This window comes from Anastrepha ludens, chromosome 2 (genome assembly GCF_028408465.1).
Source record: "Anastrepha ludens isolate Willacy chromosome 2, idAnaLude1.1, whole genome shotgun sequence".
Taxonomy (NCBI): domain Eukaryota; kingdom Metazoa; phylum Arthropoda; class Insecta; order Diptera; family Tephritidae; genus Anastrepha; species Anastrepha ludens.
The window spans coordinates 148,040,252-148,179,630 of record NC_071498.1 but is presented as its reverse complement, the minus strand read 5'-3'; the positions used below and the strand labels follow the sequence as shown (position 1 = coordinate 148,179,630).

Below are 139,379 nucleotides of genomic sequence, written 5' to 3'. Positions count from 1 at the left end.
GGAAGCCATAGAGCCATAGTTTTCTTGAATAGCTGCTTATGTTCAATGCGTCAGCCCAGATTGGTGCCGCGCTGACAATCCTAACATATAGTATATTGGCATTATTCGTGCCAGACAGGCCTGCACGGACGTGTTTTGTTACCATTAAATGAATAAACAAATAATTGGCGCATACACCCTTTTTGGGTGTTTGGCCGAGCTCCTACTCCAATTTGTGGTGTGCGTCTTGATGTTGTTCCACAAATGGACCTACAGTTTTAAGCCGACTCCGAACGGCAAATTTTTTGTATGAAGAGCTTTTCATGGCAGAAACCTCTACGGAGGTTTGCCATTGCCTATCGTGGGGCGACCGCTATTAGAAAAAACCTTTTTCTCGATTTTGGTGTTCCACGGAGATTCGAACCTACGTTATCCGAATTCCGAATGGTAGTCACGCGCTAGTTCATTCGGCTATAGCGGCCACCATTACCATCGCGATATCATCCGGGAATCCGATGACTTTGGTCTATGAGGAATATCCCATCTTAGGGCACCGTCATACATTCGGTTCCATAGAGGTAGGCCTAAAACGGATCCTTGGGAGACTCCTGCTGTTACATTGTACTCCTCAATAGCTTTGTCGGTTTTAAACCTCAGTTTGCGATCCGAAAATAGCTCCCAATTATTCTGATAACTTAACTCGGCGCCTCTACTTTTATGAGAACTTCTAACATACAGTTAGTAACAGAAGTAAGTATACACCGGGCACCTCTTTTTTTCCCAATCGTTTCCTTCAAACAAGCTAAGTTATAACAAAATTGTGTTTTATTTACATGAATGAAATACAAAAATCGTATTTAATCCAAATAATGACAAAATTTTAAAAAGGAACAAAATTATAGCTTTTTATATTAAACTTTATAAAAATTCATATCTCAAAAGTAAGTATACCGTTCATCTCATTAATAATTTGTGAAATCAAAAACATAATTAAAATCAAATCCTAGTATTTGATAGGATAACCATTAGACTTTACCATCGCTTTAAGTCGTGTTGGCATTGATTTCACCAAGTTTTCAGTTACAGCTGGTGGTATATTATTCCATTCCTCTTGAAGCACGTTTTTCAGTTGTTCCTTATTTCTAATCAGATGTTTACGTATTTGTCGCTTTAAATGTTCCCATAAATGTTCGATTGGGTTGGTATCCGGGGACTGTGGCGGTGTTTTCAGCTGTTTTCGCACATTGTATAACAGCCACTCTCGTACAATGTTGGATGTGTGCTTGGGGTAATTATCCTGCTGGAAGATAAACGTTCCTCCAAGGCCCAATTTCGTAGCGCTTTCTTTTAAATTAGTTTTCAAAATATTTAAATAACCATATCGGTCCATAATATTTTCGATAAATACCAAGTTTCCAACCCCGTTCGCAGCCATACATCCCCAAGCCATCACAGAGCCCCCTCCATGCTTCACAGTGCCAATTTATTTGGGTCAGATGGAGCACAAAAGATTTGACGAAAGCCAAATAAAGAGCTTCTCTCTTGAAGCCTGCTCAAAACAGTTAAACATGGTGGAGGAAATGTGATGGATTAGAGGTGTTTCGCGGCATCTGGTGTCGGAAAGCTCGTGTTCATAGGTTCAAAGGATAAGCATGTGTATCGTGTATGTGTCGAAAAAAGGGACAACTGGGCAATTTCAACAAGATAATGACCTAAAACATTCGTCTTATCTTATGCAGGAGTGGTTGGCACCCCCCAATCGCCGGACTTAAATCCTATTGAGCATGTGTGGCATCTTCTGGAACGGAAAATACGATCTCACCACATAACGTCAAAGGATTCTCTAAAAGAGGCAATTATTGCTGAATGGAATAAAATAACACCTTCCGAAACTTCAAGTATGAAGAGGCGTTTGCAGACCGTTATTCAGTCTAAAGAAGGACCCACAAAGTAAAGAAGGACCCCACAGTTGCAATGGAGCAAGAAGATTACGCTACCTGTGTCAATGCTTTTTTGATGTGAATTTGTGACTTATTTTACCTTTCATGTCGTACCTTGTAAATTTAAGTCGAAATTAATTTTTTTGTTCAGATAAGTAATAAATAAATACATTTAGAAAATACCGTTTTCTATTTTTTTATACTTTTATTAGAAGAAAACTTATAGCACCGAGAACTTTGATTTTTCGAGTGTGCAAATACTTTTTTGATTCACTGTATGAAAGTGGAGGTTAGAATGCTACGTAGGCAACAGCAAATCGATATTTTGGAAGCTGCTATGACGGCTGCAGAATTATTATATGGCCCAGGAATAGATGGCACAGTGTAAGTAATTAAATAATTCGTGTAACTCCACATAAATCGATAGCAAAACTTTAAATGCGTTTTTCTCAAAACTATGTTTTTTGAACTGGTTATGATATATAAATACTAGCAACCCGCCCAGCTTCGCACGGGTATAAAATATATACCCTATGTCACTCACTGAAAAAATGATTAAAATCGATCCAGTAGTTTTGGCTTATTCATTATTGCCCGTGGCCCGCACGCGTTAAATTTGGAGTAAAACAATTCCCCTTTCTTTATAGCATGAAGATTTCCTGCTATCTTTGGGATATCTAAATTCATACCCTACATTTTTGCATATTAACTTTTTGCATTTTTACATATGTATTTATTTTATTTTTACAACAATTACTATATTACAGAATGTCTTTATATACAACGTTCATAGCCTTCTTGTCATTAGACAATACAAACATGTTTTCTCTAGAGGTTACTCTTGAAAGAGCGACATACAGTTGGCCATGTGAAAAACAGTCAACACTCAAATCTAAGCCTGCAACGTTGAAGGTTTGACCCTGAGATTTATTAATGGTCATTGCAAAAGATGTCTTTACCGGAAATTGTAAGCGTTTAAATTGGAATGGTAGATCCGATGGTATCAGAGGGATTCGGGGAATCAATACATCTTCTCCGGTACCACATCCTGTGAGTATTGTGCACTCTATTATGAAAGTTTTCAGTGATTTTACCATCAAACGCGTGCCATTGCAAAGTTTAGGTGGACTTAGGTTTCTTAATAAAATAACAGGACAACCCATTTTCAGCTCCATTTTGTGAGGAGGGAGTCCAGACGGTTTCAAAGAATTTAGAAATTCTGTAGGAAATTGAACAGCTTCTTCCAAATCGAGAACAGTATCGACCGAGTAGTATATTTTCGTCGGCGCATCAATCTTTGAAATAATCAAGTTATTTACTTTATCTACTTGTTCGTTAGTTGGTGACAGAATAGCTCTTTCTTTAAACCAAGATATTGTCTTATAACTTATGTTATCAATGTCTGGATAGACATTGTTGACTAACTCTTGGATGTTGTCTATCAAAACACAAAGGTTTTCTAGGTTAATCCTTCCCTCACTTTGTGTTAATTCTCCATTGCCAACTTTTAGCAGCATCTCTGGAAATAGCCTGTTCTCACGTGAAGATGACGAAATCCTCATATTAGTTTTAAGCTCTAATTTATTGGCATACGACTAAAGGTGGGATCTTTTTAGCGAAGCATTTATTTCGTCAGCACGTGTTCCTCGAGTCACAACTGGTAGGATTTGACGGAAATCTCCTGAGAACAGAATTGTACATCCACCCATAGGTGCATTTTTGTTGCGCAAATCGCGCATTGTCCTATCCAGTGCTTCCACAGACGTCTTGTTTGACATGGTAGCTTCGTCCCAGACTATTAATGAGCAGTCACGCATCAATTTTCCTGTATTGCTCTGTCTAGAAACACTACAGACGCTGTTATCATCATCGGTGGCGATTTTCAGCGGGTGCTTCATTGTAGAGTGTGTGGTTCGGCCTCTTTCCAAAAGACTCTTTCCAAAAGAGTAGCGGCAATGCCCAATGACGCAACAGCTAACGCAATTTTTCCGTTAGATGTCAATTACTAATTACTGTTGTAATATCTTGAAAAATATTGTTTTTAATTATATGCTGTAAAGAGCCATATACATAGATCTATATGAAAACAACAATGTATTTAAGGTATTTAATTGGATAAGGATTAATGTTGTACCCATTTGTTGAAATCGCTTCGAAAATAAGCTATTAGTTGTCGTAAAAAGTAAATGACAAAAAATTTTATTGTATGGAATTGATAGCAAACTAAACGCGCTCCGAATCAATAAAAACTATTCAAAAACTGTATTTTAATTATGTGCGATTTACTAATATAGAACCTGAAAATAGCGTTTTATTTCGCTGTAAAATTGTATGTACATATAATTACATGGAATTCAGTACATACATAGATACATATGTACATACACATAGTAGAAAAAGTCTGCGTTCACCTATACAAATATTCTTTGCATTAGAAAAAGTTCAAAACAATAAATATTTCAGACATTTTTTTTAATGAGTTTTATTTAGTTCACTTAAACGTAACTATCACACATATTTCGCTACCAATAACAAAATCAAATTTAAAATGAGATCACATAAAATTAAAAAGGCCATTCAAACTAAACGGAAGAAGTTTGCGTTCACTTCAATAATAATAAAATAAAAGGCTTAAGATCATAGGAATGTTTTAAAATGAATAGCTAGTTGGATATCCCCACGCCTTTTTATGACTTCTAGAAGGCGTCTTTTCATTGATCCAACTAGTTTGGCTATTATTTCTGGACTTATGGCTTCCCATTCCTCTTTAAGCGCGTTCTTAAGCATTTCCTTGCTAGTTATTATACGCTCTCGTTTTTTTTTCCTAGAACGTCCCATAAGTGCTCAATGGGGTTAAGGTCAGGTGATTGTGGGGGTGTGCGAAGTTGTTTTGGAACATTATACAACAACCACAACCTAACAATCTCTGCTGTGTGTTTCGGGTCGTTGTCCTGTTGGAAAACAAATCTTTCACCGAGTCCCAGTTTGATTGCACTTTCTTTCCAATTCGTTTTTAAAATATCGAGATAATCATGTCTGTTCATTATCGACTCAATAAACTGTATATTTCCAACGCCCGAACTAGCCATACACACCCATATCATGGCACCTCCTCCCCTATGCTTTACCGTAGGTACCAGATTTTGCTTTCCAAGTGCCGTTCCGTTTTTCCTCCAAATAATTTTACGACCTTTTATCCCGAAAATGCAAAACTTGCTCTCATCTGAAAAAATCACACTATTCCAACACTCTGGTGGCTTGTTTACGTATTACTTGGCGAAAGCCATCCGCTTAAGTCGATTTACTCGCGATATGAAGGGTTTTTTTCGGGCCACTCTGCCGTGAAATCCGATTCTTTTTCGAATTTTTCTTACTGTATCTGGATGTACTTTCTTTTGGTATTTTACTTCTATGTCTTTTGAAATTCGGTTTGCTGTTAGTCGTGGATTAGAATTCACAAGAATAGTTATGTTGCGTTCTTCTCTTTCCGTCAGTTTTTTTGGACGCCCAGAACGAGGCTTAGACTCCAAACAATTCGTTTGCTTGAAGTTGTTTATCACTCTTTGGACCGAGGAGTATTGCCTCCCAGCAATTTTCGCGATTTCCCGATAGCTCATACTATTTTGCCACAAGCTTACAATGATTTTCCTTTCACCAATATCTATTTCTTTTCGCCTTTGGTCCATAGTAACAAAAAATGTATTTCTAATATCAATTTTTCCCTCTTTAGATTTGTTCTTAACTGCGTCAACTACATGAATGATTTAAAATTAAATTTAACGTAATTGCCATGCAAATAATCGTCACTATTCGAAATGAACGCACACTTTTTCTGCTCAGCCTATTTAAGAAACTGTACTACAATCCCGTTATCTGAACACGACGCAGCTCAAACTCCAAAAAATTTTGTTCATACCCTCTACGAATAATTTTCTTTGAAATAAGTGAAAAGAAATAACTGAGAGTTTTAAGATAAACACGTTAAATTATTTTAATACTTTATAACAGTGGGTGAACGCAGACTTTTTCTACCATGTTTATGTCCGAAATGAAATAATGCGAGCGATTCGTAAATACATACATACATACGTCACCATACGATGTAATTCAACATTAATGAGGTGTGGTAAGATTATCGCTTAACGCCTGTTGCTTCATTCGGTTGACAGCGAACACACACACAAACAGCTTTTTTTGGAAAAAGAGCTGCTTTTGTTTAAACAATTTTGGTTAAATAACAAATAAATCAATTATTTTTTTTGATGCAGAACGAAAGTAAATATTTCAAAGTTAAACTTCAAGAAAGTTTCATTTTAATTGGTTCATTCGTTTATGATTTATGGCCGTGAAAACACATTATATAGATATAAACCTTCCTCTTCAATCAATCTATCTTTAAAAAAAAAACCGCATCAAAATCCGTTGCGTAGTTTTAAAGATTTAAGCGTATAAGGGGACATAGGGACAGAAAAAGCGACTTTGTTTTATAATATGTAGTGATATAACTGGCGCGTACACCCTTTTTGGTTGTTTGGCCGAGCTCCTCCTCCTATTTGTGGTGTGCATCTTGATGTTGTTCCACAAATGGAGGGACCTACAGTTTCAAGCCGACTCAGAACGGCAGATATTTTTATGAGGAGCTTTTTCATGACAGAAATACAATTGGAGGTTTGCCATTGCCTGCCGAGGGGCGACCGCTATTAGAAAAATCTTTTTCTTAATTTTGGTGTTTACCGAGATTCGAACCTAACCCCTTAAGTTGTTGCAATAACAACAACGCATTACATTTCGGTTTATGTCAGATTGGTACAACTTCTGAGCCTTGGAGAACCACATTGGCGCGGGTATTCACATGTAATGTAGATGTTGACACAGCTACCTGGTTCATAATACTCCTTATCTATAGCAAAAAGTTATTAACCTCTAGCAAGTGCCAATAATTAAGAATACAATGTTTGGTTGTTTAATACCTGCAGCAGTGCCACTTAAGCCTTGGTATTAATGAATTCACCCCTTCTCCACCATCTGAATATTACTAAAGGTATTAATAAAATTAATCATGCATTTATTGGGCAAACGATGGGCTTAAGTGTTACTTTTGGTTGAGTGTCGTGGTATTATTGATGATAAGATACAAATAATTCTATTACAATGAATTTTATTACTTCTTAGTGTAAATAAACCCTTGCGTTTTACGCTCTGATTAACAAACTCATGCGTTTATAATTCTTTTGTTTTTAATATACAGCTATAGACAGTGAAATAGCGCACTTTCCCACAATAAAATGTGATGACTATTATTTTTATTGGATAACCTAGTAAAATAGTTATTTTTGCTCTAATCTATTCTTTTATTTCAGTAGTATAAAAAAAAACAACGCAAAATAAATACCTATGTAATACCTACAATCCGACATACATACGTATTTTTGGAAACCAGCATGCGAGATCATCATTTGTTAACTTTAGAAATGTTCCCTAAATCCAGAAAATTGGCTGACACATTATCTGTCAAAAATTATTGTAAAGATAGAATTTTGCTACTCATTCTCTTCTTCTTCTTCTTAATTGACGCGATACCCGCTTAACGGATTCTGGTCGAGTTTAACAAAACGCGCCAGTCGTTTCTTTCTCGTGCTAACCGACGCCAGTTGGGCACACCAAGTAAAGCCAAGTCCTTCTCCATCTGATCCTTCTAACGCAGAGGAGGCCAACCTCTTCCTCTGCTACCGCCAGCTAGTACCGCATCGAATACTTTCAGAGTCAGAGCGTTTGTGTTCATTCAGACGACATGACATAGCCAGTGGAGGCACTGAATCTTTATTCGCTGCACTATGTCTATTTCGTCGTAAAGCTCATACAGTGTATTGCTCCATCACCTTCGATACTCGTCATCGCCAATGGTCCAAAAATCTTCTACAGAATCTTTCTCTCACTATTGGTCAAACGCCATTCTAAGAAAATGATACCCAAACTTTCAAGTTACCCTCACTGCGTCACCATTACGGCTATTATTGTGTAAGGGGGATTGAATTCTTAGTTTTTTTCACGATGAACAAAAATCTTCCCATGCGGACTCCCTTCTGATCAGGTTAGGTTAGGTTAGGTTAAATGGCTGCCCTAGCTTGGGGCCCACTCGGACAAATATTCAAAATTCGTCCGTGATGATGCCATACAGGGGAAAGGAGAGAGGAGAGGGGAAGGAAGAAGGAGCCTTGGGATTAGAGGAAGATGACCATGCATTTACGTCGACGCCGACGGTCTCTCATTTACGTTTGTAATTAGCCGCAACAAACTACTTATGAACTTCACCCGATTTGTGATATTTAGACTCGCTATATCCGCAGGCGTAGCGAAAAAATGAGAGCACAGTTACCGAAATCTTTGCCAGACGAGAGCAGGGCAGCTGAGAAGAAGGTATTGAGATGATTCCACTTCGTCCTCAAGGCAGCTTCTGCAGAACGGACTTGAGGCAATCCCTAGTCTCACCGCATAAACACCTAACGGACAATGCTCGTCAGCCCATCCCTTCTGGTCAATTCCTGTAAGGAGGAGATAAGGATGAGGTACTGTGATGAGTAGAGGGCACAAAAAATCATGAGGTCGAAGTGCAAACCTCATTTGTATATCTAAACTAATCTAAGGAAGAGATCAAATGCCTTGAATGTGCAGGAAACATTTCTCTTATCTAGGTTCCAGGGCATAGGAACATAGAGCTTGCCAGGAGAGGGGTCGACAGAACCGGTTGTTCCCATCTCAAACATCAACCGTTGTTAAAGGGAAAATGCACTCTTTCTTAAAAAAGCGCAAGGCAGATAGGGTTCTATTTTATCGTGCGCTATCTCAAAACCAAATTGGCCTCAGTATGACACAACTACGATGCTTAAAATGCTGGAAATCCCACGCCACTAGTTCTTCAAACTCATAGTGGTGGTCATCGATCACTGGGAACTCATGCTTGGACACCCGATAAACCCCCATTGCAGAAGCCATCGACAGCACTGGATGGCTGTAGATGGTTTTTCTACCTTTAAGTTGTGAAATTTTCCGCAGGTACTCATCTACTTATGGTATCAAAATGGCATTCTAGTGCTACGTGTAGCGTACCCATGGTACTCTTGCCATTTAACCTGGTGATAGGTACTTGTTCTTATGATAAAAATGTGCGATTTTCTTAAAAAAATATAAATTCTTTAAATAACTTTTATTTGACATGCGTAGTATGAAATTGCAACTTTAGATCGAGCGGTCATTGAATCCTCCACTTCTTAGGGTCATTAGACGATACTCTTCATTTTTTTTCTGCGAAGTTATGCATATCATGCATAATTTCTACCTGAAATACATACATAGGTATATTATATATTATTTTAAGTGTCTGTGAATATTTTATTGTAGGAGTAAATTGAAATGAATCACTTGCCATAAAACGCAGTCATTCATGTCGAATGAGGTCAGAACTGAATAAATTTAGTTCATGAACTTTTGAAAATACCTACTTATGTGTACATTTATGGTATAGATATGTATGTATGTATGCACTTACGTTTTCTCAGTTAGATTTTTTTAAACATTCACAAAGTCTGACATTATTATTTTGTGTGACACATTCGATATTGTTTGTACTCGCGCAATGATCAATAGGAAATTGAGTCATGTCGTTTGAGCAAAAGTTCGTTAATTTTTTTTACACACATTCTGTTACTCGTGCTCACTTCCGAGTATGTTTCAATCAAATTCACTTTAAATTCGACATTTGGTGTTCTGTATTCCACTTTCACTTTCACTGCTCCATTTCTCCTTTTACTTTCTCAAATGAACTCCGAGTGAATTTGAATATTCTGAGAGACTAATTCACAAGAAAATTGTCGCACAAAAAAAAAAGCAAAAGTGTGAAAAAATTTCAAATTACACAAGGTGAAGTCCAAAATTAACAAGACTGGCGTAATAAAAATGTTTTTGATGGCCCATCTTTTTAATGAGTTAGTGCGTTCGAAGTTACATCCCTAGCTGACTTGCAGTGAAAGCGTGATGACATTCGGTTTAAGCGAAGTTATTGCGTCTAAGGTGTCAGTTATGTTTGTGTCGAAGTTATTGCGTCTAAAGTGTTAGTTGTTGTGCAGAGGAATTGTCTACAAGGAGTTCGTGCCAACGAACCAAACCGTCAATACAATTTTCTATCTTGGCGTTTTCAAGCGTTTGTTGCATCGCATTCGTCGAATTCGCCGTGAACACCGCCAAGAAGAAAACTGGCGCTTATTGCATGAAAATGCACCATATCATCGATCCACTCTTGTGACTAATTTTTTGACTAGAAATCCATCAATCACTCACCATATTCACCTGATATGGCTTACTATGACTTCTACCTATTCGAAAATTGCATTTAGCCATGAAAAGAAACCGTTTTGCGTCCGTAGAAGCCATCCAAAAGACTTGTACCCACATCCTGAAGGACATTCCGTTCAATGACCTGAAATACTCTTTCGAAAAGCTTTTAGATCGCGCAAAACAGTGCTTCGAGGCCAGAGGGGACTATTTTGAATAAATAAACTCGAAGTTATCAGAACAAAGCTCCTGTCGTTTCTATCTTAGCTCAGTCTTGTTTATTTTGGACTTCACCTTGTATATATGAGATTTATTAACATTATCATTAATAATTATAAAATAGTGATAACTATTTTTTAAGGAAAAAACATAAGAATTCTACTGAGGAGAATTATGGAAGGCCATAAACATAGAAGCTTATAGTCGAGCTAAACAAGCATGGCGCTCCTCAAAAGGATGTATCTGGCTGGTTAGTTAAAGTGGTGATTTATCCCGAGTTCAACTAGTGCTTCCGCACCATTTTGTTGGCACATCCTCGCTGACAACTTGTTTAACGGTTATTTATAACATGACTATATCCAGTCTGTGCAGTTTAAGAACCTTATTTGGTTGTTGACGTCTCTAAGCCAGGGAGTTGTTCCAGACTCTTGAACAATGATTTGCAAAGGGTTGACATTGTCTCCTTCCATAAGGCAGAAATGGAAAACAGTTTATTTTTTCTCTGGCTGTTTACACCTGTGACAGTGTATGTTGTGAGAGATGCCCATTTTAGCTGCTTGTCCCCTAATAGATCAAAAGCCAGTTATAACCGCCGTGAGACTGCAGGCATCCCTTTCATATTTGTCAGTATTAAAGTTTGTTTGTGGTTGTGGGTGGGCCATAACGTTCTACTAACGTTGCATGTTGTATGGTTGTTGTTGTTGTTGTAGCAGCATAAACAATCCCCATATTTACATACGGGGAATGCTGTTGGAGTGACAGTCCTTGGCGGGATATAAATCTGGGTCGTTTCGGTAACGTAGAACCGACTGTCGTGGAAACGACAAGTATGGTCTCTCCATCCGCATCTGCGATTTGTAGATATTTTAAGGAAATTGCATTCTTGATGGGACCCAGTTTTGTGAATGTTACTTAGGTCAGATCCTCCCTCTTGCTAGTTCGTCTGCTTCTTCGTTTCCATCAATGTTCCGATATCCCGAGATCCAGATTAAGGTAATTTTCTGGTTTACACTCAACTGAATCCAGTGCCTGGATTGCAGCTTGGCTATACGAATGAATAGCGATAAAGAGAAATCTGCGATTCGTAACCTACAAGTTTTCCTAATTGCCAGTTACTGTACTGGAAGTTACTGTAGGGGTAGGGATGACTTACAGATTTTTCAATTTTAAGTCTATGAGAAATATACCTGCTCCAATACCACAATCCATTTTTTAACCATCTGTGTAGCCTGTAGTGTCGAAGATGTTTCGTAAAAGTCCTTTACTCCAGTCTTCCGAGATGGAAAGAGAGTAGCCATCTTCTTGATATGGAGATTTATCGGAGTAAAATGTGTCAGTGCATTAAGAGCCTACCTAGGATGTGATCTGATTGCACCGACCTTAATAACAAAGGCTGATCTTTGTATTCTGCTAAGTACAATAGTTTGACATTGTAATCTCTTCCAAGAGCTTTCTATCAAACTACCCATACGTATGATAAAGTTGGTCGCATAATCTCCTTATATAGCCATAAAGTATACTTGGGGTGAAGGCCCCATCTTTTTCCAAGCATAAGTTTGCAGACAGACAGAGCAATTTCTACTTTCCTTACCCAGTATATGGCTTGACAAAGTGGAACTGATTTAAAGAAAATGCAAAAATGTTTAGATTTTGTTTTCTCGTACTCCGTCATGCGTAGCTTTTCCATCGGGAGGAGGTAAAATGTTGAGCATGCGCTCAATATCTTTTCTAAACGTACTATGATAAGAACTTCAACCTGGCTGACAATTGTAGTTGTCGAGAAATGCCCCTCAAAACCCACTCATCTAACACCCCTCTCCCTCAGGACCCTACCTGTTGAAACAGCATGTTTCCTGGGTTTACCTTAAGATGAGTTAGATGAAAACGACCGGTGATATACAGTACACTAACAGGGTTTGTATTACTGTTACAACAACAACAACAACGGGGATAGATTTTATTTTAGATGGGTAGCAAAGACCTCTAATAACATTTTAACCCTTTTTATTTTACAGTTGCTTTTTGCAACTAGATTAGATTCATTTGAGGTTTGCACTTCGACCTCCTGGTCTTTTGTGCGCTCTACCCATCACAGTACCTCATCCAGATCCAGTTCCCTTATTAAACATAAGACAGAGCTGGGCTTGACTGAGCGTATGTGCCTTTCTTCTGGCTGCAAATGGCCGAGATGTATCAACCTTCTCCATGCCAGGTGCATAGAAGATGCATTGGAGTCCCCTGGGATTGGTTGCAAAAACGGCCAGAATTAGTAGACCATATTCTGATCATGTGCAGAAGACTGCGCATTCTGCAATGGCCTGTAAGAATGTCTGTGAGCATTCTCTGTTTATCCTTGGGGAGGGTTATAAGCTTTTTAAACCGCTTTTGGTTGTAGACACTGCTTTATCTACGGAGTAGGGTTGTACCCCATCCATCACACCAAAATCTTAAAAACAATGCGATGTACTTGCCACAGCGTAATCATAATCCTTTCCTCCGGCTAATGCATCCGCGCATATTAGTATATTGGTTTTGAAAAGCAGGCTTCACAATTTCTACAAGCACCTTGATAGCATTTTTAGACATCCTGTAAAATGTTTGAAATTTGTAATCATGCCCTTGTGCATCCCTCGTGGCAATGAATTATCTGCTGTTTGAGTTATTCCTAATGTACAGATGCATCCAGTGCCTCCTTTTCCTTTTATTCTCCTCTGTCGGAGAAGATAATACAATAAAGTGACTTCCTCTTTATCACTCGACATGTCGACAACTCGTACTTTGACGATGGATAGCCGCAGTGTACGAACATGTAAATGAATCGTCATCGTTGCTGCATTGAAAAACCATGTCGTGCCGATGACGATACGAGCTGTGTGTGATTGGTCTAACGAGCGATCAGCTTGTTTATGTGTATATACGAAGGCAAACCAGGTATCGGCTGCAAACGATGTACGCCTTTGTGTCAGAAAAATTAATGGGCTTTCGGTAATTTATTTCGTTTCGACGTTAACGATACATAAACACACGTACATATGCACAAGTATATAAGAACTTTAATCTGTAGGGGTGTGTAATCACTCATACGCCATGTCGCCATTTTTTTCACCAGATTCATCACATTATATAAATACGCCACACTAAAATATCTCAACCCCTTTCTGAGTGTACCGTTCGCCCGATTTCAACGAAACATCACTGATTTCAAGGAAATGATTTTAGTGCAGAAATGTTAAACCCGATATATAGGGGCGTGGTATCTGACATATAGAGCGAAAGGTAATAAATAACCAATATATTAGGTTGGGGAATACGTTCGTAGCGTTTTTACCGAAGACTTTTATTTAAACAAAAAACCATAATTATAAAGTTAATGAATTATATAGTCGCCTTTGCTGTTTACAACCTTTTTCCACCTCTCAACCAATTTGTTGATGCCGTTCCTACAAAAATCGCCTGGTCTGGTGTCAAAGAAGTTGTTGACCCAGTTTTTAAGGATCTCTTTGTTATCGAACGCCCTTCATATGGTTTAACAGGGAGCGGAAAAGATCGTAATCCGTCGGTGCAAGGTCCGACGAATACGGCGGATGCTGAAGGACCTCCCATTCGAGATCTTGCAGTGTGGCTTTGACGACTTGTGCAGCATGGGGCCTGGCGTTGTCGGGAAGGAGTATGATTTGACCATGTCGATTTCAATCGAATAGTCTGATTCACGCGGTGTAGTTGGGCAATGTAGAGCTCCTTGCTGATCGTGGCATTCTTTTCGAATCCCACCAAACACATATTATGATCTTCTTTTGATGAATATCTGGCTTGAATATCGGTTTTGGCGTATCTCCTGGAGCCACCCACTCCTTTCCTTGCTTCATATTGATGTATAAGCACCATTTCTCATATCCCGTGCCGATTCGGTATAAAAAGCGCTGTTGGGGGAGATGCTGAGAAGCAATTTGAAGGCGATTTTTTTGTTTTTTTTTTCGTTGAGCTCATGAGGCACCCAGGTTCCCAATTTTTCGTTAAATCCCATCAAATAAAGGTAAATGAGAATCGTTTTATGGTCGCAGTTAATTTTTTTCTCCAATTCCGGCCTGGTTTGCGACCGTCCTCCTTCAAAATTGATTTTAGACGTTCTTCATCGCATTCAGAAGGCCTTCCGCTGCGAGACGTGTCATCGACGGCAAAGTCGCCATTTTTGAATTTTGGGAACCATTTCCGTGCTGTACACCCGCCTATGATACCTTCTCCATACGCGTCGCAAGTGTCCCCGGTTTTTTGACCTCGATGAAAAGCAAAGATGAGCAGGTGTCGAAAATGTTAATTTTTGCCCCTGGGTATTCCATTTCTAAGCTTCAAAAATAATTAAAAAAAAAACAAAAATACAATTAACACAGTTTTGTAGAGCAGAAAAAGTTCTATTGAATAAATACTTACCCCTTGCCGAACAGTAAACAAATCGATGTAAAATAAAAGAAAATATAAAAACGCTTTAAACTTAATCCTCAGTCCAATACATATCCAATCCTAAAACCAATTAAGTTAGGAAACTGAAACTTGGCACGAAATAGTAAAAGGGGGCATGGCAGCTCCCATATAAACTGAAACTTCCAAATCGGCTTAGTCCGGAACAAAAAAAGTTAATATAATGAAATTTGACACAGTTACATAAATGGCCAATACCTGTCGTGTGGTGAAATGTGGTAGGTATTGGAAAAGTATTCATATAACTTTTCTCTAGAATAGCTTATGCTAAGATATTAGGTATTGGAAAAGGGGGCGTGGTACATCTTATACAAAATTAAGTCTCACTTCGAGTGTACATACAAAATAAATAACGCAACAGAAATTTGAACATCTTAAAGCAATTTTTATGGATTGATACCAGGGTTTGAAAAAAAATTACCTACTTTATCACATTGTATAGTTAATCTATGTGAAGAAACGAAGTGGCAAAATGCGCGGCGCTTGGTATAAATATTTTTATTTATTTATTAATTTTAAGGCATTCAATCCCGCACCACTTTGTAAATCACGATTTTTAAGTGTTGCTTGAGATCTTAGTGTTCTGGGCATTTTTGGCATATTTCTAAAATAGTGCTCTCATTAACCTACATCAGCCTAGCATCATAAATATTCCCCATACATATATATGGGAAAAGCTGTTGAAGTGACAGTTCTTGACCAAATATACATCCAGATCGTTCCGGTTACGTAGAACCGACTGTCGTGGGAACGAAAAAAAAAATCGTGAGTGCTATAGCATTCATTGCTATAGTTAAGCTTCTCTCTCTCAAGAGCAAACAAAAAGTTTGAAGTTGTCGAAAATAATTTTTGTATACTTTTCTCATAAACTTTTGCTTTAGGACAATAGACTCCTGCTAAGGTATGGCACGTGCAGAACATTTGTTAAGTTGAAAAAAAAAGAAAAAGGTTAAACCGTTATATTATATATACAGTTCAGTTTCATACAAATAGATTTATTAATTCATATTATTCTTAAACTCATAAACAACTGTACGTCTTGAATGACAAATCGAAACAAAATAAAAGAATGTGATTATGAGTGAAAATCCATATCCGATCGTTGTTGATGCAGGGAAATATGCAACAAGATATACAATACATTTAAAACGGATTTTATGATTGCATCCTTCTTTACGAAAATACATAAACTTATTTTTATCAGAAACGGCCCAAATAGGTAAATGTTTATTCTTCATTTAACGTTCATCTTTAGGTGAGAGTGCTTTGTTAATTCTGCTCTTTTGATGATAATCTTTGCAGATGACCGGCGCAATCTTCTATCTCTGAAGAAGATTCTTCCCCCTTCTTCTCTTCTTCTTAATTGGCGCAATAAACGCTTACGCGATTTTGGCCGAATTCAATAAAGCGCGCCAGTCGTTTCTTTTTCGTGCTAACCGGCGCCAGTTGAACACACCAAGTGAAGTCAAGTCCTTTTCTACCTGATCTTTCCTCTTCTTCTGCTACCCATAACTGGTACCGCAACGAATACTTTCAGAATCGGAACATTGTATCATCACCCCAGCCGTTTTCCGCCACGCCACTGTAACCGGTAGCCCAAATGAGCCTAATATCCAAGTACTCAAATGCAGTCGGTAGGAAATCAGGCATTTCTCACTAATTTCGAACGCACCAACAACAAGCACTGGGCCCTAGTTACCACCTGGCTGTCGGAGTAAATGTTTACCTGCCTTTCATTAGTTACAGAAGTAAACTACCAATCTTTGATTACGGCTACCTCCGCTTGGAAAACACTTGAGTGGTCTGGTAGCCTAATTTTGAGCTTGATGGGGAGTTCCTTGCAGAATACTTCTCCATCAACCCTTTCGTCCAACTTTGTGGCAATCGTAATCATGTTTGCCATGACCTGTCTCCAAATATTGCACACCTCCCACTCCTCCCTTGAGGAAATGTGAATGGAAGAGGAAAGGAAGCTTTCAATGCTTTTTCCGAGCGGTAATTTTCTTAGGAGCTTTTTCAAGCCAAGATTTTTTGTTTGAAGTTCCATACATACATACATACATATGTATGTCGGTATTAAGCTCGCGTCTATTCATGAACTGAAGTGATTTTTACCAAGCAAAATTATTTAGAGTAACTGAGCTTATAACGCACTTAAAAGCAATAAAGCAGCAACAATTTGTTTATGTTCACCAGAAAGCAGCGTCGCTCTAAATTTATTATTTACCCTTCAATATCGTAAACGGGAGGCAAGATTTATGACCACATGTATATAATTCGTTCGTAGGTGTCTGCAGCTGGTTCAAGTACCCACATACATATGTATGTGCATACATACATACGTACATATTTATATTCATATAGACGATGCGCGTCTGGCGTAGGTGGTGGAGCGATCTATCGCCGAAATTTTAATAAATCCATATGTATGTATGCATGTATATACATATATAACCGATTAAGTTTTGAAATTGTATGCACACATGCATACATATACATATGTACATACATATGTGGTTTTTTTTGTTTTGTAGAGGTGGCACACAGCATTGAAAGCCGAAGTGTGGGATTTGCCTTTCGGCTCACCGCACTACCGTTATGTATTGTTTCGCGGGGGGGGAGCTGCCCATTGCCTTTCTACGAAGCGGGGAAGAAATATACATATGTATGAATTTGTAGGTGTACATATATTAATGCAATATATACGTACTCCTTCCAAACTCCCATGATCGCACAGTTTATTTATTGCATTTGTTGTGTTTATTTTTTATCACTAGTATAATTGTTACTGGTATTGTTGTTTGCTTAAGTGTTTGAGTTAATAAAAATGAGAATAATATATTGTACAATATCAATAAGCGCAAATGAAAAAATAAACAAAGTATAATAACGAGATAAAACAACAAAAAAGGCATAGCTAAACAAATGAAGAACGGCAAAAATACTCGTATACATACATACATACATACATATGTACGTAAATAGGTAGACATTCGTTTCGAGATAATCAAACCAACCAACCAATCAGCAAAACAAAAAATACAAAAACCATTCGAGCTGCGAAAAAGCTGCAAAACGTAAAGTGGGAAAATACGAGTATCATAATTTGAACAAAAAAGTTAAGTGGACACACTTGCAAACATACATATCTACATACAAACCTATAAAAGATACATACATACGTACATATAACAATAGGCAAAAGAAAGAAGGTTGGAAATCTTCAAGAGGAGGAGGCAACAAACAGTTGTGAGTGTACATTACTCTTTATTTTTTCTTACCATTATTATTACTTTATGTGCCAGTCAGTGTGAACACGCTGTGTGGTTAGACTTTGCCCCTCCAAACACCTCGTGTGCCCCTTACACCGTACACAGCTGCACCTCCTTCTTTCTCTACTGCCTATCAAAAAGTCAATACCAATCCAACCGGTCTCGATCGAGCCGACAAACAAAGCGGCCGAAACCATTTTTTTACTGCCACTGTGCGCTGGCTTGCACAGTATAACGGTAGTGGGAAAAATTTAGTTCACTTCAGAAGTTAAGTTAAAAAAATGTACAGAGAAGTTTAATAACATTAAAACATTATTAGCAACCCTGAAATGTGATTTTGCGTACAAAAAAATGTTAAATAGTATTTGATGTCATAAAAGTAGGGCAAGGACCTTGAATACTTATAGCAACGTTGTGCAAAAAGCTGATCCTTTTATTGCAAATTTAATCATTCTTTCCAGGTACACTATCTCATTTCATGACAAAACATGTAGCAATTACAATTGTCATAATAATAATTGTTATTTGCGAAGCTGATAGTTTTCGGCGCACGCGTACGAAAATCTTTAGAAAAGCAGGGGAATTTGAAAGAGCAAAGTGGAATTTCATTTTGAGGGGAAAACGAATTTAACGATGAAATAAGAGCAAATCTGCTTTGGATTCTACGGAATGTACCTGGAGGACACACTATACACTGAAAACACATTATTCCCCATTTTTATCACTTCTCCTTTAATTTTCAATGCAAACAAACCACCAGCTGACCGTGTAAGCTGCAAGTTTTTGCCGGTTTTTTGTTCGTTTACTATTGCGAATATTTTCCTGTTTGAGAAAGATCAGTTGGCTATTCGAAAGAATTTCACTGTTGTATAACATTTGGATAAACCAATCCAAAGTCTTTGCTATGCTTTTTCGGAATACCATCTCGTAAAATATCGATCAAACAATTTAAAGTTTATGCTCTTTGTCCAGGTGGCATTTCACACTAAAAAAAATCTATATTCTTTTGCTGTTTTTATTTGTTCCATTCAGTTGTGAGTTTTAGGGGGTTAACAATGGAAGTCAACAAAGAGAAAATTCGGTACATTTTACAGTTTTTCTTTGAATAAGGCGAAAATACAAGCCAGGCTGCAGCCGCTGAAATTGTGAATGATGTTTATGGTGCCGATACTGTAACAGTTAATTAAGTGTAATTTTGGTTTCGTCGATTTCGTTCAGGCATTTTTGAAAAATCGACTATAAAACAGGTTTCCCCATAATAAAATCGCAATGTCCAAGAATATAATATAATGTAGCTAGAGAAACAGACTACAGACTGATAGAATTGTTTAAAATAATTGGTCGAATGCTCAAACTAGTCTACCAATAGTCCTCTTCTTCATCAAATTGCGATAGTTGTTTCTATAAGTTGCCGTGTACTCTATCTTTACTCTATGCTATTCATCCATCCGGGGCTGCTTCAAAATAAAAAGTATTCGGGGCAATTTATAGAATCTATAGAACGTTTATTAAAATTTATTTATAAAATAAAAATTTAAGGTGTGTACGGCAAATTACACGCTTTGATATCACTGAGATGTGGAAAATGTTTGTTGATATTTTTAATGAAAGTAATAAATTTTTGAAATGAAAACGTTAGCTTTTCGTTAAGAAATCCGAAAAAGGTATTGTAAATCGCACTGATATCAAACCGCACTACTGGCAGAATTTATTTGGTAGTTTAGTCGTAGCACAGTACAACAATCAAATCAATCTAGGTATTATGCTCTCTTATAAGCCCTATGAGCGTAGCGTCTTCAACGAGTTCCTTGCACAAAAGGTTGAAGTTCAGTCAAACATATAGTCACATGCTCATGCTCCCATTGCCAACAACACGCACTTCCTTACTCATTCTCTCCTTACCTCCCCTTCTTATATTCTCACATCCATTTCTTAATTTGTTCCCTTACGTAACTGATCTTTGCTTTAATGACATTATCTGCACCGGTCTCTTTCTCTTTGTTACATAACAACAACAACAATTTACATTTTGACTTTCACTATTAGGTTTTAAGCTCATTTAATTAACTTAGTTGTAAAAATTGTATAACCCTTGAAATGATTAATAAAGTTACCTCCGAAAAGAACGGATTATTCTTACATACATACATACATATGTATGTATCTTGAGTATTCTTGGAAAGACTCGGATTTACATCAAGCCAAGAACTGTCACTTCAGCAGCATGTCGGGAAAGGTTTATGCTGCTACAACAAGAACAACATACCGGTGGTAATGAAATCGATTGTTGGTGAACTCCAGTCGTTGACGAAGGGAACATATTTTCCTAAATACCTCATCAACACATAAAATACACTGTACCACGAAAACTACCTCAGATATTAAACAATATCTCAGATCTGCCAGTTATTATTATAGGACACTATTTTCGTATGGTTTTCTTTTTTCAATTGTAAGTTTGAGTTAACTGTTTTAGAATTTTATAACGAAATGGTCAATTAGTAGGTGACAACTACACGAGCATTTAAAATTCATTACGTTCTCCAATCGCTTCGGTCTATGACCACATAAATAATATTCGTATTATCAATAATTAATTAGGCCATTACACTGTGCGCGACGGTGTTGGATGCACAGCACCGGCACACGGTCTGCAGTTCACGGCAAAATTAACAACAACTCAAGCACCAAACGAGTGCCGCAACAACGAAAACAACGCTTATAACGATATACATACACACATATATTGGCGACATGGAATAAAGTGGTTAGGCGGATGGAGGAGAGAGCGGCGTGGTGTCTGTGACTATGACGCACGCTGGAGTAAACGTACCTGAGGAAAAGATATGAGCGCGAATACAGTGTGAAGCATGAGATGGGAAAGGTGCAAAGGCAGTGCAGTGGAGGAGTAGAGGTGGTGTTGAGTTGGAGCGTTTCTCATGCAAACTAAATTTATTCATACATACATTTGTATATACGAACTTTTAGCGTACATATGTACGCATGTATGTTTGCGCACAAAAAAAGTGTATTCCCTGTAGAAAATTCCAAATCATAAAACTATTAACTAAAAAATTTGTACTATTTCTATTTTTCATATAAGCGGTAGTTGAATTGGAAAAGACAATTGCCTATTAAGGGTGACCATTGATTGTCCATTTCTGCTTCAAAGAATTTTGTGTACTATTGAACTCATCTCTTAGCTAAGTTAGACGTTAGTTTGTAATTTAATTGTGTATGTATATGTTTTCATTGTTCTTTAGTTTTAGTAGTCAATTTGAAAACATGTTTTTTGACTTCTAAAAATAAATACATTTATTACATATTTTTATTTCTTAATTTGATTGCACGTTGGCGATATGGTTGGAAAGCTGAGAAGCTGTGGCAAACTGTGTTGACATTTCTGTTCAGTCACGGGGAATTGAATACTGAACAAGTCTGACGTCAGGCTTCTTTCCAATACAGAACAAACAAAAGGAGGGGAAATTACATGTTTGTGAAAATTCAGTGAATGGATTGTTAATGTTGTGAGATCTTAACTAAACAAACTAATGGAAACGAAGTGCCGCGAGTTAAAATGTGAAGGCACACATAAATACAAAGCTTTCAAGTGCAGTTATTTTGCGTTTTACTCGGATGACGTCGTGCCAAGAATGTGTGTGTGTATAATTTCTTGTGCTTGTGTGGTTTCTAACTATTATATATATATATATATTTGGGCGGGTCGATTTAAAAATCGCTCATTGCTCTGTGAAAATCGTATTCTAGGGATCGAAATAAGAAACTTTGCCGAAGGAACAATGCCTCTAAAACGAATTCTGATGTCCCCCAATTTGGGTCGAACGAAAAATCCCACTTTGACCCATTTAGAGTGCTCCAATCAAGTCCAAATGTATGACCGACCCCCACTAACTTTGGACGGCCGATCCACCCATGCCAGTGGCACACCCCCTGGAACTCCCCTGGGGGGTTCCCCATACAATCATTTCAAAATATCACCAGTTTTGGCCTTTCCATGAGAAAAGAAACTAAAAAGTTTGACCCAAGTTGGGGGACATCAGGATTCGTTTTAGAGGTATGGTTCCTTTGGCAAAGTTTCTTATTTTGATCCCTAGAATATGATTTTCAAAGAGCAATGGGCGGTTTTTTTGCCTCCCCACAAAAGACAATAAAAGTTCGACCCAAATTGGGGGGCAAAGTTTCTTATTTTGATCCCTAGAATATGATTTTCAAAGAGCAATGGGCGGTTTTTTTGCCTCCCCACAAAAGACAATAAAAGTTCGACCCAAATTGGGGGGCAAAGTTTCTTATTTTGATCCCTAGAATATGACTTTCAGAGAGCAATGGGCAATTTTTTTGCATCCCCACAAATCGAGCCGGCCTAATATATATATATGTATTGTATGTATATAATTGGCGGGTACACCCTTTTTTGGTGTTTGGTCGAGCTCCTTCTCCAATTTGTGGAGTGCGCCTTCATGTTGTCCCACAAATGGAAAGACCTACAGTTTCAAACCGACTGCAAATGGCAGACATTTTTTACGAGGAGCTTTTTCATGGCAGAAATATACTCGCCGAAGGGCGACTGCTGTTAGAAAAAACTTTTTCTTAATTTTGGTGGTTCACCGAGATTCGAGCCTACATTCTCTCTGAATTGCGAATGGTAGTCCCGCACCAACCCATTTGGCTACGGCGGCCGCTATTGCTTTCGCCTAATCTTCCCCTTCCCAAACAAGTAATTGCCCTTCCTTTTGTTTGTTTATTCATGGAGCCTGACGACACAGCGAATTCGGAAGGCTCCACCTTCTATCATCGTTACTGTTCAGTAAGATTTAGCAAGTCATCATGAAACGTTTAACACCAAAACAACACTCTTAAAATATGGGAAATTTACTTTGAAAAAAATAAATCTGCTTGCGAAGTTCGTACAAGATGGCGGCATCACCGCCTCTTTCGAAATGAGGAAGGAGCTGCCGTTACGTTGAACGGCGAGCGCTATCGAGCCATTCTGACTGAATTTTGTTTCCAAAAATTAATCGGCTAACTATCGACAATATTTGGCATCAACAAGATGGCGCAACTTGCCATACAGCGCGCCTAGCAATCGATTTATTGCATTATTCAAGCCAAAATTTACGCCATACGGCCAAAATTGGACTGATCGAATGGGCCGTGTATCTCATAGCCCCAGTGGACATATGCCGGATATCATATTCAAAAAATAAGTGCCGCCTTAGCCGTATGGGTTAGTGCGTGAGTATCATTCGGGAGGGAATAGGTTGAAATCTGCATGAACATCATACATACGAGTAAAATAGGAAAACCATTTTTTTAATAGCGGGCGCCCCTCGGCAGGCAATAGCAACCCTTCAAGTGTATTTCTGCATTAAAAAGCTCCTGATAAAAACCACGTACCGTTCGGAGTCGGCTGAAAACTGTAGGCTTCTCCATTTGTGGAACAACATCAAGACGTACACCACAAATAGGAGGAGAAGCTCGGTCAAACACCTAACAAAAGTGTACACAAATTGTTAATTTTTTTTATCATTTCTCAAGTTCTCAAGCATTTAAAAACATCCGATACATTCATACACAACGTGCGCATGTATGTATTGCTGAATGATGTCACATTTTTATTTATTTATTTGTTTATTTGAACCGTTGAGAATATCCAAAAGTACATATGGAGGAGCACATGACGAAATAGTTCTAGGATCGAACCGGAAAATTATTGTAAATTTTTCCTATAGGGTAGCTACAACCGTAAGAAGGCCCCGGAAAAGGAAAACAGTCACAATACAACACGGTACCGTGCTTCTTATGTATGTACATACGTACATACTTATACACTAATACATATATGTGTGTATGTATGTATATATGTATATGCATAAAGTTTGTGTACGCAGTACATATACATTTGTATTTGCTCTAACTGGTATCGGCATATTCGACTTGATTTTTTGAACATCGCGGGGAGAAGCAACTCACTTTGACAAAACTTCAGCACAGCAGCGCACATCGGTGTGCCGCATAGAAGCGCAGCGTACAGTGCACTCGCAGCTATCCATCCGTACAGTTGGATGTCACCGGCAACGGCAATCATTAGCAAGACGAAAGCGTTAATAAAAAGAAGTTGTGTAGAAGCAGACGAAGAAGAAGACTCAACTTCAACAGAAGTCAACAGAAATACGACGTGTGATCTTGATCTTGATCTTCTATCATTGAATTCAGCACAGAGACAACAGAAGATACAGCCGCAACCGTCAACGGTGCTGCTATTGCTACGGTTTTACTTGTGAATCGAACTCAGCCTTATTACAAACTTTTTTCTCTAAATAAAAAACTGTGTCTTACTGTGAATGCGCCGACATATTCCTATCAGACAATATCAAATGAAACTCGTGATTAATTCTGATATTGATGCTAATCGCAGTTAAGTGTTATTGTGTTAGTGGCGTTATTATCTGCAACATGTTTATGCAAATACGTGAGTAGGTAAATATTGCAGTGATTTGATTCAACTGAAGCAAAATGAAATGTAAAAATAAACAAACTGAAGCGCAGTAGAAAAAAAGTCTCACACAAACAAAACAAAAAAAAAAAAAAACAAATAAAAAAAAGGTGCAGCGTAACTAGCCAACAATATAGAAAACGATAACAAAAACAAAAATAAACAAAGGTGACTTACAAACATAGAAACTTTGTATAAAAAGAGATTAGAAAAGAGAAAACACTATTTAATACTTCGATCTTTGGAAGTTATATACATACATACACACATAGCGGCACAATGACGGCGCATGAGCAACCGATTAGCTACTTAGACAGCATCCTGAACGAGGAGGAGTCACGCTGCGAATACAGTCATCAGTGGCGCAATTTCACAATCTCACGTTCGGGCCGTTTCAAGTCGAAAAATCGTAAGCGCGACGTTGTTGATGGTAAACTATTCGATGCGGGCAATGCGCCCAATGTGATGTCGGCATCGACCAAGTCGTCGTCGGCTGCTGCCGCTACGGGTCATAGTCGTGTCATGACGTCCGCCACCATGAATCCACATTACAAGCAGGAGCCGGATAAGGTAGGACACGAAAAGTATAAACACACACATACATGCACACATACATACAAATGTATGGGTAACGAAATGCTTACACAGAAACAATATGCAGCACCTACGATATTTGTACATCTCCACATACACACACACACACACATACATAAATGTATGTATGTATATGCAGATGCAACTTTTTAGGCATAGTTGGGTACTATGTATGTAAGTATGTGTGTATTATGCACAGCAAATGTATGGTATATTTCTATACAAGTACATGCACACACATACATGTGCACATACATACATGTAGGCAGTTGTAGATTTGTATAAACGGCATTCAAATCCACGACATTTATTGTTTACTAGCTGTTGCTCTTGTTCCCTTTGTTGTTGTTGTTGTTGATCCCATGCAACAACACTTAAGTTGCAACAATTGTGGCCGCCACATCCGCCGCGAAGTCGGCAAAGTGTGTCGCAAGTCAGCTGGTTGGTTTTCTGGTTGGCTGGCGTTAGTCAGCCTAACTGCTTTGTTGTTTGGTTAGTTGCTTGACTTATTTTATAACATATTTTGTTGTTGTTGTTCTTTGCTTATCAATTTTCCAGTGTGTGTTTTTGCTTCAATTTTTCGAGTTGGGATGCGCATACATACAAATATACATACATGCATGCAAACTGCATACATACGCACATAAACTCCGTTTCATACGTATAGATACAAGAGTGCTACATACACTACTACACATACTCGTGCACATTATTGTATGTATGTATCATAGTATATTTCACTTTTAACTTTTATTTGCTCAGCAGAATTTCGTTCATTTGCTAAAAATAAGTGTGTGATTTTTTGCAAAACGTGCAAAAACTTATTTACTTACAGGGCCGTAGTCAGGATTGGGCGCTTTTTGGAGTTAACGCTTTTTTAAAACCATATTTACCGTACAGTCAATGATTTTATACCTATTTTACTGAAATACGTTACATTGGCGGGTGGATTACCGTTATTTTTTGTAATTTATCTATAAAAAAGTAATCGATTTTTATTTAATCCTCCTTTGGACTTTTTGAAAAACCTTCGGTAGATGATTCTTTTTTAAGAGTTATATCCATAAATCGATAAAATACCTGCAAACCCAAGTCGTTAGCTATAATAGAAATATGTTAAATTTACGTCAAAAGTCGAAAAGGCCAGTTTGGCCAGATCTTGGTGTCAAACGGAGGGTTAAAGTTGTCTCCCGTGCATTTTTTCCATTCATGCGCTATCTGTCTACTACTAATTCATAGAAAATAAATAAATAATTGGCGCGTACACTTCTGTTAGGTGTTTGGTCGAGCTCCTCCTCCCATTTGTGGGGTGCGTCTCGATGTTGTGGAGCTTTTTCATGGCAGAAATACACTCGGAGGTTTGCTATTGCCTGCCGAGGGGCGACCGCTATTAGAAAAAACTGTTTCTTCAATATAATATTTCATGCACGGAGACTCGAACCTACGCACTTCAAATGGTAGTCAGGTGTCAGTCCATTCGCCTACGACGGCCAAACTACTCATTTATGCATCTTATAAGCTAATCTCTCCTGAAGCCGAAGGCTCTGGTAGCTCCTGTTGTAATATTGTATGTGTAATAATTATTATTTAGTTGTTATTCTTTCAAATAAATAAATTTAAAAAAAATCTCCTAAAAGGTTTTTTGCCTACACAAATTACATAAACTTACAAAAGAGGCGTGTCTGTAAGACAAAATGTGTTAAAAATCATAAAATTTTTTTTCCAAACTGCGGAACATTAAAAATAACTCGGCCGATTTACCACCTTGATCAAAAAGTTCCCGGAACAACCGCCAGGTGACGCTCACAGTCAACTTATTTGGTTATGTTATTAAGTTGCTACATCTGTGATTAGCATTTCTACCAAAATTGTATCGCCTGACATTGGTAACAATTACGCCGTGTCGAGTAAATCTGCCCCTGCACGAGTTTTCGATTTTTAGAATATGGACTTAAAACTGCAACAATGATTTTGCAATTATTACATTTTGGGAGAACCTCAGAAATGTTAGTAAACTGCTTCGGGAATGATTCTCTAAATTTATGAGTGGCATTAACGCTTCAGATGAGGTCGTGAGCCATTGAAGTTAATGAATTGGGTTTGTGCCGTATTGCTGCAAAGTTGGTGCCAAAGGAGTTAATTTCTTGGGAAAATGGTGATATCACCAAAGACATGATTTCCAAGGCTGCATCCGACCCAATATTTATCAAACTCTTCATTGCTGGAGACGAGACGTGGATTTAAGCAGAGTTCCGAATGAAACAGCACCAAAAAACCACGTAGTTTTCAGTTCAAAACGAAAAAGATGCTCGCCGTTTTTCTGGATTATAACGGTATTGTACTCCAAAAAATCATTACGGGTAACGCGTTTGAAAGAAAGTAATAAAAGTATCGAAATATATCTGATGGCTATACCGAAAATATGGAGGCATCGGTAGTCAAGAGTAAGTGCACCAATCTGCCATCCCAGAGGTTGTGGGTTCGAATCCCACGTAAAGCACGGTCCTCGCACTTTTCCAAACTTACCTACTTTCCTAGTTTCTATAAAAATAAATTAATTCGGCAACCCCAACAGAAAAGTTCCAAGAGGTGAATCAAGCGCTGGCATAAGTGCGATGCAGTTGAAAGGGAGTACTTTGAAGGCGATAATATCACTTTTGAAAAATAAATCCTATATTTTGAATTTTCTGAATATATTCCGGGAACTTTTTGATCGAGATGTATTTACTGTTTTTTGCTGTAAAACTTTCAAATGTTTACTATCTCTCTGCATTAAGCAAATTCAATAATTATTCCCTTTTATGCACTACTCAAATTTTGAAACAAAAAGAAAATTAAAAAGAAATTCTATTTGAGCGTTTGTTCGCTTCGCTGAATGCCACACTCCACCAAACATTAATAAGCAGATAAAGTCAATATGAAAAATTTATGCTCTCCGATTTTCATATATCACTACGCTTTCATACATACATACATACATACATATATGTACATATACTTACTTTGCTCTAACACCAGACCAGCACGTGCGGGGTATTTATTTGCTAGTTGTTTTATACATACATCATACGGGGAGCTCCACTTCCAAAAATTACGTATTTTCTATGAAAAGTTCACTCTTGAAGTGATTTATGATATCATACCACAATTAAGAGAATACAGAAAGCTATGAGTATTGCGGTATCGCTAGGTGGCTTCCCGTTAATTTCACGGTATCACAGTTGTATTAAATTTTTTTGTTTACAAAGAACTTTTTGTATTCTCTTCTATTTAAATTTTCCTAAACTCGTCTTTGTTTACAAAAGTTCGATACTTTGACGCACCTCACCTACAGTTACGTCACACAATTACAAGACCTAGAAGAAATAAAATAAATAGTTCTAGGTAGTACAAAATTAATCACCCTATTACAAGATTTATAATTTTTACAATTTTTTTTTTTTATTATCCATTTATTTATTTCGATCTCCTTAACAACATTTATCATTATTTATACTTAAAACTAAGATGCTCTACGAGACATGCATAGAAAGCACCCAGTGGTGCAACCATTTCTCAATTTTTGCTTTGTTGATTTCCTCTTCAACCTGTCAAAGGAAATGGGATTGGTGGTGATTTCTGTAATTAAGGTGTGCGGGTGCGATTAAGGTCTTATATTGTGTGGTGATGCATGCCTTTTCATTTCTTCAACTATTGTGGAAACTTTGAGATCACGGCGAATTTGGGCATTTGCGTTCATTCTGAGAGCTTTCGATTTGAATCTTTGGAGTATTTTGGTGTTTCCGTTAGCTGTTTAGGTGCCTCAGAGTTGTATGCCATTTGTCCATACTGGTTTTTGGGATAGCTGAGTACAGTGAGAGCTTATATTCAACGCAAACATTTTTGCAAATGGTTTCGTATATATTTGACACTTTTCTACTAGAGAGCTGCAGTATACAAACAGATAAGTAATGTAGTGTCAAAAAGGAGGTAAAAATAAAGATCTCCGTCAATCAAAACAATTTTTTTATTTATCAAAAAAAAGTTATTAAAAAAATGGATGATGATTAATTTTGCGCCACCTTGTATTTGTATGTTTAGTGTTTTTAGATACTGTAATAATAACTGCGATCTGAAAAAAGAAATATTACGATCAGGCACAAAAATATCTTTCCATATATTCGTCAAAGTGAAGGGGGTTCCATAAATCGATTATTCATAACACATTGACGCTTATCTTTAGCTTAGGTTAACCTGGTTGGCATTAAGCCACGCATAGACCTTTTGGTCCCTAGCGATACCAGATGGAGACCGACCTCTATGAATACTGAAAGAAGACATCATGTAGGATGTCAACGATTTTGGCGAACCAAGCAGAGCTGGGTGAACCGCTTTTGAGACGTCCTCCACACCCTCAAACAGTGGGGCTCCCAGGCACTTAAACGCGTTTTTAATGATGCCAGACAAACGCACAGAAGGCGTTCTAAAGTTTTCTCAACATCCTTTCTGCATTTGTCCGTGTTAGCTTTTTAATATTAGTTTGGGCAAAGAGAAATGCATTATTTTCTCGATAGATGGCTGTAGCGATCGATATCTCGTAAAGTAGCGATCAAACAATTTAAAGTTTATGCTCGTTGTCCAGGTGACACACTAAAAAAATTGTTGTTGCTGTTTTTTATTTGTTCCATTCAATTGTGAGTTACAGCGTATTAGCAACGGCAGTAAACAAAGAGAAAATTCGGTACATTTTACAGTTTTTCTTTGATAAAGGCGAAAATGCAAGCCAGGCTGCAAGCCACTAAAATTGGGAATGATGTTTATGGTGCCGATACTGTAACAGTTAATTACGTGCAGTTTTGGTTTCGCCGATTCCGTTCAGATATTTTTGGTGTTAAAGATGCACCTCGCACAGGCAGGACGTCGTCGAAAATGTAAATAAAATCATAGAAATAATCGAAATTTTAGGCTTATAAACCTACAAAAAATGGTTTTCTGTGCACAAAAACACATCGAAAACCAGTCTCATATATAAAAAGAAAGTCATATAGACCTGTGTAATCAGAAATTATTGCGCGCTAATTTTATTTCAACAAACCTTATGGCAGCATTTCTATGTAAAAAAAATAAAATTAAAAAAATATTTGCTTGTGATACAAAATTTAAAAGTAAAATTAAACTCAAAACTATTACCCAAGCACACATACCACTTAAAAGAAATAAAACTCCAGTCTTGGTCAAATCAATTAATCACTTCTTCAGGTTCCAAATAAAATCTACCGTGAGCACCCTTTCAGGCTAAACTACTCGGTCTTTGTTTCCAGACGAATCTCTCCAAAAAAAAAAAAAAGAGGTTGTCTGTAAAGTCGGTTTACTGACAATAGTTTAACGTGACAACGTCATAAGAAAATATTGATGGAATGGTTGCATTTTTCAAAAGAAAATTTTAATTTTATTTGTTTGATAGATATTTTGTATGGATATAGAGAAGAAGGTAAGTGGATTCGCAATGGAATTGATCAAGTTACATTTACACAAACGTGAAGAATTACGAAACATTTATGAAATTCATGAAAGATATGTTCAATTTCGATTGTGCATCAGACGTTAATAAGTTAACAACACTAATCGATTTGCCTTTTTCAATACACATTACACTCGTAACAAACCCTTTCATTTCCTACTTTTCCTATCATCTCCTATTCTCAACAGAGAAATGGTTCATTACCATGCACACAGGAAGAAGGCATATGCAAATACAAATATGTGAATTTATATACATATGCGCATATACATACATATCCATATATGCTCACTCAAGTAGGGGAGAGCCAGATGTCGAACGTTGCCGAACGCGGGGGCCGATTGTGCCTCTTTGTCGTTCCGCGCTCTCGCTTGCAGTTCAAGCAAGGTAACGCCGCATGAGCAAGATAACGCCGCATGAGCAATGTAACGGCGCATTTTTTGGTGCGTGCAGCCGGCTACATCGAATTATAAGACGTTATCACGTCAAAAATTGAGAAAAGTATCGTTCTACAGCACATGAGATAGCAAGTATTTTATGGAAGAAATATTTGGGAAAGTTGTTGTTTTTTGGTAAAGCTTATTGAGAGCTTGCAACACGTTTCCTTTGCGTTTATTCGTACAAAAAGAAAATTGTGAGATAAGCATTGCCATGCGCGAATGAATACGGCCCTGAGCACCCCTATATATATTTGAGTATTTATGTATGTACATACATACATTGCAATCAGTGTTATCAGTGTGAGTCTTTATGAATATACTCATGCCTGTGAATGCGCATACATACATACATATAAATATGAGAGTCACTATCACTTATCTGTTAGTTATAAGCTACAATGTGTTCATTTACACTTCACTGCTATAAATAATGCAGACCGCACATAAAGTCACTCAGAAAAGGTAAAAGACCACCCAATACAAATTTAGCAAATGCGCTTTAATTTACGTGCCTCCATTTCAATATTTTTGCATACACATTTGGGTACATATATTAATTTGCTTCTAAAATTAATCTTCTCATATTTAATTGAAGGCGATAAGGTGTCCAAGAAGTATACTTCAATTTTTTGTATGCAATCGCCTACATACATTCATTCAAACATATGAATGTATGTATGTATGTACGTTAACGAACCACGAAAACGGAAGTCTGTCAATATGGTTGCGAAACCTTTTACTGTTTACAATAATAAACACAAGTCACATTCATGTGTGTGCATGTAGGTATGAAGGTATGTAAGTGGATATTAAAAGCCTTTCATTATAACAGGCATTCACTAATTTCGCAACTGCAAAAAATCCATGAAAATTTCTTGTTTAAGGCTTTTGCAAGTGTTTCATTTTATAGTCGATATACATACGTATGTGTGTAAGTAAATAAGTCTGTATGGATACACCTACATACATATACATAAATGTGAGTGTTATTTCCCGGATCGTAATCATCTGCTAACGTTTATGTGCTAACTTTGTTTAATAAATAAAATTTGTTAAACAATGGAGGTATTAATAAGAGCATTCCCACCTTTTACTTGTATTTTGTAACATCCAAAGAAGGTGTGCCAGCTGCAGTCACACATATTCAAACCTACATACACACATACATGCATACATATACATATGTATACATTTGATTGAAACGGCGAGAAAATCGATTTGTTCATATAAGTCGGTCGGAGCGGGCATTTACCTGTGGTTGCAATAATTCATGCTAAATTTATCCTACAGAAAAATTTACAGTCATATGACCCACCATCTGATCAACAGTGCTGATTCAAGAGCGATGTCTTAAGTCTGATTGGCTAAGTCGGATGTATTCTGTTGATTGCATTTGAATTTCCGTCCAATTCTAAGCATTCTCTCTAATTGGTTCTCAAGGGTGCTCACGGTAGATTTTATTTGAAAACTGAATTAGTGATTAATGGATTTACCAAGACTAGACTTTTGTTCCTTTCAAGTGGTGTGTGTTTGGATATTTGCTGTTTTTTATGGAAAACCATTTTCTTGCAAACGAAATTTGACAATTTGGGGAAAAATGTTACAGTTTTCTATTTAAGAAAAACAAAATCGAATTAGCTACTCTACTGATACTATCTGTTCAATGCGCATTGTACCAGACTAAGGCGAATCTGTGATAGGTGGTGAGACTTGTCGAATGGAAAAAGTGGTCTCTTCTTTTTTGCACCAGAAAAACATTCCTTATCAGTTTGATATTGGCTCAAATTGGATTTCAAAAATACATAGATATGCTTTTGCTCTTGCTTCATCTGATAGGGTGGCTACACTTTTAAAGGGTGGGGGGACAGCACATCTGGCGCTCAAATTCCCACTGGATTTGTATTTCTTGAAGACTTCATCTTGTAGCATTTCTAAAGGAGCTGACACGGCTAAGGTTTTAAAACTTGCAAAATAATTGCGTGGAACATATGTATAATGCTTATAAGAAATCACTTCAAGTGTTTAATCGACCTCTAAAAGATTTGCCATGAAATGCACAGTCGTTCATTGACGCTCTTATTTTATTGACTTCCAGCAAATTCTTCCTCTGATACCTACATATGTACATACATCAACCTTAGCTGATGAGCTAAGGGCTTGCCTCAAATCATCGCGCCTTTGGAGACATGTCAAAAACTCACATTACAGGGTCCGGTACTCGAAGTGTAAACAATGAAAAAGGCTATACATTTAGTTTGGAAAATTACTTTTTCAATTCAAAGTAAAAAATTTGTGAAAATCATACAAAATTAAGAATAAATTCACTTCTGCTCGATATGACCACCTTTTGCATTGACTATGGCGTTGAGACGGTCCAGAAACGAATCCCAAACTGCCCGAATGTCCCACTCGCGGATAATGACTTTTTCAGTGCCTCGAGACTGGTGAATCTTTTAGTTCGGATCTTGCTCTCCAAAAGGGCCCAAAGAGAATAATCCATCGGATTCGCGTCTGGTGAATTTGAGAGCCATTGTGTGGACGTTATGTTCTGCGGAATGTTGTTTTTTAGCCATTCTTGCTTTACTCGAGCTTTGTGAGATGGTGCCGAGTCCTGTTGAAACGTATTTGTCTGTCAGCGACTTGAAAACAACCTTCAGAATACTTTCCCGATAATATTTCGCATTTACCTTGACGCCAGGCTCGATGAAAACGATTGCGCCCATCTACGGTTACAGGGGCCCAAACCATTACCTATGGCGGGTATTGCCTCCTGGTGGCCAATCGATAACTCTAATTTTCGTATGAACATTCGGTCAAAATAAACTATATCGTTTTGGGAGTTTACGAATTGCTCAATTTGAAAAATTTTCTCGTCAGAAAACACAATGTTCAAAAATTGACCGCTTTCGGCCAAGCAAAGCAACTCCTTCGCTCTCTCAAGTCTGACTTGTTGCTGCTTTGATGTGATGATCGCGCCTTCTGGATCTTGTAAGACTTGACTTTAAGATTATTTTTCAGTATGCGGCTGATGCTATGGTCAGATATTTTCAGTTCCTTCGCCATTTGATTGGCACTTCGTCGGGGATTTCGTTCAAGTCGCTTCTTTATTTTTTGAACTATTTCACGTGGTGTTGCAGTATTTTGATGACCACCCCCATGATGTTTCACGATCCTATCATATGTTGAACATTAGTGAAGATAAAGTATGAATTGATACTACCATAAAATGTATTTAATTTCCTTTGAACTTCTGTGTCATTGTGCCATCTATTAAGAAAATCATTCTGAAAGATTCTCTGCGAATTACCACCAACTATAAAAGCTGTAAAAAAACACCGACTCAGCTAAACAATTTGAGAAGCGATCCTGTTGCCTGTAAATAGATTGATTACGCCATGAATGCAGACGAAGTTGTAGATTATCCTATAGAGTTATTAATATCGTTAGATCTTTCTCGCGACTATTAACAAGGCTCCAAGGAACGTTAAGTGTACGGATGAAAGCTAGAATATTCGTGTTTTGGAATCAACTACATGGGCAATTGAAGTATGCATGCTCACGAATTGGAAAACCAAAAAATTTATTAGTTTTTGCTAAAGGCAAAGAAACAAAAAAATTAATTTCAAATTATAAGTCCACAATTATTTTCCCTGCGGCAGCAAAGCGCCGGATGCCAGCTGGTGTATGACTAAAGTATATTTAAAAACAATACAATATTTACTTCTTTTTCACGTGCATGACTTATTGTAGATACCTCTTTGTGTTCGCGTTTACTTGATAGCGCCAATTTCCTAGAAAACTTTAATTTTATGGACGTTTGCAAGTGCCACGTCTTGTTCGGCTGCGACGAGTTCGAAGGGTCAACAACATTCTTGTATTTTTTAAAGATCATGTAATTGTTTAATTTAAACAGCCATGTGCACATGCGTACATATTTACGCTGAACTGAAAGAGAAGCTCATTTGGGATTAACCCTTCGTTGCATCATGATGGATATTTCTATCAAACCATTCGAAAGGAAAAAATGCACCCAAAACAGGCCTCTGGTCATGGTTTTTTGCCTCTGGCAACTTTTAAAAACATTTAAGAATGAAACGGAACGCACCTAATAAAAAAAAAGCAAACGTCAACTGTCACATGACAATCAAAATTTGGTCAAGGTTATGTTATGTGTTTTGTTCTAACGGTGCATATAATTATCAAGTTTTTTTATGGTTTTGTCCAAAGAAGTCGTACAAAATATTTACTATGCATAGAAATAGGGTAAGTAATTCGGAAACTGCTATTATTTGTGAAGAAAACATGTAAAATATTACTAAAATAACGTCAAATAGGTATGGTGTAAATTTACATCATTATGCAGTATTGTCATCTGTGAAGTATGGAGAAATTTTGGTTCACATAATTCCAGTTTGTTTACCAATTTTTTTGTTCTTTCAGAATATTTTGACAGATAAAGCCATAGAAGAATATCTAACACAGCTGGAGGATGGTTGGCTGTCGGAAGACGGAATGGAGGCTGAAGATTCTGACGATGATAACTTACCAGATCCTCACTATACAAGAGACGAACCTCTAAGTATATTAGATGATGTAAATGATGATGAAGACTGGCAGGATGTTAATGAAAATGACCCTCCTCTTGTTGAAGAAATGGTGGAAGAACAAGAAAGCCAAAGCAAAGTTCCTTGTGGTGCTATTTTCAGCACATTATTGGACAAAAGAAAACTGATTTGGAAAAAGAGAAACATGGAATTTGATGAGGATAAAATTACATTCTTAGGCAGGTCAGCCTTTCCTATAGAAATATCCCAGCTTGAAACTCCATACCAATGTTTCAAATATTTTTTGGATGATGATTTTATTCAGAAAATTGTTGATCAAACTAATTTATATATCATGCAAAAAGATACCAACAGCAAAATAACTTATACTGCGTTAGATATCAAGAAGTTTTTTGGGATATTATTATTCATGTCTGTGCAAAGATTTCCAAATACCAGATCATATTGGTATCCTGCCTTTGGTTATGGTCCAGTTTTATCCACTATGCCAGTCAACAAATTTGAAAGAATGAAGCTCTCATTGCACTTTCAAAATAATGATGATCACAAACCTGTTGGCCATCCCAATCATGACAGGTTATTTAAAATACGCCCTGTTATTGAGCACCTCAGAGCAAAATTTTCTACTGTACCAATGGAGCAAAGATTATCAGTCGATGAGCAGATGTGTGCCACAAAAGTGGCTCATTTTTTGAAACAATATCTGCCTAATAAACCCCACAAATGGGGGTTTAAATTGTATGTACTGTGTGATTTATCAGGATATGCTCATACATTTGAATTGTATTCAGGACAGGAAAATACAGGAAGACCAGAAGGAGAGCCTGATATAGGAGCCACAGGGAATGTAGTCATTCGTTTGCTAAGAGGCGTGCCAAGATATCAAAATCACATAATTTACTTTGACAATTTTTACACATCATTGCCCCTGGTTCATTATTTAGCCAAGCAAGGAATTCTATCAGTGGGTACTGTACAACAAAATCGGATACCTAACTCAAAATTACCAGACAAAAGGGAGTTTATGAAAAAGTCTGTACCAAGAGGAAGTCATGTCGAAAGAACATCTACATTTGATGGTGTTGATATGTCTTGTGTCACCTGGAAAGACAACAAAATGGTGACACTTTTATCAACATATGTGGGGTCAACACCAGTATCTAGTGTCCCTAGGTATGACAAGGCAAAGAAGGAAAAGGTTGAAATTCCATGTCCAAAAATTGTTTTAGAATACAACAAACATATGGGGGGAGTTGATTTAATGGACAGTTTTTTGGGGAGGTTCCATATTCCTTTGAGGTCGAAAAATGGTATTTACGCATATTCTTTCATCTATTTGATCTTACAGTCATAAATTCTTGGATTATTTACAAAAAAAATGCAATCATTCGAAATATACCAAAAAAGGATATGCTTTCCATGGGACAATTTCGTAATGAATTAGCTCAAGTTTTGTGCTCAATAGGAGCCAACACAGAGGTCAGAAGAGGACGTCCTAGTTCCAGCTTTGTGGAAAATGAAATCCAGGCAAAAAAGAAGAGAGGGCCTGCAGTTGTTCCTCCACCAAAAGACCTAAGAATGGATGGCAGTGACCATTGGCCACAAGTTGGCATTTCTCTGCGATGCAAATACCCACATTGTAAAGGCTATTCAACAATAAGCTGTATCAAATGTAAGGTTAACTTATGCCTGAACAAAAACAATAACTGTTTTGTTCATTTTCACCAAAATTGAAGGTATAAATGAAAGGTATTAGTGACTTAATTTATTATTTCAATTTTGTACTAAGTTCATATGTTCATTCTGCATAATGATGGAAGTTTACATCAAACCATTTTTAATAAAAAAAAATACTTCTATAAATCAAAGATTTTTTTAATTATTTTTCCCATTACCTAGAGGTCTAATAGCATCTGTATGTTTTTTTTTACAAAGAAATATTAAATTATGCAATGAAGGGTTAAACATAAACATTAACTTAAAAGCTCATGAGTTTTTCTTGTTCGGAGTTAGAATGAAATTTTATTCAGATTTTCAAAATTATTAAAAAAAACTTTTTTGGTACGGACTGCTAGTTACGAACAGAACACATAAAAGCAGCAGCAGCAGAAGTAAATCATCGAGACAATAAAGACGAACACCGCAATTCGGAGAAAAGCAACTCAGCCTAAGCACCTGCATACACCTATAGTGTTTTTGCCAAGTATATTTTCATTACACATAGATACGTATGTATCTATCTCGAAGTCTAGTCGCGCAGCTGATGTACTGGCATTAGCTGTCTGTTGGTTGGCTAAAGGACAATTCAGAGTATTGTTTACAAGCGCGCGGAAGCATTTTGCCGAGAACCGAAATCAGTAATCAACGATTGTTCGTGAGCTCGACCACCTTAAAGTAAATAAAGCTTTTTGTTTATCGCACCATTACTCGGTACAATGAAACGCGAATCCGATGGATTATTCACTTTGGGCCATTCGGGAGAGCAATATTCGAACTAAAAGATTCACCAGTCTCGAGGCACAGAAAAAAGCCATTGTCCGCAAGTGGGTCAAAATGCTTGCAAGTCACATTCGGGTAGCTTGCGATTCGTTTCTGGACTGTTTCAAGGCCATAGTCAAGGCAAAAGGTGGTCATATCGAGCAGAAGTAAATTGATTCCTAATTTTGTATTATAGGGTGGGCCATGTAAAATTTGCTTTTTGAATCGGCTATAAAAAAAAAACTAATGAATATTTTTGCAAAATTTTTTTGAAGACTGAACATTGTCATTTATGAATGAAAAATAATATCGTTCAAATTACTGCCACGACTGACCTTACAGTAGGCCATTCGATCAACCCAATTTTTTAGCACATTTTCGATTGTTTGGGCTCCAATTTCATGAATGGCAACTTCGATTTCGCGTTTTAAAGCATCAGTCGTCTCTGTAGGTTCGCATAGCATTTGTCCTTAACGGCTCCCCACAAAAAATAGTCCAACGGGCCTAAATCACAGCTCCGAGGCGGCCAATTGATATCGGAATTCAAAAACGGTAGCCAAAAGTTCGAGTGTAACTTTGGCAGTGTGACAAGTTACACCGTCCTGTTGAAACCAAATGTCGTCCATGTCATCCTCTTCAATTTTTGGAAACATAAACTCGTTGAGCATGTCACGGTAACGCTCACCATTTACTGTAACCGCGGCTCCACGCTCACTTTCAAAAAAAAAATGGCCCGATGATGCCGCCAGACCAAAAACCGCACCAAACAGTGACTCGTTGTGGATGCATTTGATTCTCTACAGTAACGTGTGGATTTTCTGAGCCCCAAATCCGACAATTTTGCTTATTGACGTAGCCACCGATGTGAAAATGAGCTTCATCAGAAAAGAAGAAGAAGACTCACCACTTTGGAGTTTAGGTTTTCAATATTTCCCAATTTTGTTCAAGCGTATAGCGTCCCATTTCGTAAATGTCAAACCTTTAAGCAAATTATGAACACATTTGACATGTCATTTGTGTTGCCATTCTCAAAAAAATAGGTGGTTCAAAAAGCAAACGCTATATGGCCCACCCTGTATTTTAACACATTTTTTAATTTGAATTGAATAAAAGTAGTTTCCAAACTAAATGTATGGCCTTTTTAATTGGTTACACTTCGAGTGGCGGACCCTGTAATATATAGGTGTTCATTTTTTTAGTCTCGGACACATCTAATTTTCTCGATACCGATCTTGAAAAAACATGAACTATGGGGTATGTGCTGACGTATGCTGAATAACACTGTTCCGTTTTCCAAGAATGATAGAAGCAAGATTGCGCCCATCAGAGAGTGCGAGACGTTACACTAGTCTTGTTGTGCAGTGCTTTTTATACCTAAAATGGGAAAATTTTTTAGTTTGGCGTTTTTTTTAATTTGAAGCTATCAAAACTAAGTTAAAAAAAAATTTAACCAATCACCCCAGGTACCCCAAATTTGTTGTAAACATCTAAATTATACTGGCAATTATCATTTTTCGTTCTTCCAAATTTTTTCCACTTTGGGCACTGCCTCCGCTCTAACAAATTAAAAAAACAAAAATAAATAAATAATTGGCGCATATAAAGGGGGTTTCAATTGGCGCGGGTCGATTTTGGCGCCTTGTGGCAGCTATTTTGTTTTGGTGACATCTGTCAAATCTTTTGTTTATTATTCAGTTGTTTATGCCAAATCATCATGGCAAGTTACACGATTGAACAGCACGTTCAAATGATAAAACTTTATTATCAAATGAATTCAAAGTCGACTCTTCAACGTTTGGTCTCCAAATTTGAGACGACCGGGTCAGTAAACAATCAGCCAACACCCGTACGTTCAAGGAACGCAAGATCAGCTAAGAACATTGCCGCGGTCCGTGAAAGTGTACAGCAGAGCCCGAGGCAGTCTATTCGTGCACAAGAACTTGGCCTTTCGCAGACTTCAACTTGGCGAATTTTGCGTCGGGACTTGGGCCTACACCCGTACAAGATCCAACTGACCCAGAAGCTCAAAGTTGATGACCATAGACAACGTCATTTGTTCGCTGACTGGGCTTCGAATCGTTTGGAAGAGAACCCCAGTGTTGGGCGAAAAATCATCTTTAGTGACGAGGCGCATTTTTGGATGAATAGCTGTGTTAACAAACAAAATTGCCGTATATGGGGCGACACCAATCCACACGAGGTTCACCAGGTGATAATGCATCCTCAAAAAGTTACCGTTTGATGTGGATTTTGGGCCGGCGGCGTCATTGGTCCGTACTTTTTTGAAAACGACGTTGGTGAGACGGTCACCGTCAACAGCGAGCGCTACACAACGAAGATAACCAATTTCTTATGGCCCATATTGAACCATATGGACCTAGACGACATGTGGTTCCAGCAGGACGACGCTACGTGCAACACAGCAAACGCCACGATTGACATTCTCAACATCTACCCGCCCTTATTGAAAAACCCTTTACATTTTTTAGGTATTTGGCTCTTATTTGTGGTATGCGCCTTGATGCTGACCTACAGTTTTTAGCCGAATCCGAACGGCAGATGGTTATTTATTAAAAGCTTTCAGAAATACATTCGGACGCTTGCCATTGCCTGCCGAGGGGCGACCGTTCTAATATATTAATTTTGGGAAAAAGAAATCCGTTATTTGTTCGTAAAATTGTTGCGCAAAAGGTTTAAAACTGCTTTATGATTGCTCTTTAGCTCCTGGGCGAAGCTACGACTACTAACATGGCGGCCAACTTCGATTATTTCTATGATTTTATCAACATTTTCTTTAACATCAAAAATGCATGAACGGAATCGACGAAACCAAAATTGCACGTAAATAACTGTCAGAGAATCGGCACCATAAACACCATTCACAATTTCTTCGGCCTGTCCTGCATTTTCATTTCTCGCCTTTATCAGAGAAAAACTGTAAAATTTACCGAATCTTCTCTTTGTCGACTTACATTGTTAACACCCCGTAGCTCACAACCGAATGGGACAAACAAAACACATCAAACGAATTTTTTTACTGTGAAATGTCCCCTTGACAACGAGTATAAACTTTAAATTGTTTGATCGCTACTTGACGAGATATCAATCACTACAACCATCTACCGAGAAAATAATGGCTTTCTTTTTGCCCAAACTGATATATGCAGATGGTCTTCATTATATTAGCGCTATTTTCCGCCACTTTTGCTGGTACGTATCGGGGTTTGAACTCGAATTGTAGAAAAAGTTCTAAGTTCTAATAAGCCCTCGACCGCATTTCTCTCATGATAAAGCTCCTCATCCTTAATGAATTCTGATTGTCTTCGACGGCGTGATGGGTTTTATTTACCAAGGCAGGTGCGTCTTTCATGATTCTTAAAATTATTCCCTTGAATGCCCAATTTTTATTGAATGTACTGATAATGGCTTCGCTCTGCTAACACTTTTAATCAAAACAAGAGCCCGTCTTACTTGTCGTTAAGAAACTTACACAGTGCATACGAATGTACACGTATAACTAATAAAATAAATAAAGCAAAAAACCAGAAGTTGCACATTATCACTGATTGCGATTTTTTCAAAGAAAAATTTTCTTTTTTTTCATTTCTGTTTTGCACCAATAAAAACGTATAAAGAGTATCACCGATAAGTTTGAGTGATGGTATCAAAACACGTATGTATGAGTAGGTATGTATGAATGTGCAAAATGATAATGCTTTTAAATGCATATGTACAAGTGCTTATGTGTGTACTGATGTATGTACTATATACCCTGCTGGAAAGTCCACTGTTTTTGAACGCGTGCACGTCTACTGAATTTCAAAGCCTAGAAAGTACAGGATGTAACAAATGCAAATTTATTGTTAAATTAACGGCGTGCAAAAGTTTTTTCTAATAGCGGAAACCTCCGAGAGTAGAAAAAGCTCCCCATAAAAACCATTCGTCGTTCGGAGTCGGCTTAAAACTGTAGGTTCCTCCATTTGTGGAACAACATCAACACGCACACAATAAATATGAGAATATTACACAAACTTATCGGACTATTACTCAAGGCAAAGTTGATATGCCTATGCCGTTGGCAACATGTAAGCTACAAATAGATAGGTACACCTTAAGTATTGCCAACAATCGCTGGAGACAGTTGCATACCTGTACCATTAGTAGACAGACATGCCAAGAATGGGACATTGGTCGCACTAACAGTCTACTTAAATTTAATAGGAAAGACTTAAGAATATTAGTAGGAGCCCAATCTGGGCACTGTCTTATAGGAAGGAATGCCTGTAGAATTGGGACATCATATTTTAGCTTTTACAGAAGCTGTCAGAATGCAGAAGAGGAAGAGACAGTTGAACACTTTCTGTGCAGATGCTCTGTGTAGAAAAAGATTAAATTTGCTCGAAATCGCTTTTTCGCGGACATCGCGGATGTCGCCATAAAATTATCTACACTAACTAGATTTATAATGTCCACAGGATGGTTTAAAGAGGACCAAGTGGAGTAAGGATCTGATAGTACCGATGGTATCACAAGCAGACACTTTACCTAACCAACCTATCGGAGAATTCGTTTCAGTCTTACAATTTTACTTGTAAACAACCATCAGCTTCGCCATCGTTTCTCATAGCGCATATTGGATGTATAACTTGGCGAAAAAATATATTTCCTCACGAAATATATTTTCCTCCTCTGCAGAGCAGAGTTAAAAATATTGTAAGCAATTTTTTCCCCGAAATTGCTGTAGGAAATACGGTTTTGGGCAAAAAACCGTCCACTCGGTGGGGGTCACAATTCGAGACAAGCAATTCAGGCCACTAACTCGAATATAATTATGCCAATCACTCTGTTAGAGGTAGAAATCATCTACAATGACTTAAAAATTGTGTTTATTAATGTGAGAATGGCACTGGACTGGAACCCGCAAGGCAGCAGAGGTCGCGGTCGACCAAAAAAACACTTAGAGAAGGTCTATGTTGTGCGAACTAGCAAATGTCGACATCTCATGGGACGGTGCAAAAACAACAGCACAGAACCGTGTACGACGAAAGAGTCTTGCCGAGGCCCTAAGCTCCCAAAAGGAGTGAACAACGAAGAAAAAAAAAAATTTGATTTTAAGAGATCAACTTTTATTTGGACCACCCTTTATATTTCATTTGCGCTACTATGGAAATGTGTGTATGAAGTGCGATGCTTATTGATTAACTTAAAATCTTTGCAGAACAGGAGAATAATTTTATCTTTGTCTTCAATTTTTGATTTAATCCGTGGGGTTGTTGACTGTTCGGTGCTCTTGGAGAGGGTTTTCCTTAATATTCCGGCCAGAGCTCTTCGCATTTCGGAGTTTTTCTATGTAGGGTGGCGGCCGCCGTAGCCGAATGAGTTGGTCCGTGACTACCATTCGGAATTCATAGAGCACGTAGATTCGAATCTCAGTGAAATACCAAAAAGAAGACCAAACGTTTTTTCTAATAGCGGTTGCCACTCGACAGGCAATGACAAGCCTCCGAGTATATCTCTGCTATGAAAAAGCTCCTCATAAAAAATATCTGCCGTTCGGAGTCGGCTTGAAACTGTAGGTCCCTCCATTTGTGAAACAACATCAAGACGCATACCACAAATAGGAGGAGGAGCTCGGCCAAGCACCCAAAACGGGTGTACGCGCCAATTATGTATGTATATATAATATATATTGATGGGAGTTGTTAAGAATTAATTTTACTGTACACGTACAAATGAATAGCCTTGAATGCTGCACTATTCTCGAAACTTTTAAGAGAACTTGGTCGAAGCGATAGCGATAAGAATATTTGTTTGAAAAAATAAGTGCAATAGAAAGAATCAGTTTTACTTCTAAATAGATTACATACGTATGTGTGTTTATGTGCATATGCCGTGTATTTGCACACTCGATATCTACATAATACATTGAATTGTATTAACTTCGTGTATGTATGTATGTATGTAAATAAGTAATAAGTGGTTGGAAAGCCCAGCCCCATCAATCTTTTGGAGTTTGTTTTGCACAGGTAATTCATTGTGGGTTGTTCGCGAACTAACTTATTTCAAATGTAGCAGCAAAAAAGTTTTAGTATATAAGTACATATGTATGTAGGTATGCGCTTTAAAGAAGTTTCAATTTTAGCTTTCACTAAAAATTAAAAATTAACCGATTTTGGTCGAGTTTAACAAAGCGCGCTAATCGTTAATCATTTGTGTTTCGTGCCACGCGGCGCCAGTTGGACGCACCAAGTGAAGCCAAATTGTTCTCCACCTGATCTTTCCAACAAAAACGTATTCTTACTCTTTTACTTACTGTTCTTGCTGCCACCAGCTGGAATAACATGGACTTCTTTCAAATCCGGAACGTTTGTATCCATTCGGATGGCTGATTTCCACCGCTTTGGAATCGCTTTAATATTTCTTTAAGGTGGAGCCGCATTCATATCTATTGACCCAACAGGTTTCTATGTCCAGGTTCTATTCCTGTGGGTGTATGAATGTGTTACACCTTTGATAGTATCCACTTCTCCCACTGCCTTCATAAGTGTGATTCTGCTGGAAATGAAACTTCGGTAGATGTGCAATACTTACGAGCTATTGTCTTGTCATCTGTTTGGTTCTGTAGTGAGTGATTGACCCAATATGCGTATGTATCCAATGTGCTTCCATTGCTGCCACCGTTTTTATTGATGCTGAAGTTGCAACTGCTGCTGTCGCTTCTAGGCTTTCTTCATTCATTTGAACCTCATCACGACTGTAGCCGTGAACGTTTTTACGGCGTCACATTTCTGCCGCTCGGGGTTGGCTTGAAACAGTAGATCCCTCCATTTGTAAAACAACCTCAAGACGCACACCACAAATTGGAGGGGGAGCTCGGCCAAACACCTAAGCGCCAATTATATCATATAAATATTTAGCCATAAACACGCGCATATCCCCGACCCCTGCGATACTCGCCGCCGTACCAAAATTCAAAAACTTTACGCAGAATCTTTCTCTCAAACTCTACAAGAGACGTTTCATCAAATATTGTCATCTTCCAAGCTTCTGCGCCATACATTAGGACGGGCATGATGAGAGCCTTGTAGAGTGTTAGTTTCGTTCGTCGAGAGGACTTTACTACTCAGCTGCCTAATTAGTCCCAACTAGCACTTGTTGGCAATAAAGATTCTACGTTGGATTTCCAGACTGACATTGTTATCGGTGTTAATGCTGGTTTCTAGTCTCTTACAGCCTCAAAATCATAATTGTGAGCAAAGAGTTGGATGTCGATACGCGAGTGCGCCTACTGTTTGTTTGATGACAGGAGGCACTTCGTCTGGTTCTCGTTCACCACCAGACCCACTTGTTTTGCTTCTTTATCCAGCTTGGAAAAGGCAGAACTAACAGCGCGGTAATTAAAGCCGATTTTTTCAATATTATCGGCATACGCCAGCAAGTGCACGCTCTTATACTAAATAGTGAGGTTATATTGCGTGGATCCTAGGCATAATATTGCATTAGAGCTATGGTCCTACAAGTAATCATTCGGCCAAAATTTCATCCGATATACTTACATAGTTGCACAACCACCATATTAGTGACGTAAAAGATGGCTCGCAGGCGACAAATACGGGCATTGTCTGCTCTGATACTAAAAAATAACTGTTTATTTAAAAAAAATCTTGAATTGAACAATTCATGACATTTATATTAGCCAAAGTGAATCTATTAAAGTTGATATCGGTAAATCAGCTGATTTATTTTTTTTTCTTTCACCGTGTCCATGTGGCTTTCAACAGAAAATGAAACAAGGCGAATTGATTCTTTGTTTTCTACTTTGCCAATTCTTTTCTTTGACAGTCAAATGTACAAAATATTGTTTTTGGTCTAGTGCCACCACCTTTAATGAATGCGCCTTGGTATTAGCGCAAACTAGCATTGCATCCATAACATCTCAGGAAAGAGAACGAGAAATATGCTCGTCCCTTTCCATCCAGGTTGAACGTTTCTTTCTGCCATCTGAAATTGAAAAACGCATTTTTAAACTTAAATATAAAACGAAAAAGCTATAAAATACTTACTCTTGTTGTACTCCTTATATTGTTCCAGAATTTTAATGCTGCAATGATTGTTTTCAGTTTTCAGTTTGGTTGCTGTACTCTTTCATTATTTTTCATTCAAAACTATTATTTGTCGGCAATGTAGCCTTCGCAAATTTCCGTAATCCGCTTAAAATATGAGTATTAACCCTTTGGGGATGAGTGTCGGCATTTAGCCGGCCAAATTTGTCCGTAGCTGTAAGGCTCGCGACGTCTGTCGTTCTGAGCGATAAGATACGCTTGGGTACAGTAAAAGAGTCACGTTTTCATGCGAAGACATTAGGGGCCATTAGCGATGAAGGCTTAAGCTACGGCTTATATATGTGCGTGTCTCTCTGGACAGCAAATGCATGAGCGTGTCGCCGTAGCTTTATCTTCCTTATAATGTAAAATTACGATGTGAGACGACGGTAGAGTCAGAACGAATTTCAGTTCTTCGATTTTGTCTCTCTGCCAGAGAAGCCAGCAGGCTTTTTATATATTTTATCCTACGCACGATGACTAAGCGATCTAATAGCTCCTGCTGACGCTCAAGCATGCATGTCCTGCAGCTTACATGTGTGCGTGTCGGTTGACACACGAACTTGCTTCGTGTCACACATACTTGTTGTCGGCTTTTGCATGATGAAAATCAAAAATTTTAGATATTAGCGTCATGCACCCGACACGCACACATATACGCTGTAGGACATGCATGCTTGAGCGTCACCAGGAGCTATAAAGATGATACTTTAGATAGTAACAGTTCTGACGAATATTACTTTGAATCTGATAAGACGGAAGATGACAACATTACATACAATAAAACTTTTTTTTTTAAATTTGTTTGTTTATAATTATTTTTTATTTTATTGTGTTAAATAAAGCCTTAGTTTTTACAAAATTCAACGTATTTATTTTTTTTACTGCGCACTCCAATACCTCTCGTCCTCAGCGACGCTCGCCCGCCGAGCGGCTCCGTTCCCAAAGGGTTAAGTTAGTTGCACTTAATTCTTGAGATAATTCCGAATTAAGTCGTTAATCCCGATTAACGCCACCGTCTGTCTAGGCTATAAGACAAACACTAGGTGGTTATGTATGTATATATTATACATATGTATGATACATAGTTATGTATCTACGTATATATGAACATTATCATAAAATAATAAAAGAATTGTGTAAGGTACCCGCAAAAAAAAATTAAATTTTTTGTTTGCCAAAATGTTTACGAATTAATTTCGTAAAGAATAATAAAAATACGAGGTTTTTGCAACATTTATATTTTGCATTTATGTATTAAATATGGCAGAGTGTACGTAAGCGCCAGCAGGGATTAACAGTCTGCAAAGCAATTATGAATGGCCATATAACCAGTGCGATAAGGCGCGCGTTTATTTGCGCATATACAAATATAATACGTATAGTATGTATATATATATATCTGCATACATGCCCATGCATTTATATATATATCTATATATGTACGAATAATATACGGATTACATTTTGCATGCCCATATCCCGCAGAAAGGCTTCAGCAGTTTTGTACAGGTGCCCTTCTGGTGAAATTAGAACTATTACCAGTAAGGCTTCCATTGTTGAAATGAATACACACTTAGGTACATACGTAATAAAATAGAGTTTAAGGTTAAATTAGAGGTGGCATTTCTTTAACCTGATGCTAGAAAAGATCGTGCGGGCCGCAGAACTTAATCGCTAAGGCACAGTTTTTTATAAGAGCGTACAATTGTTGATGATATTGACACCATCGGCCTTAATAACCGCACTATTAGTTCGGACTTTTCCAAACTGAATAAAGAGGCAACGCGAATGGGTCTGGTGGTGAACGAGCACAAAACGAAGCACCTCCTGTCATTAAACAATCAATCGGCGCACTTGCGGTCGGCACTCACGTCACTGTTGACAGTTATGATTTCGAGGTTGTAAAAGACTTTGTATACTTGGGAGCCAGCATTAACACCGAAAACAATGTCAGCCTTGAAATCCCACATAGAACCTCCCTTGCCAACAAGTGCTACTTTGGACTAAGTAGGCAGTTGAGTAGTAAAGTAGTACACTAACACTCTACAAGGCTCACATCATGCCCGTCCAATAACAATATGCGATGAGGCGTCCCTTGCAGTGTTTCAGGGAAAGATTCTGTGGAAGATTTTTGGACCTTTGCACGTTGACGACTGCGAGTATCGTAGGCGGCGGAACAATGACCTTTACGACGACATAGACATAACACAGCGAATAAAGATCCAGCGACTTCGTTGGCTGAGTCATGTCGTCCGAATGGATACAAACTCTCCGGCTCCGGAGGTATTCGATTTGTTATCACCTGGTGGTAGTAGCAAATGAATAGGAAGGCCTCCTCTGCGTTGGAAAAATAAAGTGGAGAAGGGCTTGGCTTCACTAGGTGTGCCCAACTGGCGCCAGTTAGCCCGAGAAAGAAACGACTGGCGCGTTTTGTTAAGCTCGGCCAAAATCTCGTAAGCGGTTATCGCGCCAATCAAGAAGAAGAAGAAGTTTGACAGTAGGCACGAGTGATCTGTCAGAAAAACACTATTGGAAAAAGTAGCTCCATTCTGATCACCCTTTACATACCTGCATAGGCAGAAGCAAACCACCGGAAGCAAAAACTAAACCGCTGGATTCTATGGCATTCAGAGTTTTTATTAAGAATTAAATAAATTTGAAGTGATTTATTATGTGCTAGTTTTAAGTTTGCTTTTTATGAAAATATTTGATTTTGAATTTTCAACCAGTTGAGGTACTAGGTTGTTCAATAAGTATTGCGGTTTGATAAGAAAACCACAATTTTATGGTTCAAAATACATTCTACTATTTAGTATACTCTCCTGAAACATCAAAACACTTATTCCAAGGAATTTCCAAGTGATAAATTCCCTCCCTGACGCGAGAACCTGGTGATGAACCACGCATGAATTTATTTTAAGTCTGGAAACAAAAGAAAGTCACTTGGAGAGAAATCTGGTGAATATGGTGGAAGCTCTAACAATTCGAGGAAAAGTGCCCTTGTGACACGGCGCATTGTCCTGTTAAAAAATAATTTTTTTCTTTTGTAAACTGGGTCTTTTTCACGAAATTGTTTCATTCGGCTGGACTAAAAAGTTACAATAATATTAATATTTTATCGTTTTACCAGTTTGCAAGTCATCCACAAACAAAATTCCTTTCGCATCCAAAAAAAAACTGATGCTAACACCCTTTTGGCCGATTTCTGGACACGAACTCGTTTCCCAGTCGAAGAACCAGGTTCACACCACTCTTTAGTATCTTGTTTTAAATTAGGATCATTGTGATGGACCCAAGTCTCATCCATAATGATGAATTTACGCACAAAATCCACTTAATCCTTTCGAAAACGCTCTAAATGTTGCATTCGAATGTGTTTTTGTTCCATTTTTAGCGAATGAGGCATCCATTGTGCACACAGCTTTTTGAAACCCAATACTCCAGTCAAAATATTGCTTACACTACCCAATGAGATACCAATCATTTCTACTAAATCTCCTACAGTCACTCGACAATTTTCCAATACGATATCCTTTATTCTTTTTCCAATTTCCGGTGTTGCTCTTGGTCAACCTTGACGTGACTTGTCTTCAAGGCTTTTACGACCACATTCAAATTCAGCAAGCACTCTTATACTGTACTAATTGATGTCGAGAAGTCCTTATACACTTTCAACATTCGCTTTTAAATCTTCCAAAAATAAAAATTCAATCACTCCCCGTTACTTAATATTTTCCATTCACTAGAATTTTAGGTGTTGCTCAAACTCCAATTCAGCGATAGATTCTAGCCTAGATTCAAATCTGGTTTTCGAGAGAGCTGGAGTAGCATAGAAGATGCTATCGTGGAAACATTGGTAAACAAATTTTTTTCTAATAGTGGTTGCCCGCCGAAGGTAATGGCAAAACTCCGAGTCTATTTGTGTCATAAAAAAGTTGTTCACAAAACATTAAATGCCAATCGTTGGTGTCATCAAGCTGTTAATCCCCCCATTTAAGGGGTTATATACAGTTAGAAGGCCGAAAAATAGCGAATATTCCAGAATTTTTTTTGAGAAAACTTTTCAATTTATTGATCTAAAAATTTGTACACAAATTATGTTGTCTTTTAACTGTATTTTAAGACTTAGTATTAGTAAAAATATTTATTTGGAAAGGAGTTACCGCTGATGTCCGGGAGCTCCTCTCAAAAAAGAGGTTATGCGATGACCACTATATCTCTGAACTGGGTCCTCTGAAATTAAAAAACCAAACAGATTTCGTTAAAATAATGTTAAATCTAGTAATTAAGCGAAGGAATAAGCAAAATAAATTTTTTGACAAAATTTCGGCCTTAAATTGTTTCTAAAAAATAAATATATTTCTCAGTGAGAAAAAATTTTCGATTAATTACTAAAACATATATAATATTTAAGGCACCTTTCTGGTCTAGAGACGTGAAATTTGAAGGCGTTGAAAATTGAAGAAAAACAATCGGTATCAATTGAAAATCATTTTTATTCATTAAATCAATTCTTTATTAACAAAAATGACAATAATAAAAAAATTGCTTCCCCTGACGTAACACATGACACTGGCGTAACTGATTGGGCTGCTTAGGTACGTCTGAAAAAAAAAATTTGGTCGATTATTCATCAGGATATATGTCACTATGGTGTGTAGCAGATTTACAAAAAAAAAACATTGTTTCTAGATATTTTATCTTTTTATTGGAAAAACAAAAAAAAGGAGTTTTTTCACGTTCTCGTTCTTAAAAAAAAATAGAAAAACTCATTATAAAATTATAATTCTGCTACCCGCGAGAGCCACAAGTCTACTCAATAACATATTAAAAATTCAAATCAATCGGTTCCGTACTTTTTGAGAAATTACCAAAGCCAACTCGGAAAAAAATAGCTTCGAGAAAAACACGGTTAACGCACTTATACCTGGGTGTCGTACTCCAAACCGGTCTAAACTATCAGGTCAGTCCATAAGTTCGTGCGTTTTTTAAAGGTGGTTTTAAAATTTATAAAAAAAGATGTTTAAAGTATTTAATAATCAATAATAAATTTTCCTTCATTATTTACAATGTCTTCCCAACGTTTAGGTAAATTTTTAATTCCCTACTCAAGAAATTTTTTGTCCTTGGAGCCAAAATGCGCTTCGATTCCCCTTTTTATAGCTTCTTTTGAGGAGTAGTTCTTGTTACTCATATGGGATTGAAGTCCACGAAAAAGGTGGTAATCACAAGGTGCAATATCCGGAGAGTTTGGGGGATGCGGCATTAGCTCTCATCGGAGCTCGTTCAGCTTGCCTAATGTTTGCCTTGCGGTATGAGGTCTTGCGTTGTCGTGGTGAAACGCAACTTTGCGTCTATTCACTAAAGACGGTCGATTTTTGTTAAGTGCCTCCTCATTCAGGTTTGATAGCTGATGGGAATAATAATCAGCAGTTATCGTCTGGTTTGGTTCGAGAAGTTCATAATAAACAATACCCACCAAATAGACAGGAGAATCTTCTTGGGGTGAAGGCCATCTGTAGGGGTCGGTTCTGGTGTTTCATCTTTATCTAACCAGATGTTTGCGAACAGGATTATTGTAAAGGACTCATTTTTCATCACCAGTAACGATACGTTTCAAAAAACGTTCATTTTCAAGCCGTTGCAGCAGCTGAGAACACACATTCACACTCTGCTGAAGGTTGGCGACGGAAGGTCTATGCGGAACTCATTTCCCCAGCTTTGAAACCTTTCCCAACTGAACCAGGTGCCTGTGAAGTGTTCCATACGATGAATTTAACCTCTGAGCTATCTTATCATCTGTCAAATTTGCCGCAGCTTCCACTAGTTCGAGCAAGGCGTCGGAGTTAAAGACTTCAGGACGACCAGCGCGCGGGGCATCCTCCACGTCGCAGTTACCACTTCGGAATTTTGAAAACCACTTTTGCGCAGTGCTTACACTCGCGGTATCCTCTCCGTGAACAGTGTTTATTTCTGCAACAGCAGTTGTGGCATTTTTACCACTTTTATAAAAAAATGCAAAATGTCTCTTATTTTTTAACAACACGTGCTTCTATCCGTGATTAAAATCACTTCTGGAATGCACAATATATCAAAGCAAATATAAATATATTCTGTTATATTCCACGAATAATTTTTTGTATGCAAAAATCGTACAAAAGTGAAATTATGGGTAAAATACGCACGAACTTATGGACTGACCTGATACAACGAATTTCAATATAAAAATTTGCAAGTATATTTTTGAAAGTATAAACTATCATAACATGAAAACAAAAATCGATTTTTTCGAAATGCTAGACTAGAAGCCTTAAGAAGCTCGTATTAAATTTTGAGACTAATCGGAGACGTCTTTTCAAATTTGCGTGTAACTTTAAAAATATTCACCGGAACGATATTAAATTTTCTGTGCGTATTCTAAAATATATGTACATTAAGAAAAAAAATAAAAAAGGAGATTTTTCGAAAATTCTAACTGTTTATACCTCCTTAAGACTCATACCATAAATTGGCGGAGAAACATGGGGTACTTTAACCCCGAAGCCTTTAAAACATCTCTTCCTCATTCATTTACCTACCATTACTTTCTTCCCTCATGCGTCTTCAATTTTCTACTAATCTTCGGACATGAATATAAATATTTAGTAAAAATAATTATAGTATCCAATATACTGCAAAACATTAAGATGTTTTTCGTTTTCTAATTCCAGAACAATTACCGCCAACCCTCAGCCATGTCAAGCAAACTATTTTCGTCGCAGTCCAATCCATCAGCCTCCGCTAATTCAAATGCAAGAAATGCGATGATGCGTGAGAAGACAGAGAGTTACAAAAGTTACTATGAAACGAATTTATAGATGCCACTCGCAAATAGCACGAAAAACTATATATTTTTATGTATAATATAAATTTTTTAAATTAAACTTTATTGTGAAAGACATGTGTAAACACTACTTTTATAACGTATTTAGCTTTTAACAACATATTCTTATATTTTAGCATGGAGAAAATAACTTTATTTTTTTTTTTTGAATAATTTGGTTTGCTAAATTAAGTGCTTTGTAGTTAATGCTATAAAAAGTAAATAAGATTCTAAGAAATGTCGAACACGACGCTTTTACCTATAGTTAAATTAAGCAACCATAAAAACAACACTATATGACATTTTGCTGTTCGTTAGATTTTCAAGTCTTGATTGTGTGCTAGCATTTTAAATGGAAAGCTGTCGTTGTAAAAATAATTTATAACTTTCAACAGCATCGCTCACCAACGAAAATATGCGAATCGACTAATCGTACGCATGTTACAGTAGTGTGTGTTTAATTGCCGCAAATTTTCTTCTATTTTTGTATAAAAAAACATACATATATACATTTATATAACAAGAAAGGCATTAGCCCAAACACTTGCCCAAGACTTTTTGGAATAGCATACGATTTAGTACTAAGCGCAGATATTCAATTTACTTAAATATACAAATGTATGCACTAATAACACATTTAATCATGTTTTCCTTTTAAAGTTTTTATAATGTATAATTTTTGTATCGTAAAGTATTAAAACGTGATAGTTACAAACTTATTAGACAGTAAGTGATTTGTTTTTAGAAAAATATTAAATTTATGAATGCCTATGTTTATGTAAAGATACAAATTGAAGAATTTTCAATTTAAAAAAAATTGAAGGAAATTATAAACTATTACATGCCAAATAAAAATTTCAACTTGATTAAAGAGAATTAATAAAATATTCGTGCTTAATCGTTGTTGTCCTATACACTGACAGAATTAAGGCCGGCGGGCCAATTAAAAGGTCAAAAAAATCGATTTTTTTTTTCTGAAATCAATAGCTTAGATATTCAAGAACATGAGACACAAATTTTCAGAGTTAAATTCCAAGTATTTGCAGAGCTACAGAGCCGAGCGTAGTGCGGCGTCGAGCAACCGTGCGCTTATTGTTGTACTTTGAAGCGCGTTTTCTCGGCTTTTCATTTTCACGATTTTACCTAATTTATGTACACGATTGCAAAAAAACTAAACGAGCTATCTATTTCATTCAAAATGCGTTATCTTCAGTATTGTTTTCTCTTCTATGTGAACTAAAAAAACATCCAAAAACTTTTTTTACGCGACTTTTTTACCCAGTTGAAGAGTTTTTTTTTTCCTTGAAACCCCCCTTTTTTTCTACCTTCCCCAAAAATTCGAATTTTACGTGTTTCTCCCAATTTTCTTAGTTCACATCGAAGATAATTACATCAAAATTAATAATCTTTTTTTTTTGTTTTCAGATGAAAATTGCAAGTTGTATCTTGTACAGAAGTTGGATACTTCAGTGGCAAGGCGCTCTGGGAATCTATTGATAACTCGGCTTACAATATATTGTTGGAGATTGTACAAATTTTTTTTTTTAGTTCAAATATATATTAAACTATCCCCAAAACTTCATTTGGCTAATTGTTTTTTTTCTCATCCTACAACGCTTCGCGAAAACTACTGAATTTAGGACATCTAATTGGCCCGCCGGCCTTAAGAATTCCTTATTAGCTTTAATAGAAATGTTCAAAACATTCATTTAGATTCTTTCTAATTGTAGCTATCACGCTCTATCACCCGCTTCACCTGCATCACGCTTTTCGATGTAACTAACGTCGAGTAGACAAAATTTGGCACGACACATTGGGCATGTACATTTTTGTTCCAGCCACACTTCGCGATCATACTCGTTCTGACGCGCAGCAAACCAACGCGCCAAACACTCCACACACCACATCGGTCGGCAGTAGCAGTTTGAACAGGTGTTTTCCGCTGTGATCGGTCGTCCATCGCGATCCACATCTTCGCATTGCTTGTGTATTTTTATATTTGGCTCGGCAATCAAGCAGGCGAAGCATTTTTCGGCTATGCGGTCTGCTTGGTAAATTGGATTTTGTGCAACTTGCTCCTTGAAAACATCTATAAAGCGATCGATTACATTACGATGAAATTGTATATTTGATGGTATGAGAATAGGCCGACTAATACGCTCTTCTAGGTTGCGAAATTCTAAGGCATTAATGCGTATGTGGAAGTCAGCAACTCCTTGACGATTCGGTTTCACCATTATGCTCACCATTTGCAGCGTATCATTAGTGTCCTGAGAAACGTTGTAAGTCTCAGTCTATTGAAACAAAAATTATTAGTAAATACAGTTGTAAGCGCTAACATGAACTGATGGGGTGGAATGGCGTAAGTGAATTTATGTTTCATTTATGTTAACCTATAATTTAAGGTATCTGGAGTTTAAATCTATCACCGTGTGACAGAAAACATGCACCATGCAACCGCATGGTGGCCAAGGAAGAATTAAATAAAATAAATAATTGGCCCGTACACTTCTGTTAGGTGTTTGGCCGCGCTCCTCCCCTTATTTGTGGCATGCGACTCAATGTTGTTGTGCAAATGGAGGGACCTACAGTTTTAAGTCGACTGCTATGATGGTTTTTTACGTACCCAAGACAGCCGGCTTTACGTTACCGGAACGACCCGGCCAAGGACTAAGCGCAGCAGCATCCCCCCGTCATGTATTGGGAATGTTTATGCTGCTACAACAACAACATGGTTTTTTATGAGGAGCTTTTTCATGGCAGAAATGCTTTAATAGTCTACGTTAGGCATATCAATTTTCCTTTTACTATTATATTCGAGGTGGCCACGACGGTTGTTCGATTCCATTGTACCAACTTGACAAACGGAACCACGAATTTTGAACTAGCTTGACCGTTTTACATAAGCTTTTTCTATCTTTAAAGACGGCTCTTGTGCAGATTATCTGGTGTCTATTAGGTGATGCATATTTGAATATCAACTTTCCCAATAACAAAAGTAGCACATGTTCGAATGCTTGTTGAGGCATAACTTGTACCGCTTATTTGTTGTTTGTTTTTTGCCCATTTTCCAATGTAAATCTTCTATGCGTAGCATGAAACTTTGAATATCGACTTACCTTGGCTACACTAAGTGAGGTATCACTTTGGTGCGCAAAATGCACATTGTATAGCGAGGTTTTAATTATCCAGTTTTCTGTTGCAATTACAGTCGATATAGAATTAAGTTTCTTTTTGTAAACGTCGATTCTATTAAAAAAAAAAAAAAGTTTTTATTAATTTTTTATTTTTATTTGAGGTTCAATAAAATTAGTTGATATTTCATTTTACATACCGGCGAAATTCCGTACTTATGTCTTTTGCCACTGATTGAAAACTGTCGGGCACATTGGAGAATTTCAACAGTGTCTGGCTAATGGGATGCCGGCGCCAATTTTGTTGCTGCCAATTAAACACTAAGGCTGGCACTGCCATCACCGCTATCAAACTAAAACGTTGTGCAATCTTCCAGGTGAGCGTCTTAAATGCTACAGCCTCTTGAGGCATAGGAAAGTCAGGATCTAAATCTGCATCCTCTGGTGGTTCACGCTCCGCAAATACCGAAAACTTCAACTTATGTATAAGAAAATAAAAGGCAGGCAAGCAGCTGTGCACAAATAAATTCAGCGATGTTCGTCGTTGATGATAGCGTATAAAATTAATATTCTCATCACCTAACAATTTATTGAATATCTGTTCGATGGTTAGGCCAAGTCGCTGAAACTCTTCGGGTGGGTAGATAATGCACATACATAATAGGAGGTAGAACAAATTGAAGAGCAGTTCAGACTCGTCCATTTGGTGAAAAATTGTGAAAAACTTAAAGGAATTGCCACAAAATACTTTTTAATTCTCCTAATAAAACTTGTTTGCAAATTTGATTTAGTTATCGCTTTCTGTATATTTCTATTATTTTCGCCTGATGTGTCAATTCTGTCATACTTCTTTGTTCTTCTCCTTATCTATGTCACATGGTTGTATTTTTGTGACAAAGTAGTAGCGCATTTACGTCCCGGAGGGATCGAATTACAAAATTTAAGGCGTATGTTTTATGCTGTCATAATAATAAACCAGTAATCGCAGTTTCTTTGAGAAACCTGTAGCAGATTACACTTCTACGTCTAATACCTTTTTCTAGATTCACCGATTCAGCCTGGCTATATGAACACGGTCCATACTAAATTTTAACTGTGAATTACTTAATTTTGAAATAATTCAGGCTAAATTAGTTTGCGAATTACGAAAGTTTTTAAAATAAGCAGTCAAATCAAATAGAAGGAGTAAGCCAAAATAGTATCAAGTTTAACCATGAACCTGAAGTCTATTTACGATGCCTTTACCAAAGGATACTCAAATCTTTGGTTCTGCAACTCCCGCACCATAAAGTAAAACTTTGTTTAACTCTCTTTCTCTATGACCGATATTCACAACAAATAATAATAAAAGGCACCAAGAACAAGAACAAGATGGAGAGCGGCCAAAGTGAATTACGAATGCGCCGTTGCAACAAGGTAGTTCGTGAACTATAGCGACACGCTCATGCATTTGCTGTCCAGCAGCTTATTTGGGTGCGTGTCGGGTAAATGACGGTTGCCCGAGAAAAAATCTAAAATTTTTGATTTTCATCATGCAAAAGCCGACAACAAGTTTGTGTGACACGTAACAAGTACGTGTGTCACCCGACACGCACACATATAAGCTTCTGGGCAGCAAATGCATGAGCGTGTGGCCGTAGCTTAGGCTATGTTCAGAAACGCATTATAATGCGCAGTACTTGCAGCGCTGGCAGCACTGTCAATGTGACAATTCATGCAACTGATATATTTGTTGAAAAATTGCAAATAGATTTGTTGCATTTATGAACGCGCTGTGCAGTAAAATGGAATTCTTACTAAGTTTGGTCATGTTTCTACCTATTTTTAAATCTTTATTTACCTTTTTTTACTTCATCTACGACCTTAGCCCAGAGCATGCTCTTTTTCCTCCTTCCCGACGTGAACTCGTTCTCCATGCTCAGTCGGACTCTGAGCAGTAATTTTATCTCCGATGTACTAAAGTAATCACTAAAACCAAGAAAAGTATAATAAAATAAAGTTTAAATATCGTATTTTTCATCAATTTTTGTATTAAAAGCTAAAATAAATAATTAAATACCCGCTTTTCATCAGACATTGTACCAGCGTATTTATTGGCAGTGTGAAAATTTTTGCTGCAAATAATGCACGACTTTTGATACAAAAATGACGTTTAAGAACGCGTTGCATTTGCAGTCCTGCCATATTTGCATTCCTGCCATATTTGCATTTTTGAACGCACTGCTCACTCTGAAATGGTATGTTGCGCATTATAATGCATTGTTGAACATACCCTTATGTTGCATCGGAACATAGCATTAGTAATTAGTAATCGTTAGTAACAACAACGATCTTTTTGTCATTAAGGGGTTTTACGCAGTTATGACTTTCAAAAAAATCGATTTTTTTATTGCATTTTTGTAATGTACATATATTCAAAAGTATACGCACGAAATTTGAAGTAGAGCTAAGCAATACTTTCGGAGTTATACCTAAATATGTAGAGATGCCTCGGCACGTTTTAGGGTAGGCATTGAAACTTTAAACGTGTTTTTTTCAAAACGGCATTTTTCAAGTCAATCTTTAAAGATTCATTTTCTAGTAATTAATCGTTCCTTTTATAAATCTGATACTTATTTTCCATTTTATAATCAATTTACGGCCAAATTTTAACGTAAAAATCGAAATCATTTCTTTTAAAAGCTGCCATTTTGTGAAAATCCACTATTTTGATTAGCCGAACGATTAATTACTACATAATCTAATATATTAACAAAATTTGTTTGGTTTTTTGATTTCAGATAATCCAATCCTGAGTTACGATGTACACCGTAAATCGAGGTTCCAGAAATCGCCTGCAGCGCGCTCTATTATCAACATTTTCATAAATATAAAATTTTGTTACGTTCTTGAAGGATGCTTTTATAACCGCCAAAAATTTTCAAATTAAAATATTCTGAAGTTTCTTCAGGATAAATCCTTGACAACTCGTCTTTTATTTGCTTCATAACTGCGTATAACCCCTTAATAGAACAACTATCACCAAAAACTCGGCCACACATATAGACTTTTTGCTATTTTTTATATTGCTCACTATGAAAAATGATTGAACTCTCCATTCCGTCAAACGTTAAATTCGTTATATTTGAAAACCCCTATTTTAAATCAACTGATAACACTATCATAATCTACAGCGTTTATTTATGTATATTAAATACGGTAAATTTTACATTTTATAATCAACAAAAAGTTTAACTCAATCTCACGAATCCTGTTTCATATTCCAAAACATGCAATCCGTTTTAAATTTAATTGAACAAAATTGCATTTAACTTACAAACTTTTTAATTACTAATTAAATGTTTTTGAATTGTAATTAGTTTTCAAACTTTACAAGGATTAAAATTATACACGGACGAATGTGTTTCGTTGATATTTACTAAGTGTTTTAAAAACAAACCGTAAAAAAAGAACGTAGAAATACTTTGTATTCTTATTAGATACGAAAAAGCAAATTATGGATTATATTTCTTTAAAAATAGTCGCTATATTTTACAATTTACATGTCTTATGAATTTAAACTCTGGTTACTTAAATTTTATAAACTCTCACATTATAGCTTTTAAATATGATTTAAGCTTGTCTTAAAATGTATTTATTGCATTTGACTTATCAAATGCTATGTAACAAGTAATTTTATATTTTTAATGCAATGCGTTAATGCTAATGCAAACATTTCTGCCAATAGATACCAACGCATGTAACGCTTCACAAATATTTTGGAATGCAATGTCATAATATTGACTAGCAGCACAGTCGCATTTCAAGCGTTATTTTAATTTCTTTAATAACATGAGTGTTACAATCATGAATACCACTCTACTTTCTTTGCGCAGTGGGGTCGGTTGTAGAAGTAGAACTCGAATCATTCAAACTCAGTTCAAAACTATTATCGCCACTTGTACATGTCACAGTCGTCAAACTGGAGTCATTGCTTGGGCTCTGGTGACCAAAAACACTTAAGCATGGCAGGCTTTGATCCCCTGAGTTCCCATCTGTCAATTCAGCATCAACATTGCCACCATCTAACATATTTACACCGTTAAAGCAATTTTCGTCATCATCGTCGAAACTATCATTGCTTAAACTACTACATTGGCTTTCATCACTTAAAGGGTTTGGCAATTGTGATGTATTTTGCCGTGGTACCTGATTTGAAGTACAACTGTTTCCTTTATCAATATTCAAAGGTTCACCGCTATTAGTATCTAAATTGAGTTCAGTTATCAGTGGTAAACTTCCACCTGAGGCGCATGCCAACGATGACATCGGCGCAACATTTGATGTTGAAGCAACGACTGGTGTACTTAGAGCCGGAACACCGGATAAATTTTCAGTACTAGGATCTAGAAGTGTAAGCATAGGGACGTTATGTGGTTCCTCTGACTTAATCGTTGAGTGATGGCTGCTATTAACTTCCAGTAATTCACTTAATTCCGGTATATTGTGTGTCATTATGTTACTGTTAACGGCAGCAGAATTGCAATCGTGTTGCGCTTTTGATATTTGTAGGTTTTCACAGCTATGATTCTTTAAATTACCATCATTAGTCTCTGCTGTAGCAACAACGTTGTTAGTTTCTGCTCGTAGAACTTGTTGCTGATTTTGTAAGTGCAATTTTTGTTGATGGGTTTGCAAATTTTGTTGCCGCGCCATTCGTTGTGCTCGAGGTGGCGGTTTTGGAGCCCCACCATTCATGTCTTTATTGAAAAAAGGAAATTTCGTGTAATAATCTCGATTGTGATCTGTCACACTATTCACGCAGTTAGCATTGTCATTGAGTGTTTCTGTGCCTGGATAGCCTGCGGAGTCATTCACGAAATCCGCCACACTCCCCAAACATTCTGTTGGTATTGATATGTCTACCTTAGCTCCAGGTCCTTCTAACGGACGCTCGGGCGGTGCTTCTGTTGATTGGAAAAGAATTAAGACTTGTATCATAATATTATAGGTACATATATCAACGGAAAACAAATTGAGGTATTTTTCGTTTTTTAGATTACGAATACGAATACATATGTACATATTTAACAAATCAAAGGTACTTTCAAGGTAGTACCTAGGTACTTCAGAAGAATATCGTAAATGTCATATTGTCTGATGTTGCAAAGGTTTTAACGGTCAAATAAATGGTTTAAAGATTATAATATGACTTTTACGGTGCCTTGCGAGCCTCAAAACTCCGACACTTACGCCACTCTTGTGAATACCCAAAATGTTCTGTGTTAATCTATGCGCAACAGTAGTTGACAAGGGAGAGACTCCATATTTGATAACGCAACATTGCTTACCTCTGAGAATTGTTCTTAAATATTGTTTCTTATTTATAACTCGAAGGCCCTAGCGGCCAGTATGCTATTATGGTCAGGGTTACATAGTATTTCCCCCCAAACAAATAATAAAGATCGTTATTTTGAGCTTAAAGTGTAAAAATCAAGATGTCTGAATAGTTGATACAACCAAAATATTGGGTGGAACTCATTTCAGTGAACAAGAAAAATGAAACTACATATTTTAAAAGAAGAAAGATGTGGTAAGAGAGAAAAAATACGTAAAATAAATTACGGTCACGACTAACCATAAATTGTTGAATTTATCTTTAACATAAATGTTAGAATCTTTGCTCACTGATAAGAGGTAATATCAATGTGGCAAAAACTGGCATTCCAATAACACTCCTGAAAAAATGATGCGAAATATTTTATGCCGTAACAACAGCTGCAACATGACATATGAATATTTCTATTACATTTTCTGTTTTTAGAAATCCCTCTGTAGTTATGAGGGGATTTTTAGTTTCTATGTGCATGCTATTATCGATTCATATCTATCGTCGTCCACTTATTACTAATTTGGTTTCATAAATCTTGTATGATAGCATTGTGTATGATATTCATAACAACTTACTATTATTACTTACCGTTAAGAAAATGTTCCGCTACAAAATCTGCTGCATTCCACAGGTCAGCCTTTATCAGCAAGTGTAGCAGTAGCCCAACTGTTGGGCGCTCATGTTTACGTCCGCTTGTGCTCCATTCTTGAATTAATATCTCAGCAAAATAACAGCCACTCGTTTGTCTTGTTGCTTCTTCTATTAAACGTATTTGTTCTGGCTTATATTTTAGTTCCGCCACGCCTAAACCTTTGATTTCACCGTTCCATTTATGACTGCCTCGCGCTGCGGCATCGCCCACGTTGACTGTATCTTGGGCTGACCAATTTTTAGGTATAGTTTCCATTAACTTCCGCCCACCATCGAACCCCAGTGTCTCCGCTAGCCGGTTTACATCGTTGGATTGCAGTCGGCGCAATTCTGTATCACGGGTGTACATTTTATGTTTTCACTGCACGCTCCCCTTGTCGGAGTGGGAGTGAAACCTTTTAGTGTGGGAGGTTCACAATTTTGTTGTCCTCGATGTAATCCTGTATACTTCATACCATGGAATTTCCAAAGTATTCAACAAGTTCCAGTGACTGCTGTTGCTGTGGATTATTGGCCGTCCAGCGGTTGTTGTAATATTCGATCTTTACGTGTTCTTCTATCCCTCTTAGTATTCGTTGTTTCCTTCTTTTTCTTTACACTTTCTAAAGATATTCGCACCAATGTTGCCAACACCCCTAATTCGCTTTGAAGGTAAAACTTATATGAATTTTTTAGTTGGTCAATTCTTATTTTCATATGTAATGTACAAGAGGGGATTTCACACCGAATTCGTTAAAGTTGTGTTCGTTTTTCGGTAGCTCGGTAAATTTTCTAAGTGAAAATTACTCCTGGAAATCTAAAGAATTTTCACAGAGAATAATTGTGTATGGTTGCTGTTTTATTTAATATGGAAAAACATGTTCTTATAGGCCTGTTTTTGAATATTCACCACAATTGTATTATTTTAAAACAAATTTACAAACTGTTACCAATTTAAAAAGTCTCACAATAATTCCTATGAGTTCGATCACTAGATGGTTAAACATCGCTTGCTTTATTTTTAGTACTTAATGGCTTTACTATTCGAGTTTACGCTCCCACGCTTAACTGAAGACCTGCACTCGTGGTACAAAAATACAAATGAAAGCACTCTTCTTCCTAGTTTTTGACAGGCACCCTTGGTGTGAGGCTGACTAGCTGTCAAGTGTGTCATGGTTTGCGTGGATAGTCTTTTTGCTTGAGCGTATTGGTGGGGGTGATATGCACATTAGAATTTTTATGGAAACATTAAAAATAATAGAATATCGACAAAAAATAAAAAATAATAAAATTTGACTTAACATTGATAATACAACATTGAAATTTACAATAACAAATATTTTTAATATATTTCTTAGCTATAATAATGCTTTTTATTCAGAAATATCTGCATAGTTTCGTCAACCATGTGGGAATTTTTGACAACCAGGTGAGAGTGTTTTTACTTATGGGTCTGTACAATGCTTTTGCTATTTGCCAACCACTAATGTGTACCTTCCTCGATTACAGCCTCGTATTTATACTTTGGCTGCCAAAAAAAATGCTATATTCTTCCGCTAAAATCCAAAAAGTAGTATCTCTTTGGGTAAATTTTTACAAGCGCATAGTTTTTAATAATTTTTTTAGGTAAAGCATTGAAAAATATTTGTGTTGTACTTGGAAGAATTATCCATTACCTTTATCGGTAAAAATACTCCCAAAATTATGTTCAACTCATTGATTAGTAAAGACAATTTGTTGGTTTTTGAAATATCCGTCCGCATGAAAGATTATTAATCTACCCGTTCACATATGGCGGATTACCATGACAATCAGCTGTCAATACTGTTTTGAAAGGTTTTTCTTCATAAAATTTGCTTTGGTGGAATATTTTGGAGTTTTTGGTTTGTTTAATTGTTATTAATGATATGAAGAAAAGGCAAGGAGGAAATCAATAAACGTAGTTTACTGAGGTTTTACAAAATTATGGCAGCAACACGCATTCGAAATTCGATATTTCATTTTATAATAAGTAATAAGAGGACAAGGCATATTTTTTTTCTGTAATATGAATGCATAGTTAATAATATTTAAAAATAAAAGTATTAGACTTATGTCTACAAAGCTGTTTTCTGTGCCGGCGTCCATATTTTTTGTTTTTTTCTTTATATATTGTATAATTGGCGCGTACACTTCTGTTAGGTGTTTGGCCGAGCTCCTCCTCCTATTTGTGGTGTGCGTCTTGATGTTGTTGCACAAATGGAGGGACCTACAGTTTCAAGCCGACTCCGAACGGCAAATATTTTTATGAGGAGCTTTTTCATGGCACAAATATACTCGGAGGTTTGACATTGCCTACCGAGAGGCGACAGCTATTAGAAAAGTGTTTTTCTTAATTTTGGTGTTTGAGAGACCAACGTTCTCGCTATGAATTCCGAATGGAAAATCTCACTTTATAATTACGAAATGGGACTTAAGCACAAAAAAAAGGTAATCTACACATATGTGAACTAGGGCGGGTCGATTTAGAAATCGCTCATTGCTCTGTGAAAATCGTATTCTAGGGATCAAAATAAGAAACTTTGCCGAAGGAACCATACCTCTAAATCGAATTCTGATGTCCCCCAATTTCAAGATATCACCATTTTTGGCCTTTACATGAAAAAATCAGCTAAATGGTTGTTTTTTCTTTATTTTTATTTACTTAAAATAATATTTATTATTTATTTATAATAATATCTATTTTTTCTCTTAAGAAATTTATTTAGTCAGAACATATGTAAATGAAAAAATTAATTTAAGTGAGTTATAGAAAAGAAACTAAAAAGTTCAAATTGGGGGACATCAGAATTCGTTTTAGAGGTATGGTTCCTTCGGCAAAGTTTCTTATTTTGATCTCTAGAATATGATTTTCACAGAGCAATGGGCGATTTTTTTGCCTCCCCACAAAAGATACTAAAAGTTCGAACCTAATTGGGGGACATCAGAATTCGTTTTAGAGGTATGGTTCCTTCGGCAAAGTTTCTTATTTTGATCCCTAGAATATGATTTTCACAGAGCAATGGGCGATTTTTTCGCTTCCCCACAAATCTACCCGGCCTAATGTGAACATATTATAATATTAAGGAGCAAAAGGCCGTAGATTTATATTCGTATACTTATATATGTTATATGCATATACATGCATTCGTCATGTTTTACCTCTAAACCACAAAAAATGGTAATATCCGATTTGTTTATCTTAGTTGGAGATAATAATATAGCCGTAGTTGCGCATATTGGGCTTTATGGTCTACAATAAAGGTGACTTTCACATCATAACACATAAAAAGTAAATCATATTTTTTATAAATCTTTTATAAAAAAATTAAAATTACTCATTTGAGGTATTACTTATGGAAAAATTAAAAATTGTAAGATATATAAATTTTAAGCTAATTTTAAGCTAGTGATAGATCTACCACAAAAGTTGTATAGCCTGCCCTTCAAACCCGATACAATAATTGGCCAACTAAAAGTTGTTAGTGTGTGGTGGCACTAACTTGTTTCAAGCAACCCTGTGCAACTCTAAATGCAACGATGCAAAAATTTTTCTATATTATTTTCTAATTCGACGCCATTTTCTTTTCATCGGTGGCGTAATTTAGGCGAAATTGTCTGATTATAAAAATAAAAGATAGTTTATAAAAGGTAAAGTAGCAGCGGCAATTTTTTAGTGATCAAAATAATAAACAAGATTCCTGTTTATAAAATTTTCCTTCGCCATATTACCGAAATGGACGATATTAAGCAGTTGTTGCAGCACAATGGTCTCCAGTATGTGTTGTCGGAGTCGAGCTCCGCCAGTGAGAGCGAAGAAAGCACAATTTCAGCTTTTAAAATCGGCCAAAAGGTTGACCAGCAAGGTCGTATGCCAACCAGACGGCCCAACCCGAATGTGCACAACAGAAACGCTTTGTTAGCACGGGAAAATCGTCGCAAGAAAAAGGCACATTTAGAGGCAATGGAGAAGGAGTTGGAGGAAGTGCGGGCGGCAAACAAGCATCTTAAGAAGGCTTTGAAGCAGCAAATGAAAGCAGTTGAACAACTCCAGCGGGAGAAAAGGTATTTTCAGAGCGTTATAACAAATCACAAAGAAATAGAGAATCTTATTAAAGCTCTGAATGTTCGAATGCATATGCAGCAGTCGTCGAATGCGAATTCACCGATGTTGAGTTCACCTGGGTATGGAGACAGTTCTCCATCATCAAACATTTCGCAGCATGTAGCCAACATGGACAAGGGTTTACAAAATGACGACTTCGTTCGAAATCCTATTTATACATCGGATACTTCAAATAATGGTAGCGTAGGAATTACAGAGGGGTTTTATCATCCTGATGATTCAATGCAATTGTGTAACATTTTTGAAAATTTTTCCTCAGATCTCGTTACTTCATCTATTTGTAATGATACATGGTCCGATCTCCTCGATGAAGATTTTCAAACGGCAGACCTGACACAATTAACAACGGTTGCAAATGAACACAGTTACGCAGAATTAGGACAAATGATTTCGTCAAATAGTACAGGAGAAGATGCGGGCATTTGTTTACATATAAGGCAAGGGGAAATTTCTCTGGAATTCTGCCCAAGTTGCAGTTGGAATGCAAATAACAATTCCACTGCAGACATTTTGCAGAATTAATTTTTGTTATTAAAACTTTGTTTTTACTTTTAGCGATACGTAGTGTTTATAATGAATATTTGAATCTTTAATTAAATGTAAGAAGGATTTGGAGTGCATAAAATAATAAGGTGGGTTGATTATCCTCAAGTCTTGTAGACAACTGAGTTTACTTTTGGATTATGCATTTATTTTTATGTTGGATTTTTTCAGCTCTTGACTGGCACAAGACTTATCAGCTCCCAAGCTTATGGAACTTGGTAAAATTATAAACGTTTTGTATTGTAGTCACTATTTTTTCAACGAGTTCTAGTCGGAAGAATTATAGCTGTATATTTTGTAGGAAACTGAATTGAGAGCACCTAAACTTGAAATATAAACATATAAAAAGAACTTTTGAACAGAATACTACTTATTGAACCTTAGTTTTATACCCTCGCACATTTGTGATCAGGGGTAAATTAATTTGCTTCATATTTGCTTGTATGTAAAAGCCTAAAATAGTCGAGATATAATAGACTTGTACTTAGTCTTGCCATAAATTCTGTGACAAATTTTACGATGGATATGGAAGAATGAATTCGCAGAAAGAAGTGCCGTTAGTTTTGCTTTTCGTATACATTGTCTACTCATAAATTATATTCAGTTTCGTTACAAATTTCGCTTGTTAATAATGGAGTGGGAAGCTAAGGAAAATCGCATTGCAGTGACTGCATTACATACAAGTGAGATTTTTAGATTTAGAATTGCTGAAAAAACTTAATGTTTCGAAAATGTTTGTTTACCGCACAATCAATCGTTTTCCCAAACGTCTGAAGTGACAGACAGAAAAAGGAGTGGTCGTCCTCGCGTGGTTCGAACTAGTGCAGCCATAAAACCGTTCGATAAAGAATTTGCAGAAATCCCCTTAGAAAGCAGAGAATCATGTCCAGGGAATTGAATGTTTCGACCAGATCAATTGATAATAATTTGACAACGCGCTTGAAGAAAATTAGACTCGACAGATGAAAGCAACATCTTCGGTGGCACGCGGTCAACAGCCATGAAAATATTTTCACAGATGAGAAAATTTTCACAGTTGAAGAGTTTTTAATAAGTAAAATGACAAAATCTATGCTAAAACTTATAAAGACGCAAAAAATATTGTTTCAAGGGTTCAGTGTGACCACCATTCAGCCTCGGTAATGGTTTGTTGGGGAGAGTCTTGTAAAAGCGCTACATCTTTTCATTTCTGCAAACAGTGGCGGTGGCAAAAGTGTACCAGGAGGTTGTCTTAAAAGACGTGGTGAAGCAGTTGAGCAATACTCTCTTCAATGGAGAGCTTTGGATCTTCCAACAAGATTCAGCGCCAGTCCATAAGCCAAAAACTACCCAGCAGTGGATAAAAAAAATTATTCCTGGTTTCATAGCCGCAGAAGATTGGCCGTCTGAATCCTTTGGACTACAGTTTGTAGTCAGAATTGGAGAACAATATTTACATGATTAAATAAAACTAACTTTATTAAAAAAGTATTATAATTTATATGTATAACGGAGTTAGCTTGTAACAGAACTTATGGCAGGACTAGGTATATACCACAATACATACTCAAAATGATGAAATAATTGTTTTTGCTGTTGTAGCAGCATAAACATTCCCCACACATATACTTGGAGTGTTGCTTGAAGTAACAGTTCTTGGTCGGATATAAATCCGGGTCGTTCCGGTTACGTAGAATCCACTTTCGTGGGAACGAGAAACGAAAAATTTGGATAATGGGCGGTGCTATAGGCATTGAAAGGCCATCAATAAATAAATACAATGGGTAAATTCGAGTACATATATTGATAACGATTTAATAAAGCATGCCCAAACTGAGTATTCCCGATTCCTTTCGTCACATATATGTAGTTCCGACATAAATATTATTGAGATGGGATACTCGTAAGCATGCCCAAACTGAGTATTCCCGATTCCTTTCGTCACATATATGTGAATTTGAATTTGAAAAGGTCGAGCCAAGAAGCACCAGGAGATTTGGTGGCTCCTAAAACACTCAGGCTAAAAAAGCCCATTGTATTTAAAGCTCTGGAAAGGGGGTAGATAGTCAAGGAGGGAGGGAGAAAAGTATCATAGAAAGAGATAGGAAAGAATAGAGACAGAGATAGAGATAGTTAGTCCTGTGAGAATTTTCCAGATTCTTTGACAAATTTGTAAATATCCTCCAGTTTTAGAGAACGAATAATACTCATTCTCATGACATCGGAACCCAATACTCGTAGTCGCGCTCTAGCAAAGGCAGGACACTCACAGAGAAAGTGCTCAGTGCTATCCGCCTCCTCCAAGCACGACAGGCATACCGGGTCCTCGATGATTCCAATGGTGGCCATATGCTGACCCCATGGGTTGTGTCCTGTAATGATGCCGACCATCAACCGAATGTCTTTCCTTCTAAGTTTTAGTAGAAAGTTTGACAGTTTTCTGTTCGGACTCGTCACAAAACACTTTGCAGTTCTGCAGCGTTCTAGACCGGACCATCGCTCTTTATGTAGATTGCCTACATAATCGTTGATCCAGTTCTTGATTCCTGCGGGACTGATTCCGATTATTGGCTCTGGCCCCTGTGGAGGCACCGCTGATCCACGGTTGGCCAATTCGTCGGCAATTTCGTTTCCTTGAACACCGGAGTGTCCTGGAACCCATATAAGTACAAGCCTGTTCTGTTTTGCGACAGAATTAAGCTTCTTCTTACATTCTTGAACAATCTTTGAGGTTTGCTTCGCGTTCTCCAGGGCCTTCAATGCAGCCTGACTGTCACTGAAGACTCCAATCTGTTTCCCGCTCCATCTCCTCTCGATTATCCATTCGGCTACTTTTAGGATGGCAAAAACTTCTGTTTGGAAGACAGTTGCCATTCCCCCCATAGCGTAGTGATACTTATTACCATCGTTTAAGTACCATCCGGCTCCAGACCCTATTTCAGTCTTGGACCCATCGGTAAAGAAAATATCCGTCAAACCTCCCTGCATGCCTCCTGGATTGCTCCATTGCTCACGCAATGGAAATCTGACATCAAATTTCCTTCCGAATGAAACTGTGGGTATCAGGTCATCTTTAGGTGCCAAAAACAGTGGATACTGCTCCGACAGCAACTTAAAGATTTCTCTGTGTCCCGAAGCTCCATCTTCGTGCCAGAAACCATATTTATGGAGTCTACACATAGCTTTTATTGCTTCCTGTTGTATCTTAAGATCCAGGGGGAGCAAATCAAGCATAGCATTTAGGGCATCTCCAGAGGTTGTACTCATGGCACCCGTGATGCATAAACATACACTTCTTTGCAGCGTGTATAGTTCCCGGATTGTGGACTTAACCATGCTCCGTCGCCACCAGACCACAGAAGCGTAAGTGATGATTGGTCTGATAAGTGCCGTGTATATCCATAGGACCACAGCAGGTTTCAGACCCCAAGTTTTGCCAAAGGCTCTACGGCATTGCTGAAAAATCTTCAATGCACGATTCACCTTCAGTGAAACGTGTGTCTCCCAAGTCAGCTTCTTATCCAAGATTACTCCTAGATATTTAACTTCGTTGGAAAGACCAAGTGTCACACCTTTCAGTGTTGGAAGACTGAGTCCCTCCAATTTCCGTTTTCTCGTAAACAAGACTATAGTTGTTTTGTTCGGATTAACGGAAAGACCTTGTCTCATGCACCAATCATCGATTTTGTCAAGAATCCTCTGCACTTTCGTGCAAAGCCTCCTTAAGGATTTATCCGATGTTAGCGCACAGACGTCGTCCGCATATGCTTGGACGTGAAAGCCGAGTTCCTGCATCTCCACTAATAGGGAGTCTACGACGAAGCACCACAGCAGCGGAGAAAGAACACCCCCTTGGGGACATCCTTGCTTGGCCCTGACTGTGATTTGCTCGTCATCGCTCCCACCAGCGGTTAACAGCCTCTCAGAGAGCATGGAGTATATCCATTTTATAATGGCTTGATTAACTCCGTGTCGTTCGGCAGAAGAACATATCGAGTCGAAAGTGGCATTATCAAAAGCCCCCTCAATGTCCACGAACACGCCCATTGTGTATTCGTCAGCTTCCAGCCCAGCTTCAATCTTGCTAACAAGGTCGTGTAAGGCTGATTCACATGATTTTCCACTCTGGTAAGCGTGTTGATTTCTACTAAGTGGACTTCTCGGCAATACCCCCACTCGAATATGTTTCTCCACCACTCGTTCCAGACTTTTCAACATGAACGATGTCAAACTGATTGGTCTGAAACTTTTTGCTAGGGAATAGTCATCTTTTCCTGGTTTCGGAATAAATACTACTCTTACGCGTCGCCATTGGGATGGTATATAACCAAATGCAAGACAGGCTGTGAAGATCCTTTTCAGGGCCTCAATCAGGCTGTCTCCTCCTTTTTTAAGCATTGCTGGATATATTCCGTCAGGTCCAGGGGACTTAAAGTTCTCAAAGGAAGATAAGGAAAACCTTATCGATTCCCTTGTCACTATCCGACTAGCAATATACCAGCTGTACCTAGAGGTTCCACCGTTGCCACCGTTGTTGTTCATGCCACTCTCAACTTCAGAGATAGTTCTACTACCCGGAAAGTGAGTTTCGAGTAGAGCATTAAACGTTTCCGATTTGGAAATGGTGTATGAACCATCAGGTTTTCGAATGGAATCCAGCCTTACTGAGCGGTCTAAATGAAGGACCTTACAAAGTCTCGCTGTTTCCCTCATTTCTTCGACGTTACTGCAGAAATTTCTATAGGATTCAAGTTTGGCTTGCCGTACTTTTTTCTTATATTCTCTCTGTGTAAGTCGATGATTGGCCCAGTCCTCTTCTGTTTTGGTCTTCAAGGCCTTATTAAGAAGTTTCCTGGACCGTACACGAAGCTTCGACAGTTCAGGGTTCCACCAAGGAACCGCTTTCCCCTGTCTGCTTTGCCTGAGTGGACACAGTTCCTCAAAGCAATTGATTAAAGTACCTTCTAATTTCTTAGTCGCATCTTCAATCATTTCTGCTGATTTGAGTTTTTTCAGGTTTGGTAATCGCTCTGTTACAAGCTCACCATACCTGTCCCAGTCCACATTTCGAGGATTCCTACCGGAAGGTATTGATATTGTGTCAATTCCCAGTCGGAATTCGATAAGACGATGATCAGAAAGAGAGTCCTCCTCCAAAACTCGCCATCGGTTGATTTGATTTCCAACTGACCTATTGGTAAGTGTTAAATCAATCACCTCTTGTCTCCTTCTGGTCACAAAAGTTGGTTTGTTACCAGTGTTTTGAATGACCAAATCGGATGACAGGATAAAATCCAGTAGCTTGAGACCTCTGGGGTTGCATTTGCTGCTTCCCCACACAATGTTCTGTGAATTTGCGTCACAGCCCACTATTAGCCCCAGATTATTGGATTCTGCGTACTTGACCACTTCTCTTAGCTCCCTCGAAGGAGGTGGCTGTAAAGAGTCGTAGGGTAGGTAGGCCGAAACTATAATAGCTTCGACACTGTTCCCACTTTTCAAGTACTTTATTTTTGCAGCAACGATATCTCCGGAGCATAGCTCTTTTAACATCGTGTGTTCGATCAACCTCGGCATGATAATACATGCTCGCGGTCTCACATTCCCTTCACAATGAAGTATTTGTCCCCACGACATAGCACTTAGACCACAGATACGCTTGTGACATACCCATGGTTCTTGTATAAGTATTATGTGTGGGTTTGTTTGCAGTTTTGCATGCCTACGGCACAAGAGTTCCGACATAAATATTATTGAGATGGGATATTCGTAAAAACCAAGAGCAGCATGAAAAGGTAATACTAAATTTTTATCAGTCCATATGCTGCTACCATATGAGCTACTTCATTGCCTTTGAGTTTGTTCAATTACAAAAATTAGCAGTTGGCCCAAATTAAATTTTAACAAAATGCGCGTGTGCATATATAATTGGGTCCGTACCGAATTTAACACTTCTTGAGGGGGGGGTATTGTAATCGCTACGGGGCCGAACCGACAGGTCCTCACTAAAGTACACGTAGAATCGGGAAGATAGCGAATTCCGCTTTAAAATTTTTGCCACATTTTCATGAGTAGTTATACTAACAATTTTTGCAAAAAAAAGCGATTTTTTTGAATTTTCACAGAGGTGTTCCCCCTTAACTTCGTAAGCTATGAAATTATTTGTGAGCGTTTTCGTATATGAACAAAAATTAATACCTACATATGTTTACTCGTACATGTCACTCATAATAAAGAAAAAACTTGAATAAATATGCAGAAATTTCGTTTAAAAAATATGTGGAGATATCTATTTATTAGCAGTAACTCATTAGATAAAAATGTGTCCTTAGTTCAAATTAGGAAACTGTTCGACACTTTTTTTTGGATTATGACACCTGCATCAATCAAATGAGTCATGTAAAATGCCACACATATTCTGTCATTACCCATACAATGTGTAATGGGGGAACTCCGAAAAACATAGTGATCGTGGAAGCTTTGAGCGTTTCTTAATGGAAAATGTTGGTAATGTTAAGGTGAAATGGATGCCGTTATATTATTGTTCTTAACAGATGGAAATACGCCTTCGTTTGTTTTAAGGCAGGGGTTTCGATGTCTTGATTTTTTTGGATATGAAAAACGATTGAACCCGCGTTACGTACATATACATATCGTCATATGAATTCAAAAAAGCCCCAAGTTACAAAAAATTCAAAATCGACTTTTTAGTTGATTATTATGCACCGTATCATTATACATGTTCCTTTAAAATTTTATAATCCAACAACCAATAATGACGTTGGTATAAACAAAATTCGAAAAGCCGGTGACGGTGACGGTGAATAAAATATTTTCATTTTAAAAGGTTTTTTGCTTCTCCTGTAAAATTTTTAAAATGTAACTTAGGGCTTTTTTGATTTCATGTGACGATATGTAACATATTTATATGATACAATATTTAACATATAAAAGTTAAATGTATTATTTATTGAAGCTTATTTTTTCACACAAACATAATAAAACATAAATCCTCCTTCCAAAGTCCAATCATGTAGCAATATTCATTAGATGCTAGTCCAAATCAGTGGCATTCGCTGCACCTCCAATGCGGCTGCGTGCATCCGTGCATGGCCTTGGATGCTGACCATTTTCGCTTTCATCGTCATCGTCGTCAAATCCTTGGAATAATCTAGTAAACAAGTCGCCGAACATGCCACCCATTAAACCCCCACCGGCCGCTGAAGGTGGTGGTGCAACACCAAAGAAGTGTATTCCAATTTTCACCAAATACTTCTCAAATGATGAATCCCTATTCAAACTGGGTTTATACAAATCGCATAAAGTACGAAAAGCATCATTCCGTCCTGTATCGATGCAACGAAACAGGAAGAATACGAAATTCAATAGTGGTTGTTTAAAGGGAGCTTCTTTACGCCTAATATCCGGATGATTTATGACGAAAGAGGTAAACGTATTTTCAGCAGTTTTGCGGTCCTTCAAACACAGCTGCTGTAGTACTGCTTGCACTATGAATAAGTCCAATTCGCTGTCGTAGCCTTTGTTTTTGTGAATCTTGATTAAAATGCGGCCGCAAAGATTTCCATCACGACTAAGTAAAAAGTGGTGGCGAGCTTGCTCATAATTTCCCTCAGCCCAAAATACTTGAGCGATGGCTTTATGCATATTAGGATGACCCAATGTGATGCCGGACATATCGCTACTCCATTTGATTGCACGACTCTAGCAATAGAAATTGCGTTCAAACATTGATTAAAAGTAGAACAAATGCGAAGGAAGCAATATAACGATACTCACTACCAAAGTCTCGCGCTCAACTGTTGTAGCGCTAAGCCGTCCAATAATAGTACCCAAACGGTCAATCCATAAGTCACCGTCACTATTGGAATCTGATTCAGCACTACCACGCTTCTCTAAGGTGTCGATGAGCAGTAGAGCTAAGTCAGCAGCACTGGTCTCCTGCTGCTTGGAAACAAGCTTCATTGCACCGCTCCACAATAACTCCAAGCAGTCGGTGTATTTCTGTTGACCGGTGTAGCGAAAATACAATGTACGGTACATTTGATGTGCTTCATAGTAGTTGCCCGACTCAATTGAATTTTCCAACTTAACAAGCACACGGCCCACGCCACGTTGTCCTCCACGATCGACTGCAGTTGCGGTCATAGTTGCTGTAGGAGTGTAGAAATAGCTTTAAATTAAAATTCTCCGTCTTTAATGGCTTTGCGACACCTCGAATTATACACTTTGCGAAAATTTGCCAGTGTTCAGTGAACTTATAACACATCTGTTCGACACTCACCGCAGTGTTATACATTTGGCGCTTTTGACGTTTCTATGACATACTGCGAAAAATGAAATTGAATAACAAGAAAAAAATGGCATATACTAATATATATATACATAAATATGTATGCATGCTCAAGTTCTCTGTCTATCTGTTTATACAGTTTGTTTATCTCCTATCTTTTGTAAATATATTATAAAAATAGAGGTAATTTTCAGAAAATGGAGCAACTAGCAACCAGTAGCTATAAATCTGGAGCAAGTACACATTCTCCATTGAAATCGGACCAATCACCGGTCGAAATGGAACCTTCCACAGAAGTGGTGCGTGAAAGTGATGCCAAATTCCCTGCATCAAAGTGGGTGAAGTTGAATGTAGGTGGAAAGGTGTATGTGACTACCTTATGTACACTGGTTAGTAAGGAGCCTGATAGTATGTTGGCACGCATGTTTTCGCAGGACGGCATGTTGCCTAGTGAGCAGGATGAACAAGGTGCGTATCTTATAGATCGCAGTGCCCACTACTTTGAACCAATAATCAATTATCTGCGACATGGACAACTGATTGCTGACGCTAATGTTAGCTTGGAAGGTGTATTGGAAGAAGCAAGATTTTTCGGTATATATTCGCTTATTAGCCAGCTAGAGCCCCAACTTGCCCAGATCAATCGACCTATAGACGATATGCCACTTACACGTCGGGATGTTATCAAAGCGCTGATACAAACTCCCCATGCTAGTGAACTGCGTTTCCAGGGCGTGAATTTGGCTGGTGCCGACTTGCGGAAGCTAGATTTCCGTAATATAAATTTTAAGGTAGGCGACATTATCTCTGGCAGTATACAAAAATGGTTTCCAATATGTAACTTTAAATCAACCTTTAATTGTAATTAAAAGCCAACTCTTTATATTACGGTACACTATAAAATTTATAATTTATTTAATTTTGATCAATTTTATTTATAGTATGCATGCATGCAACGGTGTAATTTATCGCATGCAAATCTGACTTATTGCTGTTTGGAACGTACCGACTTGGCTTTTGCGAATTTGGAGTGTTCGCAACTAGTATCGGTGAAGGGTTTGTGCGCCAATATGGAGGGTGCGAACCTGCGCGGTTGCAATTTCGAAGATCCGACCGGTGTACGTACGAATTTGGAAGGTGTAAATTTAAAAGGTGCTTGTTTAGAAAGTAGCAATATGGCAGGAATAAATCTGCGTGTCGCCAATTTGAAAGATGCTAACATGAAGAATTGTAATTTGCGTTCAGCTGTTCTTGCCGGCGCAGATTTGGAACGTTGTAACCTATCGGGCAGTGATTTGCAAGAAGCAAATTTGCGTGGTGCCAATTTGAAGGATGCCGAATTGACGCTTATGGTGACACCATTGCACATGGCTCAGGCCATACGATGAGGTGTGGCTACTTTGAATGTTACAATTCCCTACCTTAATTTTCCTGTGATTTGAAATGCTATCGATTTCTTGCTTGTGCTTAAAATTTGGTATGCAGCAAATAAAAAATTAAAAAATAAAAAAATAATCCGGCTCAGCTAAGGAAGAAACATAATAGTGATAGTCTGTAAAAGCATCATAAATATAACAATTAGAAATTAAGAACTTTCATATAAACATTTACACATGACTGAAAAAATTTGCATTCAGCCGTTGTTTTTTAATTACATATGGCCATATTACCGCATCTTAATAATAATAAAGATATGTAACTTAACATATATACATATACGTACATATAACTTGCTTTTTTTTTTGTATAGAATTTTTCATCATACACATCTACGTGTGGAAAGTCATGAACTTGTCCAAATTAAATTCTATATAATAAAATACGTAAAAGTATTAATGCTGCATATGCACAATAGAGACATAATTGGGACTCGAGATTTCGAGAGTTTTATAATTCAGAATTATATTAATTGTAGGTTTCTATTCTAATTTCTAATACTTTATTGTATATTCCTAATATTTCTAACAAATTGAATAAGAAAGTCTAATTACAATTCTTCCACTTCATAATATGAAGAGGGATTCATACAAATTATTGTATTCTATAATTATGATGCATATAAAGTTGAAAAATAAATTATTTTCTTCTTTTATTGATTAATCAATCGAGAATTAATTCGCAAATATTTGACACACCTTGTGCAACGGCAATTCAAACTTGGCCGTACTTTCCTATTGCTAACCTAACAGTAGAGCGGTCATTTCATTTCAACATGCGTAATAATAGGCACTCCTCAGTTAGCGCTCTACTGTTTTCCCACTCATACTCACGTTGATCTTACCACACTGAAGAGGTGAGAATTCATAAAGAACACTTCGCTAGGTAGTCGGAAAGAAATTTGGTGAAAATCGTCACAGTTCGTTCCAGCTCTGCATCGCACAGACAAGAAATTCTATTTCTGCAGCTGACGTGATATTTCTGTCAACCCCCCCAAAAAAAAAACAAATTTTCTCTCGTTGAAATAACTAAAAGCAGTCAAAAAGTCGCACGACGAGATTCTTGTGCTAACAACTTTCGCGTTCATAACTCTTTGCGAATTAGTTCAGAAGTCGAGTAAGAATCACATTCCGCCAACTCCATCTTCGGAGGAATTGAAAAAAAAGTTGGAAAAGAAAATACGAAAGGCGGCTACTAACTTCCTCTGGAGTGTAGCAGCGTAAAAAGGACGTAGATATAAACATTATTGTACAAATACGAGTACAGTACGTCCAGTACCGCTGGTGGAAAGAGCACAACAACAAAGAGAATATCGAACGGGACGAGTGCCGCTACGTACGATAGGAAAGGCGAAAAACGTGGTTTTTTGCTTTGATAGCAACCCAGCAGAAAATTGTCAAATTATAGGAAAAGAAAATTATTGAGTGATTTTCGCGCCGCTTTGTGACGAAAGTAATACATTGAAAACGTCGCAAGCTCGTTAACAAAAAAAAAAAAACAAAAAATGGAAAATCAAAACAATGTCACTGCTGTAGCTACTGCTGCCGTCCCAGATGCAGCAAATGCTGAAGGAAACGGATCGAGTGCTATTCAGGAAGTCTCTTCGACAAGTAAGTTGATGAAAATATTGTAGTATATGTATTTATATTCTTTTTGAATCGAGTGTGGTGGGAAATTATGATATTCGTTGCTATAAAATGGGCGGTGAATAAGCGAATATATGTACATATGTAAATATATATGAATATGAAGCATACTGCGGCGGGGTGACGTAAATATAATTGAATTAATTTTTTTCTTTTTTGGCATTTTTATCGCTTTAAAATAGGTAGTTTTATTATAGATTGGCAAGGTCATTGGTTGCATTTGGTTGCGTTATTTTATAACTCGGGGGTTGATTTGTACGTAAATGCTATGTATACATATATATGTACATAGACATGCACATACTCCCTAGAAAAAAGGTATACATTTTTTTTTTTTTTTTAATAACCGCAGAAAAAACATGGGAAAAATCGGTTTCCTATCAACTTTGAACTTCGCGTTTCATCTACACGACATGGAAATTTATTGACGCACAAGATACAGATTAAAATTTTGTAATTAATTATTTATATGCATTAATTTATATATACATATTTAAGGAGCGCGAAAGTCAGCACCCATCTTTTCACTCTATTAAATCAGGTTTTCATCACGAAAACTAATTTATAGGTTGTGAAGGTAGTTATATGCTCAGGACTATATTCAGGTTATATCCAATTCAAGCTCTCTATTTTTGCTTGAATTAACGGGAATGTACATCATTTGCTTTTTGATGTGACGTAATTCGCAGCCAGACAAATTTTTTGTATTACGCGTTACTAACATCTTTTTTTCACAAAGCAGATATTGCAATAATTAGCTACTAGGGTATTAAAATAGTTTGCTGCTTAAAGTTATTTAAATTAAAACTAAAATTTAAGTTAGCATCACTATTGCAACCGAACGCATTTCATCTTCATCATGTGCTCATTAAAGGCATAGTTCGTTTGGTGGCTTCAAAATACAGCCGAACCTGTCTTAAGCCGTGAATCTTACTTAAATTGACATGCGCGCAACCAAGGAGGGAGGTGATTTTTGGTAAAAATAGTGAAAAGTACGAAACCAAATTTCAAATTCAAATGTGTCTCTTTAAGTACACTAACGGGATCCAGGACAGAATCAAAAGTTACGAGTATAACTTGTCCAGGCAAAATAGTAGAGAAAAGGATTTTTTAACAATCACTGTTCTCAGAAGAAAATTATTGATAAAAACATTTTTTTTTATTATCCGGAACAATAATTTGACCCAGAACGAAAAGGAAAATATCTGGCGCTAATCAAGTGGGAGGAAGTGTAGATAAAAATACGATGTTCAAGAACGGTTGAATGGCACAGCACATGTTTACATTATATTTACGCTCCCACGCTGCAAAAGATTTTAGGAAAATTATCCGAAAACGACGAGAAGTCGAAATCAAATTACAGTGCTTTTTCGTCTTATTGTTTCAGAAGATTTTATAACGAATGCACAGAAGAATGAACACTCTTTTAATGCTTTGATTTAGTTAGTTATTTAAGTCTTGGAGATCGAAGTTATTATTGTTGTTGTTGTAAAAGTTTACCAAACCTGCCAGGGCGGTGAAGTTACCGATCGTCTTCGTCTAACGGTAGACCCAGAAAACGTGCCTCGGTGTACCAGATAGGGCTAGTTTACTGGAGCAACAGCACTTGGTCGGGAAAAACTCGAGTCGTTTCGGTAACGTAGAACCGGCTGCCATGGGAATGTTATTGTCGATCGATACTGTGCATACAAAAACTTGCTTTGAAGATATCACCGGTCTCACAAATTTTTTATAGACCAGAAGCAAAAAAACAAAAAAAAAAAAAAACAAGACTCATCATGACAATGAACCTTTGAAGCAAGAAATTATGGAATTGGTTACATTACTTAGATTTTTATTGAAAACGGCGCACATTTTTTTTGGACTGTTTTCGGATACCTACCTATTTCTCATATTTCTTTTATCGAGCTTCTTTGCTGATTATGAAGTGTTTCTTCTTGGCCTTTGTCTATGTATTGTACATATGTATGTATGTATGTACATTCAAAAGCGCGAATTCTTTTTTCGTTTTTCGTTTTGTTTTTAGCAAATTTTCATGTATCATCATCATTGCCGAGTTTCACAACGTTCAACTCACTGAATCAAATATGAATATATTTGCACTTACATACATTTAATTAGATTTTCGTTCATATATACTGTTATTTATGAATCATGAGTTTTTGACACTTGGTTCCGTTGGACTGCAAATCATACTCGCTGGTCCATCACTTACACTCATTTGTTGTTACCAATTTCTTTGGTAGAATTACTGTTTCTGAACCCAAATCAAACGGTACGTAGGTAGATTTCTAATAAACAATTACCATACTCTCACAAGAGTATCATCTCTTCTCTCTGAATATTTTTATCTTATGGTATTTGAGTGCTTTTGGATAAGAAGTTCAATTCTAATGGAGTTTAATGTGTATGTATGTGGATTTGCATGTGCATACATACATATGACCACTGTCTTGTCAATAGGAACGTGGTGTGGTGTACGTACAGCACAACTCAACGAAAAGTGGTTGACTATAATATTTCGTACAACGCTTTGTATGGTTTGTTGATGATTCGCGCGTATGATTCGCTCATCGTTGATGAATGCCAACAACATTGCAAGCTCTATGTCATTTTTTCCATTTGCTTTTCGTTGACTATCATTAACAATTCCTAATAGAAATGAGCGCGCGCACACATACGGACATCGCAAAAACAAATATGTATGTATGTATAAGTTTTTAACTTATTCAATTCTTCACTCTTTGGTTCCATTTAAAAACTATATGTACTATATATTATATTAATTTTTCTTTTTTTTGTAATATTTCCATTGTTTCGGCTGGGGTTTAGACAAATATTTTTAGAGTTATTTCAATACCGATTATAATATTCTGGCTTCATAAGTTTTTGTCGCATTACATACTACATATTATATGTGAGTACATAAGTAAATATTTATATGTACTTATGTATATGTATTTGTAGTATACGCTATGTTATGATGTGCTTAGTGTACTAATTATTTGAAATATTGAAATTGTTTTTCGGATAAATGGTGCTCTATATTTAAGCAAATCTAGTTAGTGCCATTGATTGCTGGACCGGTGTATGATAAATTATCATTCGTTTGGATTCTTGAAATTGTTTTAACTTTCTATAAAGTTGAGGTGACAAAATCATGATTTTGTTTACGCTTTGGGGTGGTTTATGGTGTGAGCGGCCAGGTTTTTTGTTCGAAGGTCGTACAGTGGTGGGCAATTAAATAGAGACACAATTGGTGGCCTAGTTTACACTGGTCTATTTTTTAATCTTTTCAATCAAAGATGGTTTTGTAAAATAACATTGCGGCCGCCGTAGCTGAATGGGTTGGTGTGTGACTACCATTCGGAATTCACAGAGAGAACGTAGGTTCGAATCTCGGTGAAACACCAAAATTAAGAAAACTTTTTTTCTAATAGCGGTCGCCCCTCGGTAGGCAATGGCAAACCTCCGAGAGTATTTCTGTCATGAAAAAGCTCCTCATAAAAATACGTGCCGTTCGGAGTCGGCTTGAAACTGTAGGTCCCTCTATTTGTGGAACAACAAGATGCACGCCTCAAATAGGAGGAGGAGATCGGCCAAACAATCTATAAAGGGCGTATAATTATAACATAAATATAATTATCACACTTCCCAGTGCATCTTGAAAAATTGGTCACAAAAGTTGTTGTTGTATCAGCTCATTAATCACCGACGGTCTAGACGATCTCATGCATGTATCGAATGTTATTGCTTTTACAACAACAGGTTAGGTCTAGAGGTAGAGAGGACCCTAACAAATTAAATAAACCAACTCAGCCACTCAAGAGTTACCCTTTATTATACTAAAATTGGATGGGTTATAAAACTCCTACAAAGAAGTTCAAAAAGTTGTAAATTTTAAAGGATTTTTATGAATTTTATACAAAGTTTGAAACTTCGATTCATAAGGTTTTTGTTATACAATGGACTATATTTAAAAAAAAAAGTTACACAAAAAATTGTTCATGCAGAATGTTGCGAATGTTGTAAAAAGATTAAGTTACTTAATTTTGTGAGCCCTAACCTAAATTTTTAATTATTTACAAACTTTTTTTTTTAATTATTTATGTTGTAATAAGTGTAAATATAAAACAATTTTGAGTTATTTACTTATTGTTTGTATTTAGACATTGAAAGTGAATTTCGAGTGTTAGCTGCCAATAATTTGTTCGAAATGGTGTGTAATAGTTCAGCTAATACTCTATAAATAGTTTTGTTAATGAAAAAAATATTAAATATATTTATTTTCCAATAGCTAATGCTTTACTTATGAAATACTGACTGGTGGTTAGGATTCATAACTTAAAAAAGTCATTAAATAATTTTGGTCCATGAGAGATGCACTAATTTCATTGATTAAAATGAAATGGCGAAGCCAATTAATTAGCAATTATTAAAAATTTATTTATTTATTTGTTATCCGCCTTATTTGCAAAACATTCTTAACTGCCCTCTAAACCACACACTCTGCGGTACACTAATCACCCACCGTGGGCGGTTAGCAAAAAATCCTTTATCAACGACCTGGCTTATTTAGGGAAAGATAATACTCCAAACGCCGTTTACAGGGCCAAGTTTTCCGAATCTATCGCAGACTATAACGGGTGGCAATTGGTTTTTACTGACGGGTCAAAAGGATATCACACTTCTTACGCAGTGGCGAAGGAAAATCAGGAAGTTGTTGCGTATGGCCTTCTCCTTTCATTCTGCTCGATTTTCACCGCTGAAGCAACCGCTATATTACAAGCCGTTCAATACTGCGCCAAAAGCAAGGGTAAACATATTTTGCTCCGACAGTTTGCCCTGCTTCCAAGAAGTCATCCTACCCAGCGACATATACCGACTTATTCATGAAAAGAGGCAAACAAAGTTACTTCGTGAATGGTCGTATTATAAACACCATTATTCGAACATTAACCCCAAACGTACAAAACATCCCTATCCATCATCGGTACCCACCAACCACATTACCCCATACACACGCCTCCGTATTGGGCACACCATAATAACTAGCGTACATCTATTACAGGGGGGGGTAATACATCCATCACCTGCCCTTTTTCCAAACAGTCAGTGTTCATCACCTACTGGTATCCTGCCCAGAACTTGCTTCTCAAAGACATCACCACTTCAGCAACACAGATCATCTTCAACTTTTAAAAGATGCCACTGAAGATAACATTAAAAATTTCTAAAGGACACCGAGCTACTCCGCGTAACTGATCCAACACGCATCACCAGCCAGCCTCTGCTGCTAGCGCTGCGTTTACTTGAGTTTACTTATAATTTTATTATCATGCAAGCTTTTAAAAATAAAAATAAATAAATAATTTATTAAATAAAAATCTTAAATTGCAATTACTCAAACTGGTCCGAAATTTCAATTAATTAATGTAATTTCCAATATATTTGTGCAAACTAGCATTGCAACCAGTCTTTCTTGCTCTTTTCTTTAAAAATGTCATTATTTTTCAATCACAATAGATATGGACTGTAATTTTTCGGCAATTTCGCCATCAAAAATTTCCATAATCCGCTTAAATTATGAGAAGTAAGTCCATTTGTCAATCCGCATTAATTGTGCTCTATTCCTGAGATAATTCCGAAATAAGTCGTTAATCCCGTTAACGTCACCGTTTCTTTAGTCTATTAGGCAGGCTTCTGTTGTAACAGTATGAGCACAAGCTGGGCACTTCTAGTTTTGTGACTCAGGCGCCTTCTGACATTTTCATTGGAATATTTGGAGTATTTTAAAACCAGTTGTGCACAATTGAGACATCCTCAATTCCGCGCCTGGAAAAGTGCTGCCGAAATTGGTTAAAACGAATGCAAAAGTGTATTGATCGTCGTGGAGAATAGCGTGGAGAAAAGCAGTAAAGCGTTTCTATTATGTTGTTGTTGTAGAAGTAATGCAAACACTACTACAACAGCGTTTTCTACCATCAACATCAATGCTTCCATTGTTGTGCCAGAAATATTACTAATCCTTGTTTTACTCACATTCTAACCCAATCAATTGTCAATGTATCCATTTTTATGCCAGAAATATTACTAAAAATTCTGTTGTTGTTGTAGTAGCATAAACATTCCCCATACTTATATACGGGGAATGCTGCTGGAGTGACAGTCCCTGGCCGGATATAAATCCGGGTCGTTTCGGTAACGTAGAACCGACTGTCGTGGAAACGACTAAAATTTCTCGTTTTAGTCGCCTTTTAACACAATTAAATAAAATCATACAATAAAGTGTCATGTAAATATTTTTTTTATTTAAGTTTTCTTACAAATTTTACTTATCAATATCTTTTTTATTTTCTATAATTTTTCTTATTTTTCTTACATATTTTAGCGAATGTTCCCGCTGAGCCAACAAAACGCTCACTGCGTGTCCAAACCTGGAAGAAGATTCAAGACAACAAATGCGGTGTCGGTTTCAACGCCATTTTCAATCGTATACCTGGATTCGTGGATAGCGACAAGGCTGCCAAACTTCTCTCCGAGACCGAGGAATTCAAGAAAGCGCGTAAGTACATCAGTTTAAAGCCATTTTCAGATTTGCATGAAGATCGAAATACCGATTTATATAAATTTTTTTTTTGTAGAAAACATTAAGGTCAATATCGATCGGGCTTTGCACTCGGTAAAATTGGAAACCCTTCTTGCTGGCAAAACATTGTATCTACCCGCCACTCGGGACTCTAAAGCCATCTATTTGAAAGTTGATGTGCCTGCTGACGCTACTGACGACCAGAAAAAAGAAATTCTAAATGTGCAGGATATATCGCAACATCGCACGGAAATTAGTAAGTAAATAAGCTCTTTTCGCTTTTCCTTGGTTTTATGCCCAAACAAAATTCATTACAAATACAATATTTTACAAGTAATATAATTATTCGTGTGTATACTTTGTTGTTGTCATTTGTTTGTGTAGCCTTGGAGAACAAAGTCAAGCTGGATATGGTAGTGATTGGCTCGGTTGTGGTGTCACGTGATGGTTACCGCATTGGGCGTGGTAACGGTTTCGCCGATCAGGATATTGGCTTGCTTAACGAAATCGGTTCAATTACACCAGACACAGTAATTGCTACGATTGTACATGATTTACAGGTATGTAACGTAGAATGGGTGAGCACTTAATAAGAAAAATACACATGCACACACACATTTATATAGATATCTCTGAATAGAACTAAGCAAATACAATGCATTTCAAGTTTTTGTTGTTAACCTTAAGTTCAGCGCAGCAATAGTATTCGCCTCTGAGTTGATAAGCTATGCAATGTGCGTCTGCATACGAGCTGCATCAATACTCGGAATATTTATAATGCATGCAATTATTATGTCTTTGTTTTTAGGTTGTTGATAGCCTGCCAAAAGAGCTGTTTCAAAAATATGATACACCCGTTGATTTGATTGTAACACCAACAGAAGTCATACATGTCTCTAAGCGATTGGAGCGCCCGGCTGGCATTTTCTGGCATTTGCTGTCGGAACGTCGCCTTAAGATTGTGCCTGTACTGCAAGTGTTTAAGGAGAACGAAGAGAAGGCCGGCAAAGTAATTGTGCTGAAGGCAGAGGATACTGACATCGAACAAAACCAAAAGGCGCGTAACCGTCGTCGTGGACCATTCCGTCGACGATTTGGACGCCGTAATCAGCGTCGCGCCATCTCGCAAACCGATACCGAACAACAGGGTGTATGTTTATATCTAAATTTTACATCATGAATCAGCTTTAATTCATATTTATTTGATTGTATTCCAAATAGCAAGATCAGCAAAAGCGCAATCCACGCCGAAATCGCCGTTTCGCTAACCGAAGAAGACGACCAACAAAGGTAAAATAAAAAAGGTTCACAAAATTTCCGTATGATACAATTCTTATTTCCATTTGTTAGTCTGAAGGCGATCAATCAGGCGTTGAAGGTAAAAGCCAGGAGCGCAAGGCTGCCGGCGGCGATCGCAGGCAACAACAACAGCGCGTACGTAAGAATCGTCTTGCTCGTGACTTTTGCATCAAACTTTCGAATATTACGCGCGATGTGCGTGTAAAGGATGTGAAGTCAGAATTGCGAAAGCGTGAATGTAACCCGCTCTACATTTCATGGAAAGGTAAGCCGAACTAGTTTTGCGCTCCATAGTTACGCAGCAGCAATAGGCAATCCTTTCGCCTTTTCAAAATATCTTAGTTGTATGCGTATTGAGAACAATTTTTTTGTGTTTTGTGTTCTTTAAGGCCAATTTGGTAAATGTTATTTACATTTCGGCAATCGCAATGGCACACCCAGCACTGAAGATGAAATAAACAAGGTACTCCAGTCGTTGAATGACTTGTCGCTGACAGTGACCACCGGTGGTGGTGCAGCCGCTGGCAATGACAGTGGAGCTGAAGGAGATGCTGCACAACCGCAACAGACAAAGACTGTAACGGTCAATGTGGAGCTGCTAAAGTTTGACGAAAAGAAGGCCGAAGGTGGTAGCGGTGCTGCTGCCAATGGTGATGCAGCCGCAGGCGGTGATGCTAGCTCTGCTCGCATTGAGTCCGTCGACACCACCACTGTATAGTATGAACTACGTGCTGTTTTGAAACGGCTGTACTTTTGGTTGGGACATTTGGAATCGTGCGTTCAACGAGAGAAAATTGTTTAACATTCATTTATTCCTCCACCACTACCCGCCCCTACATATGCATATATTTGCCTTTTCCTTTTCATAACATATAATGCAACTACGCACGTTTCTTAATTTGCCCATGGCGTATGCCAAACGGTTGTTTTTTTACATATTTAAAAATAACGTCAAAATAAAACAATGATTAGAAAAGATTTTTGCTCCGTTCCGAGCGATGCATTTGTTTGTTATTTAAATATATGACTTTGTATTCTTTAAATTTTTTACAAAATTTCTTTGCATTGCGTAGATAAAAAAATACTCGTACAATTATTAACTGGCGCGCACGTTTTTTAACTTATTTGTATAATGAAATCATGAAGATAACTAGCAAAATATAAAATAAAATAATTTGGAAAAAAATAAAAATAAAAAATAAGGGAAAATGCAACAAAAATAAATTCCGAAAAAAACAAAAAAAAAATTGAAGAAAATAACAGGCATTAATTCTCAACGCAATTTCCAAATGTCCTGTACCAATTTGAAAAGCGGAAGTTACACTGCATTTGCAGTATGGACCGTCGCATACGTTTTTTTATAAGAAAATCTACATAAAAAAAATATAAAAAAATGTTTGTGAAAAAACAAAACAAAAAACAACAATGGTATATTGAACTAACAAAGGAAACATTTACATGAAACTTCTGCGTTTATTTGAATTAACTTAAAACATTTTCCCATTTTGGTGAATCTTTTTTTTTTTTTTTTGTTTTCCACCTAACAATTATAAACAAGAATACACAATTACTTTCCTTTTTTATACAAAAAAAATATTAAATAAAATATTAAATTTGTGAAACAATGAATTGAAATATAAACGAAGAATAAAACGAATATATCTTGTTTTACTCCTCGTAAATCAGCAGTGCGTCAGCAGGTGTATGAGTTTGTCAAACTTATATGTGAACGTATTAATAGCATGCGAGATAGAGGCAGCCTTGAACATTAGTGGTGAACAGCATACATTCAATATTGCAAGAACATTAGGACGTCAAGAAGATTTGTTCTCGTTGGACACCGCATAATATGAAAATTGCCAAAAAAAAAAAGGACGCATGTCGATTGGTGTAAGGAAATGCCGAAAAAATTCAATGTCTATGACGTCGTGGTGAAGATGTAACGAATCTTGCATCTATGCGTATAAGGCGGAAAAAAAGCCGCAATCGACGGTACGGGCGCTCCAAGACGAGCTCTCATGTATCGACTAACACAAGCGAATTTTCGAATACTCAAAAGATTGATTTAATGCGTCATCCCCCTTACAGTCCTGATTTGACACCTAATGGTAATGGTAATGGTTGTACGGGTGCACAGTGCGGCCGATTCCCGAAAAGCTGGCCAAAACTCAAAAAATTAAGTAATTGATTCAAAATTTCTTACCCAAAACTCAAAAAATTAAGTAATTGATTCAAAATTTCTTACTCGAGGGTTGTCGGGGTCGCTGATTACGAATTTGATCTTAAAATTTTGAAAATCCACCCCCTTCCACCCCTATTGACCACCCCCTCACGTGAAATAGCGTATATTCAAGAACATAATCAAGATGCATGTAAATTTATATGTTTTCGGGGTCGCAAGGTAGCAAGTGGTAGCAGCTGAATCTTGTTTTATTCAGTAACCATTACTTTTTTGAGTAACCTTTAATAGGTTTCAAAGCAGCATATGACGGCGTTGTATTACTATACAGTTTGAAAACTCAAATTTTATAAAAAAAATTGCAAAAAATGTATCTACGTATTGCTGTAGCTAAAAATTTTGTGTCGAGGTATTGATATGTACTAAAGATTTCTCGTATTTTACTAACCTTCCGAAGATGATTCCATTTGGTTTTGTTCAATTTACTCCATTACAAAATCTTTCAAATGTGTACAACTTTCACTATTCACCGACATTAATGCGATGCTCAAACGAAGGCCACGTTGCGACTGAAAATACCGAGGATACTTAGGGTACAGGACGTTGCTATGAACGGTTTTCACTACTCAAGGCATTACTGTAGCCAACCCAAAGACAAAAAAAGTCTATCTAGAAACTTTTTTTTTCGACTTTTGGCCAGCTTTTTGGGAATCGGCCGCACTGTGGGGTGAGGCTAATGCCTTTATGCACTGCGACCAGATTGATCAATTGTGCGCCCTTCATTACTTATTTATAATTATTTAGTATACCGAGGAATCGAACCAGCTCGTTAGGAGAGAGCAATTGTAGGTCTTCCTCCTCTAGTAAGTACGAGCCCAGGATTCTGTGTCTCCTCTGGCTTAATGCCTCACAGTTAGTGATTAAGTGTTCCATAGACTCCTCTTCATCACAGCAGAACCTGCATGATCTTTCGCTAGATAATCCTATTGTGTTAAAGTGTTTATTTGCAGGCAAAGTGACCTGTAAGTTCTCCACAGAGAAGTTAAGGCCCTTTTTATCTAGGGTTAGAGCAGATTTTGCCCTGTTGGCATTGAAGTTCAAAAACTTTTTGGCGTGATTAAGGCCGCTTTTGCCGTTCCAGTGTTCCCTGATTTTTGTTTGGATCCATTTTTTTGGTTTCCTGTTGTATATTATTTTTGTCAAAGCCGAAAAAATGGGTTTGTCCAATAAATAGCCCTTCTGCCCCCTTTTTGGCATAAAAGTCTGCATTTTCGTTTCCTTCGTGTCCCTCATATCCTGGTATCCAAATAAGTGAGACCTGATTATTGAATGTGAAGCTATTCTAGGCTTTGAGAACCGATTGGCTGTCCAAAAGTACTTTAATTTTTACTTTCTCGAACCCTATTTTGGATATGACTTCTTTCCAATGTTTCCATTATAGCGAAAAGCTCTGCATGGAAAATTGTGGTATCTGTACTTAGTGTTATGGATTTGTGTGGTCTAGGACCCACTATTCCTGCTCCTACTCTTTGGAGCATTTTTGAACCATCTGTGTACCATTTCTGTGAGTCATCATTTATCCATGTTGGGTTAGTGTTTCACTTACTCCTAGCCGGGAAGATAACCTTGTATCATTTTAAAAAATTGAGTACGGGTTTCGTGTGATCATCCGTCTGGGTTATGCATACTGCATTCTGAACCCTGTTCAAGATATGGAGGTGTCCAGTAAGATCTCCTGGTTTAAGTTTTTTTTGTATAGTAGCTTCCTAAGCCAGCAGTTGGGGGCGTTCTCATGGCTATGTTATGCTTGGGCACGCCAGCCAGACACCTAATGTTTCTTTTTGTTTCTGAACATCAAAAATAAAATGCGGGGTCAACGTTTTTCAACGCCTGAAGAGGATCTTGAAACTTTAAAACAGCTCGTTTTGGAGATATCCATTTCTGAGTGGCAAAAGTGCTTTGAAAATTGGTTCAAGTGAATGCAGAAGTGTATTAACATTTAAGGAGAATATTTTGAAAAATTCGTTACTATTTTACTGTGATATTATTGGGCTCGAAATATATGAGACAACCCTCGTATTATTAGTAATAATGAATGATATATTGGGTTAGCAACTAAGTAATTGCGGTTGAAGTAATTTCAGTTGAATTTTTAGATTTGCAGACGTAGGCTATGTTCAGAAACGCATTATAATGCACAGTACTTGCAGCACTGTCAATGTGACAATTCATGCAACTGATAGATTTGTTGAAAATTTGCAAATTGATTTGTTGCATTTATGAACGCGCTGTGCAGTAAAATGGAATTGTTACTAAGTTTGGTCATGTTTCTACCTATTTTTAAATCTTTATTAACTTTTTTTACTTCATCTACGACCTTAGCCCAGAGCATGCTCTTTTTCCTCCTTCCCGACGTGAACTCGTTCTCCATGCTCAGTCGGACTCTGAGCAGTAATTTTATTTCCGATGTACTAAAGTAATCACTAAAACCAAGAAAAGTATAATAAAATAAAGTTTAAATATCGTATTTTTCATCAATTTTTGTATTAAAAGCTAAAATAAATAATTAAATACCCACTTTTCATCAGACATTGTACTAGCGTATTTATTAGCAGCGTGAAAAATTTTGCTGCAAATAATGCATGACTTTTGATACAAAAATGACGTTTAAGAACGCGTTGCATTTACAGTCCTGCCATATTTGCATTTTTGAACGGACTGCTCACTATGGAATGGTATGTTGCGCATTATAATGCATTGTTGAACATACCCGTAGTACAAATGTAAAACGCATTTGATAGTTATCAATTAAGCTGTCAATCAGTAAAAAAAGTTTTTGATCGGTTGCGTAGTTTTCGTTTAGCGTTCGTTGAAAAATGGAAAATCAAAAGGAACATTTTCGTCATATTTTGCTTCTTTATTTCCGCAATGGGAAAACCGCATCGCAAGCTCATAAAAAGTTATGTGCTGTTAATGGTGACGAAGCCTTAAAAGAACGGAAGTGTCAAAATTGGTTTGCCAAATTTCGTTCTGGCGCTTTTTCACTCAAAGATGAAAAACACTCTGGTCGTCCAGTTTAAGTCGATGACGCCCTATGCAATAATCGATTCGGATCCTCACAGTACAGCACGCAAGATTGCAGAGAAGCTTTATGTATCACATACATGCATTAAAAAACACTTAAAACAACTTGGCTAAGTTCAAAAATTCGATACATGGGTTCCTCAAGAACTGCAAGAAACGCATTTAACGCAACGCATTAACAGCTGCGATTTGCTAAAGAAACGTAATTAAAATTATCCATTTTTAAAGCGACTGAGAACTGGCAATGAAAAATGGGTGGTTTACAGCAATATCAAGCGGAAAAGATCGTGGAGCAGGCTAGGTGAACCAACTCAAACAACTTCAAAAGAAGGTTTTGTTATCAGTTTGGTGGGATTACAAAGGAATTATCTACTTTGAACTCTTACCACCCAACCGAACGATCAATTCTGATGTCTACATTGAACAACTAATGAAATTAAACAATGCAGTTGAAGAAAAACGGCCCGAATTGACAAATCGAAAACGTATTGTATTCCATCATGACAATGCAAGACCACACACATCTTTGGCCACTCGGCAAAAATTATTGGTTGGGATGTTTTGCCACATCCACCATATAGTCCTGACCTTGCACCAACTGATTACTTTTTGTTTCGATCTCTACAAAGCTCCTTGAATGGTAAAAATTTCAATAACGATGATGATGCCAAATCGTATCTGATTCAGTTTTTTGCTAATAAAAGCCAGAAGTTTTATGAATGTGGGATTATGATGCTAAAGTTATTTAGTTCCATGAAAAAATTGTCTTTGATTTTCTAAAAAAATCCGCAATTACTTAGTTGCGTTTTATTTAATTAATACTTTTATTCCTTTCGGTAAGACCCTAAATATTTTTTAATTGAATTCAATCCTTTCAAAAAGTGCCTATTATATTAGCAATTTTTGATATGAATTGCGTGTAACTAAAACTCCAAATTGAGTTATTTTACAGCTCTGCCAGGTGTATAGTTTGCGTGCTGGTTAGATTAGATTAAATAAGATTTGTGGGGGGTTGGACAAGCCCAATCCTAAGTCTGATTCTGGAAAATGCAGGACAGCTACAGAGAAAATGCTCTGCAGTGTCGTCATTCTCAAGACAAGATAGGCATATCGGGCTGTCTACGACCCCCATGGTAGCCATATGCTGACCACAGACGTTGTGTCCTGTGATAACACCCATCAGCACTCTCAGGTCCTGTCTGCTGAGTTTTAGGAGAAAGGTCGCTGTTTTCCTGTTTGGTTCTTTCACAAAGCACTTGGCTACTCCGCACGAGTTCAACTCACACCAAGGGAACGTTGGTAGACCTCATGAAGTCGTCAATCCATAGTTGAATCGATGCGGAATTGACACCTAGAAAGGGTTTAAGGCCTAGTGGCATACTTGCAGAGCCTTCATTTGCCAATTTATCAGCTAACTCGTTCCCTGTAATACCACAATGTACAGGTACCCAACTAAGACTAACTTTGTTGTGTTTTGTAGCACAGTTCCGTTTTGTCTTACATTCACCGACTTCGAAGACCAGGGCCAGTCGGTTCTACGTTACCGAAACGTCCCGGAGCATTCCCCGTATGTAAATATGGCGAATGTTTATGCCCCTACAACAACAACCAGGGCCGTAGAGAGCATATCCGGGGCCCGGGTGAAAATTGCAAATGCGGGCCCTTTCCAATTATGTATAATTTATATAAATACATACAATCTCGAGTCCGGGCCCCTCTGAGAACTCCGGGTCCGGGGTAAAAAGTTCCCCTGCAGTTTTAAGCCGACTCCGAACGGCAGATATTTTTATGAGGAGCTTTTTAATGGCAGAAATATACTCGGAGGTTTGTCATTGCCTGCCGAGAGGCGACCGCTATTAGAAAAATGTTTTTCTTTAATTTTGGTGTTTCACTGAGATTTGAACCTACGTTCTCTCTGTGAATTCCGAATGGTAGTCACGCACCAACCCATTCGGCTACGGCAGCCACTAGGACTAGTCCTAAATATTTAACCTCAGAAGACAGTTGCAGGGTTACTCCTTTCAATGTGGGTAGTAATAGGTCTTCCATATTGCGTTTCAGAGTGAAAAGCACTAAGGCACTTTTTGTAGGATTCACCGAAAGACTATGCAATTCGCACCAATACTAAATCTTATTTAGAGCTACTTGCATTTTATTGCATATAACGTCAAGTGATCGTCCTGAGATTAATACGCACACATCGTCTGCGTAGGCTTGGATGTGCCCAATTTCCTGCAGTAGTTGCGTGCTGGTAGTTTCCAATTAAAATCGGAGAAAATTGAAAAAGTTGAAGACTATAAATATCGAATATTTATTTTTATTTTTGTTTTTATTTTCTTATAGGCCATTGTTTTATTGTTATTATTTAATTGATTCTGTTCATATCGAGTAAAAATATACTATGTAGCAGCATTAAGTTGCTTATGTATGAAGTAGCCATAAAATTATATTCTTTGGTGTCGTTTGTGTTAATTAGATCCCATCATTCTTGGATTCATCATTTTGAAATTTATTCTATGGGTTGCTCGCTTAAATATAAATTCAATAAAAGTAGGCGCATATTTTCGTATTTTTTAAAATTCTGTTACACATTCATAGTTACATACAAAATTACAGATATTGACAATATTTTTAATATTAATGGATATCATTTTTTAAATGCCTTTTATGCCTTAGCTAATCACATTTTCTTGTGCATAAATGGTTTTAAATTGGAGTTCAGATCTATTTTCATTTTTGGTTACGATACATGTACGTGTTTATGTATGTATGTATGTGTGAACAAAATTAGAATAGTTGGTACTGCCATAAGTTTTGTTAGAAGTTAAGTCCGTTGTATATATGAAATTATAATACTTTTTTTAAGGGGTTAGAGGTAGTCAGAATTAAAAAAAAAATGGATTTTGTTTTACACTTTCTTAAAGTTTAATGTCTTATAAATATTCCACGAAAATTTGAAGTGAATCCGAAAAATAATTTTCGAATTATTCAACAATTAACAAAGGGCTCTCGGGCGCTGCCGGTAATCGATAGCAAAACTTTAAATGCGTTCTCCTCCTCATATTTGTGGTGTGCGTCTTGATGTTGTTCCACAAATGGAGGGACCTACAGTTTTAAGCCGACTCCGAATGACAGATATTTTTATGAGGAGCTTTTTCATGGCAGACGGACGCTTGCCATTGCCTGCGAGGGGCGACCGCTATTAGAAAAATGTTTTTTTTTCTTAATTTTGGTATTTCACCGAGGTTCGAACCAACGTTCTCAGTACTACATTGTGAAATATAGGCTCTTCAACACAGATTTCAGCTGTATTTACTACTTGTTGCTCCTTATTTGTCTAATCGTAGTGTTCTTTATTAAGTAGTAATTCATTGAACTTGGAAGCCAAAATCCGCTAATTTATTGCCTATGTGAGTATTCGGCCTAAAGTATTCGAAGGAAATTGGATTTAAAGATTGCTCGCCACGTAACACATAGGTAAATATTACTATTTCTATGTCTCACTTCCTAAAAGTCTACTTACGCTACACGCGTTAGCTGATTGAGTGCATATTATATGTATATGTATAAGAATTTTTTCTAAATTACTGAAGAATTTTTTTTTAAATTATTTTAAAATTAAAGCAACACCCAGTTTTCTGTGATTAGAATAATGTTTATTTCTCTTGCTTCTAATGGGAAGCCAAAGATTCGTATCTACGCTTCCGGTGGTCCTGAATATAGTTTGACTGTTCGTCTGCACGGTGAATAGTTCGACTATTCTTTTCTCTTATTTTCTCAAAACACCCATACAAAAAATCGTTTTAAATATGTTTTATTCTTATTTAAAGGACCATCGCTTAGTTGTGTTTTAGAACTCAATCAAAACGGTTTGGAATAGAAAATTTTAAGCAACATTTTTTTAAAGAAGTTTCCGTTTAATATTTATTTCTTTTAAATATAAATTAAATAATAAAAAATAATAAAAATAAAAAATTAGTCCAATTCGTATTGGTATTTGAGCTTTCTGACATCCATACGTAGGTAAGACAAATAAATTAAATGCTTAGTTCTCCTTAAATCTACCGATCATTTCATATACCAATCATAGCTAAATATATACTTAGGTGTCTATATTACGAGCGCGGTTACGAGTATTTATCAATTTATTTTCCCCCATTAGTCCCTTAAGCCCACCCATAGCTAAATTAATGAGTTGGGTATCCGCACGTCAGTACATTCGTTTGCGCTGAAGTGTCTGCTTTCTTTTCCACCGCTGGCGTCGCTTGCGCATTGACTTGCGGTGTCGGTGGCGTAGGTGTGCGATCGATAAATTCTATATTTTCATTATCTTTTGTGCTTGTTGATTGTTGTTCTTTTTGTTGTTGTATGGTTGGCACTCCACTGCTAGAATTGTGTTGTTGACATTTCACGCAAATCGGTGGTAATGCCACGACAGTCCTTGTGGTTGTAGGCCCTTGTATAACTGGCGTTGCCACTGGTGTAATGCAAATCGTTTTGTTTATGGTTGTTGGTGTTGGAGCTGATGTGGTAATAGTTGTGGTAAGATTGGCTACAACATTTCCAATGGTGGTGATTTCTGCTTCGGAAGTGTCATCATCGCCGTCAGTACTGCTAAGATGGATCGGTGTCGGCTTCTCCTGTATCGGAGCTAAGCTAGTCACGATCGAATTTGCCATTGCGTGCTCAAGTTCACGTTGCCAATCATTCTCTTTCTTCTCCATAGCCTTCCGCTTTAGTGCTTTATAGCGATTATATACAATGAACTCTTTTATAAGTACCGTTTCTGGATCGCTGTCACGTTGTGCTGAACGTTGCTTTGCTAGACGTTTTTTTTTCTTATGCAACGGTCGCGTTTCGACAATCATCTCCTCCAGTTCTAAGCAGGGATCACAATTTAGGTGATCTTCAGGTGGTTTGAATGGTGGCTTTGACTTTTTTTCCAATATAGTCTTGAAGTCCACATGTCGTAGAAGCGGTGTTTGTTGAAGTTCTTGCTGAGAACTAATGCGTGCGCCCGGATGCACACAAAGTAACTGCGAAAACATGAAGAAACCAAAGTAGTTGATTAGTAAAACTGAAGTATACCTAATGGGAACACTTACTTTAGTCAATAAATCGATAAAATCAGGGCTCCAGTAGCGTGGATAGTGTACGGGCGTATTTAATATATGCTTCACTTCAGCCAGCCCCGTATTCGAATGGACGATGAAAGGTCGCGCATTTGCTCGCATCTCGTACGCAACCACACCCAGCGACCACCAGTCAACAGGAAAACTGTAACCAGCTATAGTGTGCAATTTTAGTGTAAAATCGTTTAATAGACAGTGCTTCGGCGGTAACTCACCGATTTCTTCCAAAGCGCACATGAACACCTCCGGCGCCATATACGGTTTGGTGCCGGACATGCTGCATGCAAGTGCGTCCTTCTGCAGTCTCGTCGCTATGTTAAAATCAGTCAAGTGTGCGTGGCCTGTGATGAAAAAAATATAATATTTATTGTTATTGTAAAAGAAAATGGCTTTGGTACACAATATTAAACGGAATTTAAAGAATAGAATCAACAGGTCGTATGAGTAATAAATTATTCAGGTAGACATCAGCAATAGGGTTTCTCATTTCCCGTCACATAATGATTCCCGGGAAACGAGAATATTTCGAAAATATTCCCGGGATTCCCGGGAAAATCGAGTTTTTATATTTACTAATTAAAATAAATTTATTAATTTAAAAACAATTAAAAAATTCATTTTCACATATTTTATTCATATTCACAAAACAAAAAAATTCATATTTATTCAAATTCATAAAACAAAAAAAAAAAGTTATTTATTAGAAGAGTTTTTAAAATGAGTTCTGAGACAAACTAGCGCATTAACTGAATTGTCGTTGAGTCTTGTCCTAATTTTGGTGACAAAAAGGCCAGCAGCCAAAAATACTCTTTCACTTTCCACTGAAGTTGGTTTAATGCAAAGAAGAGCATCTAAGAGCATTTTCAAATTTTTGGTTAACTTTCCACTAGCTTCAAATAAATTAAATTCTTTTAATATAGTCTTATATTCTGTATCTCCAGTACTTTTTTTTTTGGCGCTCATACTATTTATAGCACTTTCAAGCTTTCGTTTCAAAACTTTCGCGGGCATTTCTGCTTCTATATTGTTTTCCGTTTCGGAAATCAATACGCTTTCTTCATTTTCAAGTACAGTGGTGTCTTCAAGGATATTAACTGGAAATAGGAGGTGTAACAATTCTTTAGATAATTTAACCATTTCAGACTTCGACGACATTTCAAAAAACATATCATCTTGATTGGAGTACAATAAACTTGAATTATTTAGGTACTTTACCAATGAAATTAAAATTTTGGATCTTCGAGTTGTCATACGGAATTTAAAATTTTGTAATAATTCTCGAGATATTGAATTATCTAACGCATTTAACGTTTCTATTAGGAACGATAGTATTCCCTCACTCTTTATTAAATCCATATCACGTCGACATAATGCATCGGACGCTAATTTTACTGGACGTAAACAAGTAATTAATGTGCTTACAATTTGGAACAGCTGATCATCCTTTTCAAGTAGATGTGTAGCATTAACTTCGCATAGACTTTTTTTAATCGGAATTCTTATTTGCTCAAATCTTTCCAACATATCTAATAAGCTATTCCACCTTGTCGTACAGTCTAATGATAGGTTTAATTCTTTACCATATTCTAATTTGACATTTTGCTGAAGAATTGTGTTACTTACTGGCGATTTTCTGAAAAATGATGCTATCTTGCGGATTTGTTTTATTGCATCCTGGATATGAGGTTTTAGATCTTTGAATTTAAGGTCACTTATATTTGTATCATGTTCATATGACATCCCTTCAAATGTTGTATTTTCGTCTTTGTCAAGACAATCATAATTATCAATGTCGCTATCATCATCTGAATCTAATAATTGGTCTACTTGGTGCTGCTGATTTTTTTGCAATAATAATTCTGTCTTAGTAGAACCAAAAAGGGTATCCAGAACAGCCAAATGAATCCCATGTGTGTAGCATTGTAAATGGAAGGCAGGAGCTAACTTTCCAAATTTCACCATAACGGCTGCTCCATCAGTTATGATTGCAATAATATCTGTAGATAAATTCAAGTTAAATTCCTTTAACCGCTCATTAACTAAATCTAATGTTTTTTCAGCTCCACAACTTCCTTCAATTCTTATTAATCCCAAATTTTCAAATATCCCACCATTGGACATAACATTGATATTCATGTATCTACGATTACGGCTGCTTGTCATCTACAGTTAAGCAAAATTTTTGATTTGCATTTAGAATAGTTGAAAATCTATATTTAAGTTTTGATTTAACTTCGGCATAATAGTTGAATATAAGATTCATTATGTGTGAAGGATTTTTAGGAAGAAAATATCCTTTCGCACAAATAGATTCACGAATGAACGTACTTTTCGAAATAACATTGATGGAAATTCCATCTACAGCTGCTAGTTTTGCAAGAATTTCTTCCAATGATTGTTTCTTTACATATTTTAAAATGGAATTTTGATTTCCTGAAATTGATTTATCAGATTTGTCCGGCGATGAAGTACTTGGAGCGTCGAATTTATTGTTCTTGGTAACCAAATCTATTCCATGTTGGATTTGCATATGACGATTTATTCCACTTGTGGAACCTCCCTTTCTCATAATCACTTGATTATGGAATAATAACTAATTGTTATTAAAATTCAATTAAACTTACTTTAATTCACAAAGAAATCTTTTAACCACTTTTAATATATAACTTTTTAAAATATAAAAAGTAAAGACACCCAAACGCTATGACTTTTCAAATATTTGTGTTGCACAGCTGTATAATCACGAAAACAAGAAAGTCAATGCTTGCTTAGCTTACTTTGTTTTTGAATATTTTTAAATAAAAAAAGTAATTTGAATTTTTCATTTTAAATGATAATAAATGTTAAATAATCCCGGGAATTTACGTTTTTTTTCGGGAAATTGGGAATAGATATTTTTGCGGATTACCCGGGATATCGGGAACGGGAAATCCCGGGAGAGAAACCCTAATCAGCAAAGCAAAAGACGTTGAAAAACTTGGGTCCATTGGGAGTAGGATACCTCACAAGGGTCTTCAATCTGTTCTTAGCCACTCTCACAATTCCTGATCAGTGAAAAGCAGGGAGAGTGGTTCTATTTTTGAAACTTGGAAAACCCGCCAACCAAAGTGAGTCTTATCGTTTGATAACTCCCCTTTCCAGAATAGTGAAGACACTAGAGGCCCTACTACTCCCAATCTTCATGAAACACCAGACTCCAGCTCCGTTGTTGTTGTTGTAGCAGCATAAAAAATTCTCATACATATACTGGGAATGCTGCTGAAGTGACAGTTCTTGACCGGATATAAATCCGGGTAATTCCGCTAACGTAGAACCGATTGCCGTGGGAACGCCAGCTACTCGTCAACATGGTTTTCGTAGAGTGCACTGTACCACCACAGCACTCACCGCCAACACACAGATTAATCGCGGGCTTAACCAAAACTGCCCCTGCGAGAGGATTTCCTCAGCAGCATTGGACCTGTCAAAGGCGTTCGACACTGTCAGTCATTATGCGCTACTAAATCTTATTCAATATTAGACTCGCCCGTCGGGTTGGTTGGCCCGCTAACTACTTGCGTGGTGGACAATCGTCTACGTCTTTGAAGACCACAGCACAAAACAGAGGAGGATAAGGCAACGAGTGCCACAAGGTGGTGTCACTTCACCCTTGCTTTTCAACTTGTATACTTCGTAGCCTCCCCAATCAAAGTGTGCGTATAATTTATTATGTTTGGTTGTTTCGGCTTAAAGTAACAGAAAAGGGACTTGACTTGATAGGAAGTTAAATTGGGGGCTCACAGTCGCAGATAGAGTACGCAAATCTATGATAGAGTTGTACTTCTGTGGAAGGCTAATTGGAAAGAAATGGGGACTGGAACCCAGAATGGGCTGTACACAGCAGTGGTTAGGGCTATTCTCTACAAAGGTATTGTAATATAGTGGAATGCCTTTGAGAAAGGTGTGAACATCAAAAAACTTGGCAAAGTTCAAAGACTACCATCTGTTCTTATAACTGGCGCGATGACAACCACACCATCGAAAGCATTATATGCGACATTAAACTTCCTGCCGGTAGATCTGTAGGTAAAATATATCGTGCGTAGTGTGGCAATAAGGCTAAACACTCTAAGTAAGCGGTAAAATAAGAACTATGGTCACGCAAAATCCTGGCTGACACTTCGGAGCTTCCCGGATTGGTGGACTATACACTCCCGCCAACACTTGGCATTACAACGTTCACGACCCTCCTACCTTCAAGAGAAGAGTGGGAACGGGACGATGTAAGACAGGGCGAGTCTATCCAAGTATACACAGATGGCTCAAAGCTAGAAGGAAGGGTGGGCGGAGGTGTATACTCCGAGCGTCTGGGGATTTCCTTCAGTTTTTGGCTCCCCATGTATGCTACTTAGCCTTGAAGAAATCGTAAGGAAAGCAAACGAAAGATGACCTGCAAAATCGCCCGTCAACTGTGGCCGACTCTCAATGCTAAGCGCACAGGATCTCTGCTAAGCCAAAATAAATACAGTCTTAGCTCACTGATTTCAGTCATAACGAGGCACTGCCTAATAGGTAGGCACGCCCAAAGGATGGGTCCTTGAGGACGAAGAGGAAGAGGCAATCTTGCACCTTCTGTGCCATTGTACTGCTCTATGCAGAAGGAGATTTACTATTCTAGGCAGGCAATTTTGAACGAATTGGTAGATCTAAGTTCTACAGAAATAGGAGATATTCTAAATTTTTTGAAAAGCATACACTGGTTTTAGGAGAAATAGGGAAAGCTCCCCAAGCGACATCACAATGGGCTATGAGTCTGAGTGTGTCCCACAGGACACTCGCTTCAATCTAACCTAACCTTGGTTGTTTCCATTGCCTTCGCCTACTCTCCCCCTTAACAAACAAGTAATTCCTCTTCCTTTTGTTTGTTTATTCATGGGCTCTGACGACACAGCGAATTCAGAAGGCGCAAACTGGTATTCTATCAACAAAATTGAGAAGAAAAAGACCCCTAAAGGTGTTGACAGAGCACGATCATCTCTTTTCCAGTGCTACCATGTTTATTTGAGTCTTTTGCAAATATTATTCAAAATAAATATTAAATGTTATCATTGTTTTTTAATTGAAATTTATTATTTATTTTTACCACAACGCAACCGTACACTGAATAACATCACTGAATAAAATTTATGGATACTTTTCCAATTACTTCTACTCACCAGCACCATCCAAAAGAATGTTGTCTGGCTTTATATCCCTGTAAAGAATATACATATAAAAGAGAAGAAATGGAATATTTGCATTTTCATTTTGATTGCCAAGATCATCAAATATCTCATACATTTATAAAATCTACCCACCTATGCACCACTCTTTGCTTCTGCAAATACTCTAAAGCACTTCCTAACTCACACACTAATAAGGCAACACTTTTCTCGCTGAATTCCAACTGGAAAGAAACAAATAAAAATATTGTAAGACTCATCGAATAAAAGTGATGAAAGAGGAAATTTTTTATGTTCATGCATGCAGTGTAAAATTTATGGCTGCCAATTCCAATTCTGCACTTTATTGCATTCAAGGCAGAGTGTACGTACGTGTGTATGTGCGTTTATTGCACAAAAACAATCCAATACTTGAGAACAGCTTAGAGAGTACGTATGTATGTATGAGTCTGTAAGAGTCTATTTGCACTAACCCGATTTTGTAGGTGATACCTTAAATCACCGCCAGTCAGCAAATCGCAAACCATAAATAAATCCTCCTCATCTGTATTGATCAATGTTGCAGGCAGGAGATATTAAAGAAAAAAATAAAATATTTTTTATATAAAAATCTACTCATTCATTTCGGAATATGTGATTGAATTTCTGCATAATTTTATAACAAATATATAATAAAGGAAATAAATGTCTGCTAACATACATACATAAATATTAGAAATATAATGAAAATTCATAGGTTAGGTAGTGTTGGTTGATCTGTAAAAATATATCTCTTAGACCTCTAGGGTCCATTGTGTTGCCAGTGCTAGGTGTTTGGAGTCGAATTATTAGATATTCTATGCACTTCTTAATGCACTTATTCGCGAGTTTTAACAAGCCGTTCATCCTTTGGTAAGCAATAGCCTCTAAGCATGAAAAATATGTTGATCCTAGGCACATTTGTCGAGTCCTACAAAGTGCAGGGCAGTGACAAATTAGATGTTTCAAAGGACCCCTAAGATTCGCTTCATTGCAAGTGTTACACGCATCGTTCTGGACTAATCCCATTTTGGCTGGCTCATGTGGGGTGAGACAGTGTCCCATCGGTACTCCAACCAATATTTTGCAGTCTTTCCTAGCCAGTGATAAAATAAAATTTGCCGCTTTGGTATTTTAAGTCCTTAGCATAATTTGGGCAGTTTTGTACGAGGTTGAGTGTTCCCATATCAACATCCTCAATTTCAGAAATGATAATTATTGATATATTTCTCGGCAAGCGAATATATGTCTGCATTAGCCAGCTCATCGGCTCTCTCATTCTTTTCTATGCCTTTATGTCCTGTTATTCATTGAATAGTGAACTGCCAATTTCCGCAGAGTTCATCCATTTTGGATCTGCATTGTTGAACACATTTGAGTACCTGGGATGATAATAGCCAAGTCGTCAACATATGCTGTCAATTTCGGCCCGCTATTCCCAAGCTTGGTGAGAGCACCTAGCACCCTAACTTTTTATTTTTTTCTCTAAAATAATTCTCTTCTCCATTCAGAACACTTAATCTAACGTTGCTCCAACGCGTTGATATCTTGCAAGAAACAAAAACAAACAAAGGTTTGCTGAAGCCTTTAAAATAGTTCTATATTTCTGCGATAATCTCAGTACTCGACGTAAATTTTTCCCCTGAAAAAATCTGTCTTTCGTTTTTCTGTTTTGGGAACTCAAGGTCGGAATTTTTTTATGTTTGACCAAAAAAATAGTCGCTGAGAGCCACATCTGAACAATTCAGCGCAATTACTTCAATTTGGCCGCTGTTTTCAAGGACTAATGTGACAGCGCCGTTTTGATGTGAAACATCTATTGGCTCACTTGTAAACCGAATCGTTGGCGTGGCGACGCTTGCCGTATGTAGTAGTATTTATGTGTAGTAGTATGAGAAGTGCTAAGCCAATTTCAAAGGAACAACTCACAAATGATGTGGTTTAAAGTGTGTTAGTATGTGTACCATGTTAGAGAGACAAATGTAGAGTTGCTAAAGAGCGGCAAGTTGGATGCTCGTGAGTGCTTAGTAAATGTTGGTGCGTTATGTGTTTTTGAATGTGTTCGGTAATTTGCTGTATAGATAATAGGAATTTGATTACATGGAATTCATGGGAAACTGGAAGGCTGGCTAGAGTGGGCACCTTTGAGGCGCGCTCTCTGTGCGAAGAAATGACGAAGGTCAGTGTTTGAGTTGAAAAATATCAAAAGGTCACAGAAAGCAGATCCACAGCAGAAAGAAGTTTTATTACTCAATTATTTAAACCAAGTGGAACTATTTTGCAATGCCAAATTTATTGCTTTATTAATTCGAACTGAAAAGTGAAGTGAAGAGCTGCTGTATAAAAACAGACAAGCAATGGCGGGCGTAAAGGTCAAAAGTCGTCACTCAATTTAATTTCTTTATTTATTATTTTTTTAATTTTATTTAATAATTTTCAAATACAAATCTGGATGATTAATTTTGCGCCACCTGAAAATTCAAAAATTCTATCACTCAAAATAATTTTTTTATTTAATATTTTTTTAATTTTATTTAATTTTTCAAATACAAAACTGGATAATTATTTTGCGCCACCTGAAACGTCAAAAAATTTCATCACTCAAAGTCATTTTTTTATTTAATTTTTTTTTAATTTTATTTAATTTTTCAAATACAAAACTGGATGATTAATTTTGCGCCACCTGAAAATTCAAAAAGTTTCAGCACTCAAAGCACACTTCAAAAAGAATTTCAATTGCAAATCAACAACAATCCAAGAGAATCTACTACCAAATATGGAACAACAATAGATGCTGTATTTGTGAGATATCTTGATAATATTTCATCCAATACTTTTGTAACGTACTTTAGTTATCATCGACCCATCGTCACAGTAATACCAGCAGAGGAAACATCGAATATACCTACATAACTATTACTGAAGTCACAGATGAAAATATTTAAATTGTGGCTTGATATTAATATCGAATTTTATATCACATGTAAATAAATGTTTATTAAATAAAGTTACCATTTTCTGTAAGAAATTCGTAATACTTCATTTTTTCATTAGGCTATATTTAATTCCTGTAATAATATTATCTTTTATGTATATTACTTGTACACACACGATGTTTTACATTTGCCAGGCGTCCCATGACGGCTCACATTTTTTTGTTTGTTTTTGGGACGGGGCGATGAAGAAGGTGTCCATCACAAGATGTTATTGACGTACAAGATATTATTGACGCATTCAAAGCATATGCCAATGATGTAAGCCATTTATTTTAAACTTTAAACCGACGGAGAATTCCTCTTTCCCAGAAATTATCCTGTGGACTTAGTAGTCAAACCCTCTCATGGCGAACAAAACTGACACTTTGCAAGTCTCTCATCATTGTATGGCGCAGAGGCTTGGACGATGCCAACTTTCAATGAAGTGTCCCTTGAAATGTTCAAGAGAAAGATTCTGCATTCGCACTTTTGCATGATGGAACAATGAGTTGTATGAGTTTTATGGCGACATAGACATAGTGCATGAAATAAGGATTCAGTGACTCCTTGGCTAGGTCATATAATCCTCCTTCTTCTTCCTTGCTTTTATCCCATTTCACTTGCGGTCAGCTCTCCAAGTACATAATCTCCAGATTATTCGATCCCAGCTCGTCTCGGTACTTAAGGGGTTATATACCTTGTGGTCCGGTGAAATTAGCGAAAGTTGGGTTTTTTTTAAAGATATGTAGCAATAATTTTATTGTATAAAAGTTTTTATTATTGGATATTACAATGTTTAAAGAAAAAAAAAGGCTTTGTTTGTGTAAAAATATTTAAAAATGGCGGAGTTATGGCGTTTTCCTCCAAGACCCTTTTTTTGGAAGAGGCTTGCGGTGGACGCGATTCAAGTCCACCAAGTCAACTGAAATCAAAAAATCGAAAAGATTTCATTAGTATAGGGTTATATCTTCTTAGTGAACGATCAATATATTAAATATTTTGATTTTTGTGAAAATAGGAACATGTTTTTAAAAAACTCCACTTCTACAGTCCTAAAATTGGCATTAAAAAATTCATATCTGCAAAATAAAAATTTATACATAAAAAGTTGATCGTTCACTAAGAGGCGACATCAATTACGAACAATTTAAAAAAAAAATTATAAAAATCGGTTGAATACTTTTTTTGCAATCGCGTCCACCGCAAAAGCATTTTTGGAAATACACGTTTTTGAGATAATCGCGTTTAAAGTTTCAAGCGCCGCATGAGGCCGTACGCTCAGGACGTGACGACGCACAATTTAAAACGCTGTAACTTTCGATCTATTGCTCAGATCTCTATGAAATTTTTGGAAAATGTTCTCAAGGGATTGTACTTTACGATAAAGAAATAAAATTTATTTTGATTTTTTTGAAAAACACAAGGTATATAACCCCTTAAGTTCGCACGTTTCATATTACTTTCTATTTGCTTCGTCCATATGTGTTGTGGTTGTTGTTGTTGCTGTTGTAGCGCTAAGAGAAGCCCCGTCAGTGTAGAGTGTATCATCAGTCGTCTTCGTCAGGCTCATCTAAAGGTAGACCCAGGAAACATGCTGTTTCGACAGGTTGGGTGCAGACGGAGAGGGGTGTTAGATGAGTGGGTTTTAAAGGGCATGTGAAAAGGTGGTTAGTGTCGTGCGGGGTGCCTTCACATGCCGGACATAAGCTTGGTATGTCGGGGTCAATTCTGAATAAGTAGGAGTTTAATCTGGCTTCTTCAGTGCCGCGGTATTGTTTAACACGTTTGTAATAATATCTGATGAGGGTTCCTGTGGACATGGCTCTCGAAGACGACTTTCTCGTATAGGGTTTTTCAGTAAGAGCGCTTCAACTTTTGAACTTTTTTGAATAAAACACAAACGGTTTGACTTTTTTAACTAATTTTTTTTTTTATTATCGAGTTTGAACATATACATTAAAGTATGAAATTCGATTTCTTTTGCATGACCACCGCGTGCACGTTTTACGAAGTCCAATCGTTGAACCCAATTTTCGACCACTCTTTTGCATAAATCGGCCGAAATTCCAGCAATTTCGCGTTCAATATTGGCTCTGAGCTCACAAATCGTCGCCGGCTTGTTACTGTAGACCAATGACTTCACATAACCCCAAAACGGGACGGCTTGTTAAATGGACCGTAAAATGGCCGTAATGCTCTTAAAGTAGCAGCAACCGAGCGATTATTTTCATAAAAAAATTTGCACGATTTGCAATCGTTGCTCAAGTGTGTAGCGTTCCATTATGAAATGTATACTAATGAAGTTTACAAATGACAAGCGAAAAATAAAAAACATTGCGTCGTTCGCCCTCCCTATCGGAAAAAAGTTGAAGCGCACCTATTGAAAAACCCTATATTTTTTTATCAATCCGCATGATTCTAAAACTTCCACGAATGAATCAATTAGGCACTTTGTCCAGCATTGTGTTCGCGACTGCCCATCTCACCATTTTCATTTTTGCCGTTTGAAGTTTTCTTTCGTGTGTCTTTTTTATAACCCAGCGTTCAGCTCCGTATAACAAAGTGAGAGGCATCGCTCTTTTATATACAAGTATTTCGTCGCTTAGGTGAAGTGGCATTCTTTTGTCACATGGCACCCCGGTTAGAGTTTTCCTCTTTAACCATGCCCAGCTAACCCCATACTGCACGTCTTCATTAACTTCTCCAGTATTTGTTATAACGGAGCCTTAATATTTAAACATGGGGACCTCATTGAGTGAGTTGCCGTCCAACTAATTTGTCGTTAAGTTTGTTTTTGTTGAGTTCGTGGAAAACTCGCAGAGCATAACCTCTGTCTCTTTCCTGCTTATTTTTACCCCATGCGACTCAAGCTTGTTTTGCCATTGATTGAGTGTGGATTGGATCATGTCGGTCGGAATGAAGACAAGCGCTCCGGCTCTGAAAGTATTCGATGCGCTACCAGCTGGTGGTAGCAGAGGAAATGGAAGACCTTCTCTGCGTTGGAGAGATCCGGTGGAGAAGGACTTGGTTTTACTTGCTGTGTTCAATTGGCGCCGGTTAGCACGAGAAAGAAACGGCAAGTTTGTAAAATTTTCGGCCAAAATCGCTTAAGCGGTCGTCGCGCCAATCAAGAAGAAGAAGATATATAAACTTATATATACCCCCTATCCTAATGTAATACAAGCAATACACTCATTTATAGATATACATATATATATTTGTATGTATTAAGACGGACTAGTAGAGGTTACGGCTTCTACCCACGTGCTGAAAATGGAAAGGACAAAAATAAATTACCCACGTACATATGTAGGTATGTATGCCAATTTAGTATGCAGTGCTTGCAAATGGTTACATTCTTACATATTTATAGCATTTATTTTACTGCTTACATTCATATACTCACCTTGAAATGAAAACCACAAATTCACCAGAAATGGATGTTCCAGTGATGCAAGCAGTTCTACTTCTTTGATAACGCCACCCAGCGCCCCTCGTGACTCGCACGCCGAACGGCTGACATATTTCATGGCATAAAGTATGCCACTGTCACGTTTTTGTACAATGCATACCTGTTCATATGATTTAGTCACCGGAGCATTAGCAGCAGAAGCAGCAAATCAACACAAAAACGAGATAAAAAGAAAATGGATGGGTGAATGAATTGGTTAGTGGAAGTAACAGAATATCAAAAATATTTCCTTAACCTAAGAAATAATGATGCTATCAATAAATGATTTCAATAAAATTATTAGTGTAGTAGATTTAGGCCTAAAGAAATTATTATCGGCGTAACGCTTCTATATAAACGGGAGCCACTAATCTTTATACAGATTAATGTCTGAAAACTGAAATGTGTCGATTAACATAACTTCCCAGTCCAGCAATTTCACAAAAAAAAAAATTTTACTCGTGTTGTAATAAAAATTGTTGGTGTCACTTCAGAGGTGGCTGCTTTAATTTTGACGAATTCCGCATACCAGCCTTGTAGTGATCATCATCATCGTTATATCGTCACAGTTCGGGATCAACCACAGAAACTCACACTCCGTCGTATTAAGGAGGACCGATTTGTGTGGACATCAATTTGGCTGTTACAAAAATTAATTTGAATTAAGGCCCTATCGCCTCATTTGGGATGGTGTTTTTTGGGTGTTTCTTTAAAAGCATGTAAAACAGAAACGAAAAAAGATTTTTTATTTTTGTTTTCAACATTTTATTTTCAGATCTATTGTTAAAAAATTAAAATGTTTTTTGGCCAAGTGAGGTTCGTTTAAAAAGTTGTTAGGCTTCAAAATACGGTCTTCCAAAAAGAGGTATGTCGCTAGCGACACGGATTCCGGGACTCACAGGTGTCTGAAAACAAAAAGACAAAACTGTTCTTGTTCAGTATGAATGTCATTATCGTGAGAACTACGATCTTTAAAAGAAATAAAATTTGACAAAATGGCGGACGTTGAAAGAGGAAAAACCGTTTGATGTCCTTGTTCTTTTACATTAAAAGGCCGAGCAAATACTAATTTTTTCCAAATGACCGTAGTTCACACAAAAACGACATCAATTCCACGTGATTTAAATTTTATTTCATCAAAATCGGTCCAATAGAACGGTCTATATCTGTGTCCATTGTCCATGTGAAGACCACTCATTTAGGATAGACATGGAAGGTGACAGTCACAAAGAAGACACTCAGATGGTTCCTGTACCGAGAGCCCATGACATAAAAACTGGCCTCATCCATTCACACCACAAGAGAAGCCCTTTCTTCCCGCTTGTTACGCTTGGTGGGTGAGAGGACTCGCCAAAGCCTTGTCTTGACGCCTAGGTTCTGGGCACGCAGGCACACAGCACATCCGCTATAGACAGGTCGGGATCCGGAATCCAGCAGATGGCCTTGCTGAGGGATACGCTCTTCTTGTTGTAGACCGCGAAGAGAGTGATTCCCATGGGTGCCACGTTATTGACAGCGGTCCTGATCCACATGAAGTTGGCCAGAGACGCGCACGTCACCCTTATGGTGCCATCCTTTGTCTCACAACCCTTCGGGTTGGCTTCAGCACCTGACGCATCAGCCACCTTTTGCAGAATTTGTTTTCTGCATCAGTCAGCTGATGGTCAGGCCCAGTTTTCTAATCACAGCCACAGGTCCTTTAATATGTTTAAATTTCATGTCCAAAATTTATAATCTGTCCATCGAACTTATAAATAATATAGTATACCATACAAATATTCTGCAATAGAAAATGTTTCTTCCGCCACTGTACTAGAGTTTTTGCAGTAAATTTATAAAAGAAGAATTTATAATATACATAAAGAAGATTGAAATTAAAAAAATGTATCATTGGAATGTGAAAATCTGTCAGCCACAGCAGAGAAATAAATGGGATGTGTTATTGTACATAATCTTTAAACTCAAAAAAGCCACTGAAAAGTATGGAATGGAACGGGAGACTGTCAATCAATTTCTTCTTGTTTTGCATTTTCACATTTTCACTTTTTTCATCTATTTCTATTTTTTATTTCTGTTTTTTATTTCGCAGTCTAACTCTATTTGTTACGTTCACATTTATGTAAATGACGTGGCTCGCGCGACTACTGCACTTTTAGTTATGATGGTGAGTTTTTCAATTTTCGCTGGTTTAGCTATGAATAGCTAAACTGTTTCGCTTGAACAATTTCACAAATAATTTCATTTTTCCAAATGAATAAATTTTGCATATAAATTGTAAAGTATAACTTAGAAAAGTAAAAAAAAAGAAATAGAAATAAATTTAAATTGCCAGAGGCCAGAGAAACAGATTTTATAAACTTTTAGTCCGACTTCTTTTTGGGGAATAAAAAAAACTAGGGTCTGTCAGACTCACGCACGGTAGAAGTGAAACTTCTAAGTTGGTTGTTCCATGCATGGGAGCCCCGGTTTAGATCTCTCCCCCCTCTCTCGTGTTAAATTCAGGTTTTCATATTTTTTTTTCTATATCACTCCACATAAATTTGTACTATTTATTTTTGTCCTTATTAGCTTCAAATTTGACACTTGGGTGCAGTGTTGCACTTGACGCTGACATTTCTTTGCACTTCCAATGGTATTTTTTGCCTACTTTTGGCGCGTTAATCAATTTGCTTTGATCACCGAAACGGTTGAAATGCCATTTTACAACCTTTTACTTCAACTATCGTCACTCGTTTGGCAAACGCACTCATTGTATCGCTTCGTCTCCTCCATACCTACCATCTATTTACTTCACAGCAGTTTCTTATTGCTTTCCCGCTTACACACATTCAATCGGCGCTTTATCTGATACTCACACACAGCACTCATTTGCACGGGCTATGGCTATCTATAATACCCGTTGTCGGTTGTCGATTGTCGGTTGCCTGCATGTCGCCAGTCTACTTCAATGCTTACTTGTGTGCTATATACATTTCAGAATAGGTGAGAGTGGGAAGGAGCAGCTGCTGCTTGGCCCCGCCCATTTGACAGATTTCGGTAACGCTCCGAACTTACCGTTTCACTCGCCTATTTTCAATCTGCCTTGGGGCCCCCGACGCGCCTAAAGAAGTTTCACTTCAAAAAGAGTCGCTGGGGGTGATATCGGGATTATAATGCCTTTTTATGTTTGAATGTCTGTTTCCTAAAAAAAATTGTACAATACATAATCAAGAAGGAAATTCACGTTATTGATAGTATTTTTAGTTATTAATTTACTCCAAATTAATGCTATTAGCCTCAGCAGAGTTATAGATTTAGAGTTTATTTCCTATAGTGTCAAATAGATTTTGTTGTTAGGTATTGCACCCACCTCTTTAACTGACAAACACGAGGTTCTTCTTCCTCTTCTTATGAATTTTCTGCGGCTTCCGACGAGCCTAAAATCAAATTCAACTACCTGTACAACGGCTGTGATTTTTCAATTTTTAACGAAATTCTATTAAGTATTGACTGGGGTGATGCCTTCCATGACATTATTATATGTATATATAATTGGCGCATACACCCTTTTTAGGTGTTTGGCCTAGCTCCTCCTCCTCTTTGTGTTGTTCCACAAATGACGGGACCTACAGTTTTAAACCGACTCCGAACGGCAGATATTTTTATGAGGAGCTTTTTCACGGCAGAAATACACTCGGAGGTTTGCCATTGCCTGCCGAGGGGCGACCGCTATTAGAAAAATGTTTTTCTTAATTTTGGTGTTTCACTGAGATTCGAACCTACGTTCTCTCTGTGAATTTCGAATGGTAGTCACGCACTCATTACTTTAAAACCAAGGTTCTTGAGTTCTGCTTCAAGCACATTCCTATTTATTATAAGAAAGTAGTTAAGACACCTTGGCGAACGGCTACTGCACCTAAAGAGTCTGAAAAATTTTGTCAACTGTATAAAAGGCCTCAGTGAATTATTCTAAATTTCAGTGCCATTTAAAGGAATTTGACTGTTTGAAGTGCTTATACAGAAATTATATCTTGCATTCTGAAAACAATATTAATTCGAGCTCTAAGGCCTCAAAAAAGTCGTGTTTGACAATGCCAAATAATATTGTTTTTATAATAGTTTCCTTCTTCTTCTCACTTACGTGATATTGGCTGAGCTAAACAAAGTGCGCCAGCCATTTCTTTTTGTGTGCTAGCCGGCGTCAGTTGGACACATCAAGTGAAGCCAAGTCCTTCTCCATCTGTGATACCACTATTCCTCTTTCTCTGATACCACTAGCTGGTAGCGCATCGAATACTTTCAGACCCGGAGCGTTTGTATCCTTTCGGTGACGGAATGACCCAGCTAACGAAACCGCTGAATCTTTATTCGCTGCACTATGTCTATTTCGCATCGCGAAACATCATGGAGGTGGTCATCAAAAGACTGCAACGTCTCGTGAAATGGTTCAAAAAGTGAAGAAGCGACTTGAGCGAAATCCCCGAGAAAGAGCCAATCAAATGGCGAAAGAACTGAAAATATCTGACTGCCGCATACTGAAAAATGATCTCAAAATCAAGCTTTTCTAGATCCAAAAGGCGCATGATCTCACACTAAAGCAGCAGTCAGACTTGAGAGAGCAATGGAGTTGCTTCGCTTGGCCGAAAGCGGTCAATTTCCGAACATTGTGTTTTCTAACGAAAAAAAAATTCAAATTAAGCAATTCCTACACTCCCAAAACGATAGGGTTTATATGACCAACCGTTCATACGAGAATGTGAGTCATCGATTGGCCACCAGAAGCCAGCACCCGCCACAGGTAATGGTTTGGGCCGCTGTAACCGCAGATGTGCGCTCTCCAATCGTTTTCATAAAGTCTGGCGTCAAGGTAAATGCGAAATATTGGGTTGGCAACTAAGTAATTGCGGAATTGTTTTAGCAAATCAAAGTAAATTTTTTCATGGAACTAAATAACTTTATTCTGTAATGTATTGCCCATTTTGATCAATGACCTTTTGCCATCTTTCAGGCAGCATCATAATCCCACGTTCATAAAACTTTTGATTTTTATTAGCAAAAAATTGAATCATGTACGATTTGGCATCATCATCATTATTGAAATTTTTACCATTCAAGGAGCTTTGTAGAGATCGAAACAAAAAGTAATCAGATGGTGCAAGATCAGGACTACAAGCTCCAATATTTTTTGCCAAGTGGCCAAAGATGAGTGTGGCCTTGCATTGTCATGATGGAATACAATACCTTTTCGATTTGTCAATTCGGGCCGCTTTTCTTCCACTGCATTGTTTAATTTCATTAGTTGTTCAATGTAGACATCAGAATTGATCGTTCGGTTGGGTGGTAAGAGTTCAAAGTAGACAATTCCTTTGTAATCCCAACAAACTGATAACAAAACCTTGTTTTGAAGTTGTTTGAGTTGGTTCACCTGGCGTGCTCCACGATCTTTTCCGCTTGATATTGCTGTAAACCACCCATTTTTCATTGCCAGTTATCAGTCGTTTCAAAAATGGATCATTTTCATTACGTTTCTTTAGCAAATCGCAGCTATTTATTGGTTGCGTTAAATGCGTTTCTTTCAGTTCTTGAGGAACGCATGTGTCGAATTTTTGAGCATAGCCAAGTTGTTTTAAGTGATATTCAACGCATGTATGTGATATATGAAGCTTCTCTGCAATCTTGCGGGTTGTACTGTGACGATCCGAATCGATTATTGCTTTGATTAGGGCGTCATCAACTTCAACTGGACGACCAGAGTGTTTTTCATCTTTGAGTGAAAAATCAGCAGAACGAAATTTGGCAAACCTATTTTGACACTGCCGTTCTTTTAAGGGGGTATTCTGGTCTAGAAATTTGAAAACTTCGGTTTTTTTTTGCAAAGTGTAGACCTTAAAAAATGTGCCCTTCAACGGATTTTTCAAAATTCTAATTTTTTTCGGAGATACAGCAAAATTTGTGACGTGGCGTCTAAGCCGGCCGAGTGGAGCGCGTCGCACAATGAACGGCAGATGTCACCGGACGACTTCAGGTCTCGTTCTTTCCAGAAAATCTTTCGTATCCCTCACAACCTTTATTTGTTCTATACATAAACATATACATATATATACTTTATACTTCTTTAATATATACCTGGACATATATCGCCGATTAATCCAGAGTGAGTAGTAAATATTATTATCTAAGTTATTCTATTGGAATTGTTGCACAAACTTCAAACGCGATTTTCTCAAAACTACTTTTTTTGAGATGGTCGTCATGATATCTCAAGTTATATTTGACCTATCGCTTTGAAGTTTGATACGATTTTTTTTTATACATTTGTCTATCGCGCCTGCCTCGGATTTTGAAAAATTTAATTTGAAATATTTAAAAAAAAATTTAAAAGTTAAAAAAAAGAGGGTAACAATTTTTTTTTCAAGTTGACGCCATTTTGAGAATTGTTTTTTGTTTCTTTGATCGGGCATAATCCGATAGCGACATCCTAACTAAAGAAGAATTTTTTTGTTTGTTTTAGATCACTACAAGGGTTGAAATCATGTCAACCATGGAGCACCGTTTTTATGTAGCCTCCACTCCGCCGGCCTCTAATTCCACGATTTTTTAATTTTTGTTTTGTTAATTTTTTTTATATTATTAATAAAAACCATAAAAAAATGTTTTTTAGTTTTAAAAATGAAGGCGTCTAGACTACAATACCCTCTTAAGGCTTCGTCACCATAAACAGCACATAACTTTTTATGAGCTTGCGGAAATAAAAAAGCAAAATATGACGAAAAGTTTCCTTTCGATTTCCCACTTTTCAACGAACGCGAAGCGAAAACTGAATTGCCAACTATCAAATAATAAAATGTGTTTAACATTCGTACTACGTCTGTAAACCTAAAAATTCAACTGAAGCCATCTATGAGTGAAATCCGCAATTACTTAGTTGCCAACCCAATATTATGGGGATGTTGCTTTGAAGCCATGGGCAGATAAATATTTCGGTGGCGTACGTTTCATGCACGCTTCAACAGGACTCGGCACCATCTCATAAAGCTCGAGTGATCCAAGAATGGCTAAAAACCAACATTCCGAACTTTATAACGTCCACACAATGGCTCTCAAATTCACCAGACGCGTATCTTATAATCCCGTCCATATTGTAGAGCCAGGTCCAAACTAAGAGATTCACCAATGCCTCCGAGTGGGACAAAATACCCGTAAGTTACAGTCGGGCACTTTGGAATTCGTTTCTGGACCATCTCAATGCCATAGTCAAGGCAAAAAGTGGTTATATCGAGCAAAGGAAATCAATTTATTTAATTTTGTATTATTTTCACACACTTTTTACTTTGAATTGAATAAGAGTAATTTTCCAAACTAAATTTATGGCCTTTTTAATTGGTTACACTTCGAGTGCCGGATCCTGTAGCTAGCTTCAATTGATTAATGCCTTGCCATGAGCTCAATTTTTAGTTTCACATATTTAATATTTTATGAAAATATTATAGTAAAATATGAAACTCAACTCTTCAGAAGAAAAATGCTTAATTATGTTTGCTGTTTGTGTTTGCCTTTTTTTATTCAAAATGAAAAGTAAATATTTGCTATTCACCTGAGCTTACTAGTGTAACTACATGTTTGTATGTATGTAAAAGTGTTCTGCTTTTGCAAATAGTTATCTAGCCAATTAAATGCCGTAAAATTGCATAAAATTTTCAGTAGAATAAATTAATTTGTGCTTGTGTGAATAATGAAATAAATCACTTTAATGTTAGCACTGCCTTTCAAATTAGTAAAATTGTCCAAGTAAATAAGGAAGAGTGCGGTTATAGAAATGCAAACAGAAATGTTTAGTATTTTGTACATTCACATGAACTCGGATTTGAAATGTTGATATTAATTTTTGCATTTCATTAAAGCTAATATTTGGACAAGTTTTATTCATTCTTCTACGTGCTCCATCTTATGCTGCTCTGCGAAAAAGCCTACTTGCATTCCCCACTACTTCTGGTTGCAACATTTTTAGTGAACGACTCCCAAGTCTAACTGAGCGAGGGGAATATATGAGGGCTGATTTTATATCAAAGCTTTATCCTGTAAAAATTTTACCTTTATAAAAAACACACTCAATGTAGCAAATAGAAAAAGTTTTCCAAAGAGGCTGTCGGCGTCATGCCATGTGGTTGTCTTAGCCGAAAAAATGAATATCCATTTTAAACCTACTCGTCAAACAGCAAGAATCTCCTACAGGGTCCCTAGTTGCTCAGAAACAGATCAGACTACACAGTCCTCGACCTTAACTTCAAGAAAGACTTTACGGTACATTTTCCACCGAGAGCCGAATGGGGCAAAGGGAAGGTGATTAGAAGATACGATATCGAAATTTACACTCACGGTTCTAAGATAACTGTGGTGTTGGAGCTGGCTTTCATTCGGAGCCGCTCAACCTATCTCAGTCAATTCGACCTCCTGGGTGTTCCAGGCAGAACTATTGGCGATCAGAGAAGCATGCAAATCACTTCAACTCTACAAGTTGGTGCAAGAGTAGCTATCTTTTCAGACAGTCAAACAGCTATCATGGCCTTATCCTCCAACTCCATTTCATCCAAACTAGCCTAACACTGTAGAGAGGAACTAGAATTGCTTAGTGATTGACTTGAAATTACTCTGATATGGGTTCTCGGTCATAGGAACATACAGGGTAATGAGATAGCGGATGAACTAGCAAAAAAATGTTCGACACTAGACATAGCAGAGGCGGTGGCAGTCTCCACCCCATTCAACACAATAAAAGTATATATTGCTTTACACTATCATGCTTTAGCCGAAAGAAGGTGAAAGCAATTAACTAATATATATGTATATTATTACAACAAAAAACACATGGCCTTCGTACAAAATCCAAAGGACGAATTACCTGTTAGGATGCTCTCGACCAAATATTTTGCGCATCACTGCAACCATTTAAGGGTAGAGGATTATGCAGCCAGACTCAACCTCCTCTTCAATCCGATCTGCAGAAGCTGTCAAGCGGAAGGAGCGAATGAAAGTCTTTTCCACTACTTATGTGAATATCCAGGGCTAGCTAGGGTATGACTTCGCTCTTTCGGTAAGCCTTTCTTACAGTAAATTAATGAGATCTCAGGCATCGAGAAAAAGAGTTTGCTGCTTTACTTGGATCTCACAAAATGGATCTGACATAGAAGCTAAAAAAAAAGAAAAAAACAAGACATCATCACTCGAGGACAGTGATAGTAAAACGGTGCGGGTCGCTAATTAGGATTATTTCAGTAGAAATATTCAACCACTTCAACAACAACAACTCGTCAAACTCGTAGTAAGTATGATATCTGCCGTGGGGTGGCTCAAAAACAAACTTTTCTCTGAGGTTCGCTTCATAATCACTGCTTAATATTTAAGGACTATGAATAAGTTCGTGCGGTTTTTTTCGAAATTTGAAACTTTATTGACGTAAAATGGTTACAAATTTAATATTCAAAATATTGTCCATCGCTTACTACTACTTTTTCCCATCTTTCTGGCAATTCACGGATTCCCTTTGTGAAAAATTCGGTCGGTTTTGCCGCAATCCCCGAATCGATCCATTTTTTGACTTCATCGTAATTACGGAAGTGCTGGTCAGCCAGGCCATGTTGCATCGATCGGAAGAGATAGTAATCGGATGGCGCAAGGTCTGGACTATACAGCGGGTGGGGTAGGACATCCCATTTGAGCGTTTCTAAGTATGTTTTGACCACTTGTGCAACATGTGGCCGAGCATTGTCATGTTGCAAAATAACTTTGTCGTGTCTATCGGCGTATTGCGGCCGTTTTTCTCGCAGTGCTCGGCTCAAACGCATCAATTGTCGTCGGTAGACATCCCCCGTAATCGTTTCATTCGGTTTCAGTAGCTCATAATACACAACACCCAGCTGGTCCCACCAGATACACAGCATAACCTTCAGGCCATGAATATTCTGCGCCGACGTCGATGTTGAATCATGGCCAGGGTATCCATACGTTGCCCGACGTTTTGGATTGTCGTAATGGACCCACTTTTCATCGCCAGTCACAATTCGATGCAAAAAACCCTTTCTTTTGTGCCGTTGAAGCAGTTGTTCGCATGCCATAAAACGGCGTTCAACGTCTCTTGGCTTCAATTCATACGGCACCCAATGGCCTACCTTTCGGATCATTCCCATGGCTTTTAAACGTTTGGAAATGGTTGATTGATCAACTCCCAAAGTTTTTGCAACCTCTTCTTGCGTTTGAGCCGGATCTTGATCGAGCAATTCCTCCAATTCGGTATCCATGAACTTTGGCGGCGCACCCTCGCGTTCTTCGTCTTCCAAGCCAAAATCACCACTTTTAAAGCGTGTAAACCACTTCTGGCACGTTCGCTCAGATAGAGCATGCTCACCATAAACTTCCACCAAGATACGATGACTTTCGGCTGCTTTTTTCTTCATATTAAAATAATGAAGAAGAATTCCCCGCAAAAACACATTATTTGGCACGAAATTCGACATTTTCAAGTGTGGTAAAAATATTGTTGTTTACGCTTCAAATAAAAAACTTATACTGACGTTTGTGCCTTACGACAGTAGCTCTCCAATGAATGTTTGGAAATGTGGATCGATGGAATAATAATCAAGTTACGCCATCTGTTGTAAAACCGCACGAACTTATAAATAGACCTATTACTAGTGAAATCTTTGCTATACTCGTCTATCAAACCGCTTTAATAACTTCCAAAATAAAAGTAAATTTTGCATTTACATACCGACAGCTAATCTGTCATCGATGCCGTACGAAATTTCCTCAACAACTGTGGTTTAGTAACTTACTTTCGAGATTTGCTTATCAAACAAGCAAATAAAATTGAATTTATTTGGTAAAGGCAATGAGTTCGTTGTTGCAAAAAGAGTTGATAAGAAACCGACTCCGTAGTTTGACGCTCTTGAAGTCATCTAGATCACACGCAGATCATTCACGATTACCTATTACACTCTGGAGATTCATCCGACTGTTTTTGTAGGTCATCTGGCACATCAGTAAAACATATCTTAGATGATTGCAGCCATTTCACCAGTACTAGGCGAAGGATTTTTTGCCCATCTCTCCCATAAAAGCTTCTACCAAATACCAAGGATGATAGATTTACAAGGGCTGGCCAATAACTATGGTGGAAAAGAAAATTGTGGGAACTTCAGCTGCCACGTCACTGGCGATTCGGCTGCCGAATTCTGGATGATCATTTCATATGTATTCACTCACTTGTCCAATAAGCCATTTAGAGTGGCAATCAAGCAAAAGCTTTGCTTTTTTTCGTATATCACTAATAGAATCTTACTTTTTTCGTAAACAAACCGCTTCGTGACCCCTTATGTCAGCTTATCAGCTGATTCAGTCAAATTCGTTGAGAGCCGGATAACAGCAAATAACAGCTGATGGACTTGAGCTCAAGCTTTTGCTATATTTTGGATATTTATATGTTTAAGATAGACCATGATTCTGATTCTGACTCTGATTTATTCACTTTTATTTTTATTTTTTTCATATTTTCGTTTTACACTCCCTACAAAATCTGCCCATTGCCATATGAATTTAATTTAATTTACAGTTGCACTTAGTACCTAAACACAATTTTTCTCTGTATGTATGTATTGGGTGTTTTTTTAGCTGCATGAGAACTATAGATAACTATGACAGCAGTTTGACAGCTGAGAATGGCAAACTGTGTTGACATTCCTGTTCAGTAAGGCAAGTTATCATGAATTCCAAATTGTGGGGATTTAAGTTTCAAGGGCCGGTGTTGATTTTGAATACAATTTTTTTAGGAAATTATTATCATTTCTCCTTATTATGATAATATTGATATGACTCAATTACGTATGGAACAAAATATTGGCAAAATCGGCGGCACACCTCCACCCGATGGTTAAAATTTTCGATGACGCCGAGGCATAATTGAGGTTCTATGCCGTTAATGTGCCGAATTATCTCATCCTTTAGCTGTTGAATTGTTGCTGGCTTATCGACGTACACCTTTTCTTTCAAATAACCCCAAAGAAAGAAGTCCAACGGTGTCAAATCACATGATCTTGGCGGCCAATTGACATCGCCGCGACGTCAGATTATTCGGTCATTAAATTTTTCGCGAAAAAAAGCCATTGTTTCGTTAGCTGTGTGACAAGTGGCACCGTTCTGTTGAAACCACATATCGTCCACATCCATATCTTCCAATTCGGGCCATAAAAAGGAGCTGCCGTTATGGTGAATTGCGAGCGCTATAGAGCCATGTATTCTTCTCAACGTATTCTTCTTTCCAAATTTTCAAAATTCATAGACCAAAATCCTTCTGTGGGCACACTTAAAGAAACTTATCAAAGATTTGGAGCACAGGGAACTAAGGCAACACTTGAAGGAGAGTCCAGGGCAGAGGCAGATTAAACAGTATGACGGTAAAGATGTCAGAAGAGCATCGAATAAGTTCTTAAGTCTGGATAGAGAAGGTTTACGAACTCTCACTGGATATTACATGGAAAATTGTAGACTTCGTTATCATCTCCGTAGAAACAGTATCACGTCAGTAGAAACAAATGTCTGCCGCTTTCGCAAACTAGGTGACGAAACTTTAGAGAACATCCTCTGTGAATTGCGATATGGAGCAAAAAATCTGAGAAGGTGAAAATGAAATGAAATTTGAAAAAGGCGAGCCAAGAAGCACCGATACTCCTAAAATACAAAGGCTAAAAATCCCATTGTATTCAAAGTTTTGGAAAGTAAAAGGGTAGATAATCAAGGAGGGAACGAGAGATGTGACAGGGAGAAAGATATAGAATAGAATAGAGACAGAAACAGCTAGTCCTGTGAGATTTTTCCAGAGTTTTTGGCAAATCTAAAAATATCCTCTAGTTCGAAAGAACTAATTTTGCTCATTCTCATGACATAGAACTCTCATGTCAGGACACTCCAAAAGAAAATAGTCAGTGCTATTCGACTCTTCTAAGCAAGAAAGGTAAATTGTGTCCTATAATAATACCGAGCTTCAACCGAAGGGCTTTTCTACCAAGTCTTAGAAGAAAGTGTGACAGTTTTCTGTTCGGGCTTGTCACAAAACATTTAACAGTTCTGCAGCATTATAGAAAGGACCATCGCTCTTTATGTAAATTGCATACATAATCAGTGGTCCAATTCATGACCTGTAAAACTGATTCCGATTATTGGCTTTGGCCCTTGTGGGGCAATCGCTGATCCACAGTTGGCCCATTTAGAGAGTCTCAAATTTATAAGAAGTCTTAAATTTTTGGGCATAATAGACCACAAAGAGGTCGTCGGGTTAATGTACCCAATAATAATAATCATAGTCCCTTATCTTTTTGGGTTGTCTACTAGTTTGAAAGTCATTTTCTCAGTTTTCGGATTATGCATATTTTGCCTCTCGGTGGCCATATTAATGAGGAAACTTGTCAAATTTGAGGTTCTAAAATCATAGTAGTCGTTATGGTAGAGAACCCAATCTGTTCTAAACGTCTGTGGAGGTATGGTGTGACCTTCGGAGCGATGGAACTATTGGTTAATTTTTCTTCGCAAACAAAAACGGCAACAATTTTATGATCAACAGAAAGTGCTATAGATGAGTGCTAAATATTTTTTTCAAAAACACGTTGTTGTACTGAATATGGGCGTCCTCTCATTTCAGCAAGATGGCGCTGTCACCTGCCAAACAAACTTTCAGCAATGTACCCTTTGCGCACTCGATTCGATAAATGTTTAATAAGAGGTTAGGGGTAGTCGGAATTTTTAAAAAATTTGATTTTTTTGTGAATCCGACAAATACTTTCCGAGTTATTTAACAATTAATAAAGAGCGCTCGGGTGCTCCGGAGCGTTCGAGAGCAAGTAACAAAACTTTAAATGCATTTTTCTCAAAACTATGTTTTTTGAGCTGGTGATCAATGTAACTTAAAAACCGATTGGTAGATTTCAATAAAATATATACTGCTTTTGAAAAACATAAAAAACTCGTGCCTATTGCTATTTTAGTAAAATAAAGCAACTGACTAGCAAAAAAAAATTTTTTAAAATCATAATTTTTTCGGGCCTCTGACTATCCCTAACCCAAGGCATTTTGGGGGGCTATCATAAAAGAGCAACAATATTCCAATAATCCAGGAGCGATTTAGGCAGTTAAATACAATATTTAAGACTTTTGCTGATATAAGAGTCAAAAATGGTCTCCAGGCGTCCCGTCGTGGGGTAGAAAGAAAAGTTTATTGCGGGTGTAGCCAATGCAGTTATTATGAAGAGGTTATGTTTGAATTAAGCAACAGTTATAGAAAAGCATTCAGTGGTCGTTTTGTGAATAATTTGGCTTTCATGTAGCGGTTTTTCCAATTTCGAGTGAAATTTGCTTAACAATTTATTACTCTATTGGTACACTCCGAATTTTTCCTCCGAATAGATTACAGGGTCCGGCACTCGAAGTGTAACCAACTTCGGACCGCTCGCGCAGCTGGTGCACGGGCATTAACTGTCTGTTAGTTGGCTAAATGACAGTCCAGCGCGCGGTACCATTTTGCCGGGAGTAAAGGCTGGAAAACCACAAGCAGCGATTGTTCCTGAGCTCGAGACCTTTAAAGTAAATAAAGTTTTTGTGTATCGCATCATTACTCGTTACAATGATATTGGTAGCGTCGCAAAACGTCATGGAGGTGGTCATCAAAAGACTGCAACGTCAAGTGAAATGGTTCAAAAAGTGAAGAAGCGACTTGAGCGAAATCCCCGACGAAGTGCCCATCAAATGGCAAAGGAATTGAAAATATCTGACCGTAGCATCCGCCGCATACTGAAAAATGATCTCAAAGTCAAGTCTTACCAGATCCAAAATGCGCATAGTCTCACACCAAAGCAGCAACAAGTTAGACTTCAGAAAGCGAAGGAGTTGCTCTGCTTGGCCGAAAGCGGTCAATTTCCGAACATTTTTTTTCTGACGAGAAAATTTTTCAAATAAAGCAATTCGTAAACTTCCAAAACGGCCGCTCATACGAAAATTTTAGTCATCGATTTGCCACCAAGAGGCAGCACCCGCCGCGGGTAATGGTTTGGGCCGCAGGTGGAGCTCTCTAATCGTTTTCATCGAGCCTAGCGTCAAAATAAATGCGAAATATTATTGGGAAAGTATTCTGGAGGTTGCTTTGAAGGCAGACGTGGGCTCACAAACATTTCTGGGCCAGACTATGGCCGTTTCAACAGGACTCGGCACTGTCGGACAAAGCTCGAGTGAACCAAGAATGGATAAAAAACAACGTTCCGAAATTCATAACATCCACACAATGGCTTTCAAAATCATCATTGTCCGCCAGTGGGCCAAAATACCTGCAAATCACATTCGGCCGGTTTTGGGATTCGTTTCTGGACCGTCTCAAGGCCATAGGCAAGGGAAAGGTGGCCATATCGAGCAAAGGTCAATTGATTCTTAATTTTGTATTATTTTCACACATTTTTTACTTTGAATTGAATAAGAGTAATTTTCCAAACTAAATTGATGGCGTTTTTAATTGCTTACACTTCGAGTGCAGGATCCTGTATACTGATTTGTTTGCAGAAGTGAGAGGCACCATATTCGAAAGCGAAGGCTTCACGCTAATTGGCTTACGGTCGTTGGCGCACCTCTTCTACAACAGTGCCAATATCGTTATTCAAAACCCACAACATGCATGCAATTATATCCATTCGCCTTATTTTTTAGCAAATAATAATAATGAAAATATTAATAAAAATAATATTATTAAAAATAGTAATAATATTGTATAAAATATTTTTATTCTTATTTCGAAAACTAAAACTTACCTTGCCAAAACTACCTTTGCCAATGGCGCGCAATATTTGAAAATGATCGAAATTTACTAAAAGTAGCAGCAATCAGCATCGAGGTCCAACCATCATCACGAAAATTGCATAAAAATAAAAGAACGGATTTTAAGTATAATTTTTTAATTTATGCTTCGAATTTAAAATAAGATTATAAAGATAATAATGCTTTGTATTATATGTAAAAACACCTTTTGCCGAAAATAAAAAGCTGCTAATGAACATCGCACAATGGGCTGATAACAATACTCTCACAAAATGCCAAAGAACAATACATTTATTCACTACAAAGTATGATTTTTAAATACTTATTTAAGATTAGTATCTTTATGTTGTCCTAGTTGTAATATCTAAACGTCATTCTGCTTATGCTTTAAGATCCGTTAATAATAAGAAAATGCAACTATGGCGACCCGGAAGCTACATTTTTCAAGTTCGCCAGAATCATAAAAGTGACCCCATTCATTCAAAAAGAAATGTAGAAATGTACATACATACAGTCTGGGTCGGAAAAAAGGAGCCGCGATTATTCATGAAGCATAAAATATATATAGGGTCTTTTCATAAGAGGTGTTATTTTGATATTCAAATAAAAATGATATTTTTTAATATAAATGATCGGATGTTTATTTCATTATAAAGAGGAAGGTATGCCGTTAAAAGTGGAAAATAACATCAGGCAAATTACCACCCCGACAACGCTTACAGGACAATATCCTTTTCATGAAACTTTCCATAACCGGATTGCAAAGTGGCTGCCCTATGCCCCCGATATCCTCACGAATTCCATCTTTAAGGTCTTGAATCCACCCTGGCCTGTTGGCGTAGACCTTCTCTTTCACGTGGCCCAAAGAAAAAAGTCACAAGGTGTTAAATCATAAGATCTCGGTGGTCAATTGTGATCACATCTTTGAGAGATAACACAATCCGGAAACTTTTCCCGTAAAAGATCAATGGTTTCGTTGCTTGTGTGGCACGTAGCGCCGTCTTGTTGAAAATAAACGTTGTCCAAATCAGTAGTATCCAGTTCCGGCCATAGAAAATCGTTAATCATCTCTCGATAGCGCAATCCAGTCACCTATAGCCCCTGTTATTGGAAAACCCATTATTTTAAAACTTTTTTTACAAGAAAGTAAGTAATATACAAAACTACGAGCCCCAATTACTCAATAAGCCGTGCAGTCTTCATCGTTGTAGAGTATAGCCTGGCATTTTCTTTATGCTTTGAACCCGCTTTTCTGCGTAGCTCGTCGACAAACAGGACTAAATTTTGCGAACGAGTTGCTTTAAATCAAGGACTGGGCTTCCGGCAAGATGCGTTTTCATAGTTCCCCACACATTTTGAGTGGGTTGGTGTCTGGGGTCTGGCAAGGCCAGTCCAATACTGTGACGCCATTGTCTTGTTTTGTTGTTTCTCAATGTATTTTTCTGAGAGCAGTGGTTTTGATGATGTGGGACGAAGGGATATGTTTGCCTCCTTCAGTCTTCATTCGATGGTGTTGATACTAATTAACATCTATTCCCTTTTTAGCAAGAACTGATCGTGCTTGGCGTAGTCACAAGGGTCCCGCCACAAAAGTTGGAGATCACTTTATCCTGTTTTTTTGTCGTCACTCGCTTCAAGCCGCGCTCGGAAAAGTCATTAACATTTTTGTACACTTTATACCGCTGATTCCACATCACAACAACATTTTTGAATTTTTAATCACTTTTGCAGCCGCGGCATAAGTTAATTTCGGCCTTTTCGAATGCGTGCAAAAAATACTGCCTCAAAAGGCTTCGCGTACTTCTCACTCATTTTTGTTTGGCTGCGGTTATGGGAAAGTTCGAACGACACTAACCTGAGTTAGCACTGGCGTCGTAGCCCTTGAGTGAGACTATTATACAGCAAAAAACAGAACGAAATATATTATATATTGAAGTTACAAGAAAAAAACAGGTTTTTTTCTTTTGACACAGACTATGTATGAAAGTTGGTTAATTGGCAGCTTTGGTTCGCTCGCTTGAAGCGCTTTAATGTTTCGAATAGCGCCAATGTTCCGTTTGACAGCGCTTTGTGGGCCTTTGACATTTTAATTTTACTCTTCGCTTCGTTTTTTCCTATTATTCTGCGAGTGTTCAAAGCTTCCATTTGGCAAACTACAGAAAGCAAAGCAAAACGAAACAAACAAAGCAAGCAACAGTTTTTTTCACTTGAAAGAAGAAGAAGAAAAGTTTTAGCAAACTAAGAAGCTTACTGAAAAAAAAAATTATAATTTCAATGACGATGCTTTAACTTGAAAATGAAAAAATATGGTTTTGCCAATTTTAAAACTTGGTATCAATGGGCTACTGAAACTGCGGAAAAAGTTCTATGAACCGTTTACTGCACGAATTAATAAAGCGTTGAAAAAAAATTGTTTCTCGGTGGAAATAAATTTATTTGATTACACAGTCCTGCGAGGGTGAGTTTCTAGAATGGCTGTACTTGTTTCTTGTAGTTTTTTATGCGCTGAAAACGAATCTGACCTTCAAAATGCTCCATCACGTCAGGATTTTAGGTAAATGAAGCCTAAAAGGTAAAAAAATGGCCATTTTAGCCATTTTTGATAATTTTTTTTGGGATAGAAAATTTTTTTTTTCAATTTTGGACGAAAAGGTTGCATAGTACAACTCTTTAGCTTTAAAACCCATTTTTTTAAATTATTGTACGATTTTTTAAAAAAAAGCTATGACATTTTGAAATTAACAGTTTCAGTTACGTATACGTTGGGTATAACGTCTATTGGCGTAACTGAAACTGTTAATTTCAAAATGTCATAACTTTTTTTTAAAAAATCGTACAATAATTTAAAAAAATGGGGTTTAAAGCTAAAGAGTTGTACTATGCGACCTTTTCGTCGAAAATTGAAAAAAAATTTTCTATCTCAAAAAAAATTATCAAAAATGGCTAAAATGGCCATTTTTTGACCTTTTAGGCTTCATTTACCAAAAATCCTGACGTGATGGAGCATTTTGAAGGTCAGATTCGTTTTCAGCGCATAAAAAACTACAAGAAACAAGTACAGCCATTCTAGAAACTGAAAAAAGTTAAATTTCGCAGGCCTGTGTTATCAATAAGATATATTAAAAAAAAAATTATGAAACACTTTTATAAATTTGTTTTACGGATCCAAACATAACAACTAGTTGTGAAGTATAAAAAACAGTTGAAACGTGTAAACAGTATTATGCGTCAAAAAGATAAGTATATCGACACCATGATGGAAAGAATAATGAGATGTCGCCTATCGTGGTACCGTTACTTTGCTCTCGGTGAATTTGACAATGAGTTACGTGGTTTTAGCACCAGTATGGCTAGATTACCATTTTCGTAACTTGATTTAGCATTTTTTTTGTTATTTAGTCTCAGAGTTTTAGTTCCTTCTTCATGACATTTTTCTAGCCTGTTCTAATTAAAATGCAATGTTTATAATTTTGTAAAATTCACATTTTTTTAAAATTAATTCAATAATAGTTCAATTGCCCGCGATTGCAGTAGTTGTTTGTGTTCTTCTCCTTTCAGCAGTCAAATCTCTCCCTCGCTACTGCAGTGTTGCCTAGCTTTGGATATAAACACACACTAAAATGCGCAATGCCGTATTCAGTAAATTCAAATGCTTTTTAAAACGTGAAGAGTTGAAAGAAGAACATTTCATATTTTTGCATTAACTTAAAAGGAGAAAAAAATTAAATTTGCACTTTCAAAATATCAAACTTTATATAATCAACAAATTCGCATTAGCATTAAAATCTTCTCAGAGTAACATTTTTAACCTTCTTTTGTTTAATAATACAGTTTTTTTTAACTTACAGTTTCGGTAGCTTTAAATTAAAAACAAAAAGAAACAAACACCAAACTTTAAAATTTTCGCATTTTGGGTATAAAAAAGCACTAAATTTATTGTGAAGAGCAAATGGTTGGCAACACTTCACAACTTGGCAAACCTGACTCCACCTTTTAGGCAGCATATGGATTCCTCCGACGAAAAATTCGAGTTCTTTTGACTTGATCCATTCATTGAGCCAGTTTGCGTTGCTCTCGTAAGAAGTGAACCGTTCTCCAATAAGGGCTGACTAAATTGATCGGAACAGATGGTAATCCGAAGGTGTAATGTGTGAGGAATACGGCGGGTAGGGCAAGGTTACCCAATACAGTTCCTCTAAATATTTCTGGATCGATTTAGCAACGTGTGGCCTGCAGCAAAATCAGTTTGTCATGCCTACCGTTACATGCCGACCGCTTTTCTTTGAGAGCTCGATTCAAACGCATTGGCTGCAGTCGGTAACGATCGCCAGTGATGGTTTTAGATGGTCTATGGAGTCCATAATAGATGACACCCTCCCTTCTGATCCCACCAGATGCACAACATAACCTTTTTTTCCATGTCGGTGCACCTGGTTCACCTTAGCGTTATCATAATAGATCAATTTTTCACCGGCAGTGATGATACGATGCAGAAAACCTTTTCTTTTCTGCCGTTCAAGAAGCATCTTACACGTCACCAGACGTCCCTCTCCCTTAATTGATGTGGCACCCAGTTACCTGCTTTCTGGACCGTTCCCATCATGTGCAAACATTTATGGATGGTTGATCTGCCAACATCCAACTCTTTAGACATATCATCAAGGGTTCGACATGCGTCTCCTTCTAATAATTGTTGTGAGTATCTTCGAATTTTTTCGGTGCCCCTTCGCGATTTTTATCATTCATGTCGATTTGCCACCTTGGAAGCGTCGAAAGAAATTGCCACTTTTTACAAGTTGTATTTGATGGAGCGTGATTACCGTAAATATTGAACAAAATACAACACGTTTCAGCTGCCCTTTGTTTTAAAAGGTAAAAATGAAGCAAGACTTCCCGCAAATGTTGAATAATAAAGGATCTTTATGCTTCAAACAAATGTCAACTACTGTGATCGAGACCTCTCATATACATCTTCAAATTACCAGTTTATTACTAAAACAAACGTAAAAATAGTATAAGCAGCGACACCTCTTTTACGAGAGCGGAAATTTAGTCCCATACCCAATAAAAAAAAATTCCTTTCAACTTGCCTGTTCACTTAACTATTTACAGTTTATTAATTAAACTCATACACACACATTCGCAATAACAAACATATGACAAACACAATATGAATCACCTTGAATAACAAATAATCAAACTCACCATCATCATCATTGAGCAGATTTGCATCCGATCTGCTCGACGAATTCGCCCCCATGCTGCATAAAAATTTTTGTTGTATATAGAAATCGTATGTGATTGCCTAAGCGTTGCGTTTTAATGTGCAATTAGGTTTGCTATTTCGAGTTGTTTATAATCAATTTGCTAACTAATGCTGAGATTACAAAATGTGTCAAATGATTGATGTGTTTACGTCTAAAGATATCCATTTTACGGCAGAGTTGTAGGCAACTCGCCTTAGCGCTAATGCCCGGTAAATTCACTCATAAACACGAGATTTACTTTATTGTGTGAATTCCATGCATAACTACATATTGTACATACATACACGCACGCATACACATAGTAAAACAGCGAGTATTTTGTGTTCCAGAATTGCGAACGCTTAGCCTGATTGATGTGTGCGGTTAAATATTGACATTGCTCCTGGCATTCGAAAGCTCCGCACATTCGTTTCTGAATTCGTATGGACATTCATGCGTAGCTATAAATATATATGTACGTATATATATTTGTGACCTTTCGATACATACATACAGAGATATATGTACTATTTATTGAATATTATGTTTTTCTACAGTTATCCTTGCTGTCAAATTACAATCATTAATATCCTCCAGCAGTCCAAGCTTTCAATATGTCTGGTGTGTTGTATTGTATAAATTGAAGACTTTTCTTGCATGAAATTCCAAAACAATTCGATTTATAACAATTGAATTGATTTTAACATCCATCAGATTTCAGTTAGTCGACAACTGCAATGAAAAAGCAAAGTAGAAAAGGGATAAATAACATTATTACAATTGAGATGATTGAAATGTCTGCGGTGGTGCCTCAGGTTACACGAAAAAATAGAGAGGAAAGTATCTTACAACCCATGCACATACACACACACACAATTCAATATGCTGCCTGAGTTGATAAAAATTGATAAATGAATAAAATGGATTTATTTGTGTTTTCTACGGTCTTTTGAAAGGATTAAATTTGAGTGGGTAAGTAAGTTCAACTTAAACCAACATTGAGTTATATATTATGGCATGACATGTGGTAGTGTATATCTGTATATCTGAGATATGTGTGTATGTTACAAGAAAAACAATTTATACATATTTTACGTGCCGTACTAGCCTTCTTCTTGTGTTTGGATAAGCTTTTACTTCAATTTGTGGTTTGCGTATTTCTGCTGTCCCACCAATGGAGGAACTTACAATTTCAAACACGTACCGCTTCAGAACGAGCGATTGTTTTTCTATTAGAAACTTTTCGTAGCAAATATAATGTGATGGTTTGCTATTGACTGCCGAGAAGCAACCGCTACTACAAGACAACATTTTTAATCATGTCCACAGTTGCATAAATAAAATCACATGTTCGAGGTGTGTTAAAAAAATAAGGCGAATTTTCAAATTTAGCGAGCTGCATACATTTGACTTTCGATGATTATTTTTTATGTTGGTTCACTCGTCTCGAAGATATGTTCATGGTTTTGGCAATATGGCATATTTAGTTTGTTTGTGAGAGGCATAGATAAGACAAGTGTTTTGCCTGCTCGGCGATTTTTTGCTACCGAAATTTTGTGTAAAAAATGGAATTAAGTAATCAAAAACACTTGAAATGTTGACAGTATGCCACGGTGAGAGTACTCTGGGTCAAAAAAATGTGTACAAGTGGTAAAAGCTTTTCACAGAAGGTCGAGAAGGTGTGAATGACGATGCTCGCTCTGGACGCCCCAGCACATTACCAAACCATGAAAATGTTGAGAAAGCGAAGAAAATTGTTATGGAAAATCGTCGAATTACAATTAGAGAAATTGATGAGGATGACGGTATATTGGTTGGCTCATGCCATGCATTTTTTTCGGAAAGTTTGGGCATGAAGCGTGTGGTAGCGAAGTTCGTTCCAAAATTGCTGAATTTCGACCAAAAACAACGTCGCATGGCATCGTTCAGGAATTGTTGAATGACGTCAAGTATGATCCAGATTTGCTTAAAAGGGTCATAACTGGTGACACATCATGAGTATATGATGACATCGAAACCAAACCCCAATCGTCTCAATGGACGAGGCCAGGAGAACCAAGACCAAAAAAAGCACGCTAAGTTCGATGAAATGTTAAAGTTTTGTATCTGTTTTCTTCGATTACCAAAGCATAGAGCATCAGAAAATCTTACAACAAGGTCGTACGGTAAATAAAAAGTATTACCTTGAAGTTATGCGCCATTTGCGTGATGGTAATGCACCTCCTCACTCATCTTTGCTTGCGAGAGAGATTATTTGGCCAAAAACAACACCGTTACCATGCTTCTGCCATCTTTTCACCAGATTTGGCCCCCTGCGAGTTTTTCCTCTCTCCACTATTGAAGAGACCCATGAAGGGACGGCGTTTTGCGATGATTGTGGAGATATAAACCGAATCGTTGAGAGAGCTCAGGGTCATACCAAAAAGTGCATATCAGAAATGCTTCGAGGATTGGAGAAAAAACGCTGGCATAAGTGTGTTATATCTGAGGGGGACTACTTTGAAAGAAATAAAATAAAAATTGATGAGTAAATAAATATTTTTTGAGAAAAGTGAAAGTTCACCTTATTTTTTGAACACACAACACACCTGATATTTATATATATGAATTATACACACTGCACCGAAAAATTGTAAAAACAGCAGCAACTTTAGAGAACAAATCGCAGCAACTTTGGTATTCAAAAATTCATGCTGAGAATTTTTATTGCATTTCGTAGCAAAAACTTCAACAAAAAACATTTATTTTATTCATGGCATCAAATTAATTATCTTCAATATCTTACATCAAAAAATTTTGAAAACTTTACTTGTAACTTAAAAGTTTTTAATAGGATGTGGGGTACCCTTTTGCATAAATTACGCTTTTAAGTCCACTTTCAAGGAAAACACCAATTTTTTTGTACCGTCGGCGAAATATTTTGCCATTTTTCTTCAATAATCCGCTTGAGTGTTTTCTTATTTGTTTTTGTTTTTTTAATATCCCACAAATGCTCGACAGTATTAAGTCCCGGCGGCTGAGGAGGATGTGGAAGCACAGATTTACAATTGTAAAGCAAATAAGTATGTATAAGCTCAGAATAATGTTTGGAATCATTGTGTTGCACCACCTTAAAATCCGAGCCGAGACCCAGTTTTTCGGCATTTGGCTTTAAATAAGCTGTTAAAATGAATAAATATTAGAACTTTGAATATTGAAAACACAAATGCAAGATTTCCTACTCAGTTAGCTGCCATTATGTCCCAAACCATTATACTGCCGTCACCGCGTTTGAGCGTAGAAATGAGGGCAGTATTCGATTTTCTCCCATATTACCCAAATATATTATATTTATTCTGATCCATAAATATCATATAGCTACTTTCCAAAAGTCATCCGGCTTATCATGAAACACATCCGTGTACCCTTTTGGTTTTAGGTAATTTCTAATGGTTTGCGGGTTAACAATTGCTCGTCCAGTTTCAGCTTGCTGCAATCTTGGGTGCTTCGATTTTTGGCACAGCTTTAAGTATTCGTTTGATTACGCGCACGTCCTTCTCATAATTTTTTTTTCGTCTGCCAACACTAGCAGATATTACACCTCTTTTCTTTGGTTTTTAACCTTACAATTAATTTTTTTTATATAAACCGGCACTCCGGAGTGCTTCTCAGTCACGCGACTCTTCATGTCGAGGTGTTTATTCTTGAAAAGTAAAAAATGCATTGAGTAAAAGCGACAGAAAATTCTAATAAGTATACACGTGTCCCAATAATAACATAAGTACGGTTATTTGCAGAAACAAGCATTGTATGCATAATAGTTGTATTTCACGTGGCTGTAGGTAAGTAAGTGAAATGTAGCACTAAAGTGCCATTTTGTTACCATTATGATACCTCCAACGGGTAGATATCCACACCCAGCCTGAGCTGTTGATATAATGGAGAAGATTGATGGGATTTAGGTTGGCGCATTGCTGCAGGCTTTCGAAGAAAGGAACACCAAGTGACTTTAATTGTCTAGCTGCCAAATCCGGACATTTATAGAGAAAATGTCTCCTCAGTCTCCTTCTCTGAAACGCCCCCACAGCTTCTGCAATAGAGGTTAAATAGTAGCCCTAGCTGTTCCGCGTATGTGCCGATCACAGCTCTGACCGATAAACACAGCTACGAGTTTGAAGAAATGGAGCTCCATCTTTTCTGCGCTTTCCTGAGAAATTAGAAATCTTTTGTAAAAAATGCAATTTCGTAATTTTTCCCAACTGGCGGTGCATAATTTGTTAATCACATTTTCAGTTGTTTTAATAAAGCAAACTTTCTTTTGTATGTTGATGCTTGAAAGATTGGAAGTACAGCGGACTCTATTAATCTGATTAAGGGGTTACATACAACTCATCCAGTTTTTAACATTTTTTGATGTTTTTTTTTTTTTTAATATTCACAAGCGTTTTCTCTATAGATTTGAGTTTTGATATTTTTATTAAACGCATACTTTTTTTAAAATGCCATAAATTGTAAAATTTTTCGAAATTCGAAAATCCAGCTCGACGGACTATGACTAAAACTTTTTTTCCAAGAATTTTTTTCAAGGAGAAATGAAGCAGACCATAGATGCATTTTTTTTATTGTACTTTGGGTCAATGCGCAATCTTTTAGCGCATTTTTGGTGCTGCTGGACGTATGTAAACCCTTACAATAACGTCGTCGCTTGGTGTAAAAGAAATATATAAAATTTAAATAAAATAAAAATAAAGGGTTTTCCAATAACAGGTATTATGAATGAATGGATTGCGCTATCGAGGGATGATTAACGATTTTTTATGGCCGGAATTGGATGGTATTGATATGGACAACGTTTATTTTCAACAAGATGGCGCTACGTGCCACACAAGCAACGAAACCATTGATCTTTTACGGGAAGAGTTTCCAGATCTTATGATTTAACACCTTGTGACTTTTTTCTTTGGGGCCGCGTGAAAGAGAAGGTATACGTCAACAGTTCAGGGTCGATTCAAGACCTCAAAGATGGAATTCGTGAGGCTGTCGAGGACATAGGGCAGCCACTTTGCAATTCGGTTATGGAAAATTTTATGAAAAGGATATTGCCCTGTAAGCGTGTTCATGGTGGTCATTTGCCTGATGTTATTTTTCACTATTAACGCCATACTTTCCTCTTTATAATAAAATAAACATCCGATCATTTATGTTAAAAAATATAATTTTTCTTTGAATATCAAAATAACACCTCTTATTAGATAACCCTCTATAAGCAAGTGTTCTTATGTTTTTTATTCTCTTACAGCTACTTTCTACCTCATTGGTGCTTCTATTGTAGCTTATCCCCTATAAGTAAATTATTAACCTTGGCGTGCTATTAGACTCTAAGTTCTTTTTCCATATGCATTTAAATTACACCATTGTAAAGTCATATTCTGTGCTCGCCTTTATTCGACGTTTTAGATTTCAGATTTTTAGGTTTTTACTTTCAGATTTGTTGATTCATATATTCTGTACCGTTTTTGTGCATTCGAAGCTGGTATACACCGTATTTATTTGAATACTATATTATCCTTGTCGTGCCCTACTCATAGGCTTGAGCTTATCGAGAAAGTCTTTGTCGGTTATGCTTCACGTTCTTTGCATTTCACTGATATAATTCCATCCCATAAAAGTCATTGCTTGCTCATTCATCTAAAAATACTAGATATTAGAAGGACTATTCTCTAACTCACTTTCATTTTCGATTCGATAAATGGGGTGATTGACTTCCAACTTCTCTAATCGAGAAAATTGACTACAATATTCTTCAGCGAAGTTTACGAAATCATGATATTTTCTGTTTAGGGATAGTTAGAAATTATTGCGCTTCGAATGCTCCGATTTTCATAACTTCGCTTTCAAACCGTATTGGCCTAGATTTTTCTTCCACAAAGTACTACTTCTAAATGTTTCTAAATGAATTTGTTAACTAGATTCCAAGTATTCTGTAATATTATTTCTTTGTTGACTGTAAGAAATATTGCATTTTCTTCATTAAGGGGGGAGCCTGCTTTAGAGGCTTCAAAAAATCAATTTTTTCGTGGATTTTTTTGGGAAGGAAAGAAATATTCGATTGAAACTAAACTTTCAGGTTTTATTGTTATGTATTTCAACAGTCTTCTCAAATGTTTTCATTAAAATATATTATGTCTGGTACAAGCATTTTGCCGAGGCGCCACGGGTGTGCATGTGTGGTGCGGCGGGAAAGATGCAGGTTTCAATTTTCATCTGAAACCAAAAACTCAAAAAACAATTTATTTTAGTATAGTATAGCTTCTAGATAAACCAAGAAAATTAAACAAAAAGTAAGAAATTCAACAATTTTTCACTAATTAAAAAAAAATTCATTTTTTTGGAAAAAACAAATTCCCTTTAGATTGTTTAAAAAGTGGGTTAATCATAACTTTCTTAAGGTTTTTTAGGTTCAACTAGAAGACAATTTAATTCCCAATACAATCAATGTTATCTCGTTTCGATAGGACGTTTAACTTTTTCCCTATCTTTCCCGTCAATTAGGAAAAATCGTAAAAATAAAAAACCGAAAAATTGTACTTCGAGTGATCCGGCCACTCTTATACCTGCTCGACGCTTGCTCACAATTTCTTCTGTAACTCCGAAAATATTTTGAATTTGCTTGTGAAATTTTGAGGACCCCTTCTTGGATAGTTTGGGAAGACATTTATGCAAAAAAATCGATTTTAAATCGAAATTGTAAATTGTAAGCTTAATTTATTTTTGATTAAATTGCTTAGTGTTAATCTGTTTTTCATAGTTTGTAAGAAATATTGCATTTTTAGGGTATTAAAAAGGTAAATAAATAATGAAGAAAATACGGAATCGAAGCTAATAGTTTTCTTTCATTTAGTCCAAATTTGTTTACAAGTGCAATTAAAGAGAAATAAAGATTTGACGATGATGATCGAATGAATTGCGTTGGTTATGATGCCACTATAAAAGTCTTAAAAATAAGATTTTACTATAAGCATAGTGAATATTCCTAATTAGTATTAGTTTCGCTTCATTTGTATATACATTTTTATTTTCACACAGCTATACATTTGGATTTAATGACCAACAACTATCAAACGAGGCACATTTGCAGTGGTATCGAAAACATAAGATTTTTTTTTGTTTTTCTGTTGTGTTATAACAGACATTTATTTAAATATTATACGTTAAATATCTACAAATCAATTAAAAAAGTTAATTTTTCGATTCCTTTTGTTACATGAATCGAAAATGTGATTTACGCTAATGCACCTCTGTTTTGTCTTGTTCATAAAAAAGCGGGGTTCTTTAAAATGCGTTATCTATTTTTATACTCTTGAAAATATTCGGTTTGGTTCGGTTCAGTTTCGTTCGAACATTGATAAAATTAGTCTGTTCGTCTTTGGCTGAAAACATGATCCCCGGCTGCTCTTTAGTAAAACCAAATATACGGTGCGTATGAGTAACATTTTATTGTACAGAGCGTATGAGTGAAAAATTATTATTGCTTCTGACTGGTAGTCGATTTGTGCGCTGGATATGTATATAAATATTGTCTTTTTTTTACTGACAAACAAACAAAAACAATCGGTAATGCATTCCTGTGCAAGTTATAACAATTCAGTCGCGTGATTGAGTGATTCCCGTATAATGTTTTTCTAAAATATAAAAATTCTTGATTATTCTAGAAAATTCCTTAATTTATTAGACCCGGAAATTTCGATTTAATGCTCTCAAATACTTTATATTACTTTTGGCGCTATAAAAATAAAGTTTAAATGTCCTACCACACCCACGAAATGTGAACTGAATTATTCCGTAACGATTTACAGTACCACATAAATTCCTAGTACAAAGAATTAATATTGGAGTACGAATGTCGGGTTTAAAGTATACTATTGAATTCAATTTGCAATCAAGCTTAAAATTATACCTTAAAAGGTGAAAGCGATAAATTTAAATTAAGAGTATGATCAACCATAAACTTTATTCGGTATTTATTTTAATTCATAAATAAAGAATCGCAAAGCATCCACTAAGTGGATTCCGCTCCCAGCTATTACAAGTTGTTTGCTAAGTTGTTCATACAAAAAGCTTTTTCTCAATTTCAATTAGACCTTTTACTCAATTTCAATTACCATACAATTTTTACCAGCAAACTGTATCATTAAAGTCATTTTATAAAAAAACTGTCAATGGGAAAATGAAAATATTCACATCATATTTAATACACAGACGTAAATGCATACGCATATTTTTTTGACAACACCCCGAAGCTTTAGCGCAGTATAGGTGTTTTTTCATTTGCAAATATGCCCGATTGCAGCACTGCAACTGAGAGCAATTATATTTTTAATAACGGCTGATACTGTCATACATTTGCAGGTTGTACGATTGCAAGAGTTTACCCTGCGGTAAATTGGAATGTTTCAATACAAGGGCTAAACTATTGCAATTTATAATTGATTTACACACAAAAAATATTTACTACCTTCCTTTACATACAATTATTGTAGCTGGTAGTTTAATTTAATGTTGTTTTACAACACTCAGCTTTATTTTTGAACAAGTTAAGGCTTTCACTTGATAAAAATATGTAGAATATAAAAATAGAAGAGCAGTAAGAAATACTGACTATTTCTTCTTGAAAGGCTTTTTGCAAAGAAAACATAAAAATGGTTACCATCGATCTTAAAGGTTCGCCGTTAATGGATATAGGCCTATCAGCAGTGGGAAACTGAGCCCTGAAACAGGCGATCAACTCATCTGAACTAGAGGAATGATAGTTGAGTGATTTTTGACGTGATAACGTCTTATAATTCGATGTAGCCGGCTGCATACACCAAAAAATGCAGCGTTACCTTCCTCACGCGGCGTTATCTTGCTCATGCGGCGTTACCTTGCTTGAAGTGCAAGCGAGAGCGCGGAACGAACGACAAAGAGGCACAATCGGCCCTCGCGTTCGGCAACGTTCGATATCTGGCTCTCTCCTACTTGAGTGAGCATATATATGTATGTATGTATATAAATTCACATATTTGTATTTGCATATGCCTCCTTCCTGTGTGCATGGTAATGAACCATTTCTTCATGGGGATTATTAATTTGATTTACTTGAAGAATTTAAAATAAAACCAATTGTATCATCATCATCCTTACCGAATTTATAATTAGTGACGACTAGTTGTTAATAATACCTGTTGTTTTAATGTTTTTATTATTAATTTGTTGAATAGAATAGGACAATGATAGAAAAAGTAGGAAATGAAAAGAAGTGTTTCGAATGTAATGTGTCTTGAAAAAGTCAAATCGATGATTTTGCCTCTTAGTGTTGTTGACTTGTTGACGTCTGATGCACAATCGAAATTGAACATATCTTTCATGAATTTCATAAATGTTTCGTAATTTTTCAGGTTTGTGTAAATGTAACTTGATCAATTCCATTGGGATTCCATTTACCTCCATCTCTATATCCATACAAAATATATATCAAACAAATAAAATTTAAATTTTCTTTTGAAAAATGCAACCATTCCATCAGTATTTTCTTATGACGTTGTCACGTTAAACTATCGTCAGTAAACCGACTTTACAGACAACCTCTTCTTTTATACAAAAGGAAAAATATGCAACCAAATAAGACATAAGAAACAATGTGTTGTTGTTTTCATTAAAATGTTTGACATAATTACTCCACATTTGTTGCTATTTTTATAATTTATTTAAAAATTATGATATCCTTTAATTTCCATAATCATCATTGTGCCCATCATCATCACCATCAGCCTAGAAATTTGTGTTAACGTTATTTACTACGGTCTTAACAACCACGCTGTTAGTCCTGCCTTCTCCAAACTGGATAAAGAGGCAAATCGAATGGGTTTCGGGCCCCGGCGAAGTCGATCAGCCTCTG

General features: G+C 37.1%; 8 protein-coding genes across 11 annotated transcripts; 4 read left to right on the top strand and 4 right to left on the bottom strand.

Annotated features, from left to right (window-relative positions):
- The first annotated feature begins 24,219 nt into the window (after positions 1 to 24,219).
- LOC128855569 (uncharacterized) lies at positions 24,220 to 54,221 on the top strand. The gene is made up of 2 exons (XM_054090575.1): positions 24,220 to 25,298; positions 53,121 to 54,221. The coding sequence occupies exons 1-2, from the start codon at positions 25,008 to 25,010 to the stop codon at positions 53,265 to 53,267; spliced, it is 438 nt and encodes a 145-aa protein (XP_053946550.1). The 5' UTR covers positions 24,220 to 25,007; the 3' UTR covers positions 53,268 to 54,221.
- Positions 53,892 to 57,248, bottom strand: LOC128855568 (E3 ubiquitin-protein ligase TM129). Of its 2 annotated transcripts, XR_008453749.1 has the most exons (4): positions 56,607 to 57,248; positions 56,392 to 56,521; positions 54,941 to 55,566; positions 53,892 to 54,202 (listed from the first exon to the last, which is right to left on the bottom strand). XR_008453749.1 is itself a non-coding variant. In XM_054090574.1 (3 exons), the coding sequence occupies exons 1-3, from the start codon at positions 57,107 to 57,109 to the stop codon at positions 55,006 to 55,008; spliced, it is 1,194 nt and encodes a 397-aa protein (XP_053946549.1). In that variant the 5' UTR covers positions 57,110 to 57,248; the 3' UTR covers positions 54,268 to 55,005. The 2 variants fall into 2 exon arrangements, 1 of the variants encoding a protein (XP_053946549.1); XM_054090574.1 differs by lacking the exon at positions 53,892 to 54,202 and having other exon boundaries at positions 54,268 to 55,566.
- Positions 57,249 to 59,503: 2,255 nt separating this feature from the next.
- Positions 59,504 to 63,019, bottom strand: LOC128855567 (protein Tube). Its single transcript, XM_054090573.1, has 2 exons — positions 62,366 to 63,019; positions 59,504 to 61,352 (listed from the first exon to the last, which is right to left on the bottom strand). Exons 1-2 carry the CDS (start codon positions 62,775 to 62,777, stop codon positions 60,265 to 60,267), a joined length of 1,500 nt encoding a protein of 499 aa, XP_053946548.1. The 5' UTR covers positions 62,778 to 63,019; the 3' UTR covers positions 59,504 to 60,264.
- Positions 63,020 to 65,975: 2,956 nt separating this feature from the next.
- On the top strand, positions 65,976 to 68,993 carry LOC128855566 (uncharacterized). Of its 3 annotated transcripts, none has more exons than XM_054090572.1 (4): positions 65,976 to 66,076; positions 66,180 to 66,729; positions 66,811 to 67,183; positions 67,266 to 68,993. In XM_054090572.1, the coding sequence occupies exons 2-3, from the start codon at positions 66,297 to 66,299 to the stop codon at positions 67,071 to 67,073; spliced, it is 696 nt and encodes a 231-aa protein (XP_053946547.1). In that variant the 5' UTR covers positions 65,976 to 66,076; positions 66,180 to 66,296; the 3' UTR covers positions 67,074 to 67,183; positions 67,266 to 68,993. The 3 variants fall into 3 exon arrangements, with proteins under 3 accessions (XP_053946547.1, XP_053946545.1, XP_053946546.1); XM_054090571.1 differs by having other exon boundaries at positions 65,988 to 66,729; positions 66,811 to 66,988; positions 67,107 to 67,183; XM_054090570.1 differs by having other exon boundaries at positions 65,986 to 66,729.
- Positions 68,994 to 74,012: 5,019 nt separating this feature from the next.
- LOC128855565 (Golgi to ER traffic protein 4 homolog) lies at positions 74,013 to 75,418 on the bottom strand. The gene is made up of 2 exons (XM_054090568.1): positions 74,871 to 75,418; positions 74,013 to 74,795 (listed from the first exon to the last, which is right to left on the bottom strand). Exons 1-2 carry the CDS (start codon positions 75,237 to 75,239, stop codon positions 74,127 to 74,129), a joined length of 1,038 nt encoding a protein of 345 aa, XP_053946543.1. The 5' UTR covers positions 75,240 to 75,418; the 3' UTR covers positions 74,013 to 74,126.
- Positions 75,419 to 75,503: 85 nt separating this feature from the next.
- Positions 75,504 to 77,098, top strand: LOC128855564 (BTB/POZ domain-containing protein KCTD9). The gene is made up of 3 exons (XM_054090567.1): positions 75,504 to 75,522; positions 75,579 to 76,175; positions 76,326 to 77,098. Exons 2-3 carry the CDS (start codon positions 75,582 to 75,584, stop codon positions 76,770 to 76,772), a joined length of 1,041 nt encoding a protein of 346 aa, XP_053946542.1. The 5' UTR covers positions 75,504 to 75,522; positions 75,579 to 75,581; the 3' UTR covers positions 76,773 to 77,098.
- A 626-nt stretch (positions 77,099 to 77,724) lies between these two features.
- LOC128855563 (methenyltetrahydrofolate synthase domain-containing protein) lies at positions 77,725 to 87,554 on the top strand. The gene is made up of 8 exons (XM_054090566.1): positions 77,725 to 78,431; positions 84,859 to 85,032; positions 85,112 to 85,312; positions 85,441 to 85,616; positions 85,865 to 86,206; positions 86,278 to 86,346; positions 86,407 to 86,620; positions 86,745 to 87,554. The coding sequence occupies exons 1-8, from the start codon at positions 78,326 to 78,328 to the stop codon at positions 87,071 to 87,073; spliced, it is 1,611 nt and encodes a 536-aa protein (XP_053946541.1). The 5' UTR covers positions 77,725 to 78,325; the 3' UTR covers positions 87,074 to 87,554.
- Positions 87,555 to 95,616: 8,062 nt separating this feature from the next.
- On the bottom strand, positions 95,617 to 130,189 carry LOC128855561 (serine/threonine-protein kinase 32A). Its single transcript, XM_054090565.1, has 9 exons — positions 129,423 to 130,189; positions 124,211 to 124,266; positions 108,351 to 108,516; positions 102,425 to 102,495; positions 102,087 to 102,175; positions 101,946 to 101,983; positions 96,966 to 97,091; positions 96,724 to 96,905; positions 95,617 to 96,654 (listed from the first exon to the last, which is right to left on the bottom strand). Exons 1-9 carry the CDS (start codon positions 129,475 to 129,477, stop codon positions 95,806 to 95,808), a joined length of 1,632 nt encoding a protein of 543 aa, XP_053946540.1. The 5' UTR covers positions 129,478 to 130,189; the 3' UTR covers positions 95,617 to 95,805.
- Between the last annotated feature and the right edge of the window lie 9,190 nt (positions 130,190 to 139,379).

Bases quoted from the DNA above. Each gene is read 5' to 3' on its own strand.
- LOC128855569 (XM_054090575.1), top strand. From the start codon at position 25,008: ATGACGGCGCATGAGCAACCGATTAGCTACTTAGACAGCATCCTGAAC. The intron at 25,299-53,120 runs GTAGGACACGAA...TTCTAATTCCAG, and splicing joins ACAAGCAGGAGCCGGATAAG to AACAATTACCGCCAACCCTC.
- LOC128855568 (XM_054090574.1), bottom strand. From the start codon at position 57,109: ATGGACGAGTCTGAACTGCTCTTCAATTTGTTCTACCTCCTATTATGT. The intron at 56,522-56,606 runs GTATGTAAAATG...TTTTTTTAATAG, and splicing joins ATAAGTACGGAATTTCGCCG to AATCGACGTTTACAAAAAGA. The intron at 55,567-56,391 runs GTAAGTCGATAT...TTGTTTCAATAG, and splicing joins CCTCACTTAGTGTAGCCAAG to ACTGAGACTTACAACGTTTC.
- LOC128855567 (XM_054090573.1), bottom strand. From the start codon at position 62,777: ATGTACACCCGTGATACAGAATTGCGCCGACTGCAATCCAACGATGTA. The intron at 61,353-62,365 runs GTAAGTAATAAT...TCCAATCAACAG, and splicing joins AGCGGAACATTTTCTTAACG to AAGCACCGCCCGAGCGTCCG.
- LOC128855566 (XM_054090570.1), top strand. From the start codon at position 66,162: ATGGACGATATTAAGCAGTTGTTGCAGCACAATGGTCTCCAGTATGTG. The intron at 66,730-66,810 runs GTAGCGTAGGAA...ATTTTTCCTCAG, and splicing joins ATCGGATACTTCAAATAATG to ATCTCGTTACTTCATCTATT.
- LOC128855565 (XM_054090568.1), bottom strand. From the start codon at position 75,239: ATGACCGCAACTGCAGTCGATCGTGGAGGACAACGTGGCGTGGGCCGT. The intron at 74,796-74,870 runs GTGAGTATCGTT...TTCTATTGCTAG, and splicing joins TTGAGCGCGAGACTTTGGTA to AGTCGTGCAATCAAATGGAG.
- LOC128855564 (XM_054090567.1), top strand. From the start codon at position 75,582: ATGGAGCAACTAGCAACCAGTAGCTATAAATCTGGAGCAAGTACACAT. The intron at 76,176-76,325 runs GTAGGCGACATT...TTTTATTTATAG, and splicing joins TCCGTAATATAAATTTTAAG to TATGCATGCATGCAACGGTG.
- LOC128855563 (XM_054090566.1), top strand. From the start codon at position 78,326: ATGGAAAATCAAAACAATGTCACTGCTGTAGCTACTGCTGCCGTCCCA. The intron at 85,313-85,440 runs GTAAGTAAATAA...TTGTTTGTGTAG, and splicing joins GCAACATCGCACGGAAATTA to CCTTGGAGAACAAAGTCAAG. The intron at 85,617-85,864 runs GTATGTAACGTA...CTTTGTTTTTAG, and splicing joins CGATTGTACATGATTTACAG to GTTGTTGATAGCCTGCCAAA.
- LOC128855561 (XM_054090565.1), bottom strand. From the start codon at position 129,477: ATGGGGGCGAATTCGTCGAGCAGATCGGATGCAAATCTGCTCAATGAT. The intron at 124,267-129,422 runs GTGAGTTTGATT...TGCTACTTTTAG, and splicing joins TCTGCTCAATGATGATGATG to TAAATTTCGATCATTTTCAA. The intron at 102,496-108,350 runs GTGAGTATATGA...TGATCAATACAG, and splicing joins TTTGTGGTTTTCATTTCAAG to ATGAGGAGGATTTATTTATG.